The sequence below is a fragment of the Styela clava genome, chromosome 2 (assembly GCF_964204865.1).
Source record: "Styela clava chromosome 2, kaStyClav1.hap1.2, whole genome shotgun sequence".
In the NCBI taxonomy this organism is placed as follows: Eukaryota; Metazoa; Chordata; class Ascidiacea; order Stolidobranchia; family Styelidae; genus Styela; species Styela clava.
The window spans coordinates 1,843,686-1,987,864 of record NC_135251.1 but is presented as its reverse complement, the minus strand read 5'-3'; the positions used below and the strand labels follow the sequence as shown (position 1 = coordinate 1,987,864).

At 35.0% G+C, this 144,179-nt stretch overlaps 1 protein-coding gene and 1 long non-coding RNA gene across 2 annotated transcripts; both read left to right on the top strand.

Annotated features, from left to right (window-relative positions):
- Positions 1-40,148: 40,148 nt before the first annotated feature.
- On the top strand, positions 40,149-88,773 carry LOC120333909 (uncharacterized). Its single transcript, XM_078110293.1, has 15 exons — positions 40,149-40,496; positions 40,908-41,283; positions 42,558-42,874; positions 51,543-51,710; positions 60,285-60,452; positions 62,414-62,581; positions 74,425-74,542; positions 75,286-75,355; positions 76,231-76,313; positions 79,162-79,228; positions 80,639-80,700; positions 82,286-82,549; positions 86,687-87,469; positions 87,997-88,082; positions 88,717-88,773. Exons 1-15 carry the CDS (start codon positions 40,149-40,151, stop codon positions 88,771-88,773), a joined length of 3,135 nt encoding a protein of 1,044 aa, XP_077966419.1.
- A 5,422-nt stretch (positions 88,774-94,195) lies between these two features.
- Positions 94,196-97,110, top strand: LOC120343421 (uncharacterized). The gene is made up of 4 exons (XR_013471415.1): positions 94,196-94,949; positions 95,255-95,315; positions 95,619-95,677; positions 96,440-97,110. It is a non-coding gene; the product is annotated as an uncharacterized LOC120343421 (long non-coding RNA).
- The last annotated feature ends 47,069 nt before the right edge of the window (positions 97,111-144,179 follow it).

Here is a 144,179-nt window from a genome sequence, read left to right as displayed (position 1 = left end):
TTTTACCAAGGTAGAACAACTTTTTCCACAAATTTCAGGGATTTTTATTTGACTTTTCAAGTTATTCAATGTATAACAACTTTTCCCACATATTTCACAAGCATAAGCTTTCTCTCCGGTATGTATTTGTATGTAAATTTTCAAGTTGCTCAATGTAGAACAACTTTTCCCACATATATTCCACAAGCATAAGATTTCTTTCCGATATGGATTTGTATACAATGTAGAACAACTATCCCACGTATTCTACAAGCATAGGGATCTCTAACAGTATGTATTTGTATGTGACATTTCGATTTGCTCAATTTAGAACAACTTTTTACACATATTTCACAAGTATGAGGGTTCTTATCGGTACAGATTTGTATGTGACTTATCAAGTTACTTAATGTAGAACAACTTTTTACACATTTTTCACGAGAATGTGGTTTCTCTACGGTCGGAATTTGTATGTGAATTTTCGAGTTACCTAATATAGAACAACTTATCCAACATGTTGCACAAGCATAGGGCTTCTCTCCGGAATTTTTCCCAAATATTGCACAAGCATAAGGTTCTTCTCCGGTATGGATTTGTATGTGACCTTTCGACTTACTTAATGTAGAATAACTTTTCCCACATATTGCACAAGTATAAGATTTCTCTCCGGTATGGATCCTTATTTGACTTTTCAAGTTATTCAATGTAGAACAACTTTATCCACATATTTCAGGGGCTTAAGCTTTCTCTCCGGTATGGATTTGTATGTGTCTTTTCAAGTTGCTTAATATAGAACAAATTTTCTCACATGTTTCACAAGCATACGATGTCTCTCTGGTATGGACTTGTATGCGACTTTTCAAGTTACTTAATGTAGAACAAGATTTTCCACATCATTCACAAGCTTAAGATTTCTTTCCAGTATGGATTTGTATGTGACATTCCTTAATGTAGAACAACTTTTCCCACATATTTCACAAGCATACGATTTCCCTCTGGTTTGGACTTGTATTTGCTTTTCAAATTACTCAATGTAGAACAACTTTTCCCACATATTCTACAAGCATAGGGTTTTTCTAACAGTATGGATTTGTATGTGACTTTTCAAGTTCCTCAATGTAGAACAACTTTTCCCACATATTCTACAAGCATAGGGTTTCTCTAACAGTATGGATTTGTATGTGACTTTTCAAGTTACTCAGTGTAGACCAAGTTTTCCCACATATTCTACAAGTATAGGGTTTCTCTCTGGTATGGATTTGTATGTGACTTTTCAAGTTACTCAATGTAGAACCACTTTTTCCCCATATTTCACAAGCATAAGACTTCTTTTCGATATGGATTTGTATACAATGTAGAACAACTTATGGATTTGTATGTGAATTTACAAGGTACTCAATGTAAGGAAAAAACTTTTCCCACATGTTTCACAATCATAAGTTTTCTCTACGATTTTGTGAGTTTTCAAGTAACTCAATGTAGAACAAACATTCCCACATAATCCACAATCATAAAGCTTCATTTCAGCATGGATTTGTATGTGACTTTTCGAATTACATAATGTAGAAAAACTCTTTCCGCATATTGCACAAGCATAAGATTTGTTCTTCAGTATGGAATTGTATGTGACTTTAATGTAGATTTGTATGTAAATTTTCAAGTTTCTCAATACAAAACAATTTTTTTCCACATATTCCACAAGCATAGGGTTTCTTTCCAGTATGGATTTGTATGTGACTTTTCAAGTTACTCAATGTAGAACAACTTTTTACACATATTTCACGAGAGTGTGGTTTCTCTACGGTAGGAATTTGTATGAGGATTTTCGAGTTACTTAATATAGAACTACTGCACAAGCATAGGGCTTCTCTCCGGAACTTTTCCCAAATATTGCACAAGCATAAGGTTCTTCTCCGGTATGGATTTGTATGTGACCTTTCGACTTACCTAATGTAGAATAACTTTTCCCATATATTTCACAAGCATAAGATTTCTCTCTGGTATGGTCTTGTATGCGACTTTTCAAGTTACTTAATGTAGAACAAGATTTTCCACATTATTCACAAGCTTAAGATTTCTTTCTGATATGGATTTGTATGTGACATATCTAATGTAGAACAACTTTCCCACATATTTCACAAGCATACGATTTCCCTCTGGTATGGATTTGTATTTGACTTTTCAAGTTACTCAATGTGGAACAACTTTTCCCACAGGTTTCTTCCCGTTATAGATTTGCATTTGACTTTTCAAGTTACGGTAGAACAACTTTTTCCACAAATTTCACAAGCATAAGCTCTCTCTCCGGTATGGATTTGTATGTGCCTTTTCAAGTTGCTTAATGTAGAACAACTTTTCCCACATAATTCACAAGCATACGATTTCTCTCTGGTATGGACTTGTATGCGACTTTTTAAGTTACCGTACCTAATGTAGAACAACTTTTCCAACATATTTCACAAGCGTACGATTTCTCTCTGGTATGGACTTGTATGCGACTTTTCAAGTTATCGTACCTAATGTAGAACAAGATTTTCCACATATTTCACAAGCTTAAGATTTCTTTCCGGTATGGATTTGTATGTGACTTTTCAAGTTGCTCAATGTAGAACAACTTTTCCCACATATTCTTCAAGCATAGGGTTTCTCTAACAGTATGGATTTGTATGTGACTTTTCAAGTTCCTCAGTGTAGACCAACTTTTCCCACATATTCGTCAAGCATAGGGTTTCTCTCTGGTATGGATTTGTATGTAACAACCTTCCCTCGTATTCTACAAGCATAGGGTTTCTCTAACAGTATGGATTTGTATGTGAATTTTCAAGGTACTCAATGTAAGGAAAAAACTTTTCCCACATGTTTCACAATCATAAGTTTTCTCTACGATTTTGTGAGTTTTCAAGTAACTCAATGTAGAACAAACATTCCCACATAATCCACAATCATAAACCTTCATTTCAGCATGGATTTGTATGTGACTTTTCGAATTACATAATGTAGAAAAACTCTTTCCGCATATTGCACAAGCATAAGATTTGTTCTTCAGTATGGAATTGTATGCGACTTTAATGTGGATTTGTATGTAAATTTTCAAGTTTCTCAATACAGAACAACTTTTTTACACATATTCCACAAGCATAGGGTTTCTTTCCGGTGTGGATTTGCATGTGACATTTCAAGTTACTTAATTTAGAACAACATTTCCCACATATTCCACAAGCATAGGGTTTCTTTCCAGTATGGATTTGTATGTGACATTTCAAGTTACTCAATTTAGAACAACTTTTTACACATATTTCAAAAGCATGAGGTTTCTCTTCTGTATGTGAATTTTCAAGTTACTCAATGTAGAAAAACTTTTTACACATATTTCACAGGAACGTCGTTTCTCTACGGTAGGAATTTGTATGTGGATTTGCGAGTTACTTAATATAGAACAATTTATCCAACATGTTGCACAAGCATAAGGCTTCTCTCCGGAACTGTTCCCAAATATTGCACCAGCATAAGGTCCTTCTCCGGTATGCATTACTTAATGTAGAATAACTTTTCCCACATATTGCACAAGCATAAGATTTCTCTCCGGTATGGATTTTTATTTGACTTTTCAAGTTATTCAATGTAGAACAACTTTTTCCACATTTTCCACAAGCATAAAGTTCTTCTTCGATATATATTTGTGTGTGTCTCTTCAAATAAATAATGTAGAACAACTTTTCCCATATATTTATATCACAAGCATTAGGTTTCTCTTCGGTATATATTTGGATGTGACTTTTTACGTTACCTAATTCAGAACAACTTTTCCCACATATTCCACAGGCACAAAGTAACTTTCCGGTGTGGATTTGTATGTTACTTTGATAGTTACAGAATGTAGAATAACTTTCTCCACATATTCCACAAGCATGAAGCTTGGCTTCGATATGGATTTGTATGTGACTTTTCGAGTTACTCAATGTAGAAAATTATTTCCACATATTTTACAACCATAAAGTTTTTTCCGTATTGATTTTTATGTGATTTTAAGTTACTCTATGTGAGACAACTTTTCCCACATATTTCACAAGCATGAGGTTTCTCTCCGGTATGAATTTGTATGTGACTTTTCAAGTTACTCAATGTAGAACAATTTTTTACACATATTCCACAAGCATGAGATTTCACTTCGTTAGGGACTTGTATGCAACTTTTTAAGTTACTTAATGTAGAACAAGATTTTTCACATTATTCACAAGCTTAAGATTTCTTTCCGGTATGAATTTTAATGTGACATTCCTTAATGTAGAACAACTTTTCCCACATATTTCACAAGCATAAGATTACTCTCTGGTATGGATTTGTATTTGAATTTTCAAGTTACTCAATGTGAAAGGTTTCTTCCTCTTATAGATTTGCATTTTACGGTTACATTTTACCAAGGTAGAACAACTTTTTCCACAAATTTCAGAAGAATAAGATTTCTCTCTGGTATGGATTTTTATTTGACTTTTCAAGTTATTCAATGTATAACAACTTTTCCCACATATTTCACAAGCATAAGCTTTCTCTCCGGTATGGATTTGTATGTAAATTTTCAAGTTGCTCAATGTAGAACAACTTTTCGCACATATATTCCACAAGCATAAGATTTCTTTCCGATATGGATTTGTATACAATGTAGAACAACTATCCCACGTATTCTACAAGCATAGGGATCTCTAACAGTATGTATTTGTATGTGACATTTCGATTTACTCAATTTAGAACAACTTTTTACACATATTTCACAAGTATGAGGGTTCTTATCGGTACGGATTTGTATGTGACTTATCAAGTTACTTAATGTAGAACAACTTTTTACACATTTTTCACGAGAATGTGGTTTCTCTACGGTCGGAATTTGTATGTGAATTTTCGAGTTACCTAATATAGAACAACTCATCCAACATGTTGCACAAGCATAGGGCTTCTCTCCGGAATTTGCACAAGCATAAGGTTCTTCTCCGGTATGGAATTGTTTGTGACCTTTCGACTTACTTAATGTAGAATAACTTTTCCCACATATTGCACAAGTATGAGATTTCTCTCCGGTATGGATTTGTATGTGTCTTTTCAAGTTGCTTAATGTAGAACAAATTTTCTCACATATTTCACAAGCATACGATGTCTCTCTGGTATGGACTTGTATGCGACTTTTCAAGTTACTTAATGTAGAACAAGATTTTCCACATCATTCAGAAGCTTAAGATTTCTTTCCAGTATGGATTTGTATGTGACATATCTAATGTAGAACAACTTTCCCACATATTTCACAAGCATACGATTTCCCTCTGGTATGGCCTTTTATTTGACTCTTCAGATTAACTTTTCCCACATATTTCACAAGCATAAGATTTCTCTCTGGTATGGATTTGTATTTGACTTTTGAAGTTACTCAATGTAGAACAACTTTTCCCACATATATTCCACATGCATAAGATTTCTTTCCGATATGAATTTGTATACAATGTAGAACAACTATCCCACATATTCTACAAGCATAATGTTTCTCTAACAGTATGGATTTGTATGTGACTTTCCAAATTATTTAATGTAGAACAACTTTTCCCACATATTCCACAAGCATGAGGTTTCTCTCCGGGATGGATTTGTATGTGACTTTCCAAATTATTTAATGTAGAAAAACTTTTCCCACGTATTCTACAAGCATAGGGTTTCTCTAACAGTATGTCTTTGTATGTGACATTTCGATTTACTCAATTTAGAACAACTTTTTACACATATTTCACAAGTATGAGGGTTCTTATCGGTACGGATTTGTATGTGACTTATCAAGTTACTTAATGTAGAACAACTTTTTACACATTTTTCACGAGAATGTGGTTTCTCTACGGTCGGAATTTGTATGTGAATTTTCGAGTTACCTAATATAGAACAACTCATCCAACATGTTGCACAAGCATAGGGCTTCTCTCCGGAATTTGCACAAGCATAAGGTTCTTCTCCGGTATGGAATTGTTTGTGACCTTTCGACTTACTTAATGTAGAATAACTTTTCCCACATATTGCACAAGTATGAGATTTCTCTCCGGTATGGATTTGTATGTGTCTTTTCAAGTTGCTTAATGTAGAACAAATTTTCTCACATATTTCACAAGCATACGATGTCTCTCTGGTATGGACTTGTATGCGACTTTTCAAGTTACTTAATGTAGAACAAGATTTTCCACATCATTCAGAAGCTTAAGATTTCTTTCCAGTATGGATTTGTATGTGACATATCTAATGTAGAACAACTTTCCCACATATTTCACAAGCATACGATTTCCCTCTGGTATGGCCTTTTATTTGACTCTTCAGATTAACTTTTCCCACATATTTCACAAGCATAAGATTTCTCTCTGGTATGGATTTGTATTTGACTTTTGAAGTTACTCAATGTAGAACAACTTTTCCCACATATATTCCACATGCATAAGATTTCTTTCCGATATGAATTTGTATACAATGTAGAACAACTATCCCACATATTCTACAAGCATAATGTTTCTCTAACAGTATGGATTTGTATGTGACTTTCCAAATTATTTAATGTAGAACAACTTTTCCCACATATTCCACAAGCATGAGGTTTCTCTCCGGGATGGATTTGTATGTGACTTTCCAAATTATTTAATGTAGAAAAACTTTTCCCACGTATTCTACAAGCATAGGGTTTCTCTAACAGTATGTCTTTGTATGTGACATTTCGATTTACTCAATTTAGAACAACTTTTTACACATATTTCACAAGTATGAGGGTTCTTATCGGTACGGATTTGTATGTGACTTATCAAGTTACTTAATGTAGAACAACTTTTTACACATTTTTTACGAGAATGTGGATTCTCTACGGTCGGAATTTGTATGTGAATTTTCGAGTTACCTAATATAGAACAACTTATCCAACATGTTGCACAAGCATAGGGCTTCTCTCCGGAATTTGCACAAGCATAAGGTTCTTCTCCGGTATGGAATTGTTTGTGACCTTTCGACTTACTTAATGTAGAATAACTTTTCCCACATATTGCACAAGTATGAGATTTCTCTCCGGTATGGATCCTTATTTGACTTTTCAAGGTATTCAATGTAGAACAACTTTATCCACATATTTCACAAGCATAAGCTTTCTCTCCGGTATGGATTTGTATGTGTCTTTTCAAGTTGCTTAATGTAGAACAAATTTTCTCACATATTTCACAAGCATACGATGTCTCTCTGGTATGGACTTGTATGCGACTTTTCAAGTTACTTAATGTAGAACAAGACATTCAGAAGCTTAAGATTTCTTTCCAGTATGGATTTGTATGTGACATATCTAATGTAGAACAACTTTCCCACATATTTCACAAGCACACGATTTCCCTCTGGTATGGCCTTTTATTTGTCTCTTCAAGTTGCCTAATGTAGAACAACTTTTCCCACATATTTCACAAGCATAAGATTTCTCTCTGGTATGGATTTGTATTTGACTTTTGAAGTTACTCAATGTAGAACAACTTTTCCCACATATATTCCACATGCATAAGATTTCTTTCCGATATGAATTTGTATACAATGTAGAACAACTATCCCACATATTCTACAAGCATAATGTTTCTCTAACAGTATGGATTTGTATGTGACTTTCCAAATTATTTAATGTAGAACAACTTTTCCCACATATTCCACAAGCATGAGGTTTCTCTCCGGTATGGATTTGTATGTGACTTTCCAAATTATTTAATGTAGAACAACTTTTCCCACATATTCCACAAGCATGAGGTTTCTCTCCAGTATTGATTTGTATGTGACATTTCAAGTTACTCTATGTGGGACTACTTTTCCCACATATTCCACAAGCATAAGATTTCTTTTCGGTATGGATTTGTATGTGATTTTCGAGTTACTTAATGTAGAACAACTTTTCTCACATATTCCACAAACATAAAGTTTCTCTTCAATATAAATTTGTAGGTGACTTCTCCATGTACCGGGTACCTAATCTAGAACAACTTTTCCCACATATTCCACAAGCATAAGGTTTCTCTTCGGTAAAGATTAGTATGTGACTTTCAAATTACTCAATGTAGAACAAATTTTCCACATATTCCACAAACATAAGGTTTCTCTTCAAAATCAATTTGTATGTGACGTGTTGAGTTACCTTTTGTAGAACAACTTCCCCACATATTTCACAAGCATATGGTTTCGCTTCGGTATGGATTTGTATGCAACTTTTCGAGTTACTTAATGTAGAACAACTTTTCCGACATATTGCACAAGCGTGAGGTTCCTCTCCTGTAGCCCGTACACGTCGAGTAAGGGAATATTTGGCCAGTTAGATGGGCCAAAGCGCTTCGACATCTCATAGGTCAACATTTACTTTTTTCATATCTTGGACTTTCATATTTATCCTGTGGAAAACTGATATGACAACTTGGCCATATGGCTAACCACGGCCCCTGGTCTTGTTACCAATGTATGTCAGGTACTAGGTTGATAGCCAGTCATTTTATTTCAGATGCATGCACTTGATGGTTGAAGGATGGGATTTACATATTTATCCCAGGGGAGATGAAAACTGATAAGACAACTTTTTCATATTCTGATCAACAGTGTCTCCTCCGCTTACCAGTTCATGATGGGTATGAGAATAGTGAGCCAGTTATTTGTACAGAGCGCATGGACCTGTGGCATCTGACAGGTCAACGCTTTTTCTCACACTTTTTTTATTCATATTCTGGACTTTAATATTTATCCTGGGGAAGAGATAACTTGACAATCAAGTTGTCATAACTTACTGAAGTTTAATTAGATATCTGCACCTTTGGTGTCGCCGCTTTATAACCAGCTTTGGCCCCGCGACTTCCCTTCCTCAGTGAAACGTGTATTTAATAATATTCGTTTAAACATTGTATATTATTTTTTTTACTGGATGGATAAAATGGACTTGACTATGAACATATGGCGAATCCATGTCAGGTATGGGAATTGTCAACCGGTTATTGGTTTTAAATGCAGAATAGAGTAGTTTTGGTTGAACGTGGAATAATACTTGGGAATTACGGGAATTGACTACAACTAGGCTTACCATACGTCCCGACAAGTCAGCCGAATGTCCCGCTTTGGCGTTCAGCCATTCAGCTTAATACACGTACATGTTTCCCGATAACATTGTTAGCTAACGTATCGCATGTAATACCAATACTAATTAGTCAAAATTTGAATTATCGGTACGAATTATTTGTAATTCGTTACCGTCAATTCCCTTCTATGTTTCAAACTGAACCCGATATTTGGACAGAGAATATGCGAATGAACTCTCGATGACGATATGGTCAATGAAGACAACCGGGATGGCTTCAAATGTAGGCCTATGTAATAAAATTGGAAACTGTATAGTTACAAAATAACAGCTACGGGTTCGTTGTATTCGGAGGAGTCCGGCATTGAAGCCACAAAAATATAGTAACCCTAACTATAACAAGATGAAATTGATGCAAAAGTTCAAAGGTCGGGCATCAAAGTTTCTTATGCTGCTTCATTAATTGCCTTCCATGGTAGAACCTGTAACCGAACAGCGATTGCATTAGACACTCTACAGTATAATCACGTTCTATTCAACCATTCTCAGGTTCATAGTCATAGGTTATCAATGAGACAGAAAGGCAGCTGTGCGCGCTGTTGTTCTCAGTGGGCAAAAGTTTCCCAGATATACACTAGGTGGCAATATAGTACAGCAAAATTCACTAACAAGGCCTTTGAACTCTTCACCATTGAATACATAAACATTTTTGGACACGTAAGTAGACCTATGGATCGTTTAAATATTATGTTATTGTTCTTGATGTTCTCTGTCACAGAAAAAAACGCTTTTCTTTTTGATTACTTGACCAATTGCTTTGAAATTTTTAATGCTCAAAGATTAAATTTTTCGCTACAAAGCTATTACTTTTATTTATTCGTTTTTCGTCATCCGAATTTGCCATTATTTGGCGCTACGTGTCCATTTATTTGAGCATGACTCTCTTGTTTATACTTGTATCATATACTGGGAATTTTTAATGCAATGCATTAAAGAATGTAATGTTGATCAATAACAAGTGTTAATGTTGATTAACAAGTCAATAAGTAAACACGACCCCAAATAACTCAGCTTGTTCCACACTTGTACCACGTGTTCGACTAGTTTCCATTATATCGTTATTGGACGTTATGAGGGACTTTTCAAGTTACCTATTGTAGAACAAATTTTTCCACCTATTCCACAAACAAAAGGTTTCTCTTCGAGATGGATTTGTATGTGACTTTTTAAATTACCTCATTTAGAACAACTTTGCCAGATATTGCACAAGCACAAGGTTTCCTCCTTGTACGGGTACGTGTACATGTTTTTTCAAATGACTTAACGTGGAACAACGTTTCCCACATATTTCACAACCATAGGGATTCTCTCCGGTATGGATTTGTATGTGACTTTTCAAAGTACTTAATGTAGAACAACTTTCCCACATATACCAAAAGCATAGGGATCATTTGCGTGTGCAACTTTCCCCACATATTCCACAAGGATAGGGTTTCTCTCTGGTATGGATTTGTATGTGACTTTTCGGGTTACCTAATGTAGAACAACTTCATCCACCGATTCCAAAAGCATTAGGTTTCGAGTTACTTAATGTAGAACAACTTGTCCCACATATTCTACAAGCATACAATTACTCTCCGGTATGGATTTGTATATAGTGTGGAACAAATATTCCACATACTCTACATGCATAGGGTTTCTCTCCTGTATGGATTTCTATACAGTGTAGAACAACTATCCCACATATTCTACATGCATAAAGTTTCTCACCGGTTTGGATTTGTATATAGTGTTTGTTTCTCCAGCTTGCACTGACAGTGCGGTGAGAGTGGAGCGATCAGCAACTTTCAGGAATGATGCGCCGGACCACATTACAGAGTTTGGTTGGATACAGTCAGCGGGCTGGTCAAAATTAGGTCGCGGGCCGTATGTTGCCCACCCTTGCTGTAGAACAACTGTCCCACAAGCATAAAGTTTCTCTCCGGTATGGATTTGTATATAGTGTAGAATACCTTTACCCACATATTCCACAAGCATAAAGTTTTCTCTCCGGTATGAATTTGTATATAGTGTGGAACAACTATCCCACATATTCCACAAGCATAAAGTTTCTCTCCGGTATGAATTTGTATATAGTGTGGAACAACTATCCCACATATTCTACATGCATAGGGTTTCCCTCCAGTATGGATTTGTATAAGAATTTTCAAGTTACTCAACTAGAACAAATTTTCTCACATATTCCACAAGCACGAGGTTTCTCTCCAGTATGGATTTGTAGGTGAGATTTCAAGTTACTCTATGTAGAACAACTTTTCCCACATATTCCACAAGCATAAGATTTCTCTTCGGCATGGATTTGTAGGAGATTTTCGGGTTACTCAATGTAGAACAACTTTTCCCACATATTCCACAAGCATAAGGTTTCTCTTCGGTATGGATTAGTGTGTGACTTTCAGATTACCCAATGTAGAACAACTTTTTCCACATATTCCACAAACCTAAGGTTTCTCTTCAATCTAAATTTGTATGTGACCTTTCCTGTTGAGTTACCTTTTGTAGAACAACTTTCTCCACATATTTCACAAGCATATAGTTTCGCTTCGGTATGGATTTGTATGCGACTTTTCGAGTTACTTAATGTGGAACAACTTTTCTCACATATTCCACAACATATGCACTTATTCCACAAACAAAAGGTTTCTCTTCGAGATGGATTTGTATGTGACTTTTCAAATTACTTCATTTAGAACACCTTTTCCCACATATTGCACAAGCATAAGGTTTCCTCCATGACTTGTACGTGACTTTTCAAAGGACTTAACGTAGAACAATTTCTCCCACATGTTCCACAAACATAAGGTTTCTCTCTTCGATATGGATTTGTATGTGAAATTCCGACTTCCAACTTTTCAGACATATTGCACAAGCGTAAGTTTTTTCTCCTGTAGCCCGTACACGTCTGGTAAGGAAATATTTGGCCAGTTAGATGGGCCAGAGCGCTTTGACATCTCATAGGTCAACATGAACTTCCATATTTATCCTTGGGAAAAACTAATATGACAACTTGGCCATATGGCTTACCACGGCCCCTGGTCTTGTTACCAATGTATGTCAGTACGAGGTTGATGGCCAGCCATTTTATTTCAGATGCATGCACTTGATGGTTAGAGGATGGGGTTTACATATTCATCCCAGGGGAGATGAAAGCTGATAAGACAACTTTTTCATATGCTGATCCACGGTGTCTCGTCCACTACCTAGTTCATGATGGGTATGAGCCAGTTATCTGTACATGGACCTGTGGCATCTGACAGGTCAACACTTTTTCACACACTTTTTTCATTCATATCCGGGACTTTAATATTTATTCTGAGGAAGAGACAATCAAGTTGCCCTAACTTACTAATGTTCAATTAGATATCCGAACCTTGGGTGTAGCCGCTCGATAACCAGCTTTGGCCTCGCGACTTCCCTTCCTCAGTGAAACGTGTATTCAAAATTATCCGTTTAAACATTGTATATTATTTTTTTTACTGGATGGATAAAATAAACTTCACTATGAACATATGGCGAATCCATGTCAGGTATGGGAATTGTCAACCGGTTATTGGCTTCAAATGCAGAATGGAGTAGATTTGGTTGAACGTGGAATATTACTTGGGAATTACGGGGATTGACTATAACAAGATGAAATTGATACAAAAGTTCAAAGGTCGGGGATCAAAGTTTCTCATGTTGCTCCATTAATTGCCTTGCATGGAAGAACCTGTAACCGAACAGCGATTGCATTAACCACTCTACAGTATAATCACGTTCCATTCAACCATTCTCATATTATGTAGTTGTGATTACAACAAGTTCATACTCATAGGTTATCAATGCGACAGAAGGGCAGCTGTTGTTATTTTTTTTTTTTTTTATTAATAAAAACATCACTTTTTATCCACAGATAACACATAAACACACTTGCACTTAAAGGCAAAAGTTTGCCAGATAAACACTAGGTGGCAATATAGAACAGCAAAATTCACTAACGCGGCCTTTGAACTCTTCGCCATTGACTACATAAACATTTTTGGACACGTTGGTGGACCTATGGATCATTTAAATATTATGTTGTTGTTCTTGATGTTCTCTGTCACAGGAAAAAACGCTTTTTTCTTTGAAAACTTGATCAATTGCTTTGAAATTTTTAGTGCATAAAGATTAAATTTTTCGCTACAAGGCTATTACTTTTATTTGTTTCAAAGATGTTTGGCGCGGCGGTGTGGCTCAACGGGATAAGCGTTAGGAATACGCTCGCCACCGCACCTCTAACTACTCTGCGTAGGTTCGCAGGTTCGAATCCCATGCAGGGATGGTTATGTGCGAGAGGATTGCTGGACTCCTCGTCGTCGTTGGGTGGTTCACGTAACCGCTGGTCGGTTACGGCTTCCTCCACCACCAAGTCCATGCTTCCGAAAACAAACGATACAGTAAATCTAATCCCATACCCGACTTGGAATGGTAACCGGACGAGAGGCCGTGGTTCGCCATATGGATAAGCCGTCTTATCGGCTTTCCTCTCCCCCGGGATAAATATGTAAATCCTATCCTATCCTATCCAAGATACCGGTGAGCTGCATGGGAATCGTTTTTTTTGTGTGCCATGACGTCATCCGAATTTGCCACAATGTGGCGCTACGTGGCCATTTGTTTGAGCATAACTCTCTTGTTTATAATTGTACCATATACTGTTTTTTTTTTATACATTGCATTAAAAAATATAATGTTGACCAATAACAAGTGTTAATGTAAAGATAGAATTTTTCTCCAAAAGGCTACCACTTTTATTTTTTGCTATGACGTCATCAAAATTATGTGGCGCTACGTGTCCATATATTATTCATATATAGCAGTGGTTCTTAAAGTATGGGTCGCGACCCAAACATGGGTCGCGGAAGGTTTAAAAATGGGTCGCGACAAGGTCGTCAATGCAAGGGCAATCTAAGAGGAGAAGGACGAATTTTCAGCTTTCCCAATGTTTCAATTTGGCTTCTAAACTCTGGTATTTAAAAATAATGAAATAAAGAATTTCATTCACGGAAAGAACTGTCTTGAGCTCATTGTTACATCACAATTCTGATATGCCAGTCTCGTGTATTATTTTTATGGTATCGGTAACCATGCACGTCGCTTGTCGTTGTGTTGACCGCATGGAATGTCGTCTTAGTGGATTAAAATACCCAAAAATGGGTGTCTTTTTGGTAATGAAAATTGTAATAGACGACGCAATGAAAAAGCTCGCTTCTCGACATTAGATTATTCAATATCTAGAGAAAATGTGACTTCATCTCGAGGCACCATTTACCGCGAACGAAGCAGTGCGTGCACATGTGACGAGTAAAAAGTTGTATATTGCGAGAGATACCGAAGGCCAGCTAGGATGTCGTGTTTGCGACGGACAGCGGACGCCTTTTCTGCTACAATTCACGACAAGGCACTTGTGCGAGCGAGGATATTTGGCACTGACGGTTATCAAAACTAAGCTCGCAATCGCTTCGATACCCGTGACAACTTGCGTATTGCGTTAAGTAAAATAGAGCTGTGTATTGAAGATATAATGAAAAGGAAATTTCAGTTTCATCAATCTCACTGAGTCAATGGACTGTTTCTAATAAATAGTTGTCTGTGTTTGAGTCAAACTGTACTAACATTCAAAACACATTTTGCGTTTTTTAGGATTGGGTCGCGAGTATTCATAAAACTCAGATTTGGGTCGCGCTCGAAAAAGTTTAAGAACCACTGATATATAGCATAGCTCTCTTGTTAATATTATATTTAAGTGATTTCGTTTTGAGACCAAAAAAAAGTTTATACAGAGAAATTTTGCATGCGCGGAAATTTTCGTCTGCGTTTAATTTTATCAAAAATCACTCTTTTTACTTCATATGCACGGTTTATTCACCTTTGATTATGTAGTGGGACAAGTGCGACACCTGGCATAAGTGAGACAGTTGGTCTTATTGGGACACGTGGTTTAAGTGGGACACGTGGGCAATGAATACGTGAGACATGTGGAACACACCGCAAAAAGTATGGCAAACTGGATAAATAGACATGGCTGACATGAGCAAATATTTGAAAAGTCTGCGCTAGGTGACAGTATAGAACAACAAAATTCGTCAATGTGATCTCCAATGATTGACATCTGATGATCAGGACATTTCATATAATTTCAACCGAACTCCGACTTTTTCTTTCAGTACATCAAGTAATATAATACAAACTCAACACACCTACGACATTTTTTGTAGTACATCAAATGATATTATGCAACTATCAACCCGTCTCCCATCCAATTTGGTATTTTGTGGAATTTTAACAGCGGCCACTATGTGGCAACAATGAGCAATACCCATTTAGGTGTCCATGGCGACTAAATTGTAACTTCCGGGCTAAGGTCATAATTTTTTAGATATATGGAAGGCAAAGCTTTGGGATTCCTAACGTTAGAGGTATAGTTTAAACTCACTATTATTTGAGGCTCTTGATAAACAACAACTCAATTTTATTTTAAAAATAAGATTATTATTAGGACAGGATAGAAGAGAATTTACATACCCTGAGAGAGAAGAAAGCCAATAACACCCCTTAATCATATGGCGAACTACCAGTTACCAGTCCATGTTGGGTATGGGATTAGTTAGCCAGGTATTTGATTTGCCCAAGTTGCACTGTTTTTTTTCTCATGTATTAACATCTTATTGTGGGTTGCCGAAAAGACAATGAAATTTGCCTGCAAAATGAAAGGTCGGGCACTGGTATAGTCAATACTGGAACCGAAATTTTCATAAAATACAAAAAGTTGATCATCATAAGGTAATAAAAGATAATTCAGACTTATTATTCTTATAAGCTTGCATGAGTTCTCACAAAGCAGATTTTATTTAATAGGTCAGAAACCAATTCAGTTCCAAATGAAATGTCTATAGTACAGAATAGGGCCCGGCGGATATATCGGCCATGTATTTTACAAATTTTGAACTATCGGTATCGGCTAATTTTACCAATATATATCGGCCAATGACTTGACTGCCAAAGTGTCAAAATTACGCCGTGAAAGCAGTTTTATTGCTTGTTTAAGTGAGAGTGGTTCTGCCTAATACTATTTTTCTTTGCTATTTCTCATTCTTTCATATCAAAAAGCGGCTTTTGACAATGTCTCTCTTATCCAAAACGGACGTATGGCACGGCATTTCACACTTTGTGAGCAAGTTTGCGAGCGGGGTGGCTTGCAAATTGAAGCGAGAGAAACACGTGGACAATTTATATGTGTCAAATAATATACGTTAGATTCATAAAGAATTCTCGCCATTTCCAGTTTTCCCGGTGGTTGGATTTCCCTTTTGCTATAGTCGTTCAAGGCACGATTTAACGTCTTGTATTGATATGTTATGGATGGCTGGTTCAAGCTGTACAAGCAAAGTATGGGTATACTTCGTGGTTCATACTGATGGCATAATTTGTAAAATATGCTCTTCATTATTAAGTCAAGTTTCCGCCAATTTAAAAGAAAACACCAGTTTTTGTAGAGCCATCTCACAGCAAAACACAAGATCAAGTATGATTGGAGTCAATGCATAAAAACTCTGCTTTCTCAACTACAACTTGAAACTGTTGAATTGGAGCTATTAATAAGCTTTCTGCCATTACAATAAGTGTTTTTGTTATAGATTTCATTTCTTTTGCAAGAAAAACACAGAAGTCTCAGAGTGTTGCTTGTTACTTGTAGCCATCTTTTTAGGTGAGGAAAATCAGTATTGACTTATCGGCCTAGTTTTAGTGAACTATAGGTATCGGTTTAAATAGCAGTATCGGTCGGGCCCTAATATAGAACTGACTCAATTTTGACCAACTATTCTTGGATTGCAATAAAATTGTTGTAAATGGTATATGTAAGTCATTTCATAAGACTGGTATAAGCAGAATAAGTTGGCCAAGGATGTGTTTTTAAATACAGGTATATATTATACTGAGTTATACATTTGATGACGTTTTGGTTATATTTTTGATTCAGCTGTTTACAACTTGATATGAATGCTAATTGTAAAATTCTTAGTGTTGCTACATTTACATGTTTCAAAAAAAAATAATTCAAAATTAAATGCAAAATTAACCACAAAACTCAATTGCATGGAATTAATAAAATGTTGGGTTTGTTGCAACAGTGTTACCAAGTTCGGTGTGATGGCCCAGTGTTGGCATTGCAGGGTAAAATCTCTTTCAAATTGAGATTATTTGTTATTTGAATAGTTTCCACAAAATCATTTAGACATAATAGAGCAGTGGTTCTCAAACTTTCACTGACTGCATACGTGTTGTTTTTTACTCCGATCGCTTCTGTTTTGGGGATGAAGAACAATGGCACAAAAAACGCGCTATGGGAGTATTTTATAAATTGTATTACATCCATCCTTAGAGCCTTTAAACAAGTTTCAACGTGTTAGTTATATATATGCAATACCAATGTATTACCGTAATTGTGTGCAAAATGACGAGGGAATTTGCGTCGTCTACGGTCAGAGCTGAAAAGCTTTAATTAGCATCACCACTAAATTATCTCAAAACTCGGTAAATACACTTTGATCGGTGCTATCTCTAGCTGCCTAACCTAGTCTTCATATTAATTTGCTGAAATGTATGTATCACTGCAAAAAAAATTATCGCTAGTCAAAAAAATTCTGATAATAAAAATTTAAACCTTGAGCCAACTTTTCAAAATATGATGTTTTGAGAATACTGATATATTTCTAAACGAATATTAGATTATTTTGAGTCCAATATTACACACTTGTACTACAATTAGGATTGACAAATTCAATATTCATTTTTTAGTTATTATAAATATATTAAGATATAGGAAATAGTGGCTGACTATTTTTGTGTGTGTTGCAAATTTGTGACTTTATTTTTGAATTTGTTGAACGGGAGAATTTTTTTGTTGTTAAATATTGTAGTTTAGATATTTTTGGATTCATTTTGGTTATTTGTATGCTTAGAGCAGTGGTTCTTAAACTTTTTAAGCCGCTCGTCCCCCCACCCCGTGGAAAATTTTACGAACTTCGTGCCCCCTTTTTGCCAAAAAAATGCCAAATGTTTTTGGGATGGGCAGATTGCTTTGTTTAAAGATGGCGCGAGTTTGTCTCATTGTGCAATTGCTTTCCTATCATCTTTAAAATTCACTACAAATAACCCTGACATGTTCACAACCACCAGGTTGAAAATAAAGTTTACAAAATGGAGAATTACAATTGAGTTTATGTACATTTTCAGCATGAAGAAATGCACTTCATTTTCTAACAGACATTATGCATGTGGACGTTTCCCCGACCATTGACCTATTAAAACTTTACTCTATACTTTCTCATTGCAAAATTTCAGATGCTCAATTTGAGAGTGTTTTGAAGAGTTATCGCTTACAAACTGGCTCACTTCATCAAAATCATCATTTCTATTCAAAACATTAAACCATGTGCCGCTTACAGGTCCTGGTAGCTAATTTTTGCCTAGTCTATCGAAGCGTTTGCAGTATCAATTTTCATTGTTGCAACTAAACTGAAGGTTTTCGAAAGACATAATGACCATAAAGTTAACTGGTTTCCAAATATTGCGTTTAATGTGACATTGTTAAAAAAAAAGTCATTGTGCATGCTTGACATCATAGTATTGACTTCATTATAAAGCAACAAGAATGAGAGTTGCTCACGCTCCCCAATGGGGGTGCGCCCCCAGTTTAAGAACCACTGGGTTAGAGGATGGTATTTCTAATTATACTATATTTCTCAATAAGGATATTTGAGTATGATATTATGATATAAAATAAGTGCTCAGAAGGTATTAGTTGAACGAAAGTCACTTCAGGATTTTTATCTTTCCAGATTTCAGATTGAGTTATTTGTATCAGTGGTCTCGCAGTTTTTATTCGAATTGATGAATATTTATTGATAAAGGATAATTTCAGTGTTGGAATATGCATAAAACAGAAAGTAGAATAGTAACATTTTGTGATCTTGCATGGAATGAATAGCTACTTGTGATCAAATTCAATGATGAGTTTTTCAATGATATTTGTGTATAAATGCATTATGTCAACTTGTTATACTTTAAGATTTTTTGTAACTTCAGTATAAATTTAAAGTAGAGACTTACAAGATTTTCAAATATACAAAAAAAAAACGAATATCTATCTACTTATAAATAACACATTTTTATTTAAAAAAATAACTGCTAAACCTAGATTATTCAAAAATGACCATATCATCACTCTCTGGTATGTCTTGTATGTCACTAGATTCAAAATTGTCATTGGAGTTTTTATTTAACTGAATTTTATGGCGAATTTTTGAGCCTACACTATCTTGTCGAGCAATGAAGGTTTGTCTTGAATGAGAATTTCTTATCCAGGTAGCCTAGCCTATCGACTAGGTCAAAAAAAATGTTCATGCTCTCATTTCAAGGACAAGGCTTATATTAAAATAATTTTAAAATTCAGGCTAGGTCTTATTTTTGGGGAAACACGGTATGTCCAATATCGACAATTGTATATTTCACTCATTGTTTATTTTTGGTTAATCCTTAAATGGTTTGGCAACCAAAAAAACAAGAACCACTGTACACAAAAATTAAGTTTTTATAGTCAATATAGGCTATCACTCCGCATTTAAAATTTGTGACACACTAATCAAACGCAAAATTTACCAATAAGTAAAAAGAGCGTCGCGCGCCGCATTTCTTTGTTCAATTAGTCACTAGTCCAATTAAGGCTCTGATCTTTTATACTGAGTAAAAATGGGGGAAAAAGAACACCCTCGCCATATTTAAAAATAACGAGTTTGGAATAATTTGAATTTTCAGCAAAATTTGCATTCTTTCCCCTCAGCCTAACGGGATAATTACTAATTTTCAAATTTTGAGTGTTGAGTGCGGGGGCTTTGTACAAAAAAAACTGAGGCAGTAGTGATGTTTGGACTTGTGTGTTATAGTGTTGTTGGGATGTTCGATATTTTTGATTTCTTCAAACATTTTTATCATGAACGAATATTACTAAGATGCTGAATACCTGAATGGCCTAGACGTTTCATTTCATTAATGTTCAGTATTCAAACTAGAACTGATTATTTGTTAAATACAGTGAGACAATGCAACACTTTAGTAGTGTCGTGGAGCAAAATCAAGCAAAGCGAAATAACGTTACAGAAGGCATTGGTTACCGAACAGGCAAAGTTGCATTGTTTTAACAATTGAATACTCTTTCCTCGTTACATTGGATGTTTTGTAAGCGTGGAATTACATTTGTACTGCTTGTCTTGCCGCCGAGTAATTACACTTTTTGCATTTGAGTAATGTTTCAATCTGCCGCGAAAGGTTTTTGTAAAATACTGTTAAAGTGTTTAAAACTCTACACTGGGTTTCTGTCCCCATCACTCTAAATAAAAGTTGCTAAAGTTACTTGAGTATTATTTTACTTGGACAACAAAATGTCCGATTCTTTCAACAAAAATATTTTGCGTGTTACAGACAATTTCTGATTTTATCTGCGCTGTTTGTTAGTCAAGTATCAGTACGAATTGGACGAATAGCACGAATAGGAATATTGTCAAAATATTAAACTTTGAATGTCCGACCCATATTTGTGTTTGGTAGTGAGTAGATTCCCATTTTCATTAGAAAGGATATTTTGAGCACCGGTACGTTGCAATGCTATTCATGAGTTTTTTTTCAAAACCTTGATATTTGATTGTCATATGATTTTACGACCTAGCTTCAGAATAAATGATTTATTAACGAAAACGTAAGACTGTTACAGGGAATATTTCATATTACAGTAAATTATTATAAAAAATGCGTTCATCATTTTAGAGGATACGTTTATTTACAAAAATAATGAGTCGAACATTTTCGACCCAACATTTTCAAATTCTGGGTACTCCCAAAGTATGTGAACCAAGATGGCAGACACTGGAACGTAGTATGTGTACCAGGTTAGGGTTAGGCCATAATTTTATTTCAACTTTCTTTATTTTAGTTCTCTGACAAGTTCGAGGGCTAGCCAAGTGACTCCCGTAGTATTTGTACCTGAAATTATGGCCTAACTCGTAACTTGGTACGCATACTACGTTCCGGTGTCTGCCATCTTTGTTCACATACTTCGGGAGTACCAAATTCTGTATGTAACAATTTGCTATCTACATGTGCTATCTACTATTGCCCAATTCAAGTTCATTGATTCCCTGCCTTGTGGGAGTGTTTTCAATATTCGTTGTAGGTCTACTACCGGTAGGTCATTTTATTTGATCGTACCATTACGCCTATGCATAAAGGTCGGGAACCACTGCTATAAATAATTATTTAAAACCAGATTTAATCTTACGGTATCTTACATACTAATATGATTGAGTGGTAAAATAATTTTGGATTTCACTGTACCTAATGGATTTTATTGTATCAATACTTCACATGTAGGTGACTTGTACATTTTTTTTGTTCTTTTGCGTTGTAAGAATATAACAATTGAATTCAAGGAGCTATTCGTTAGTTATTTAATTTAAAAGAAGATTATATTTGGCACATCCATGATTTGCTTCATAAAAAATAAAAATCTGTGCGGCAGCGTTTTTTGTTCTGTTCTTATTTATGTTCTGTTGTTCTAATTTATTCTGTTCTTATTCAATTTAGACGAAGATTATATTTAGCAAATCCATGATTTGCTTCAAAAAAAGTAAAAATCTGTGTGGCAGCGTAGTGTTTCAAAAGCAATTAATTCCCAAATATTACACTCTGACGTGTGAGTGCATATCATGTTACAAGGGTTAATGAAAAGGTTTTTTTAATGTATCTGTTCGATGCCATGACGACCGCATAAACATGTATCTCTCAGATATCAAAATGATTTGGTGTTATCATTAAGTAGACTGATCTGCTTTACACATTTGCCTAATATACTAAATTTTAGAAACGAATTCAAATTAATTAAAATATGTCTATCAACACTGTGCTATAGTGCAGCAGTGCTGGTTGTGATTGCCATCTCAATAACAACAGCTTTACTTGTGTTTATGTTGGATATCTAGGCTACATGGTAAAGCTTTTTTATTAAATTTTAAAGATTTATTATACCTTGATATTTTTTGTTTTTGCCATTACTGGGCCAGTACTGGGCCCGCAGCAGTCACTGGACTGTTATTGCATTCGTTTTATTTTGACAATACGTAATAGCTAGCTCATTCATAAGACAATGCTAACAGCGTCATAGGGTTATAGCTAAATATGGGAATGGAAACGGTATGCGGATGCTTAAAATAAGACATTCAAAATAGACTCCGATTGACGTGTAGAAAAAAGAGGCAAACCAGACCTTGGCGAATTTCTTTAGCGCTTGGTATCCCCTCTCCCAGTTGAAAAAAATCTTGGCTGTGTCTATAATGTGCAGATGTTGTTTTTTAAATTGTCGACAGAAAATATTGAAATAATAAGTGGGCAATATTATTTTGACAAACTTGAAAATGGCACACAGGAAATTGAGGCCATGGAGGTCTTAATAATTGGAGAGTGTAACTAAACCAAAATGTATGTGAAATGTTTCTGAAGATTTATTTTTAATAGTTTTATTTTAAGTAGATTTGTCTTCTTCCTCCATTTCAAAATCGCACAAACTAATTAACATTTCTGGTTTGAAACATTTAGAGTTTTGAAATTACTATTTTTGATGCAATTTTATAATTTAGAAGTGTTTCATGCAAAAAGGCACTCAATAAAATGAGAGTTTGTCCATATAGTTTCTATTTTAGTTCCTTGTTACAAGTCAGTATTTTCAATATTTTGTTGCAAGTCCATGAGGTCATTTTATTTGACCGCACCTTTTCGCCTATGTATAAAGGTCTGGAACCACTGCTATACACAATTATTTAAAACCAGATTCAACCATAAGGCATCTTACATACTAATATGATTGTGTGGTAAAATAATATTTCATTTCACCGTATCTAATGGATTTTATTTGATCAATACTTCACAAGTAGATGACTTTACATTTTTTGTTCTTTTGCGTTACAAGAATATAACAATTGATGTCAAGGAGCTATTGTTAGTAATTTAATTTAATCAAAGATTATATTTGGCACATCCATGATTTGCTTCAAAAAAATTAAAAATTTGTGTGACAGCGTTATTTGTGTTGTAAGTCATATACCTTTGTGTTCTGTTATTATTTGTATTGTTTCAAAAGCAATTAATTCCCACATAATACACTCTGACGTGTGAGTGCATATCATGTTACAAGCATTAATAAAAAGGTTTTTGTAATGTATCTGTTTGTTGCCATGACAACCAAATAAACATGTATCTCTCAGATATCAAAAATAATTCGGTATCACAAATTTTTACCTTAGTACCCCTCTCCTGATTGAACAGAATTTTGGCTGGGTCAATAATACATGTGCAGATGTTTCTTTTCGTTGTTGTTTTTTAAATTGTTGACACCAAATATTACAATGACAAGTGGGCAATATTATTTTGACAAACTTGAAAATGGCACACAGGAAATTGAGGCCATGGAGGTCTTAATAATTGGAGAGTGTAACTAAACCAAAATGTATGTGAAAATGTTTCTGAAGATTTATTTTTAATAGTTTTATTTTAAGTAGATTTGTCTTCTTCCTCCATTTCAAAATCGCACAAACTAATTAACATTTCTGGTTTGAAACATTCAGAGTTTTGAAATTACTATTTTTGGCGCAATTTTATAATTTGGGAAGTGTTTCATGCAAAGAGCCACTCACTAAAATGAGAGTTTGTCCATATAGTTTCTATTTTAATTCCTTGTTATGAGTCAGTCTTTTCATTATTTTGTTGCCGGTCCATGAGGTCATTTTATTTGATCATACCTTTCCGCCTATGTATAAAGGTCTGGAACCACTGCTATACATAATTATTTAAAACCAGATTCAACCATAAGGCATCGCACATACTAATAAGATTGGATAGTAAAATAATATTGCATTTCACTGTACCTAATGGATTTTATTGTATCAATACTTTGGCACATTTTTTTTGTTCTTTTGCATTGTAAGATTATAACAATTGAATTCTAGGAGGTATTTGTTAGTAATTCGATTTAAACTAATATTATATTGGCACATCTATGATTTGTTTCAAAAAATGTAAAAATCTGTGTGGCAGCGTTATACCCTCATGTTCTGTTCTTCTTTGTATTGTTTCTAAAGCAATTAATTCCCTCATAATACACTCTGAGGTGTGACTGCATATCATGTTACAAGCATTAATGAAAAGGTTTTTGTAAAGTATCTGTTTGTTGCCATGACAACCACATAAACATAACAATAATTTGGTGTTATCATTGGATAGAGTCTGCTTTCTAATTCGAATTAATTAAAATACCGTATGTCTTTGAAATTTTAAGATGAAAAATTTGGAATTATTCGATCGTTTTGAGTATTGAAGCATTGTTTGTAAGGCGTTTACCATTTTCATATCAATTTCAGTCTCAAATTATTGAATTATCTGTGGTATCATGCAGTGTTGCTGGTTGTGATCGCCATCTCACTAACAACAGCTTTACTTGTGTTTATGTTGGATATCTAGGCTACATGAAAAAAATTATTATTAAATTTTGAAGATTTATTATTCCTTGATATTTTTTGTGTTTGAAATTCATCCCAGGCCGTTCAAATGATGATCGTAGTCGCATATCCTTATACATTTCCAACTGGTATAAAACTGGGAAAATGATATCAGACTGTTATGTATTTGGATCTTTTGTACAAAGCCCTTGCCACTAATGCAAAAATGTGAGATTTCAGAATAACACCCCTGCCTACATTTTGAAATAACAACTTACTAATTATCCAGTTTGGGTTAGGATTATGAAGGAATTGAAAATTTCAATTTCCAGCGCAATCTGCATCCATAACTCTAACTGAATAATTCCTAATTTTATTATTTTCAGCATGGATGGGAGTGTTTTTGGCGGGGGCTTTGTACAAAGGATCCATGTATTATTTTCCATAATTTTATAATTTTGAAACGTTTCAAGCAAAAAGCACTCGATACAATGAGAGCTCATTCATGTATTTTCTATTTTAATTCCTTGTTATAAGTCAGTCTTTTCATTATTTTGTTGCCGGTCCATGAGGTCATTTTATTTGATCATACCTTTCCGCCTATGTATAAAGGTCTGGAACCACTGCTATACACAATTATTTAAAACCAGATTCAACCATACGGCATCTTACATATTAATAAGAGTGAGTGGTAAAATAATATTGCATTTCACTGTACCTAATGAATTTTATTGTATCAATACTTTACATGTAGATGCCGTGGCAAATTTTTTTTGTTCTTTTGCGTTGTAAGAATATAACAATTGAATTCAAGGAGCTATTTATTAGTAATTTAATTTAAAAGAAGATTATATTTGACACATCCATGATTTGCTTCATAAAAAATAAAAATCTGTGTGACAGTGTTATACCTTTGTGTTCTGTTCTTATTTGTATTGTTTCTAAAGCAATTAATTCCCACATAATACACTCTGACGTGTGAGTGCATATCATGTTACAAGCATTAATAAAAAGGTTTTTGTAATGTGTCTGTTTGTTGCCATGACAACCAAATAAACATGTATCTCTCAGATATCAAAAATAATTTGGTATCACAAATTTGTACCTCAGTACCCCTCTCCTGATTGAACAAAATTTTGGCTTGGTGAATAATACATGTGCAGATGTTGCTTTTCGTTGTTGTTTTTCTCAATTGTTGACACAAAATATTACAATGATAAGTGGCCAATATTATTTTGACAAGCTTGAAAATGGCACACAGGAAATTGAGGCCATGGAGGTCTTAATAATTGGAGATCGTAGCTAAAACAAAATGTATGTAAAATGTTTCTGAAGGTTTATTTTTAATTATTTTATTTTAAGTAGATTTGTCTTCTTTCTCCATTTCAAAATTGCACAAACTAATTGACATTTCTGGTTTGAAACATTTAGAGTTTTGAAATTACCATTTTTTTCATAATTTTATAATTTAGAAACGTTTCAAGCAAAAAGGCACTCGATACAATGAGAGCTCATTCATGTATTTTCTATTTTAATTCCTTGTTATAAGTCAGTCTTTTCATTATTTTGTTGCCGGTCCATGAGGTCATTTTATTTGATCATACCTTTCCGCCTATGTATAAAGGTCCAAAACCACTGCTATACACAATTATTTAAAACCAGATTCAACCATACGGCATCTCACATACTAATAAGAGTGAGTAGTAAAATAATATTGCATTTCACTGTACCTAATGGATTTTATTGTATCAATACTTCACTTGTAGATGCCGTGGCAAATTTTTTTTGTTCTTTTGCGTTGTAAGATTATAACAATTGAATTCAAGCAGCTATTGTGAGTCATTCAATTTAGATGAAGATTATATTTACCAAATCCTTGATTTGCTTCAAAAAAAGTAAAAATCTGTGTGGCAGCGTAGTGTTTCAAAAGCAATTAATTCCCAAATAGTACACTCTGACGTGTGAGTGCATATCATGTTACAAGAGTTAATGAAAAGGTTTTTGTAATGTATCTGTTCGATGCCATGAGGACCGCATAAACATGTATCTCTCAGATATCAAAATGATTTGGTGTTATCATTAAGTAGACTAATCTGCTTTACACATTTGCCTAATATACTAAATTTTAGAAACCAATTCGAATTAATTAAAATATGTGTATCAACACTGTGCTATAGTGCAGCAGTGCTGGTTGTGATTGCCATCTCAATAACAACAGCTTTACTTGTGTTTATGTTGGATATCTAGGCTACATGGTAAAGCTTTTTTATCAAATTTTAAAGATTTATTATATCTTGATATTTTTTGTTTTTGCTATTATCTCATGTATTGGATGTATTTCTTTTAAAACCATATGGTCAGTAAAAGCAAAGTGAGGGACCTAAAGAGATTATAAATGAAACATGATATTTTATCATGAACTAATAGCAAAAATGAATTAGAACACTAAGAAGTACACTGACTTCTATATTCAGTAGGTTAGTGCCATCACTCGAATCATAGTGTAATATATGGTATAGCTGTGCGCTGTAGAAAAGCTGGACATCGGGTATACTTATATTTTGTACTGGGCCCGCAGCATTCGCTGGAGTGCTATTGCATTTGTTTTATTTTGACAATACGTAATAGCTAGCTCATTCATGAGACAATGCTAACAGCGCCATAGGGTTACAGATAAATATGAGAGAAATGGAATTGGAATGCGGATGCTTAAAATAAGACATTCAAAATAGACTTGATGTGTAGAAAAAGGAGGCAAACCGGACCTTGGCGAATTTCTTCAGATCTTGGTATCCCCTCTCCCAGTTGAACAAAATCTTGGCTGTATCTATAATGTGCAGATGTTGTTTTTAGTTGTTGTTTTTTAAATTGTCGACTGAAAATATTACAATAATGAGTGGGCAATATTATTTTGACAAACTTGAAAATGGCACACAGGAAATTGAGGCCATGGAGGTCTTAATAATTGAAGAGTGTATTGACATTTCTGGTTTGAAGCATTTAGAGTTTTGAAATTACTATTTTTTCCGTAATTTTATAACTTAGAAACATTTCAAGCAAAAAGGCACTCAATAAAATGAGAGCTCATTCATTTATTTTCTATTTTAATTTCTTGCTTTAAGTCGGTCTTTTCAATATTTCATTGCAGGTCTACGAGGTCATTTTATTTGATTGTACTGTTCCGCCTGTGTATAAAGTTCGGGAACCACTGCTATACATAATTATTTAAAACCAGATTTAACCATACTGTGTCTTACATACTAATATGATTGAGTGGTAAAATAATATTGCATTTCACTATACCTAATGGATTTTATTTGATCAATACTTCACAAGTAGATGACATTACATTTTTTGTTCTTTTGCGTTACAAGATTATAACAATTGATTTCAAGGAGCTGTTTGTTAGTAATTTAATTTAAACAAAGATTATATTTGACACATCCATGATTTGCTTCAAAAAATGTAAAAAATCTGTGTGACAGTGTTATACCTTTGTGTTCTGTTCTTATTTGTATTGTTTCAAAAGCAATTAATTCCCACATAATACACTCTGACATGTGAGTGCATATTATGTTACAAGCATCAATGAAAAGGTTTTTGTAATGTATCTGTTCGATGCCATGACAACCACATGAACATGTAGCTTATCTTTCAAATATCAATAATATTTGGTGTTATCATTAAGTAGAGTGATCTGCTTTACACATTTGCCTGATATACTAAATTTTAGAAACCAATTCAAATTAACTCCGCTTGACAAATGGAAAAGGGAGGCAAACCAGACCTTGGCACATTTTTTAGTCCTTGGTACCTCCTCCCGCAATTGAACAAAATCTTGGCTGAGCCTATAATACATGTGCAGATGTTGTGTTTCAAATTGTCGACAGAAAATATTACAATGATAAGCGGGCAATATTAGTTTACAAGCTTGAAAATGGAACAGAGGAAGTTAAGGCCATGTAGGTCTTACTAATTGGAGAGTGTAACTAAACCCAAGTGTATGTAAAAATGTTTCTGAAGGTTTATTTTTATATAATATATAATATTTTATTTTAAGTAGAATTGTCTGCTCTCTCTATTTCAAAATCACACATAAACCAATCAACATTTCTGGTTTGAAACATTTAGAGTTTTGGAATTACTATTTTTGGCGCAATTTTCTAATTTGAAGTGTTTCATGCAAAAAGACACTCAATAAAATGAGAGCTCATCCATTTATTTTAATTCCTTGCCTTGTGTCAGTCTTTTCATTATTTTGTTGCCGGTCGACGAGGTCATTTTATTTGATCATACCTTTCCGCCTATGTATAAAGGTCAGGAACCACTGCTATATACAATAATTTGAAACCAGATTCAACTATAAGGCATCTCACATACTAATAAGATTGGATAGTAGAATAATATTGCATTTCACTGTACCTAATGGATATTATTGTATCAATACTTCACTTGTAGATGCCTTGGCACATTTTTTTTGTTCTTTTGCGTTGTAAGATTATAACAATTGAATTCAAGGAGGTATTTGTTAGTAATTCGATTTAAACTAATATTATATTTGGCACATCTATGATTTGTTTCACAAATGTAAAAATCTGTGTGGCAGCGTTATACCCTCATGTTTTGTCCTTCTTTGTATTGTTTCTAAAGCAATTAATTCCCACATAATACACTCTGAGGTGTGACTGCATATCATGTTACAAGCGTTAATGAAAAGGTTTTTGTAAAGTATCTGTTTGTTTCCATGACAACCACATAAACATGTATATCTCAGATATCAAAAATAATTTGGTGTTATCATTGGATAGAGTCTGCTTTCTAATTCGAATTAATTAAAATATGTCTTTGAAATTTTAAGATAAAAAATTTGGAATTATTCGACCGTTTTGAGTATTAAAGCATTGTTTGTAAGGCGTTTACCATTTTCATACCAATTTCAGTCTCAAATTATTGAATTATCTGTGGTATCATGCAGTGTTGCTGGTTGTGATCGCCATCTCACTAACAACAGCTTTACTTGTGTTTATGTTGGATATCTAGGCTACCGCTGCTATACACAATTATTCAAAACCAAATTCAACTGTGCAACATCTTAAATACTAGTATGATTGAGTGGTAAAATAACATTGCATTTCACTGTACCTAATAGATTTTATTTGATCAATACTTCACATGTAGATGACTCGGCACATTTTTTTTCCCTTTGTGTTGTAAGATTACAGCTATTGAGTTCAAGGATCTAATTGTTAGTAATTCGATTTGCACAGAGATTATATTTGGCACATCTATGATTTGCTTCATAATAAGTAAAAATGATGAATTGAATTGAACAAAATCTTGGCTGTGCCTTCAATACATGTTCAGTTGTTGTTTTTCAAATTGTCGACAGAAAATATTACAATGATAAGTGGACAATATTATTTGGACAAGCTTGAAAACGGCATACAGGAAATTAGGCCCATGGTCTTTCTTAATAATTGGAGAGTGTAACTAAACCAAAATGTATTTGAAAATGTTTCTGAAGGTTTATTTTTATATATTTTATTTTAAGTAGATTTGTCTGTTTTCTCCTTTTCAAAAGCTCACAAAAACGAGTCAACGTTTCGGGTTTGAAACATTTAGAGTTTTGGATTTTACTATTTTTGGCGCAATTTTATAATTCAGAAGCGTTTCAAGCAAAGAGGCACATAATAAAATGAGAGTTCATCTATGTATTTTCTACTTAAATTCCATGCTTTGTGTCAGTCTTTTCAATATTTTGTTGCCGGTCCATGAGGTCATTTTGTTGGATCATACTGTTCCGTCTATGTACGAAGGTTGGGAACCACTGCTATACACAGTTATTCAAAACCAGATTCAACCATACGGCATCTTACATACTAATATGATTGAGTGGTAAAATAATATTGCATTTCACTGTACGTAGTGGATTTTATTTGATCAATACTCCATATGTAGATGACTTGGCACATTTTTTTTGTTCTTTTTCGGTACAAGAATATAATGATTGAATTCAAGGAGCTATTTTTGAGTAATTCGATTTAAACGAAGATTATATTTGGCACATCCATGATTTGCTTCAAAATAGGTAAAAATTTGTGTGACAGTGTCATATTTGTGTGACAGTGTATTATTTCAAAAACAATTAATTTCCACATAGTACACTCTGACGTGTGAGTACATATCATGTTACAAGCGTTATTGAAAAGGTTTTTGTAATGTATCTGTTCGATGCCATGACAACCACTTAAACATGTATCTGTCAGAATTCAAAAATAATTTGTTGTTATCATTGGATAGTGTGGTCTGTTTTATACATTAACCCAATATACTAAATTTTAGAAACCAATTCAAATTAATTAAAATATGTTGTTGAAATTTGAGAAAAAAGTTGAAATTACTTGCCTGTTTTGAGTATTAAAGCATTGTCTGTAAGGCGTTTATCATTTTCATACCAATTACAGTCTCAAATTATTGAATTATCCTGTGTTATCGTGCAGTTGTGCTGGTTGTGATCATCATCTCACTAACATCAGCTTTACTTGTGTTTATGTTGGATATCTAGGTTACATGGTAAATTTTTTCATTATATTTATTATACCTTGATATTTTTTGTTTTTTATCCTATCAATTGGGTATTTTTCTTTTAAAACCATATGGTCAGTAAAAGCGAAGTGAGGAACCTAAAGAGATTATAAATGAAACATGATGTTTTATCAGGAACTAATAGCAAAAATGAAAGTGAACACTGAGAAGTACACTTACTTTTATAGTCAGTAGGTTAGTGCCATCACTTGAATCATAGTGTAATATATTATGGTATAGCTGTGTGCTGTAAAAAAGCTGGACATCGGTTATACAAATATTTTGTACTGGGCCCGCAGCATTCCCTAGAGTGCTAATGCATTTGTTTTATTTTGACAATACGTAATAGCTTGCTCATTCATGAGAAAATGCTAACAGCGCCATAGGGTAAGAGTTCAATGTGGGGGAAATGGAAACGGTACTCGGATGCTTAAAATAAGACATTCAAAATAGACTCGGCTTGACGTGTAGAAAATGGAAGCAAACCAAACTTCGCGAATTTCTTTAGCTCTTGGTATCCCCTTTCCCAGTTGAACAAAATCTTGGCTGTGTCTATAATGTGCAGATGTTGTTTTTCGTTGTTGTTTTATAAATTGTCGACAGAAAATATTACAATAATAAGTGGGCAATATTATCTTGACAAGCTTGAAAATGGACACAGGAAATTAAGGCCATGAAGGTCTTAATAATTGGAAATCGTAGCTAAAACAAAATGTATGTGAAATGTTTCTGAATGTTACCTATAAATATTTTATTTTAGATAGATGTTTCTGCTTTGTCAATTTCAAAATCGCACAAACTAGCTAACATTTCTGGTATGAAACATTTAGAGTTTTGAAATTACTATTTTTGGCGCAATTTTTTATTTTGGGAAGTGTTTCATGCAAAGAGCCACTCAATAAAATGAGAGTTTGTCCATATAGTTTCTATTTTAATTCCTTGTTATAAGTCAGTCTTTTCAATAATTTGTTGCTGGTCCACGAGGTCATTTTATTTGATCGTACCTTTCCATCTATGTATAAAGGTCTGGAGCAACTGCTATACACAATTATTTAAAACCAGATTTAACCTTACTGTATTACATACTAATATCATTGAGTGGTAAAATAATATTGCATTTCACTGTACCTAATGGATTTTATTGTATCAATACTTCACATGTTCACCCTCATGTTCTGTTCTTATTTGTATTGTTTCAAAAGCAATTAATTCCCACATAATACACTCTGAGGTATGACTGCATATCATGTTACAAGCGTTAATGAAAAGGTTTTTGTAAAGTATCTGTTTGTTGCCATGACAACCACATAAACATAACAATAATTTGGTGTTATCATTGGATAGAGTCTGCTTTCTAATTCGAATTAATTAAAATATGTCTTTGAAATTTTAAGATAAAAAATTTGGAATTATTCGACCGTTTTGAGTATTAAAGCATTGTTTGTAAGGCGTTTACCATTTTCATACCAATTTCAGTCTCAAATTATTGAATTATCTGTGGTATCATGCAGTGTTGCTGGTTGTGATCGCCATCTAACTAACAACAGCTTTACTTGTGTTTATGTTGGGTATCTAGGCTACATGGCAAAATATTTTATTAAATTTCGAAGATTTATTATTCCTTGATATTTTTTATCTTTGAAACTCATCCGGGGCCGTTCAAATGATGATCGTGGTCGCATATCTTTATACATTTCCAACTGTTATAAAACTGGGAAAATGATATTAGACTGTTATGTATTTGGATCTTTTGTACAAAGTCCCCGCCACTAATGCAAAAATGTGAGATTTTAGAAAAACACCCCTGCCATGTTTTGAAATAACAACTTACTAATTAATTAGGAACTATTTGAATTTCCAGCACAATCTGCATTCATAACTCTAACTGGATAATTCCTAATTTTATTATTTTAAGCATTGGTGGGAGTGATTTGGGCTCGGGCTTTGTACACAAGATTCGTGTATTATACTTTCCTTTTTTTATGTTTATTGGCGGAAAATATGTCGAACTCATATGTCTGAATGGAGTGTATGCTCTGTGGTTACAGCTAGCGGATTTACAACAAATCCGTAAATAAGGCCATCAGATAAAATTGGATAAAAGTGTTTAGTGGTTGTATTAGGTCAAGTGAGCATAAATTTGTTGTGTGTGACAGTTTAAACAAGCTGCTGTAATCTGTTATCTTTTGATTCTAGACAAAATAACATTGTCCTCATCGTCCCATACACAGCAAGCGAAACGATGCAGACAATCAGTTACTTTGTCCCACTTTGTCAACCATCCATAAAGAGAGTTTACCAAGCACGAATCATACGCGGGACACACCATCTATGTGCGATCTATCAGTATCCCATACTTGGCATTATGATTTTTCCAACAAATTGTGGTTTTTATCAGTTTGAATTAAAAAATGGGAAGTTGACGCTCATCCTTAGTTGTTGTAATTTGGGCAAACAACGACATGACTTTCCTGGTTAGTTTTGCCGAGTTTGATTTTAGTAATTATTCAAACTAGTTATACAGGTTGTCCATGAAGTCTTAAAATTTTTTAAATTGCAAAGGGAATTTATCGATACCATATATAGTCTGTTGCCACTACAGATTTATTAAATGACATGAGAACTTAATAAACACTGGTTAAAAAACAACAAACCTGGTTAGGATATATTGAGAACCAACTTCCTGACAAACTTGAAATTGTAAACGGACTGACTTTATGGACACCCTGTAATATTAGTTCAACAAAACATAGTATAAAAATGATTGTAACGATCGCAAAAGCTTGCTAAAACTGAAATTGTCCAGGAATGGACTTCAATATCAACAGTTCAATTCAAGAATTCTCAAAATTATTATTTCCAATACCTGTTAAAATAACCGCCAGAATGTGCAAAAAAATAAAGAATCCTGGGTAATTTTCTTCTAATTCTGTAAATAATGAAAAAAGGCGTTAATACTTGAGTTTGTTTAGAACTTGATAGATTAAACTTTCTTTTACTGCCCATGTGACTAATTCTATGAACCAATTGATGAAGTGGAATATATTTTATATTTCCTTGTTTTCGTTACTACTGTAATTTTCCAAACTCGAGAAATACATTTCAACAAGAGGGAGGGGCCGTTCAATATTAGACTGTTATATATTAAGATCTTTTGTACAAAGCCCCCTCCTCTAATGCAAAAATGTGAGATTTCAGAAAAAACAACCCCGCCAGATTTTGAAATAACTTTTTAAATTTTTGTTTTGGTTACTACCGTCATTTTCCAAACTTGAGGAATACATTTTGTGTGAGGGAGGGCCATTCAAATGACGATCAAGATCGCATATCCTTATACATTTCCAACTGTTCTAACACTCGGAAAATAATATCAGACTGTTATGTATTTGGATCTTCTGTACAAAGCCCTTGCCACTAGTGCAAAAATGTAAGATTTCAGAGAAACACCCCTGCCCACATTTTGAAATAGCAACTTACTAATTATCCAGTTGAGGTTAGGAATGATTTGAAAATTTGAATTTCCAGCACAATCTGCATTCATAACTCTAACTGGATAATTACTAATTTTATTATTTTGATCATTTGTGGGAGTGTTTTGGGCGGGGGCTTTGTATAATGGGCGTAAGTTGGATGGATGGGCGTAAGTTGACACTGCATTCCCCCATAGTCCCATACACAACAAACGAAGCGATGCGCTAACGTCAAGTTACCTTTTCACACTTTGTCAACGATCCATGAAGAGAGAGAATTTAACAAGCTCAGACCATACGTGAGACACGCTATCTATGTGCGATCCAGCAGAATCCCATACTTGGCAGTATAATTTTTCGAAACACATTGCTGTTTTTATCAGTTTTATTAAACTGAGAAATACGATGTCGACGCGTATTCTTAGTAGTTGTAATTTGGGCAAACAAGACCATGACCTTCCTGGTTAGTTTTACCGAGTTTGATGTTAGTCATATGTAATTAGTTTGAGAAAACCATTGTATGAAAGTGATTGAAATGATCGCGGAATGCTTGCTAAAACTGAGATTGTCCAGGGATAGACATCAATATATCAACAGTTCAATTCAAGACTTCTCACAATTGTTATTTCCAATTTCTGTCGAAATTACCGGCATATTAAAGCATGAGAAAAAATGAATAAGTATATTTTTATCTTGGTTATGTTTCTCCTAATTCTGTAAATAATGAAAAATACGGTAATAAGAGACATTGTGTAGAACTTGATCTAGGATAGGATGGGATAGGATTATACATATTTATCCCGGGGGAGAGGAAAGCCGATAAAACGGCTCATCCATATGGCGAACCACGGCCTCTCGTCCGGTTACCATTCCAAGTCGGGTATGGGATTAGTTATATGATTTGTTTTCGGAAGCATGGACTTGGTGGTGAAGGAAGCCGTAACAGACCAGCGGTTACGTGAACCACCCAACGAGGGCGAGGAGTCCAGCAATCCTCTCGCACATAACCATCCCTGCATGGGATTCGAACCTGCAAACCCACGCAGAGTAATTAGAGGTGCGGTGGCGAGCGTATTCCTAACGCTTAGCCCGTTGAGCCACACCGCTGCGCCAATCATCTGTTGAAATAGATTAAACTTTCACAGCCTATGTTGCCAATTCTATAAATCAATTGGTAAAGTGAAATAAAGTTTAAATGAAGATCATGGTCGCATATTTTTATGAATTTCCAACTGTTATAAAACTTGGACAATGATATTAAACTGTTACGTATTAGGATCTTTTGTACAAAGTTCCCGCCACTAATGCTGAAATGTGAGATTTCAGAAAAACAACCCTTGCTACATTTTGGAATAACAACCCACTAATTATCCAGTGCAATCTGCATCCCTAACTCCAACTGGATAATTACTAATTTTCTTATTTCAGTATTGATGGGAGTGTTTTGGACGGGACCATTGTACAAAAGATATATGTGTTATACTTTCCTTTTTGTCTGAATGAAGCGTAAGTGAGTTCTGTGGTTACAGTTGGCATTTTAATATGCTCAATACTTGCTTGCACAGAGCCATGTTCTGAGCAAAAAAAAATTGAAACATGTGATGTCTCAGTATTTATGCTAAAAGATTGACATTAATGTGATAATACCTGTTTTTGAAACACTGGCTTTGGTGCCACCTTCATTAGGAATAGGAATTACATATTTATCCCGGGAAGAGGAAAGCCAATAAGATGGCTTGAGTATATAGAGAACCACGGATTCTCACCTGGTTACCAGTCCATGTCGGGTATAGGATTAGTTAGCCAATTTTCAAATGCACAAACTTGATGGTGGAGAAAAAATTTGGGAAAAAATGTAAAATTTCTGGAATTGTTCTGTAGTGTCACTTGCAATAGCCCATTACGAGTTCGGAGACTGTCTGGTAAATAAACCCTCTGTCCATAGGTCTGCCCACTTATACACAACATGATGTAAAGTAGGCGAACAAATTTAGCTTCCTCTAAATTGGTACACATATTTCTGGAGCGCCGAAATCTGAAACTACTTTTTATGTCATCAGAGTTTAAATTTTCCTGTGTTTCAATATATATTCAACATACCGTATTTTCTCGACTATACGCCTATCACGCGAATAAGCCGACTCCCTAACAACAGCTTCGAAATAGTGAATTTATAAAAATTCGCATATACGCCGTTTCCACAAATCGTAACACGGCGCACGCATCTATTACAATCAATGATGTTCAATTCAAATTTAATATTCAAATATCGCGATTCGCTACCTTCTTGTATATGGCACACACATTCTAGCGCCGCTGCCCACATTTTGATTAAAACAATTTTCGATTATTATATTTTCTGTTTTATGGTAATGGAAGACGGCACTTTGCGGCACAACTAAATTACTGCCAACATGAAAGGAATTAAATCAGCGCCGACTTGAAGTACCAAACGTATAACATGAGGACATTTTTGATTGAAAATATTTTATAATCATTATTTTATATTAAGGTATTCGAGATATTCTGAGCGGATACGGCAATAAATTTGGTTACTTTTCGCAAGTCTTCTCAAACATGATTTGTGTGAGCTTCATATATGGGCTGATATATTTTGTAATGTATGCCAAAGTGTCTGCCGATTATTTAATTGACTTTGTATACCAGCTGTTATTTGTCTTAATCCTAAACACAAAAACGTGGCCGGTGCAATGAAGCACTCCTTGCCCGATAACGGCACTTCAGAAAGAAAACGGCTACCACGAAATAAAGTGATTGATTTATGACCCTTCCGTTTTGCTGATTCAGGAAAAACGGAAAACACAGCTGTTGCCTAACCCATGGACGTACAGCACAGTATTTATCACATCATATTCATAGGTTATTTCAACCTTTCAGTTACCGTAAATGGTTGTTCAAAATGATTGAAATTACAGTTTTATTGTTAAGAATTAATGAGTATTATGAAACTACCTGAAACTTCTATCTGATTCTTACTTGTGCACAAATGATAACATTTTGACCACGAGACGACTGGTAGATAGATCAATGCTGTTGCTCTTTTGCAAAAGATACAATTAAATTTAATCAAATACAAGCGGTCACGTTTATGATCAGACAATCACACCTAGACAAGCGATCGCGTGTGTGCGTGTACGCTCTTTATCGTGAGAATTAAGCATGGTCTGTAGCTGTTGCAATTACCGGCAAGTCAGCATTATATCATTTTGTTGCGTGATCAAAGTTTCGATGCGCGAAGGAGTCGATTTTTTGGTGCTATCAGAGTTATGCGCGCATAAGACGGTCCCTTAGTTGGGCAACTTTTTTTTTGAGTTTTAAACTCGGCTTATTTGCGAATAAATACGGTAATAGTACATAAACACGTTATATTTCTGGAGATTTTATTACCACCAACAAAGTCAACACTTTTGAAGCAACAGAATGCAAAATAATTCAACAAGAATTGGTTGATCATTATTTGTGTTGGTCAGGTTGCAAGACAGGTCAGGCCACAGAGGATCTTGGCCCTTGCTTTATGAAATGGCGCGGCGGTGTGGCTCAACGGGCTAAGCGTTAGGAATACGCTCGCCACCGCACCTCTAATTACTCTGCGTGGGTTCGCAGGTTCGAATCCCATGCAGGGATGGTTATGTGCGAGAGGATTGCTGGACTCCTCGCCGTCGTTGGGTGGTTCACGTAACCAACCGCTGGTCGGTTACGGCTTCCTCCACCACCAAGTCCATGCTTCCGAAAACAAATAATACAGTAAAATTAATCCCATACCCGACTTGGAATGGTAACCGGACGAGAGGCCGTGGTTCGCCATATGGATAAGCCGTCTTATCGGCTTTCCTCTCCCCCGGGATAAATATGTAAATCCTATCCTATCCTATCCTAAAGTAATCATTCAGATATACCATCAGTGATGAAAAATGGATAAGAATACTGTATATAGAAATAAAATTTGTATGTGTGAATCAGCAATTGAATTTAAGTTTAACATTGCAATTTGTGATGTTAATAGGTCAAGTGAAATTTTTGAGTCCGAGCAGGTCTAGAGAATCAGAACAAATATCAAGAGCATAGATTTATGGGGTGTACTAGGGTTTTGTGTATTGAACTGCAGGTCCTTTCTCCTTGTTTAATTTCTATTCCGGATCCGTATGTGGCTGTTGCCACAAGGATGCGTGACTGAGATAGTATTATGAAGATAAACCAACCAACCAATGTATAATGTATTTCTGTGATTTTTATCTTACAATTTTTAACTAATTACTGATCTTTATAATTTGCAGTCATATCTTGTTTTATTTGAAGAAGTTAGACTATGATGTAACGAAAGCTCATAAATATACTTGATATTTTGTGGAAAGAGATTATGTTATTTTTATTTGGCATAGATTTAGTCTTTATAATTATTTATAATAGTTTTTTAATTTAGTTTTTGTAATTTGATATTCATCGGAAAAATACCAGGTTCGAATACATGGCAATAAAAATTATTTGGGGGGTGGCGGGATTATATGGAGACTTACGACTGGTCTTACATAAAATTAAAACTCTCAGTGTAGAAGCAATCGGTAACATATGGCATTTTATTAATACCCTGAAATACCAGTTTTGTTTTGTTTTTGAATGTTTGGGGTCTAATATAGCCAACAATATCTGATGGGTAGTTTAAACTTGCATTTGTCACCTAATTTTAGCAGCGGAATCATGACTATGTACCATGACGAGTACGAGAAGTTTTTCATAACTCTACATGTCAGATTTCATTAGGTACTCACTTTAAAATAAACAAATTTCTCTTTAAAGAGTTTTATCCTTGCAGAAAATTTGAAAAAAAAAATTTTTTCAGTGCACTATCCTCATGATCGAAACTAATACATACCGGTACTCCTTTCTGCATTCCTGTCCTAAAAACACTCAATATAAAGTAATTTCTGTCGGTGTGGAAATATTTTTGCCAAAAAAACAGTATTTCCTCACACATAGAGCAGGGGTCCGCAAGTACTTTTTGGCGGCTCTGTTCAAAACAGAAGGCGTGGAATGGGTGTCGCATGAAACATCATTGAATGTATTACTTGAAATCGTGAAAACAACAATATTAATTTAGGAACAATTATGTAAATGTTACAAAGTTATTATGAATAGCGACTGTTTACAAAAGTGTACATTATATAGCAGATTTAATGGCATCTATGTTAGGCTTCATCGCACTTGGATGACAAATGTTTTCTTGTTAGATTTGTAGCAGCTTTAGTTAAAGTTTATATTCTAGAACTTTGAAGTTATTGTCGAAAAGTATTATTGAATATTACATCGGATGGATCTTTTTTTATGAAGCTTTACCAGATGGTCAATACGCTGGATGTTTAAAGTGTATGACATTGTAAAGCAAATATGATGTCTTATCAAAAAGTAATAGCAAAAGTCAATGATAACACTGAAAAGTGCACTGACTTCTATGACTTTGCCGAACCTCATGGAGTTTTCAAGAGAAAACTAAATGTGGACGTAACTCCTCAATTGGAAGAAATTGATTTTTATAGAGGTGGAAGAATTCCTGAACACGATTATGTACCAGAGTCACCTAATCAACAAAAGTATTTACAACGAGAAAGAGAAATAGGGATCAGAAAAGAGACACAACTTGATGAATTGTTTAACAACTTTAAACATGGTCATGTCTGTTTCGTGGGGCCCCCTGGTTCAGGAAAGACCACACTCATGAAAGCAACCTCAAGAGATGTCATACAGGGAAAATATTTTCAGGGGAATATCAAGATGGTTCCATATGTAGAATGTAAACAATTTATGAACGACAGTAAAGTAACAGCAGAAGAACTAATTTTCAGCAATCTCACAAAAGAAGAAAGAGTTCAAGCAATAGACATTGCAAAAACTCACCCAGAGGAAGTTTTGTTCATGCTCGACTCCTTGGATACTCTTCAATATACAGTTGATGGAGTTTATGAACTCATCAGTCTAGATGAGCCTGCATATCCTGAGGTAATAATGTGGAATTTTCTCTCTGAAAAATTATTTCCTGGCTGTCGCATTATATCGTCCAGTCGTGAACATTCCATCAGAAATTATTGGGGAGAAGTTCGACCAGACAAGGTCATTGCACTTGCTGGATTAACAATGGACTCCATCAAGGAAATAATTTCTGGATATGAAGGAAATGAAGAAGCCGAGAAAATAATGGAATTTCTTAAAATCAAAGCTCCACCACTCTTGTTACTGTGCACTAACCCTGTGATGCTGGTTTACACGCTGATAGCATTAAAATTCAAATCTGACTTCAAACCAAACACCATGAGTGGTATTATGATTGTGGTCATGCAAAGTATCTTACGATCCCCCCACACTCACCAAGAGAATATTTTTGAAGTTTTGGACAAATTAAAAGAACTATCATACATTGGGACAGTAGAACGTCGAGTTCTATTTACAGAAGCAGATTTTCGTCAAGTTCATCTAAAACCGGAAGAGGCAACCGATCTAGCAATTCTGGCTCCTGGAGGAATATATCGTAAACTCTTTCAAGGAATCCACCTTCTTTACTTTCAACATCAAAGTATTCAAGAAATGCTCACATCTTTCTATATTCTTGGACTGGATTTAAAATCTTTTAAGGAGTTCGTGGATAAACATCTTCATACCGGTCACTTTGTTTTCGTCAGAAAAATGATCTGTGGATTTTTATTGAATCCGACAGTATATGAAGCAGCCGGAATTTTACTTGAAGGTAATGTGTTGTTTATTGTTGATTCAAATTCAAGCTAGAGCCATTTTTTTTCTTGATTCAAATCTGAAATTTGTTACGCGTTTCTCGCATTATCAATTAATCAGTGCAATGGCCTAGCAGGTGAAGTGTTCAACCTAATAACTGTATTGGCATTGTAGGTTACTCATCTCGGGTTCACATCGCATACTTGTCTCTTCACCTAGGCCCTAGGGTGTAATAAATTTGGTAGACAATGCTGACCTAGGAATATTCCTGTAATTTTAGGAAACAGTAACTCTATGCCTAGCTTATCAGTGCACACTGTTACAGGGCATTGTTCGGAGCCAAATCCATGAATAAGTTCATATAAAAAATTAATTCATTAATGCTGTAATTCTTGGGGATAGGGGCAAAGGTTGAGATGCTACTAGGGCAAGGATGTGCAAGATTTTTCGACCAGGGGCCAAAAAAGGTGACCACTTAGACTTGCGGGCCATGTAAGTGTGATGTAAAAGTTACATTTTATGAAAAATATTTACAGTGTAACAAAAGCAAAAGTGAAAAACAATAAGCCTCGTGCCAAGACTAATTTTATTTGCAATTTCAACAAATTTCTTGAGCTTATTTTAACTAAGACATCAAAATTTAGTTTTAGTTAGGTTGTGGCACCATCATGCGGGCCAGATTGAATTACTCAACGGGGCGGATTTGGCCCACGGGTCATACTTTGCCCATTTCTGTACTAGGGTGTTTTATTGCAAAGCAAAAAGTAGCCGAGCATCATTAATACGCATCAATCATTATTATTACACATTTTACACTGGATTTGAACTAAAGTTTTAGGCTTGGGGAAATCTGAAGTGCAATAACAAAGACTAGTCTAAACAATGTAACAGACACATTAGTACAATGAGGTGCCCAATACATTGATTGGCTATGGCTGACTAGATTTAATTTTCCAATAACTAATTTAAAAGAGATAAGCGCTAATGTTATTTGCAAGTCAATCTTTACTGAATGGTAACTTATCATTCAGACACAAGTATCATCAGTATACATATATTCTTATATTTTCACAGAAATTCAGGATCTTGAAGAAAAACGAGATATTCTCAAGAAAAGTCTGCAATCACAACTCAAAGAAATATCAGACAAATCAGATCTTTTGGAACTTTTCACTGCATTGAACGAAGCCAAGAATGGAATGAGTGACATTGTCAAATCATCTCTTCACAAAATTGACATGTGGGGTCATCCTCTCTCCATAAGTGATGTTCATGTCATTGGATCAGTAGCTTTCTACTGTACGTCACTATCAATGAATTTCCGTAGATGTGATCTCAAGTCATCCTCACTTCAAACTCTGGCATCTGAATTGAAAGGATCAAATGTGAAGGTAGAATTTCTGATATTAAATTCTTTAAAATTTGTTTTCATGTTTTTACTATAAATAAGGCTTTAGGCGAGCAGCTCATATTTGGAGTTACTGGCACCACTATATAGTAGAATGTCACCATATATTGATTATTGTATATGTTAAATTATATATCAGAATCTTTTTGGTTTAAAAGTATTTTCTGAATTGTCACACGGAGTAGTGTGGTGGACCTGGTTTTAAACATGAAATCTGCGGTCCGTGGCGCAAATGTAATTAAATTAGTTAAATTTTTTATATGACGAATACTTACTGACTAGACAGTATGTGCAAATCACCATAGCGCCTGTAACCTGTCATCAGATCAACTACAAGCTTTAAAATCATCCTTGGGCAAAACAGAAGTATAAAACAATAATATTCACATAATTATCGCTTTTCAAAAAGTTGGAGGAAATTTTGAGTTTGATTTTACAATATGTTATAGTGTTACACCTTTATAACCCAGAATTAGATTACATGGTGAAATTTATGTGAAACCTCTATAATTTTAAATTTACCTTTTTGAATAATAGCTTTTAGGTCTAATTTTTTATTTGAATATTTGTTTAAAATACATAATAACCAATTCCGATGAGCAATTTAGTTCTGTTGAGTCTTGTCCTGTGATTGTGTGAAATACCTAAAATTGCCCTATATTGCACCCAAAGGAAGATTAATTTTCTGATAAACTTCCAAGTTCAATTGATTTTTATTAAAATTTTAAAATAAATGGGCAGTGTGAAAAGCAGTATTTTTTTGAGTACTTACTGAATATAGTTTTTGAAAAAAAAATTCTATATGACTCTTATTCATGTCTTTCACTCTAATCCAAGCCCTGTACAAGTGTTCACTGGAGGAATTACTATTTTCTGAAAAATAAAAAATCATTTCAGTTCGGCATTGGCCTCCCATTTTATTACAGCTTGTGTTCAATGGTATGAACTTGTACAATCTGTAATGCAAACGCAGTCAAGTTCATTGGTCTTACTACTGGGTCATAACACCCATGGCCATGCATGTGGATTTATATTTCTAATGTTATTCTATCATCTCCAAAAGTTGTGTTTAGTTTGAGTGTTCGATAGTAAAAAAGTAAATCGAACTTTCAACCCAAAATAATACTCCTTCAACAATTAATGATGAGTGTTCAATAACCAAATTAAATTTTGACTTGATCAAATATGAAATGTCCACCTGTTCAAACTGGAGTCACAGCTTATTATATTTATTTCAGTCACCTAAGCACTATTAACTATAAATCTTTTGACATAATATACAGTAATTCTGCTGCCGTAAACTTGTAATTTAGTAAATCCCAATGAATCAGATGAGGTCTATGTTTCATAAATTAAGCTTGCCTTTTCATAACAAATCTTGTGACAAACTCTAAGTTTTAGTCTCTTGTACGGAATCTATAATTACCATTCAAAGCAACCTTTGACCTCTGGAACCTGGCTAGTTGTCCGTTTTTGAAATTTTAATTTTGACCCCGTAGCTCCCAGTTAACAATGATATCACAATTTTTTATTTATGGATTATATGTGCTAAGGGAAAGTAGAGAGGTATGGGCCAACTAACTTGCCAAGCTATTTTGTTTTGGTCTCTTGCAAAAGATATCCAGTTTTTTACTCGCTGAACGTTTGATAATTCAGCTAACTGTTCCACGCATTGTTTTTTTGAAGTGAATTTTTCCACAAAAATGTCATTTGCGCAAAAACAATTGCTGTAGAGAGACGGAGTAACATCAATCTCTCTAATCTTGCATTTTCGATGCTCTACATAATGCTACCATATAATTCTAATATGAAATATGGCACAAACACGAATGTACATGAGATATAGCGAGAACAAAATTATCGTAAATTGTCAGTCACGGAATATGACAGGGTTATAGACAATAAACAAATGATATATGCATGTATATTCCAATTTTTTGATGTGACGCAAAATATTAATTTATTTCGTATTTTATTTCATGTATATTAACAATTTCTTATATGCCCGCATTTAATTAAAAAAGTGGTTTCCAAATTAATTTGATATAGGTCGCGAAATATTAACCCATATCCTAAAAATTGTTTCTATTTCCAACGTTTGGAAATAAAGCGATAGAAATCGTGAAATTAATTTTGAAAGTTTGCGACTCGCTGATATCAGACATTATAATCGTTTATATTAGGGGCGTGCAACTGTTTAGCGCAATGGGCGACAAACTACAAGTATAGTGATACCGGGGGCCAGGCCATCGAACAACTCAAAATTTTTTCTGAATAATTTATTTAATGGAAGAGCCCGTACAATCAGTATATTTATTGTGTAGGTGATTAATGTGATAATCAACTTTCCTTTTCTTAATGGTAGACATTTGAACTTTGCTAAGCTTTTTTGTATAATAATCATAAAGTACGATCACGTACCACTGCCAGAACATGGCGGTTTCATACAATGCACATTATGCTGCAACAATGGGGTTCGTCACAATACTGTAGACTAGGGTCGTCCAACACGTGGCCCGCTGGTGCATTTCGAATGGCCAGTGGCCCGCGCTGTATTTTTCAGAATCGAATAAAAAAAATTGAGCAAAATTATTATTTTGAATGATGTAGTATACAAAGACGTGATGTAGTATACAAAGACGATTTGTTTGTTTCCTTAACTGCGCTCTGTCAGCCATTTTAAATGAGGCATGAGTCCCATTTTGAATCAACCAACTAGAAGGAGATATCGATACATAAAGGTGCCATAGTCGCTTACACACCTGGTCTATTATTATATGACGTTATCGCAAAACAATCGAAGCCATTCTCAAATTGAGAATTTGTTAAGGATTCTATATTATTTATTGTATTCGGGTTTCCGATGTTTTACGTCTGGAAATGAAAGAGGTGTTTGCAAAAAAAGCCTGTCAAAACAGACCATAACTTGTTGTGTTGAGAGCTTGGGAACTCTATAGCGAAATCTTCAATTGCAAAATCGGGAAAATTTTTATCGTATTCCTTGGCACTTGACTAAAGCACTGACATCAAGGTTACTGATCAGTCGGCGATCTTCTATGGTACGAAAGTGGGTGATGATTTTGAAATTACCGAATAGCTCACAGCCATTATCCCTATTAATGGTACCGGTACGCATAGAGGCGTGTGATATGTTGGAAGCTGTGATGAAAATGATCAAGCGGCTTGGCTTGTCTTTGGCAAAACTTTCGGGAATCACCACTGATGGCGCCCTATCAATGGTTGGGAAACAACAGGTTTATTGCTTTAATAATTGTGAAAGTTTGGAATAAGGGTATTGTTTTTTCATTAACCTGTAGTCAGTCTAGAAAAACTAGCGCATAACTATCATGTTAAGTGGCCCGCGAGATTATTAGTAAACTACATGTGGCCCTTCGATCAAAAAGGTTGGACGACCCTGCTGTAGACGGAATTAAATCGCAGTGTGATGTAGTCTTATGGAGATTTTTCTGACCTTTGACCCCCGGAAAATTCTTCCCATACTTAACCACTGCAAAATTTTCGGGTTTATTTTAGGAGTGGTTTCGCGAGTTGACGCCTGTAAAGTGGGTTATATGTTTCAAACCATCATTATTATTCATTCATTCATTGCCTACAACAGGGTGGTCTGAACCCAGGCTCGCGGGCCACAAGTGGCCCGCCGTTTCATTATCTGTGGCTCGCGTCACATTTGCGCGAGAGTAAACAAAAATCGCAATCAGTGTTGTTTCGACATAAAAATAACCAGAAAATTATTTTGACATATTGTTACATTATTAATTTCACTGAATTGACTAGTGTTATGGCTAGCTGAGGCAACTAGCGAAGTTGAATATTGTGATTGGCTAGTCTGGATTATTAACTGGCTTTTTATTTTTTGTTATTTGTTTTAAAATAACGTTTTTAAACATTAATATGAAAAGAAAGAGGACCAATTCAGATGACTTTTGACTGGATATGGGGAAGAAAATACCACAATGCTTGCCTTATATGTGTGTACGTTATGTCGGTGACAATCTAAAAAAGAAATTTGTTCTTTATGTCATTTTATCTGTGGTTGTTTCTGCATGTTTTAGCTTGATGAATGACAAATAATGGTCAAGGTGTTTGGACATAAAGTATTTGATTTGTATTGCACTATTTACTTATTCTTGGTACTATTGTGGCTCGCGAACAATGCAAAGATAATAGTGTGGCCCGCTAGACTGACAACCTTTGACCACCTTGGCATACAATAATCTGTTTTTTAAACATACTGGTAAACAATTTTAGCCTAGCTAGACTATTACAGCTATTTCTACACTAATTTTTCATTGTTGCAATTAAATTAAATCTTCTAAGAAGACAACGTGATCATTAAATTATCTGATTTATATTTAAATTTCCGAAACACAACTGAAAACTAATGAATATAGTTCAAAAACCCGAAAACGAGGTAAGGTTCACGACCACGCCTGAAAATCTGAGTAGTCACAGTGTCAGAGTGGATACGAAAAGGGGACATTGTTACGTCACTTTTTGCATCTTGCTGATTAGCCAATGTCACGAAGTAAATGAGGAAGTGGATGCTCGGGGAAAAGTCCATGGACCTATACTGCAGTCAAAAATGCCAATGACACGGTTACAATTCGAAAAAGTTATTAAATTAATAGGCTACGAAGTATGAAGTCTGTAGCGGGCCACGTAAATAGGTACCGCGTGCCTTGCTGTACCCGTATGTTGCACACCTCTGATTTATATACACAAAGACAAGCTCACATGTAACATCGATTAAATGTGTATGAAATATAAAACTATTACTTGTCACAATTAACTTCAATAAAATCCATTTTTATTTTCAATGCACCAATATTTGTATTCCTTAAATTCCTTGAATAAACATATAACACTTCTCTCCTTTTGAGCAGCCAAATGTAATGTAACCATCTTTAGGGGATGGGTAAATTCGTCCCATGTATGTTTCAAGCCAGAAAATAAAACATGTATGCCCTTTCTCTCTTGATTACAAACCAAAATTACACATTTGTATTTTTCGCGGATTCGACAATTGTACTGAGGTTTTCATCAGTCGAAGAATAAATTTGATGTTTTTTTGGGATAAAGTTCATTTTTCTAATGCCGCCACAGTTGGCAATTCTTCGTTATTAAACCATGCATTTTTAATAATCTTGATTCTGAACCTTGTGCAATTGTTTATCAATAATCACGATATGATTGATGATGAGTGAGGTAAATATCTCACTAATAACGGAGAAAGCATAAGATGCTGTAAAGACAAATAAAAACTTGTGGTGATAATTGCGTTGAGGTGATAGTGCACAGAATGAAATAGTTTTGACCGCAATACCGTGATTTGCTGAAAGTAAAACGAAGCCATATTTTACTTATTCTGTCCAGACTTGTTGGGCGGTAATATGGAGAAACTCTCAGCGGTGTGGCGCATGGCTCGGCAGTGTGGCAAATTCTGCTAAGAGTTAGGAATATGCTTGCCACAGCATCCCTGATTACCATGCATGGGTTCGCACTTTCGAATCACATGCGGGGTTGATTACGTATGAGAGGATGGCTGGCTGGACCCCTCGCCACCACAGGGTGGTTCATGTACCCACTGGTCGGTTACGGCTTTCTCCACCATCAAGTTCATGCATCTGAAAACTAATCCCATCCATGGAATGGTAACCGAACGAGAGGCAGTGGTTTGCCATATGATGATTAATCTTATTGGCTTTCCTCTCCCCCGGGATAAATATGTAATGTCCAAATTCTAAACCCTAATTTAAGCGCTAAAGATTGGCCTCGTCCCACAATGTAAAGTCTCCTTTTATTTTTCATCATGTTTTCTTAATGATGTAACTGCTATCTGCCAGACACCTGTCTTGGGCTGCTCTGCCTAATTCGTACAAACGGCAACAGGCCTTTCTATTTGATGTGTTCCCACTAGCGCCAAAATTACATTACAGATTTACAAATGAATGGTGAGAAATGAGGACATTAACATCGAACATGACAAGAGAAAATACATTTTCCAAGTTCAATATTCCTGGTTAACAGAATATGAGCCAGATACAATTCCATGGTCACTCATGCATGAAACAGGGGGCCATGATACTTTACTCTATTGAAGCAGCATTCCATTAGCTCCTTGTAATAATAATTTGAAATAAGCCGTGTTAATATCATAGTAATATTTTAATGTTAGTTTTCTGCCCTGTGAGTATTAAGAATTTCATGAAGCTCAAGCTTCCGTTCTATTTAATAACATGGGTCCGAATCATCAGTGTTTGAGTGGCTCACTCAATATATATCGATTCTGATATGTCTACTTTTGTAGTTTGATTTATTTTTTTTTTAAATTCAATGGTAAGGTCTAGAACAGGGTGGTCCAAGGTTGTCGGCTCCAGGGGCCACAAAATTGATTAGCCACGTTGATCAGTATTTGTCATTAATAAAGCTAAAACATGCAAAAACCACCAAACAACTTACTAAAACCAGCAAAAGGCTTTCTATATCTACGTTTAGTGTAAGATTTCAAACTCTCCATAACGGTAAAAGTGTTTCCGCAAATGTAAGTGCTTTTGAACAGCTATAGGATTTTCAAAGCAAAATCTTAACTTTGGAAAATGCTCATTGCTCACAAGATTCTAAAATGCCCTTTTTTTAAATTATATTCTTTTGTCACCGACAAAACTTGCCGACATATCAAGCAAGCATTGTGGTATCCCCCCCTCCCCCACATTTAGTTAAAAATATGTTTGAATTTGTCAGTTTGCAAAATAACTTACCAATCAATAACTGCAGATTGATTGATTACCAAATGTGAGGTACAGGAGGGTAATTACTAAATGTTCTGACATATAGGCAGCATTTTTTGTAATACTGTTCAGGCGGGCTGCTAAAAACATCCGGCATGAATTATATTGTGAGGCCATGACATTAATATTAGTTATCAGACATAGCCAACCAAGCTAATTCGATTTTTAGGTCACTATGATACCAAAATTGTTAGCATATATTCGTGACCAAAAAGATAGAAATCCAGATAACAATTTAGACTGCCAAGCACATCATTCAACTTTGCTAGTCGCCTAAGAACACTGTTCAATTCAGTGACATTAGTGATATAACAATATGCCAAAAGATTTTTCTGGTTAATTCCATGACGAAACAACACCAAATGCGATTTTTGATTACCATCTGGCCCGCGGGCCTGGGTTTGGACCACCCTGGTCTAGAATATTACTAGAATATCGTGAATCAAAACCTAGAAATTCCACGAAAAACCACTTCCAGTTTGTGAATGTTCATAATGGATCTCCGCTCTAGGAGACCATTTTATTATCAGTCGTTCTGTCTGTGTATCTGTCAGGACCAATCGGGATGAAATTTCTCACGTGGGTTATCATGTCACCCTAGTATTGTGCGTTTCATAGAAAGTCCGGATGGAGGTTTCGTTTTCATGACAACGACGAATAACGCGCCGATCGTTGAAAAATTTCCATTTTTTTCCCAACTTATCGTCGTTCAATTGTTAATTCGCCTTCGCCTTCTGCACAGTAAAATACGCTTTCCAATAAGTCGTCTTTGGTCTCGATACTCCATAAACTGGAGAAGCCTTAGGGATTTTGAACATGAACATGATTCTTTCCAATTTTCAGTCACCGCATATGAGTCCTGTAAGTATGTTCACAAAACGCGCAGCACTCAAAATGAATTGGACTTTTTAACCAACCCGCTCACTTAGTTAATTGCCCCCACAGTTAAAGATCCTCAAGTTTCTATGGATGGCAATAAGTAGCTAAGTGCGGACCCCAACTATCAGCGGAGATCCTGGGTGCCTACCGGCTTGTTTTTTTTTATTTCTTACTCAGTAAAGAACCATTTATAGAAATTTTTATATGTGTAAAAATAATTAGATGGTTACCAGATGGAGCCACCCAAATTTCCGAATAGAAAACCGCTGTACACAATGAATATGCTTGATCAGGAACTGAAAAGTTTTTAGAAATATTTTCAATGAAACTTCACAGAATTAGCTGAGTTTTTGTCCAATTGACATGACTTGCAGCAACGACCCGATCGCTATTTCACCCAATGGTGATTTTTGTATTAAAGTGAAAAAAACGAAACTTGATTTTCAAATTTTTTGTATTTTAAGCTATAGTATGAGCTTACGATTTTTCTTTGTTTACTATAAGTGCACTTCCCTGCAAAAACTGCGAGAAATTTTCGCAAATGCTAAACTTTTTGGGAATTTGGTTATCTCATAGTGAGCAAAGGCAGGTCAAAACATTGTTTGACTTTTGAAATTTGAAATTCATACCTGCAAGTGTGACTGTTTTGATATACGGGTAACAATATTTTTGTTCTGTTCTATGAGTTTCAAGGATTTCATAATTGCTCAATCATTCATTCTCGTGCCGTTGTTAACATGGGATACAACTAATCCAAATTTACAGATTTTAATTCTGATATGTCTAGTTTTGTAGTTCAGATTTTGTTTTTAAATTCAACGTTATTTTCTATGGAATATTAATGGTATATTTTGCATCTAAAACTACTTTCAGTTTGAGAATGTTCATAATTTGTTATTTTTCACTCAGTAGAGAACCATTCATAGATTTCATGGTTTATAAATTATTCTTGTCTCTTAATAGATCCTGAGGTTGGAGCTGAGTGGAAACACAAACATGGGAGTTGAAGGTTTATCATCAGTTGGACAAATACTTTCCAATCAATCCTGTGTTGAATACTTGAGCCTTTACTGCTGCAACCTGTCATCAGATCAACTACAAGCTTTAGAATCATCCTTGGGAAACACAGAGGTATAACACAATAAAAATGACATAATTAACGTTTTAACAAGGGTTTGAATTTGATTTTTTAATATGTTATAGTTTTACACTTTCATAGCCCAAAATTGGATTGCATGGTGAAATTTATGAAAACCGCTATAATTTTAAATTTATCTTTTTTAATAATAGTTCCCAGGCCTAAATGTTCATTTGAAAATTTGTTTGAAATATATAATAATCAATCCTTGTGACCAATTTGGTTGTGTTGAGTCCTGTCCTATGATTGTGTGAAATACCTAAAATGTCCTACATTGTACCTAAAGTATATTAGTTTTTTTTTTCTGATTAGGTTCCAAGTACAATTGATTTTGAATAAAAGGCAAATGAGCAAAGTATTCTTTTTCTTCAATACCTGTCAAATATATTTTTTGAGGAAAATGTGCTTTCACTCTAAACCAGGTCATCTACAATTGCCACTGATATCTGTTAAAAGGAGTTACTATTTTCAGAAAATCTGTAAGCGTTTCAGTTCGGCATTGGCCTCCCATTTTACTACACCTTGTGTTCAGTGATTTGAACTTGTGCAATCTGGAATGCAAAGATGGTCAAATCTAAAGCATTTACTACTAGGTCATCACACCCATGCGTGTAAATTTATATTTCTCGTGTTATCCTATCATCTTCAAAAGTTGCTTTCTAGTTTGAGTGTTCAACAGTAAAAATGGAAAAAATAGATTAAAATTTGGAACAGAAAGTAACAGATTTTAAACAATAAATAATGAATGATGACAAATCTAAAATTCTATTTATTTGCAACATTCGAAGATTCATTTGTTCCATGTCCGCATTTAATTTTCACCCAATCAGATATAGAATTGTTCATTTCTATAAGCTTGTATATCCCAGTTGATGTTGTGTTGGTATTCCATTTTTCTCGCCATTTTCAGCTAAACAATTGACCAGATTCATAGCTATCGAGTCTTTAGTACCTGGAATAGTCATGTGATCCGTGACTCTTTGAATCTCATTCTATATTTATTTTTATAGTGTATTTCTCTGCTAATTGGTACCAATACATGGATATACTTCATGCGATAGGTTGAAGTGTTCTGAGGATATCACCCATATATTATTGGGTGCAGTATGGCATTCAAAACAATAATTTCCAGGCCATAGATGTACAGTAAATCTTGATCTCAAACCAGTTAGTTAGTGCTTTTATGTTAAGTTGTTAATAAATGTTATATTATGTGCATTACAACTACCTTTATTTCAAATTGTTACACTTCTACACTATTCCCAATTGTTGTTAAATATTTCATCGACGGCTTGTTGCAAAACCACTGAATAACTGTTTCATATTATAGACTTTATAGTTACCGGCATTTCGTTGAATATTCAATTCACTGATTAGGATCATTAATCTTAATAATTTCACACAGAGTTTTGGTACTAATCTTTTACTCAAGCACAATGACAGTACGAGGTTCATGTTTCATAATCTCTTCTTATCAAATGGGTAAATTAATTACCGGTAGTTAACATTTTATACACGCCTGCACTCGCAAATCCTACTTTATGCATCCTTGAAAACTCAAACTCGTACCTAATCTAATCAGCTGTCAGTGCAAAGGTGAGCAGTTGTCATGGTTACCACGCTTAATGGTGCTTGTAGTCTCTATATTTACATTGACTAGCGCCTCTGGATTTACTAGACCGCTTCTGGGTACTTAAACGTTTTCCTCACTGACATGCGATTCCTATTCTATTTTATTCTAAGCTGTCTATGTACGTCACACATTTCAGCATTTGTGGAAAAATAAATTACTGATGACTGATTGAAGCACTAACGCTATAAATCTTTTGACATTTACAATGGAAGGAGTAATTCTGATATCATAAATGTTTGTATGTCCCGTTGTATTTTAGTAAATTCTAATGAGACAGGCCACTTAGGCCTTTGGGACATGAATTAAGCTTGCCTTTTCATAACAAACCCTGTGACAAACTTTAAGTTTTAGTATTTTGTAAAGAATTCATAAATTACCATTCAAAGCAATCTTTGACCTCTGGCTGGCTGGTTGTCTCCAGACCTTGTCTGTATTTTTAATTTCAATTTTGACTAGGTTGCTCTGAGTTAACAATGTTATCACAACTTTTTTATCTATTGATTATAAATGCTATGGGAAAGTGGAGAGGTATGGGCCACCTGATTTGCCAAGCTATTTTGTTTTGGTCCTTTGCATAAAATATCCAGTCTTTTACTCGCTGAATGTTTGATAATTCAGCTAACTGTTCCACGCATTGTTTTTGTGAAGTGAATTTTTCCACAAAAATGTCGTTTGCGCAAAAAAAAATTGCTGTAGAGCAGGGGTCACCAACCCGTTGCCCGCAGGCACCAAGTTACCCGAGAAAACCACATGAATCGCCCACAAGGGTCTGTTCCTAAATAAGCCTAATAACAGCACTTATGAGTAAGCTACATCAATTAATTTTTGTCCTGTTATTCTCGTAAAAACCACACTTCTATGGGAACTGGGAATGGCACTATATTAATTATTGTAACAATCAACCTGATTTGACCTCAGTAATGTGACGAGTCATTTAATAGTCTTCCAGTTATGACATCACATAGATATCACCTTTCCACGAACCCGTGTTTTTTCAAGTACAGTTTCAAGTATTCTGTGACGTCTAAAGCTGCCGCAAAACCATGGAGGTATTTCCAAACCATAGCCCGCGATGGCCAAGCCAAACCCACGGCGACTGACTTTTTAGCTGCCACATAACAATGACAGAAAATTGTGCTGTCATAACCGCGTCATAAACCATGGCAAGAGCTGTCGTTCGTTCATTGCATGAGCTGCCATGAAGTGGTAAGAACTGCGACTCCGTTTTTTCTTGTCCGCCGGTTTGTGGAGTAGCAATATAACAATTATTGATTCTAAGGAAAAATGGCAGAAAAACGATAGGGAATCAACCATTTTCACGATGAATGAGAGGTGGATTTATTTTTAACCCCGTGAAAAAAGTTTGCGTGTGTCTGAATTGTTTATTTACTGGACGATTTTAGCGACGGCCAAGCGGAGTTATATCACGCAATCTACCACGCTTAACTATCCACATGTCAGCGTAGTATGTATAGAAAAAGCTTGCGATTCAAATCATACGGCAATCCCATTTTTTGAAACTATTGTTTGGTTCAACCTATCTTTGTGAATCAACATTTTTTTGACATGTACTTCACCCGGAACAAACACGGAACACGCCTTTCTGATGATCTGCAAGTCCCGCCTAGAGTTACAGTGTCAAGTTACGCGCCGCAGAACAACACTCTGTAACATTTGATAGCACAACTGTTAAGTTCGTTTTATCTTAGGGTCGTGCATAGTGTTTGCAAATGATCCAAGAACGTTGTGGTTTCCTAGGATAATATAGTAGTGATCACTTTAAAATCAATTTGAAAACACTCAGTTTTAAAATGCAAGTGTCATTGATAGAAATTTATTGCAACGTTTTGATAATTGTTTGATTTCCTGGTGAATCATAAGGTTTATTACTTGACTAAATACCAGTAATTATCAATAATTGAAACCTAATCGAGCAAACTGACTTTTTTAGAAGTGTACATTGAACTGGTAGCCCTTGGATTCTTGCATTTATGATGCCCTACATAACGCTACCATATAATTCCAATATGAAATATGGCACAAACACGAATGTACATAAAATATAGCGAGAACAAAATTACCGTAAATTGACAGTCACAAAATATGACATGATTATAGACAATAAACAAATGATATATGCATGTATTTCCCAATGTTTTGATGTGACGCAAAATAATAATCCATTTTGTATTTTGTTTTATGTATATAAACAATTCTTATATACCCGCATTTGATTATAAAAGTGGTTCCCAAATTAATTTAATATAAGTCACGAAATATTAACCCATATCCTAAAAATTGTTTCTATGTGCCAACGTTTAGAAATAAAGTGATTAAAATCGTGAAAATTAATTTTTAAAGTCATTGCGACTCACTGATGTCAGACATTATAATTGTTTATATACACAAAGACAAGCTCACGTGTAGCATCGATTGAATGTGTATGAAATATAAATCTATTACTTGTCACAATTACTATTACTTGTCACAATTAACTTCATTAAAATTCAATTTTAATTTCAATGCAACCTATAACACTTCTCTCCTTTTGAGCAGACAAATGTAATGTAATCACCTTTAGGCGATGGGTAAATTCGTTTCATGTATATTTGAAGCCAGAATATAAAACATGTATCTCTTACTTGATTACAAACCACTATTACACATTTGTATTTTTCGGGGATTCGACAATTGTACTGAGGTTTTCATCAGTCGGAGAATAAATTTGATGTTTTTTATGGAAAAATTCCATATTTTAATGCCGCCACAGTTGTCAATTCTTCGTTACTGAACCATGCATTTTTAATAATCTTGATTCTGAACCTTGTGCAATTGTTTATCAATAATCACGATATGATTGATGATGAGTAAAGTAAATATCTCAATAATAACGGAGATAAGCATTTTTATCAGCGCTATGAAAGCATAAGATGCTGTAAAGACAAATAAAAACTTATGGTGATAGTTGCGTTGAGGTGATAGTGCACAGAATAAAATAGTTTTGACCGCAATACTGTGATTTGCTGGAAGTAAAACGAGGCATTGTTTGTTCTAAGTAGGAGGCAGAAATTTTGAATTGTGAAAAATTAAAAAATGAGGGTTATTACCTATGTAATCTCCCCCACTGGCTTTCCCCTTGAGTGATATATAATTTTACTTAATCTTAAGTTAACATGATTCCTACAATCAATGAAATTGTTTGAAAATATAAATGTAACAGCAGCAAATTATCATCAATTGCAAAATAACCAGTATGCATATATATCCTGTAAATTTACAGCAGATATGCCTTTTGGCAACCACTTCCCTAAAAATTTGTATGTGTAGTACAATGAAACGAACATGATCTGGTTCTAAGCATATAAAATTATGGCGAGCATTGGTGTTGAACTAAGGAACAGAAATTTCTTTTACTTATTCTGTCCCGACTTGTTGGGCGGTAATATGGAGAAACTCTCAGCGATGTGGCGCATGGCTCGGCAATGTGGCAAATTCTGCTAAGAGTTAGGAATATGCTTGCCACTGCACCTATGATTACCATGCATGCGTTCGCACTTTCGAATCACATGCAGGGTTGATTACGTATGAGAGGATGACTGGACTCCTCACCACCATAGGGTGGTTCATGTACCCCCCGGTTGGTTACGGCTTACTCCATCATCAAGTCCATGCATCTGAAAACTCGCTAACTAATCCCATACCCGACATGGAATGGTAACCGAACGAGGGGGGCCGTGGTTCGCCATATTATGATTAAGCATTCTTATTGGCTTTCCTCTCCCCTGTGATAAATATGTTAATCCTATTTCTAAACCCTAATTTAAGTGCTAAAGATTGGCCTCGTCTCACAATGTAGAAGACTTGGATATTTTTTAGCATGTTTTCTTGATGATGTAACTGCTATCTGCCAGATACCTGTCCTGGGCTGCTCTGCCTATTTCGTACAAACGGCAGCAGGCCTTTCTATTTGATATGTTCCCACTACCGCCAAAATTATATTACAAATATACAAAAGAATTGTGAGAAATGAAGACATTAACATTGTACATGACGAGAGAAAATACATTTTCCAAGTTCAAAATTCCCGGTTAACAGAATATGAGCCAGATACAAATCCATGGTCACTCATGCATGAAACAGAGGGCCATGATACTTTACTCTATTGAAGCAGCATTCCATTAGCTCCTTGTGATAATAATTTGAAATAGGCCGTGTTAATATCATAGTAATATATTAATGTTAGTTTTCTGCTTTGTGAGTATTAAGGATTTCATACAGCTCAAGCTTCCAATCTATCTAGGCGCGGCGATGTGGCTCAACGGGCTAAGCGTTAGGAATACGCTCGCCACCGCACCTCTGATTACTCTGAGTGGGTTCGCAGGTTCGATCCCATGCAGGGATGGTTATGTGCGAGAGGATTGCTGGACTCCTCGCCGTCGTTGGGTGGTTCACGTAACCGCTGGTCGGTTACGGCTTCCTCCACCACCAAGTCCATGCTTTCGAAAACAAACAATACAGTAAAACTAATCCCATACCCGACTTGGAATGGTAACCGGACGAGAGGCCGTGGTTCGCCATATGGATAAGCCGTCTTATTGGCTTTCCTCTCCCCCGTGATAAATATGTAAATCCTATCCTATCCTATTTGACAACATAGGTCAGAATTCTCAGTGTTTGAGTGGCTCACTCAATATATATCAATTCTGATATGTCTACTTTTGTAGTTTGATTTATTTTTTCAAATTCAATGGTAATGTCTATGTGTCCGAGTGGTCCAAGGTTGTCGGCTCCAGGGGCCACAAAATTGATTAGCCACGTTGATCAGTATTTGTCATTTATCAAGCTAAAACATGCAAAAACCACCAAAAAACTTACTAAAACCAGCAAAAGGCTTTCTATATCTACGTTTAGTGTGAGATTTCAAACTCTTCATAACGGTAAAAGTGTTTTCGCAAATGTAAGTGCTTTTGAACAGCTATAGGATTTTCAAAGCAAAATCTTAACTTTGGAAAATGCTCATTGCTCACAAGATTCTAAAATGCTGTTTTAAATTATATTCTTTTGTCACCGACAAAACTTGCCGACATATCAAGCAAGCATTGTGGTACCCCCAAACATCCAGTTGAAAATATGTTTGAATTCGTCAGTTTGCAAAATAACTTACAAATAAATAACTGCAGATTGATTGATTACCAAATGTGAGGTACAGGAGGGTAATTACTAAATGTTCTGACATATAGGCAGCATTTTTTGTAATACTGTTCAGGCGGGCTGCAAAAAAGACCCGGCATGACTTATATTGTAAGGCCATGACATTAATATTAGTTATCAGACATAGCCAACCAAGCTAATTCGATTTTTAGTTTTCTATGATACCAAAATTGTTAGCATATATTCGTGACCAAAAAGATAGAAATCCAGATAACAATTTAGACTGCCAAGCACATCATTCAACTTTGCTAGTCGCCTAAGAACACTGTTCAATTCAGTGACATTGGTGATATAACAATATGCCAAAAGATTTTTCTGGTTGATTCTATGACAAAAAAACACCAAATGCGATTTTTAATTACCATCTGACCCGCGGGCCTGGGTTTGGACCACCATGGTCTAGAATATTACTAGAATATCGTGGATCAAAACCTGGAAATTCCAAAAAACACTTCCAATTTGTAAAGGTTCATAATGGATCTCCGCTCTAGGAGGACATTTTATTATCAGTCGTTCTGTCTGTGTATCTGTCTGGACCAATAGGGATGAAGTTTCTCACGTGGGTTATCATGTCACCCTAGTATTGTGCGTTTCATAGAAAGTCCGGATGGAGGTTTCGTTTCCATGACAACGACGAATAACGCGCTGATCGTTGAGAAATTTCCATTTTTTCCCAACTTATCGCCGTTCAATTGTTAACCAATTTGAAATTTCAAGAACGCTACCTTCTGCACAGTAAAATACGCTTTCCAATAAGTCGTCTTTGGTCTCGATACTCCATAAACTGGAGAAGCCTTAAGGATTTTAATGAACATGATTTTTTCCAATTTTTGATCACCGCATATCAGTCACGTAAGTATGTCTACAAAATGCGCAGCGCTCAAAATGAATTGGACTTTTTAACCAACCCGCTCACTTAGTTAATCGCACCACCGTTGAAGATCCTCAAGTTTCTATGGATGGCAATAAGTAGCTAGATGCGGGCCCCAACTATCAGCGGAGATCCTGTGTGCCTACCGGCTTGTTTTTTTTTATTCTCACTCAGTAAAGAACCATTTATAGAAATTTTTATATGTGTAAAAATAATGGGTTACCAGATGGAGCCACCCAAATATCCGAATAGAAAACCGCTGTACACAATGAATATGCTTGACCAGGAATTAAACAGTTTTTAGAAATATTTTCAATGAAACTTCACAGAATTAGCTGAGTTTTTGTCCAATTGACATGGCTTGCAGCAACGCCCGATCGCTATTTCACCCAATGGTGACTATAAGTTCACTTCCCTGCAAAACTGCAAGAAATTTCCGCAAATGCCAAACTTTTCAGGAATTTTTTATCTCATAGTGAGCAGAGGCGGGTCAAAACGTTTTTTGACTTCTGAAATTCATACCCGCAAGTGTGACTGTTTTGACATCATAACAATATTTTTGTTCTGATCTATGAGTTTCAAGGATTTCATAATTGCTCAATCGTTCATCTTGTGCAGTTGTTAACATGGGATTCAGCTATTCCGAATTTACAGATTTTAATTCTGATATGTCTAGTTTTGTAGTTCAGATTTTGTTTTTAAATTCAACGGTATTTTCTATGAAATATTATTGGTATATTTTGTATCGAAAACTACTTTCAGTTTGAGAATGTTCATAATTTTTTATTTCTCACTCAGTAAAGAACCATTTATGGATTTCATGGTTTATAAATTATTCTTGTTTCTTTATAGATCATGGAGTTGTGGCTGTATGGAAACAAAAACATGGGAGTTGAAGGTTTGTCAACAGTTGGACAAATACTTTTTAATCAATCCTGTGTTGAATCGTTGCAGCTTGGCAACTGTAACTTGTCATCAGATCAACTACGAGCTTTAAAATCATCCTTGGGCAGCACAGAGGTATAACACAATAATATTCGCATAATTAACTTTTTTGAAAAGGGTTTGATTTTGATTTTGAGTTTGATTTTTTAATATGTTATAGTTTTACACTTTCATAGCCCAAAATTGGATTACATTGTGAACTTTATGAAAAACCTCTACAATTTCAAGTTTATCGTTTTTAAGACTAGTTTTCAGGCCTACTCGTTTATTCAAAAATTTGTTTGAAATACATATTAATCAATTCTCCTGACCAATATGGCTCTGCTGAGTCTTGTTCTGTGATTGTGTGAAATACCCGAAATTGCCCTATATCGTAATTGAAATATATTAAATTATTTTCTGATGAATTTCCAAGTTTAATTAATTGTAAAAAAAAAATTTTAGAATTAAATTAGCAAAGTATTCTTTTCTTGAGTACTTCTCATTAAATCTATTTTTCGAAAAAAAATGTTCTATATGACTCTTATCAACGCCATTCACTCCAGATTAGGCCCTGTACAACTGTTCACGGATATCTGTTAAAAAAGGAAGAAGGAAATAGTATTTCCTCCTAACAGATATCAGTAAACAATTGTACATAATCTGGTTTAGAGTGAACGACGTTGAAAAGAGTCATATAACACATTTTTCTGAAAATTTGAATGCTGTACAGATTAAAATTTGGAACAGAAGGTAACAGATTTTAAACATTAAATGATGAATGATAACAATTCTAAAATGCTACTTATTTCCAACAGTGAAGGTTGGACAACAAAAGCATTTCTGTTTTTAAAATATTACAGTAATTTGACCATGTTGCTCCGAGTTGAAAATAATTTTACAATTTTGTTCATTGATTCCAAATGCTACCAAGATGATTTGACCACAAAATTGTCACTTGACTAAAACTTTGAATTTTGATATCTATTGATCCTCACTTGATAAAAACTTCCAACTTCTGGTATCAGGCTATATTCAAAATTACCAAGGGTGGGTCAACTTTCTAAATGCGGATTTTTACCAAGTTTGTCGAATTTGAATATGAATTTCACTATGTTGTGTATTAATGCCAATTGCTACCACTTCATTGAATGCAATTATTTCGACCTACAATCCCAAGGCCATTCAGAGTTAAGTCAACATTCAATGACGTATTACTGTTTTTACTGTTGTCTAATTTAATATTAAAAAACATTATAAGATTCGAAAGGATAAATTTTATAATTATCATGAACTATCAGAAATTTTTATATGTGTAATTATAATTTGAGGGTTACCAGCCGAAGTCACTCAAATGTTTGAATAGAAATACGCTGTGCACAATGAATATGCTTGATCAGGAACTAAAAAGTTTTTAGAAATATTTTAAATTAAACTTCACAGAATTAGCTGAGTTTTTGTCCAATTGACATGGCTTGCAGCAACGACCCGATCGCTATTTCACCCAATGGTGATTTTTGTATTAAAGTGAAAAAACAAAACTTAATTTTCAAATTTTTTGTATTTTAAGCTATAGTATGAGCTTACAATTTTTCTTTGTTTACTATAAGCGCACTTCCTTGCAAAGACTGCGAGAAATTTCGCAAATCCCAAACTTTTCAGGAATTTTGTTATCTCATAGTGAGCAAAGGCAGGTCAAAACATTTATGACTTTTGAAATTCATACATGCAAGTATGACTGTTTTAATACCATAACAATATTTTTGTTCTGTTCTATGAGTTTTAAGGATTTCATAATTGCTCAATCATTCGTTCTCATGCAGTTGTTAACATGGGATTCAACTATTCCGAATTTACAGATTTTAATTCTGATATGTCTAATTTTGTATTTCAGATTTTGTTTTTAAATTCAACGGTATTTTCTATGGAATATAAATAGTATATTTTGCATCTAAAACTACTTTCAGTTTAACAATGTTCATAACTTTTTATTTTTCACTCAGTAAAGAACCATTTATGGATTTCATGGTTTATAAATTATTCTTGTTTCTTTATAGATCCAGAGGTTGTGGCTGAGTGTAAACAAAAACATGGGAGTTGAAGGTTTATCATTAGTTGGACAAATACTTTCCAATCAATCCTGTGTTGAAGAGTTGGGCCTTAAAAAATGTAACCTGTCATCAGATCAACTACAAGCTTTAGAATCATCCTTGGGCAGCACAGAGGTACAACACAATAATAATCACATAATTAACTTTTTTACAAGGGTTGGAGGAAATTTTGAGTTTGATTGTTTAATATGTTATAGTTTTACACTTTCATAACCCAGAATTGGATTACATGGTGAAATTTATGTAAAACTTCTATAATTTTAAATTTACTTTTTGAATAATAGATTTCTTTTTCAGCTTTCAGGCCTACTCTTTTTTTTGAATATTTGTTTGAAATACATAATAACCAATTCCTATGAGCAATTTAGTTCTGTTGAGTCTTGTCCTGTGATTGTGTGAAATACCTAAAATGGCCCTATATTGCACCCAAGGGAAGATTTTTTTTTCTGATAAATTTCCAAGTTCAATTGATTTTTATTAAAATTTTAGAATAAATGGGCAGTGAGGAGCAGCATTCATTTTCTTGAGTACTTATCGAATATTGTTTTCGAGAAAAATATTCTTATGACTCTTATTCACGGTTTCACTCTAAACCAAGCCTTGTACAAGTGTCCACTGAAGGAGTTACTATTTTCTAAAATAAAAAATCATTTCAGTTCGGCATTGGCCTTCCATTTCGTTACAGCTTGTGTTCAGTGGTTTGAACTTGTGCAAACGCAGTCAAGTTCATTGGTCATCACGCCCATGCATGTGAATTCATAGTTCGCATGTTATTCTATCATTTCCAAAAAATGCTGTTTGGTTTGAGTGTTCGAAAGTAAAAAGGAAAAAAAGGAAATAGACCTTTCGACCAAAAATAATATTTCTTAAACAATTAATGATAAGTGTTCCATAACCAAATTTAATTTTGACTTGATCAAATATTTTAGTCACCTAAGCACTATTAACTATAAATCTTTTTACATATTATGCAGTAATTCTGCTGCCGTAAACTTGTAATTTAGTAAATCCCAATGAATCAGATGAGGTCTATGAGACATAAATTAAACTTGCCTTTTCATAACAAATCTTGTGACAAACTTTAAGTCTAGTCTTTTGTAAAGAATTCATATACTACCATTCAAAGCAACCTTTGACCTCTGAAACCTGGATAGTTGTCTCCAAACCTTGTCTTTTTTTTAATTTCAATTTTGACCAAGTTGCTCCGAGTTACCAAAGATTTCACACCTTTATTTATCTATGGATTATAAATGCTATGGGAAAGTGGAGAGGTATGGGCCACCTGATTTCCCAAGCTATTTTGTTTTGGTCTTTTGCATAAAAAATCCAGTCTTTTACTTGCTGAATGTTTGATAATTCAGCTAACTGTTCCACGCATTGTTTTTGTGAAGTGAATTTTTCCTCAAAAATGTCGTTTGTGCAAATAAAATTTGCTGTAGAGCAGGGGTCACCAACCCGTTGCCCACGGGCACCAAATCGCCCGAAAAGACCACATGAGTCGCCCGCAGGCTGTTCCGAAATGAGTTTAATAGCGGCACTTATGAGTAAGCTTCATCAATTAATTTTTGTCCTGCTATTCTTGTATAAATCACACTTCTATGGGAACTGGGAATGGCACTATATTAATTATTGTAACAATCAACCTGATTTGACCTCAGTAATGTGACGGGTCATTTGATAGTCTTCCAATTATGACATCACACAGATATCACCTTCTACGAACCAGGGGAGGACACCCGGGGGGGCGGTCGCCCCACCAATAATTTCGCTAAAAAATTTAATACATGTTGTTTCCGCCTTACAAAATTATCATTCCCGTAAAGTGCGATAGTCAAGCGCAATTAAACGGTTAATAGTTACCGATATTATAACTGTTTTCTTACAATAATGTGGACCAGAGCGCCTTCGGAGCACCTCCCATTTTTGTGAAACATGCGCGCCCGCACGGGTTATACTCCGTCTTCAAACGCACTGCCGATCACGCACCACGGTTTTGCACAACTAATTCATTTTTGTACAATTTAATATGGTTTTTTCATTGTCAAAATCTTTCAATAGTGTTATTGTTGGCACTTGCGAGAGAATGAAAGAGGCAAACAACATTTAACTATTATCGCTAAAAAATTAACTAGATCTAAAGTTGTTATAAACAATTTTCACCGCTGGACGTATCTTTTCACGTGATGGATTTCGTGCAAGGCCCAGCATAAATTGCGGGCAATGATCAAAGCATTTACTATGTCGAAACGCCTATTCGACTTTTCAGACCACAGAAACTATCTAAAAAAGATACCCCCCACCCTTTCTGAATTTTTTTGAAAACTGAAAAAGTCGCCAATAACGCGTGCAATTGGCTTTTGCTAAAATCGCCGATTGTTTTCATCATTGTGACCTATTATTTAGGTCGTAAACGCCTTGGCGTTGGCATTTATCCTCTCTAAATCACAAATTTGTGACACGATGACTATGATAATTATTTTATTTTCGTACAAGCACGGACTTATGAACCCGGCGGGAATTCTAATAAGTATCCATAAGTTGAAAAGCGGTAATATAAAATACTAAAAATAAAACTGTAAACAATATAAGTTTTGTTGAGGCCGGCGACAGTCTAGAAACGTTTTCTAGGCATCTGAAATCGCAAAATTCCGTGTGCCTACGGCACAAATTATGTTTGCTTGACCTTTAAAAACATTTCGTCACTAAAATCGAAACACGGTCAATTGTGAGCGGGATTCGCCTTTTTATCCATTACTTCTAAATTGACGTCGAAAATTTTCGTGTTAACATTAAACAAAGCTGAGAACGCGACTTTTTCCCGGTTTGTGATGATATATAAGATAATTAAAGTATATTCGATCAATTTCTGTATTTATTCATGTATTTTCATTGTACTGGAATAACTTTTACTACGTAAGAATTGACAGAAAATTTACGGATTTTTCGAAAGGTTATATCTTTAAAAATAATTGGAGTGACAACATTGCGATTGAGCGGAGCCAGTGTTACAAGTACATCTCAAATTTATCGAATTCGCAAAATAGCAAAAATAGGGATCAAAACAATCAATATATGAACGGGCAGTTTACCAAACATTTTTATGTCTGCGGATTGTCATGGTGTTTTAGAGTGGCTCTTGTTTTGTCGACTCAACCGCAGTTTAAATTGAAGACAATTAAATAAATAAATCAAGACATTTTGAATATGCCCGTATCGGTCTTTGATTGATTACTTTGCACAAGTAAAAATCATTTTTCGTTGAAAAAGTCGGCTCTTTTACCAAGTGGCGTAATCGCGGCAACTGTTCCGCGTGGATTTCGAGGCGGTGAATTTGTATTTTTGATTTACTAATATACTTTATATTTATTTTCATTGTATGAAGTAAAATTGTACTATTTATATATGGGATTTTATATCAGATATCGAGAATTTTGTAACGGCGATAACGAGTTCGGAAGATTGCGAAAATACGTATCAAAATTAAATACATCCGGCAGCTTATCTCATATTTTTATGTCCACATATCGCTGTGGTACTTTAGTTAAGTAATATTTTTATTTTGACGTAAGAAGTCGCAACCGCGAGTAACGTTGCACACAATTAAATTAATATATGAGGACATTTTAGAATCTCGTGGCTGTCATGGATTGAATATTTTACGCGACAGAAAAATCATTATACGCTAAAATAGGCGGCTCTTTTAACGAGCGCGTAATCACAGTGCTTGTTGCAGGCGGCAATGGGAAGTTCCGACTTTTCTAATTCTCGTGGAATTCAAGAAATTGGTTCAGTGATGCGCAAGTTCCGTGTCTAAGCGAAGCATCCTAGGTACTCGATACATGAGTAGCAAAATGACATTCTAATACTTCGAGAATGACATCGACAGATTATTGTTACGTGACGATACACGGCGCGATGTTTTTCGGTAGGCGATCCAAGTTCGCCCCCCTAATATTATGGAAAGTGTCCGCCCATGCTACGAACCCGTGTTTTTTCAAGTACAGTTCCAAATATTCTGTGACGTCTAAAGCTGCCGCAAAACCATGGAGGTATTCCCAAACCATAGCCTGCTATGGCCAAGCCAAGCCCACGGCGACTGACTTTTTAGCTGCCACATAACGATGGCAGAAAATTGTGCTGCCATAATCGCGTCATAAACCATGGCAAGGCTGCCATCTGTTCGTTCGTTGCAGGAGCTGCCATGAAGTGGTAAGAACTGCGACTTCGTTTTTTTGTACAGCGGTTTGTGGAGTAGAAAAAAAAATTCTTGATTCCAAGGAAAAATGGCAGAAAAACGATGGGGAATCAACCATTTTCATGATGAATGAGAGGTGGATTTATTTTTAACCTCGTGAAAAAAGTTTGCGTGTGTCTGAACAGATCACAGAAATACATTTGTGTTAGTGTGCAGCAAGACTCTTTAATTGAATAGAGTTATAACACTTCTCTTCTTTGTAAATGTAATGTAATCACCTTTAGGCGATGGGTAAATTCGTTTCATGTATATTTCAAGCCAGAAAATAAAACATGTATGCCCTCTTGCTTGATCACAAACCACAATTACACATTTGTATTTTTCGCGGATTGAACAAATTGTACTGAGGTTTTCATCAGTCGAAGAAAAATTTGATGTTTTTTTTAGGGTAAAAGTCCATTTTTTTATGCCTCCACAGTTGGCAATTCTTCATTAATGAACCGTGCATTTTTAATATTCTCGATTCTGAACCTTGTGCAATTGTTTATCAATAATCACGATATGATTGATGATGAGTAAGGTAAATATCTCAATAATAACGGAGATAAGCATTTTTATCAGCGCTATGAAAGCATAAGATGCTGTAAAGACAAATAAAAACTTGTGGTGATAATTGCGTTGAGGTGATAGTGCACAGAATAAAATACCGCAATACCGTGATTTGCTGAAAGTAAAACGAGGCCATTGTTTGTTCTAAGTAGAAGGCAGAAATTTTGAATCGTGAAAAATTAAAAGATGAGGGGTATTACCCATGTAATCTCCCCCACTGGCTTTTCCCTTGAGTGATATATAATTTTACTTAATCTTAAATTAACATGATTCCTACAATCAATGAAGTTGTGTGAAAATATATATGTAACAACAGAAAATTATCATCAATTGCAAAATAGCCAGTATGCATATACATCCTGTAAATTTACAGCAGATTTGCCCCTTTGGCAACCACTTCCCTAAAAATTTGTATGTGTAGTCCAATGAAACGAACATGATCTGGTTCTAAGCATATAAAATTATGGCGAGCCTTGGTGTTCAACTGAAGAACAGAAATTTCTGTCACGACTTACTTATTCTGTCACGACATGTTGAGCGGTAATATGAAAAACTATCAGCGGTGTGGCGCATGGCTCGGCAGTGTGGCAAATTCTGCTAAGAGTCACATGCAGGGGTTGATTACGTATGAGAGGGTGGATGGCTGGACCCTTGCCAGCATAGGGTGGTTCATGTAACCACTGGTCGGTTACGGCTTTCTCCACCATCAAGGTCATGCCTCTGAAAACTAATCCCATCCATGGAATGGTAACCGAACGAGAGGCCGTGGTTTGCCATATGATGATAAAGCAATCTTATTGGCTTTCCTCTCCCCCGGGATAAATATATAATGTCCTAATTTTAAACTCTAATTTAAGCGCTAAAGATTGGCCTCGTCCTACAATGTAAAAGTCTCGGATATTTTTTTATCATGTTTTCTCAATGATGTAACTGCTATCTGCCAGACACCTGTCCTTGGCTGCTCTGCCTATTTCGTGCAAACGGCAGCAGGCCTTTCTATTTGATATGTTCCCACTAGCGCCAAAATTATATTACAAATTTACAAAAGAATTGTGAGAATTGAAGACATCAACACCGAACATGACGAGAGAAAATACATTTTCCAAGTTCAATATTCCCGGTTAACAGAATATGAGCCAGATACAAATCTATGATCACTCATGCATGAAACAGAGGACCATGATACTTTACTCTATTGAAGCAGCATTCCATTAGCTCCTTGTAATAATAATTTGAAATAGGCCGTGTTAATATCATAGTAATATTTTAATGTTAGTTTTCTGCTTTGTAAGTATTAGGAATTTCATAAAGCTCAAGCTTCCGATCTATTTGACAACATGGATCAGAATTCTCAGTGTTTGAGTGGCTCACCTAATATATATCGATTCTGATATTTCTACTTTTGTAGTTTGATTTATTATTTCAATTTCAAATTCAATGGTAAGGTCTAGAACAGGGTGGTCCAAGGTTGTCGGCTCCAGGGGCCACAAAATTGATTAGCCACGTTGATCAGTATTTGTTATTTATCAAGCTAAAACATGCAAAAACCTCCAAAAAACTTACTAAAACCAGCAAAAGGCTTTCTATATCTACGTTTAGTGTAAGATTTCAAACTCTCCATAACAGTAAACGTGTTTCCGCAAATTTAAGTGCTTTTGAACAGCCATAGGATTTTTTAAGCAAAATCTTGACTTTGGCAAAGCTCATTGTTCACAAGATTCTAAAATGTGGTTTTAAAATATTCTTTTGTCACCGACAAAACTTGCCGATATATCAAGCAAGCATTGTGGTCTGGACCAATCGGGATGAAATTTTTCACGTGGGTTATCATGTCACCCTAGTGCTGTGCGTTTCATAGAAAGTCCGAATGGAGGTTTCGTTTCCATGACAACGATGAATAACGCGCCAATCGTTAAGAAATTTCCATTTTTTCCCAACTTATCGCCGATCAATTGTTAACTAATTTGAAATTTCAAGAACGCTGTACCTTCTGCACAGAAAAATATGCTTTCCAATAAGTCGTCTTTGGTCTCGATACTCCATAAACTGGAGAAGCCTTAGGGATTTTAATGAACATGATTCTTTCCAATTTTTAGTCACCGCATATCAGTCACGTAAGTATGTCTACAAAACGTGCAGGGCTCAAAATGAATTGGACTTTTTAACCTACCTGCTCACTTGGTTAATTGCGCCACAGTTAAAGATCCTCAAGTTTCTATGGATGGCAATAAGTAGCTAAGTGCGGGCCCCAACTATCAGCGGAGATCCTGAGTGACTACCGGCTTTTTTTTATTTCTCACTCAGTAAAGAACCATTTATAGAAATTTTTATATGTGTAAAAATATTTAGATGGTTACCAGACGGAGCCACCCAAATTTCCGAATAGAAAACCGCTCTACATAATGAATATGCTTGATCAGGAACTAAAACGTTTTTAGAAATATTTTCAATGAAACTTCACAGAATTAGCTGAGTTTTTGTCCAACTGACATGGTTTGCAGCAACGACCCGTAAGCTATAGTATGAGCTTACAATTTTTCTTTGTTTACTATAAGTGCACTTCCCTGCAAAAACTGCAAAAAATTTTCGCAAATGTTAATCTTTTTAGGAATTTTGTTATCTCATAGTGAGCAAAGGCAGGTCAAAACATTTTTTGACTTTTGAAATTCATACCTGCAAGTATGACGTTTGGATACCATAATAATATTTTCGTTCTGTTCTATATGAGTTTTAAAAATTTCATAATTGCTCAATCATTTGTTCCCGTGCAGTTGGTAACACGGGTTCAACTCTTCCGAATTTACAGATTTTAATTCTGATATGTCTAGTTTGGTAGTCCGAGTTTTGTTTTTAAATTCAACGGTATTTTCTATGGAATATTAATGGTATATTTTGCATCAAAAACTACTTTCAGTTTGAGAATGTTCATAATTTTTTATTTCTCACTCAGTAGAGAATCATTTATGGATTTCATGGTTTATAAATTATTCTCATCTCTTTATAGATCATGAAGTTGTCGCTGAGTGAAAACACAAACATGGGAGTTGAAGGTTTATCATCAGTTGGACAAATACTTTCCAATCAATCCTGTGTTGAATGCTTGGAACTTGACGACTGCAACCTGTCATCAGATCAACTACAAGCTTTCAAATCATCCTTGGGAAACACAGAGGTATAACACAATAATAATGACATAATTAACGTTTTAACAAGGGTTGGAGGAAATTTTGATTTTTTAATATGTTATAGTTTTACACTTTCATAACCCAAAATTGGATTACATGGTGGAATTTATGAAAAACCTCTACAATTCTAAGTTTATCATTTTTGAGACTAGTTTTCAGGCCTACATGTTTATTTAAAGATTTGCTTGAAAAACATAATAACCAATTCTTCTGACCAATACGGTTCTGTTGAGTCTTGTTCTGTGATTGTGTGAAATACGCGAAATTGCCCTTCTTTTCTGATGATATGAAATACAATCGTTTTGACCCAAAAAATTGTCCCTTGACTGAAACATTGAATTTTGATATCTATTTATCCTCACAAAAACTTCCAACTTCTGGCACCAGGCTATATTTAAAGTTACAAGGGTGGGTCAACTTTCTAAATGCGGATTTTTACCAAGTTTGTCGAATTTGAATATGAATTTCACTATGTTGTGTATTAATGCCAATTGCTACCACTTCATTGAATGCAATTATTTTGACCTACAACCCCAAGGCCATTCAGAGTTAGGTCAGCCTTTTATGATGTATCACTGTCGTCAAATTTAATATTAAAAAACAGTAGGCCTATAAGATGCAAACGATAAATTTTATAATTATCAATAAACTATTAGAAATTTTTATATGTGTTATCATAATTAGATAGTTACCTGACGGAGCCACCCAAATTTCCGAATAGAAAACCGAATTTCCGAATTGCAAAATATTAAAAACTCATGCTCTCCTCTTTTACCAATCTGCTGTTGCCACATCTCCCAGTTAATGTCGTGTTGGTATTCCATTTTTTCGCCATTTTCAGCTAAACAATTGACCAGATTCATAACTATTGAGTCGTCAGTACCTGGAATAGTCGTTCTATGTGATTTGTGACTTTTTAAATCTCATTCTATAATTACCGTAGTTTTATAGTGTATTTCTCTGCTAATTGGTACCATTGCATGGACATATTCCATGCGATAGATAGGAGTGTTCTGAGGATACCACCCATATATAATATTGGGTGCAGTATGACATTCAAAACAATAATTTCCAGGCCATAGATGTACAATAAACCTTGATCTCAAATCAGTTAGTTAGTCCCTTTTATGCTAAGTTGTTAATAAATGTTATATTTTGTGCATTACAACTACCTTTAATATGAATGGTTACACCTCTACACTATTCCCAATTGTTGTTAAACATTTCATTGACTGCTTGTTGCGGAACCCCTGAATATCTGTTTCATATTATAGTCTTTATAGTTACCCGCATTTCGTTGAATATTCAATTCACTGATTAGAATCATTAATCTTAATAATTTCACACAGAGTTATGGTGCTCATCTTTTACTCAAGCACACTGACAGTACGAGGTTCATGTTTCGTAATCTCTTCTTATCAAATGGGTAAATTAATTAGTTAACATTTCATACACGCCTGCACTTCGTAAATCCTACCTTATGCATCCTTGAAAACTCAAACCCGTACCTAATCTAATCAGCTGCCAGTGCACCGGGTGAGCAGTTGTCATGGTTACCACGCTTAATGGTGCTTGTAGTCTTTTTACATTGACTAGCGCCTCCGGATTTACTAGACCGTACTTGAACGTTCTCCTCACTGACATGCGATTCCCATTCTATTTTATTCTAAGCTGTATATGTACGTCACACTGATTGAAGCACTATTAACGCTATAAATCTTTTGTCATTTACAATGGAAGGAGTAATTCTGATATCATGAATGTTTGTATGTCCCATTGTATTTTAGCAAACCTTGTGACAAACTTTAACTTCTAGTCTTTAGTACAGAATCAATGAATTACCTTCCAAAACAACCTTTGACTTCTGGCACCTGGCTAGGTAATTAATGTCACAAGAGCTTGTCTGTTTTTGAAATTTCAATTTCGACTCTGTTGCACTGAGTTAACAATGATTTTACAATTTTGTTCAATGATCACAAATGTTAGCGATTTGTGAAATACAATTGGTTTTACCACAAAAAATGCTACACAACGAAAACATTGAATTTTGATAACTATCCTTTCTCCCTTGATGAAAACTCCCAACTTCTAGCACCAGGCTGTATTTAATGTTACAATGCATTTCTGTGTAATATGAATAATATGGGTTTGGCAAAACTATGATGAATATGACTGTTATATATTTTATCCATATCTGATTGTTCTTTGTATTTGGTTATTTCAACAGATTGATTGGTTGAATCTGAATGAAGATCGAACTGCAAACCATGAAGATATTGTTGCAGTTGCAAATCTGCTACCTAATGTTACAAAGGAGTTATCATTGCGACTATGGCAAATGGCAGATGAAGATAAAGAAATATTGCAGAATCAATCGAATGAAATTGGATCTGAGGTTTGAAATTATTTCTGCGATATTCTAAATATAAAATATGGGACAGACATAAAATCAACGATTTGCGAAAAAACTGAAATAAACTGCCAGTCTAAAATGTTCACGCTGAACTGAACACTTTAATTTGAAGTTTCACCGAGGTGTATGTTATTTCCATTGGTGTCATTTCAATTCTTTAAAGGAGTGATTAAAATATAATGTCATCGCAGTCAATGTGATTGTGTTGCACATATTCTATACCGTATTTGCTCGTTTTATAGCACGGGCCCATATATTTTTAACCAAACTCACTAACCGGGCCCTTATTCAAACCGGCCCTTATTCAAGCACAGGCGTTTGCTATTTTTAAAGTAAAATTATACACAAAAATATATAAAAAAAAATATATATATATATAGATAAGATCGATCGTTACAATAATTAATATATTGTCATTTCCAGTTCTCAAGCATGATTTAAACAAGAATAACGAAAATTTTGACTTTCTACTCACCGCAAGTACAAATCCGCAAAAGAAGAAAAGTTTTGTGACGCCCTATCAATAATGGAATGACGCACTTGGTAGTCGGGACGCCAGTTTGAGAACCACGGTGTAACGTAATCAGGACGCCCAAGGCGTGAGTGTTATCTACCAGCGCTTAAAATTCAAAAGCGTCGCGACGCCAGTTTGAGAACCACGGTGTTACGTAATCAGGACGCCTAAGTCGTGAGTGTTATCTACCAGCGCTTAAAATTCAATAGCGTCGCGACGCCAGTTTGAGAACCACGGTGTTACGTAATCAGGACGCCTAAGGCGTGAGTCTTATCTACCAGCGCTTAAAATTCAAAAGCGTCGCGACGCCAGTTTGAGAACCACGGTGTTACGTAATCAGGACGCCTAAGTCGTGAGTGTTATCTACCAGCGCTTAAAATCCAACAGCGTTGTGACAAAAGCGCTTCTTATTTCCCATTGTTCTCTACCACTGAGAAATCAGCTTTTACATCGGGCGGGTATTCACGCACCGGCCCTTATTTATTTTTATGCTCTGTTCACACGGGCAGCTATTCAAACGGGCCCTTAATCAAGATCGGGCGGTAAAACGAGCATATACGGTATTTGCTGTTTTTTATGTTTATTTGTGCTTTAATAAAAAGAACAATTACATAGTACATTTTTTTAGTTGCCAAAATATATCATTCATCTTGCTCTACTGCATAGATGATTAATTTTAATTTTTTTATCAAATGAAACCAATAACAAAAATTTTTCAATATCAAGGTTTTGTATCAAGATTCATTTGTGTTCGCCAAGCAAAAGTCTAAATTTGAAATGAATTTACCAATTTTTCACAATAATTCTTATTTTAATGAACTACCAAGTCACTAGACTGTCAGTAAGATAAAGTATGCAAATTTTGAAAGTTATTCAATAAATGGAAGAATTCTTGATAAAATAAGCATCACTTTTATATAGTATGGTTTTATGGGAAAATGCATCAAATTTTAGCACTGGAATCATTAGATACCATTGTCTGTTTAAATATTGCTCTGCGTCCTTGGTGCTAATCTTGTATAAAAATTTTATTCATTACAGGAACTAGAAATTTGGTTGGATATGCACACAACACTCAAAAGTCAAAGCAAGTCAGCAGATGCTACAACTAATGTTTTTTCTAAACAACTTCCGACCACAACTTCAAAAGCTGAATTTGGTAAGTTATAAATATGTTGTTAAAATTGAGTGGTGCTATGGTATAATGAGTACGTAATGGTCATCAAGTCTTTTAGTTATGGTCATCAAGTATTTTTCATTTTTTTGGGGATTTTATGTTAAATAAATATACTTCCATTGCTGCTGAAACTGGCATATCCTTCAACAGCATCTTGCAACATGTTATATAGCCTATTGTGATTCTTCAAACAGATTTTGTATTTTTATTGTTTATTATAAATATGGAAATATTGAACAAATTTTCAGTCTGATATGATTGAATATAAATCTGGGATATTCAAAATTAATTTCATGGAAAAATATAAATTGTTTCCAAGTTGTTACATTTGGTTGCAGAGCGTTATTATGGATAGATGCTTGGCATACAAATCTGATTATTTTGCTTGTTTCCCAGTTTTGGATCCTGGGGATAATTGAGTGCAAGAGGTTTGCTGAATTTCATGTCGTCAAATAGTGGTTCAAGTACCCACTGGTTGATTGAGATTCCTCCATCATCAAGTCCATGCATCTGAAACAAATAACTAATTAATCCCATTCCCAACCATGCATTGGTAACCGGATGAGAGGCCATGGTTTACTGTATAAGCCGCATTATTGATTTACCTTTCTTTTCCGGGTAAAATAGGAAATACTATCATAATTTCTGATAAACGATGTTAAATAGCTCAAAACAGATTTCTAAATAGTATAATTTTTTGATAATCATTTAGTATTCTTTCTCAGGATCATCATATGACAGTTTTGAGAATACTGGAGAAAATGTGGAGACTTTACAAGAAGTACGAAGCCCCAGGTTAGATATGACAGTATATTAGCTTTGCATGATATTTATAATGTTGATCTATATTTCAATTGACAGGGATAGGTGTGGCCTAATGCAGCGGTTCCCAAACTTTATGTTCGTACGGCGCTTAATTATCAGGGAGAAAATCGTGGTACACGTACATGAAACTTGCTGCCTTTGGATAAAACTGAATTTTGTGATCGTTAATGTGCATTTTATGCTTTTGAAAGTTTGTCAATATGTGCGCCTGAAGAAAAGAGAATGCCATTAAAAACTTTCAAACCTATTTATTTAATGAGAGGTGTGCGGCAGTTGCTCTGAACACATATTTTCAAAGCGAGATGTTATACTTAAAATGCACATGCATTTCTCTATCTATATTCAAATGTAACCGGTATTTTGTTTTGATTGACACCACTGCTGAAAACCCAGCTTTGCAGAGAGAGATAGGAGGTTGCACTTGTGGCTGTTTCAAACAAAATTCATATAAGTCATTAAAATCTGATGTCAAGTTGACAAATTGCTCAGCTTTGCTTGTTGATAAGCATATATATTTATATACACATCATTTAAAATAATAAATAATAAAACATTTATAATAAATACAATATGTAAAAAATTCAATCATATATCAGCTATGTTTAACACAATTCTGTTAATTTTCGCGTCATGGGAGCCTCGGCCTAGTGGTCAAAGTGTTGAACTCATTATCTATCACAGGTTAGAAATCTTTGGTTTAAAGCCCATGCCCACCAGCTTACCTGGTGCACAATCTTTAACGCTGTAAGTGAGGGGAGAAGGGTTTTGAAATCGAGTAATAGGGGCTGTTATTTTAACCAATTGATCAAAATTAATTCATTTGCATTCTCCATTTTTCTTTTCAGAAGTGAACTCCCACTGTCTGAAGAAGAAGCAGAACAATCAGATAAAGAAGTAACGAAACAACTTGCAAAGCCAACTCAGCATAGTAAGTCAGTTGTCTTATTAGAATCAGATGGCGTTGAGCTGAGCTAAATGCTTGTAATTATGAGGAAGTACTGAACCATTGAGATGTTGGAATAATACAGGGGGTGTGCAACACTTTTTTGCCGGTGGGCCATATAACCAACTTCAGACAACTAGCTAAGCCAGACAGAAAAATTTAGTTTTTCCATAAACATAAAGTATTGAAAAATTCCCACAATAAAAAATCCCAATTATGTAACAGTTTAGTGGGACATTGGAAACTTCAAGTTCCTGCATAGTTTGTTAAGATCGGCTTTGTCAGAACTGTCAACATTAACTGTCGGATTAGGATTTCATGCTTGATGGGAAACAATCTTGTGTTGACTTGTCCACACCAAATGGCTTGACAGGCCAAATCTTAAATCGGAATCTTTTGCATGTTTGTCATGAGCAAGAGGTTTTCAAAAAGTTTTGTTGCTACAAATAAAGTGTCACACGCTCTCACATCGGTTTCTGAGTTGAAATATTTGTTTTTAGCTTTGTGATTTGCTTATTCCCTTTAAACAACAAAACCATACCATACCAGCTACCATATTTTCCAGCTAGTAAGTCGACCTGCCAATGAAGACGATGCCTATTTCTGGCACCCAAAAAGAGGGTTTTTATATAATGCTCACCAATAAGACGGGTAGCAAAATTTCTCCTCTGTTGGTCATTTTAGCATTAATATGAATGGCGCGGCCAGGTCATGTTTGTAGATTAGATTGTAGATTAGATTAGGATTTGCAACAGATTTGCCCAAATGTTCAAGTTGCAAAACTATTCCAGACTTAAATTTCTTCTAATTTGAATATAAACCACTACTGCAAAAAAGACAATATAAATGTTTTGTGCTGATCTTTAACAGGAAATGAAACATTAAAAAAAATAAACATAGGTTCAAAAATTCAAGACAGTTGAAGTGTTCTATTTTAATCAGAAGATATTTTATTTTGGCCAACACTCGAGGCCATCCTCATTGTAAACTAATCAATTTTGCATTATGAGCTAGTAATATAAGGCATTGAAGATTTCATTGAATAATAGAATTTTAATTCTACTAAAGGAAACACTGACACCAATTGTTCTGTATGACTAGGTTGTCTAGATTGCAACTACCTTTCTTTCCTCTATATGAGGTCTAGGCAATTCACAGTCCGCAGGCCTGATCCAGCCTATCGAAGTCTTTCATCTGGTCAGGCAGTTTCGAGTCTGATTTAAATAAGTCCAGCATGCCGCCCTGATAACAACTTAGCTAGAACTATGTAATTATTCAATGATATAATGACTATAACTTCAAAAAACTAGCGCCACACCATTATCACATTGGGTTCCAGCAATTCTGGATTTTTCCAACAATCCATGGAATCCAAACATGCGGCAGTATGGCGCATGGTTCCAATTGTTAGGAATATGCTTGCCATCGCACCTATGATTACACTCCGAGGGTTTGCAAGTTAAATCTTTGCCAGGGATATTTATATTTGATAGGATTACGGAACATTGTCGTAGTGTTGTCCAATTACCCACTGGCTGGATACAGCTTCTTCTATCATCAGTCCATGCATTTGATAACAAATAACTAATTAAGTGCCATACCTAAAATTGATTGGTAGGCGGACGTGGGGCTGTGGTACGCCATATGCTTGTGCTGTCATATCGATTTTCCTCTCCGACAGGATAAATACGTAAATACAATACTATTTCTGTAACTTACTTTTTACATTATTTCCACACTCACTGAAAACAAAGCATTTATCTGATTGCAATCTTACGTTAAAAGCTACAAAACCTGGAAAGACCATAATCATCTTGGTTTGACACAGTCTGCAAATTTTCCTACTCCTGCAAGCGGTTTTCTTGTATTGATTATGACTATAATAAAGATCTTTAGCATGTGGCAACGGAGCCATGAGTTCTTTAGGATAGACTATGCTTTTAATGAAATTTGTACGAATAAAATATCTACATAGAAGAGAATATCATGCCATACAAATAAGAGAATGCATTGATATTAAAACGATAATAAATTTTGTGAGTGAGGTGGATTGAAGCCTCTATTCATATTTTAGGTTAGCTAATATAATTCTTCGAATGATTTATTTAAACAAATTAAACTATTTAATCTAGTCAAACTATTATTATTATATTACCGATATTATAAATTCAAAATAAATAATTGGTTGTTAACATTAGTAATGAAACTCTGTAAAAGTATTTATTTTGACCACCATTTCCTTTTTTGCCATTTTGATTACCTTTTTAATATTGAAGTATTCTCATTTCTGAAATTTTGATTTTGCCGTACATTCATATAAACAGCATTTGCAGCATAGTTAAGTCGGTACTCATGTAGTATACGAACCAAGATGGTGGTCGCTGAAACGTAGTATGTGTACCAGGTTAGGGTTAGGCCATAATTTCAGTTACAAATATTGTGGGAGTCACTTGGCTAGTCTCCGAACTCTTAATAGAACTAATATAAGGAAAATTGGAATGAAATTATGGCCTCACCCTAACCTGGTACACATACCACGGGAGCGCCGTTAAGTCATTACTTCAGTGATTTCTATGTATAAGACTTCATGTTTAAATAGCTAATTGAAGTTGCTAATTATGAAAAATATTGTATACCAGAAGACAATTGTTAGTGTCATAACACAGAATATAAAATGTAATGATTTTCATTTAGAACTGTAATAAATTATTATAAATTTGAAAAATCTGAACAACATTAAGAAGAATATGAAACTTTATTTTATCCTTCATATAAATAAATGGCTTTTCTTACGCAAAGTGGTACGCAAAGTGGTAATTCAAATTTTTTTAAGGTGATACTTCATCTAGAACTACTGGTGAGAAGAGGAGAAGAACTTCAGATGGAGAAGGAGGTTCAAGGTCAGATAAATCATTAACATAATTAAAAAATAATGATCTTGGAAATATTTGTTTCATATTTGAGTCTTAATTGTGATTATCCTTACCATCAATACTCGTTCTTTGTCTGACTGAATTTATCTATGGAACAAGTTTCACTTCAACTCAATAGATTTGTTCATAGCCTTGTTCAGACCAATGTGGTATCCTGAATTTACATTCGTCATGGTTGTAATACAATATCTTTATAAAATCTTATTGTTTTGAGATTTTGCCCGGATAAGCCTAAAGCAGTTGCAAAAATTGAATCTTAAAAACAATTTTGCTCATAATTTTCATGTCTTCAAAAAGACTGGTGTGTCTCGATTGTTTTTCTCTATGCAGTTTTTATTTTTCAAATCATATATATTGGCTAACTAATCTGAAACCCAACATGGATTGGCAACCGGACAGAAGGCCGTGGCTTCCCATATTATTGACCCGCCTTATCGTCTTCCTCAACCCCCCTCAGGATGAATATATAAGTCCTATTAGGATTTACAATACATACTTTGTGTTACATTTTTGGAAGGACTAAAGTTTCTCTTAGTGTCAATTGTTTTTTTTATACTATTAATTTTTATTTTTGACTCGTTTGGAATCTTGGTGTCTCAGACTCCTTATGACCAGTTCTGTCCTCTCGTGACTTCCTGTATATTACTTCGTCCCTGAATATAATTTATTTTGATTTCTTGCATGACGAAATAAACTCATTGTCTATAGCAGGGTTTACCAAACTGGGGTCCGCGGGCCACACGTGGCCCGCCACTTCATTATATGTGGCCCGAGTCGAATTTGGAGTGTAATCAAAAAATCGCATTCGATGATATTTCGTCATGAAATTAATCAGAAAAATCTTTTGAGATACTGTTATATCACTAACGTCACTGAATTGACTAATGTTATGGCATTTTTTGCGTTATGAAGAGTTTGAAATCTTACACTAAATGTAGTTATAGCTAAGATAGCTTGATACCTAATTTTGAGTGATTTTTAAGTGATAAACATGAAAATCTTTGCCAATAAAATAAAATTCAGTCAAGAAAATTTACTTTGTTTTCCTCTGGCGCCGTTATGAAGAGTTTGAAATCTTACACTAAATGTAGTTTTAGCTAAGATAGCTTGATACCTAATTTTGAGTGATTTTTAAGTGATAAACATGAAAATCTTTGCCAATAAAATAAAATTCAGTCAAGAAAATTTACTTTGTTTTCCTCTGGCGCCGTTATGAAGAGTTTGAAATCTTACACTAAATGTAGTTATAGCTAAGATAGCTTGATACCTAATTTTGAGTGATTTTTAAGTGATAAACATGAAAATCTTTGCCAATAAAATAAAATTCAGTCAAGAAAATTTACTTTGTTTTCTTATGTACATAAACTTTGTTTTCAGAAGCAAAATCCCTACAACTGAATTAGAAGACATTCAACAAGAAGATGAACTAAGTCTATATGGTAAGTCTGCCACATGTCCATAAACTTAAATATTATGAGCAGTATGGTTTTTGTAATATTTGTGTGATTGCGTTTAATTAAGTATAACAGGGTGGTCCAAACCCTGGTATGGCACATTTCGTGCGACGCCCAGAACAATTTCGAGAGAAATAAATTGTCTTGGGCAGACAGGGCCCGACAGATTAGATAAGTGGATTTGGGGTTTTCATCCCAATTTCACACCTTAAGCTCGCAACAACCTCTTAATTTAGAGAAACATTTTGTGCCTATATTTTAGCGGGCCGTGTGATAGCAGCGGGGAAACGCAGAGCGGTCTTTGTGCCGCGCAGTCAGTTTTTTTAGGCTAGGTCCCCAAATCCCAACTTTGATTTACTTGATTGTTCTTTGGCGATAGCGCTAGGTTATTTACACTGCATTTTAAAAAATAGTCAAACATAACAATTCATCATAAAATTAGTGTTAAAAGAAATGTGACAGAGGAAAACTGGAAGGAAACGTATTTCCTTGCCCACAACAATTGTAAACCACAGTCACTGGTGTTCATATTTGTTTCAAAAGATTATAATTTGAAGCGACGTTACAAAATTGGATAATACCACTGTACTTCTGTGGAAGTAATTTTGGAAGAACTTAAGGCTAACTAAACGCTTTACATATTTTCCTTGAAATAGAAAACATCACCCATGCACATAACAATGAGCTAATTAGATCGGTAAATCATCATTCTTTAATATTTTTAACGTAAGTAAACTCTCAGTATTTCCTTCAATTCTTAAAATTACAGCCCTCCAACTTTGCAAGCTTGGACTGGCCTGAAGTACAAAATCGAAAGTAGTTTGGTGTTTTGCACGAGCATAAATGTAAACAAATTTAATTTTTTAACTTGAAATATATTATGATTTCAGAGTGTAACTTGTGCAATATGAAACTAATGAATTATGGGAAATTGAAGCATCTAGAACAGAATTTTTGCAATAGCAGGTTATACATATTTAGGCCTCATAAATATCCATGTTCTCTTAATTCCTTTGACTCCAGCATCAAAATATTTGTTAGTACACAGTATCATGTTAGGGTAAATACTACAGGGGTCTTCCTGCCATAAAAGTGTCATTATTTTGTTACTTGTCCACTTGATGGTATATATGCACACAATCAAACGTTTGATGCCCTTTACTATAGCCTACTCTTTTTACGGTACATCGCCAAAACAACACTTTGAGACTGTCTGGTCTCGCACTTTTACTTTCATGGTAAGTAGAAGGTGGTGCATGGAATCGACTTTTTTTGTTAAAACAGTGATTGTTTGGTATGTACCGTGTTGCTTTGACGTACCTATTGCTTTTGATTTTATTTATCAAATAACATATTTAGTTGGATTTATTATATTCATCGGGTTTCTGTTAGATTTCCCCAAGGGTGGAGTCGCTCGATAACCAGTATTGGTTTTCGACATCTCCTTTCACCCTGAAATGTGACTTTTTTATATTTCCTTTAATTTGTGTATGTATAGTTTGTACTTTCAGCATGTTGAAGAAATAAATTACTGATTACTATATTTACTAACTCACTATTTTATTTCTAGCTTTGCTGCAAATTGAAAATGTTTCATCTCAAAGAAGTGGATCTGACATTCTTTTGACTTGGAATGAAGTAACTGACAGAAACGTTCTATACAACATAGAAATCTTCTGTGATGATGTGAAACTTGGAGAGACTCACACCACAGAGGTTCCGCAGTATAGAATGAAGTCACCTACACTTGGTAAAAAATATCGTTTCCAAGTCTGGGCTAATGATGAATGGGGAAACTCTGGCATAAAAACACAGTCAAAGAATGTTATCAAATGTAAGTTATGGCCATTAATCATTTGGAGAAGTAGCAACATTATAATTCAACTTGTTTGTTGTTCTAATAAATAGTGAGTGTATCTACATGGTGGCGTTCCATTATCAATCATTATTATAAAATTATCAAGCATTTTCATTCTGACAACTTAGGGGTGCAATTTGCGTCCGACAATGTTGTTCCTATCACCTATTAATCGTTCATCTGTGGGCCTTGGTAGCAGTGTTGGGGAGACTCTAGTAATTCACGCATTCGAAACCCGAACAATAGCCATATAAACTTTTACTTGGAACCCAAGAAAATAATTTTAAGCAAGTCTTTCGAATAGCAAAAATCAATTAAATACAATTTACCATATATATCAATGTTGTGTAATTTTTATGGGAAGACAGCTCATTGGCATAAAATCAGTGGTTCCAAATGGCCTCGCATGTTTCTAAAACGAAAATGGTTTATAGTCCGGCAGATAAGGGGACCTTTTTGGCCCAAGTTTGATTTCAGACATAAAGTTTTTTTTATTTGTGATTATTCATCTTGGGGTCATTGCCCATCATTTCTACATGGGCGTGGAGTTTGCAGCCTTGAGCAATTTTTTTTACTGCTCGATATTTGTATTGGTGTTTTTCGTCAAACCTGTGCATCATAATGACGCACAACCTGAACCATAACCTGTTACAATACTATGTTCAGGTTGTGCGCAATCTTGGTGCGCAAACTACGCAAGCATCAAATTTACTAGGAAATAAAATCAATAAGTTTTAGGTATTTGTTGAGATATTTTTATTAGTGTTTTTCGTCAAACTTGCGCCTCATAATGACGCACAACCTGAACCATAACCTATTACAATACTATGTTCAGGTTGTGCGCAATCTTGGTGCACAAACTACGCAAGCACCAAATGTACTAAGAAATAAAATCAATAACTTTTAGGTATTTGTTGAGCCCAGCTTTGGGTCGCGACCCATATACAGTATATGGAAATACTGTCGAAACATACGCGTAAAATAAAGAGTACTATTTCAAAATACCCGTTTTTGTTGCAATTAACAATACAATCCTGCTAATGCAGTCGCCAGTGGTTTAAGTGGATATACACCCAGTGGAGAACAGTCAATTATATGTTAGCGAGAATTGTTATGTAGCGGGATGATCAAGACGACGCAGTGAAAGATAATGATATCACGAGAACAAGAATGAGAAAATTGCTACATTTCATAGTATATCCCTGGGAAAGAATGTAGTTCATTCTTATGTTCCATGCCAATGCTTTCCAAACTACCAAAGACTCTCAACAGTTTTGCTCCTTTTCTTCTATAAAAATACATTGTTATTATATATTCGCATTTCCATCTGTTTGTTCGTGCTCCCAGATAACCGATCAGCGGCCTCCAAGGAGGAAGGGGTCCCCTCTTAAGAAACCCTGTCATAAACTAAAAGATGCGACTGTGCTTCTGTTGCCTGTTGTCATGCTGTCCTTGGAATTCAGCTACAACAAAAATTTCAAGAAAACAGATTTTTAAATTTCATGATTTTATTAATATTCTCAACAATGAATGATATACGGGTGGTAAAATGCCAAGTTATTCCAACAACATGATCATGTTTTGCAATTTACAACCAATATTTTGTATGTAACTTTGTTTGACAGAGGCCCAAGAGCTGTAACTACAAATATCAAAAATGTGAGGCCAAAAAAGTCACACTACAACATTGTCAAATGTGCTGTATTTACCATAGATAACAGGTTTACCAAAAAGAATTACATGAAACATGGTAAAATAAAGATCAATTCAGCAATATTTACTTGGTGATATGCATCTGTTGATGATTTTATGTGTTTGTTTCGGAAGTTTAATAACAGAATTAGTTGTGGTTGTTGGGGATGTTTTAGTAGTAGAGAAGTACAAAAAATACTCCCATGTTTTTTTTCATTTGATAACCACGCCACAGAACTTCCCCGATAAGTATACGCAGCAATTGCGAGAGGCAGAAATGCCAAGATGGGATTTCATCGCATTGCAAACCAATATTAGCAATTCTTATATATATTCGCGCATTCCCATCTGAACAGCGTGGAAAAGATTATACCCATCTACACACTTTAAGAACTATGTCAGATGAACGTCATATTATCGAATATCAGTAAAGGAATAGTGCAATGGGAAAATACATATAGGGCGGAACTTTCAGTAGTATGCAATCAAATAATCTTATTGTAGAATATATATTTAAAAACATTTCGTCACGCCAACTGCAGTCCGAAACTTTTTGTCTCTGGCTGAGCTTAGATACCAATTGGCACTCATGTAAACTGGTAAGACTATAAGAAGCACGCGATGGAGCAGATACTGAGAGTATCCATCCCCCAGCTGTCATTTGAGTGGGTACTGCTGTTTTTATTGCAGATGTTACTGATCTTTTTGTATTAAAGATTTACTGGCATCACCGATTCAAGAATGTTGGAAACCAACACGCAATATTACAAAACTTACTTTCAACACGCGGTTTGAATGAATGAAAAAGCTGAAATTTTATCCTTTAGAACAGCATACAAATTCTATGGAATGAAATCACACACAAAAGCTCGTCAAAAACCTATAGCTCAATAATCAAGTAGAATTTGATGCATGTGCGCAAAAATGTGCGCGTTACTACGTACAACCGAAGCACGCAGGAAAATGTGTGTGATGTACTAGTATTTAAAACGTTTGACTCAACTATGTTGGCATAACAGGTGCACATCTCGGTTTCGCATATTAATTTTGCCAAAGTCAATGCAGTACTGAAAGGCTGCGGTTCTTCCAAAAAAAAAAACACGTTACACATCTTTAGATACCAGTGGATGGTTTTACATGCCCTTGTTCGAAGTGAATAACGAGGTCAAATATTCCAATCCAATTAATAAAATAAAATATTTCCCAAGTCCCTAAGCTTAAACTAGGAAAACGAAAAGCGCGCGGCAACGCAAATGTAGTTTGAAGAGCGCAATAGAAAGTGGATAGATTCTGTCGATGGATCCTGGCTTGTATTAGTGAAATAAACTACTATTTGTTCTACTAAAATTGAATTTCTGACATTGTAAGGAGATTCAATGTTACTATGTATGCAAAACTAAACCATATAGTTATGAAATAATTGTTTTTAACAAAAAGGCGCTCCTGAAGTATTTGTACCAAGATGGCGCACAACCTGAACATTGTATGTTCCCCAGGTTAGGGTTCAGGATGTGCGTCATTTTGGGCCGAATACTTTAAATCCACTTAAAAAAAATTGCTCAACATTTTATACTCCACACCCAGCTGGGTATCATTATATATGTCATAAACATTATATCTAAACAATAAAAAAAACTTTATGTCCCAAAACAATGTTAAGGCCCGCTTCTGCCGGACTATTATATCCGTTGACCAAGGCACAGTGTTTTTACTCTACCGTTTGTGGGGATTCAAGATTTGGTTACTGCGTTTGACTGTACCATGTCAAACTGATACGTAAAATAATTATGCAGAAACCACTACTTCACTGGCTCCAACTTCCCCCTCTCCCCCCTTCCCTTAATTGCAATACATGGTAATATATCGTGCTATGGTCATACAAGAAATCTGGATTTATGAAACCTAATTATTTTTCTATTCCTGAACGTTTTTGAATACCTGTTTTACCAGATTGATACACAACTAGTTACTCTAGTAACTTCTGGTAACAAATATTTTGTCGCATTTCCAGTGTTAGCAAGCCCTTTCTATATTTTGCTTTCTTTGCGCAAAATGTTCAATCAATAGTGATATTAGAGATGAGCCTGCTTTGATTTATGTCTAAATACCCATTTCCTGCTCGAGCTACTTCTTACGTTTTATTGCAGTAATCAGCAATCTCTCATTTTGTAGCCAATGAACCGCTTTCCCTGATGGGCTTCCTGCATCTGAAACAAATTACTGGTTAACTATTCCCATACTCGACATGGACTGGTAATCGAACAAGGGCCGAGGTTCGCCATACGATTGAAACGTCAAGTCTACTTCCCTTTCCTGGGATAAATATGGAAGTCCTAATGACATTGGAAGGGTTCTTTAGATAACTTCGGCAACATTATAATTTATTTTTTGTTGCAATATACAAGAAATATCTTTTTTTAGTCGTAAACGTTGAAGTCGCCGGCGGATCCATAAGACTGAATGAATGCAAAGTCACGTTTCCAGAGGAAACTTTCAACAAACAAACAAAGGTCTGGATGTCGGTTGTAATTGACAATTCACTATGTCCCGAAGAATACATTGGTATCACACCAAATTTCGATATCAGCGCAGATTCCGAATTCCTCAGAGATGTGATCGTGCAAATCAAGTCATGGTGCGTCGGGCTGGAAAAAGACAAAATTGACATATTACATTTCTCAAGTAAAACTGACTGGGACATTATTAATCCTGATCGAATCAATGAGGATAACAGCATAGAATTTCGATGCAGAAAGTTTAGTCTATTCACTGTCGCCATCAATTGGTTAAAATGGCTAATTGGTAAGCAAGAGGTTATCGTGGACAACTGTCTCTATATACATAACAAAAAAAAGTTTCATTTCACATTCTTTGAGAAAAGTGAGACTGCTGAAACCAATATCAGATCATATTACAGAGAACTAGGGGCACGTCTTGCTCCGATTTGGTTCAATCCATTCGCTTTGAAAACTGGTGACAGACTTTGCCTCGAGTTACAGATTGATCAAGAAGATTTACAATTCAATATGCCCCACGGACAATTCATTTGCGACAGAATATTTCTAACATCCCAGAGACATAAATTAACATTTCATCTTCTTCCTAATTTGCAAGAATATCCTGAAAGACTCATCATTTGCAGAGTTTTGAAAAATGACGTTTTGCATGAAATGCAAGACTTTGATTTTCCATTAGCCCCTTTAGGTAAGTGATACTGGGAGTGATTCATAATTTCCTTGTCATGTCTCTGCTCCCTAAGCTAGTGGTTCCTCAAAAATTTGTTAGCACGTTGTTCAGGTTTTGTTTTAGGAGGCCCACGACAGAATTAAAAAGGATTTTTCAGCCATTGACTGAGCTAAGGTATTGCATTGAGTAAAATTCCGTCTGTTCTTTGTGTTGTGTGTTCGGCACCTCGACTTATTTTAGCCTCTGAAAAAGACATTAATAAAGGTGGTCCACGTCCAGCGAAGTGGGCCGCGATATAAAAAAGGTTGAGAAACACTTGTTCAAGCTGAGTAGAAGGTAACCCCTTGTAGGATGTAAAGTTGAAGTTTTATTTTCGAATTTTTTTTCAATATTCTTATGATCATAAGTTTCTTACATTAGCTGTGCATTATCTTGAGAACCTACTCACCATAAGACCATATTCAGTTTGATTATACTAAGACCAAAAGCAATCATTATAATAAATACTTTCTACATTAAACATCTTTTTATTCTTATATTCGTAGAGGGAGGAGGACCTCCACCTGTCAACTTTGCTGGAGCACATATTGGGAATCTGCATCTACCGGAAAATCATAACAATCAGCAAATAGTAAGATTTGAGTAATATTTATTTTCAACTTTCCGCAACTATTTTTCAAAGTATTCATATGTATGTTTTCAATCATCTCCTACAGACCTGCACGATGTAATAGACAGTGTGTAGCATTGTGCTAAGTGTTATGAATACACTCAGCAACACACCTCTGATTAGTCTGTGGGTTTGCAGGTTCGAATCATGTGAGGGATAATTAAGTGTGAGAGGATTGCTGGAGTCTTCGGCGCTGTAGGGTGTTTCACGTAACCGCTGGTCATTTATGGCTTCCTCCACAATCAAGTTCATGCAATTGGAAATATTGACTAACTAACCCCGTACTCTACATAGACTGATAACCAGACGAAAGGCTGTGGTTCGTCATATGATTAAGCAGTGTTATCGGCTTTTCCTCCCCCGAGATAAATGTGCAAAACCTATCCTAATTCATGTTGATAATAAGCCCCAAAATGTGATGTCACTATGCATATTAGAACTTCGCTATACCAGGGTACCAGAAACTGTTGGATATTCAATCACTAAGCCATATGAAATATATAATCCCTAAATTTGAATGATATTTGTCTGCGTTTTTATGGCAGGTAATAAAAAAAAAACATTTGCTAGATAGTAAAGTTGAAATTTTTTTAAGGGGCAAAATGAACAAGAAGAAGCTGGTGCAGTAGGTGGAAACCAAGCAATAGAATAAACCAATACAGCATGAAGGTGATGACGGTACATGAAATACCATTTACTAAAACAGCAAACTTGATTTCTTGTCTTTTATATTCTCGAAATAGTTCGTGGAGTCATATTAGATCAGTGGTTCGCAACCTTTGATAATTAGAATGAAAATTACCATTCAGTAGCAGAAAACAGCATCATCAATCATTGGTACTACAATCAAAATTATAGATAGTGATACAAATAAAACTAACATTTTTTAATGGTTCTGTGGCCCACCTCAAAATCTTTTCGTGGCGCAGCAGTGGGCCATGGCCCACTGGTTGAGAACCAGTGTATTGGGTGAAACAATAACTCATTTTGTCTCCTATTTTTGCTATGTTCACTGTACAGTGAGTAATTGCCTTCGTTTTTTGAATGTGGTCTTACATATCTTCGGACGATCAATTACCCTTGAAATATTATTATATTTGCAAGAATTCAACCAGGTTTTTCCTCAAGTTTACTTTTAACAAATAATATTCAAGATTTGTAATTGTTGCTAATCTAATGCCTTATTCGAACATCACATAGAAAATTGTTATGATATTTCTCTACTGAGCACAATTTTTAGAGTCATCTGAATGAAAAATTTTTTTTTTCAGATTCCGATGATCTTGAGAAGTTTCCCAAACTGACCACATTATAAAGACATTGCTAAGATACAAATGTTTCATCAACATGTTACTGTTAATGTTGTATATTCAACATTAAATTTCTCCAATAATCTCAGACTTAATGCCGAATGATCCTGTGGTATCGTGCAACACATTATGGACATGCATATGTAGTGAAAGGCTTAAATATTAGAAATATTAACTCTTAAAGACTAGATAGTCTAGTCCAGTAATAGTAGAATTGAGGGAAAAATTTTATAATTTTTTTTTGTGTGAAATGCTGATTTATTTTGCATAGGCTTGGATTGTGAAAACATAGTAATTGACTCTTAGTCATATGCACCACCCTTCAGCAACGATTTCGGCAATTTAGGTCATTCCTCACAAGATTTGACCTCTTGAACTTACCTCAAGAGCATTTTGTAAAATTCTGCACCAAATTCTGATTTGCATGTTTTTTATACAAATTCTTGTCGTTTCATAATTTTTTTTATTATTTTTTCCTATTAGTTTTTAAAATTAGGTTGGGTGCTGCATTAATGCTTTAGCTTCTTATGTACTATTTTTAGTGAGTCATAACAAACTCACGTTAAGCTTTTCCAGATATCATGTGTATTGTTTTTATGTCGCCCTCATTCAGAAATTTTTGTGTAATTATAATTTTTATGGTATGTCAACAACTCTCATTATTTAGGTCAGGTTTTGAGTTTTTTCTTATAATTGACAACTGCTGTACTTATTCTTGCTGTATATCAGTTTACTTTGCCACTCCACATTTTTGCTTGAATTTTAAAATATATAAAAATAATAAAAACTATAAAAATCAATAAAACTATAAATAAAAAAAAATCCAAGTTATTAACCTATATCGTAACTCGTTTCAAATAGCCATTGTTCGAATTTTTATTAAATTTTGTTGTGAAATGGATTATTATCTTTTGCTTTTATGTTTTTCAATTATTGTCAACCACTGATATCTATTATTTCTGTGTGAATTTATGAAATTCTGATTTGTCGGCAAACCAGCGATAAGTTATGCATTTCATAACTGTTATAATAACAGTTGGACTGGAGTGATTGATTTTTGGCTCAGTGTTGTGGTTTGATATTGTGTTCCGAAAACTTGGTAGCTAAGGACTCTACTGGAGCCCAGTGTAACTTTGCCCCTAATCTATGTAAAGTAACAAGAAATGTCCATTATGAATTCTAGTAATATTATAATAGTGATACATGTAGAATATTACAATGATGTTTTGTTTTGCAATGCCTATTACGAATTTCCATTTTTTTGTTTTGTGTGAGTCAGCTTTTTAAATTTTCATGTGCTGCGATCCGCTTTTCTTGTTCATCATTATTCTCTATAACTCCGTGTGTTTCTCTAAGTTTTAAAAAAGTAAAAATAGTCAAAAAATAATGAAAAAAAAAATTATGTATTTCCCTAAATATGAAAAAGTAAAAAAAATAAAAAAAAAACAGTAAAAAATAAAAAAAAATTCATGTATCCCATAAATTTAAAAATGTAAATATGAAATATTTCATTAAAGAGCTTGTAGTTTTATGATACAAAATGAAATGATCAACATAACACTTTGGCCTGCATAATCTAACAGGTCTTCTGTCAAAAATTTTCTTTTTTATTCTATGTTGTATTTTGTTAATTGTTGTAGCATCTGTATAATAAATAATCAATGTGATAGAACCGGGCTCCATGCCCAAGAGCCTGATTGCCTACAACTAGAATTTTGCGAGTTACATGCTGTTCGGATCTCATGGAGTTCAATTTTGTGTGAGAGACTAGCAGAATTCAACTGGTAGGTTGGTTGAGGAAATCGACCCATATTTCACTAGCAACTATTCACTTGGGTTAGTGTTTGGACGGTAGGGCATCATTCATCATATAGCTAAAGCTAAGGAATTTTATTTTTATTCCTTCGTAATGAAGAGGAAAAATTAATCCAAAGCCAGGTACTTGAAATTGCCATTTTTGGATAACCTGAATGTTTATTACGACAAGACTTTCATGGTGTTGCTGGCAGCCTTGGCTATCAGAAATCAGAAAGTGAATGATGTCGAATGGACAAGCAGCAATGCATCTCCTAGAACTTTAGTTTTTGGCAGTTCGACACGTTGAAAATGGATGCCACTTTTGCGAGACGTCAACCGCTATATGTGGCCTACCTGAAGAAGGAATGATGTAGTGGCAGATCTCAGCCTTAAATGCGGTAGACGTCACGCTAAAGTCGAATGTGACAATGATTAGTGCAGGGTTTCCTAAACTGTATCGCGGCACACTAGTGGGCCGCCAAGGTCTTGAAAGTGTGCCACGCATTTTCACAAAATTCCTGAGATTTATTCACAATAATTAACGATGCAACATGAACTTTATTACATTGCAATCAGTAATGGATGTAGTTCGGTACCACACATATTATAGGGTGACCCAGAAAACGAAACCCAGTCCATTTGGAACATATTGTATGGATTCCGTTTTTTTGGGTCAACCTGAATAAAGACTTATTGTTCAATGTCCACCGATAGGTGATGAAATATGCCAAACTTCTCTAATTTCTGAATATATAAGGTGTTAAGTTTTCAACCTCAACCCAAGGCCCAACAATGCAAGTTTGCTCAAAGCAAAGTCGCTGGACTTAACTAAACAATCACTTCCAAACTGTCAGCAGTTAAGAAATTGAGAAGACTCTTAAAGCGATAATAATTTCATAATATTGAAATGTTTTCACATTTCATTTTGCACATGAAATATTTAGAGTTCTCAATTTGACCACAAATTTCGCCATGCAAATTTTCTGTCAATACAACATATGCAATACAATATATATAGTACAACAAAATATTTTTCACATTTTCATGATTCTGCATATATTAATTTTCTGCACTGACAGAAACGATAAAGACTTGTTGTTACAATTGACCCGCAAAATCTTGTTTTAATCTTATTCAATGTCGAAACGCATAATACTAATGAATAAGTAATTTAATAAAACTGATTTATATTAAGTGTGCCGCGACTTTTTAATCTTGTTGTCAGTGTGCAGCAAGCTGAAAAAGTTTGGGAACCCCTGGATTAGAAGGACTCTAGCTCTGCCTTTACAAAGTTGAGTTACGTCAGGCATGACCTACCGTTGTCAGGCATGACCTACCGTTAAGCAGTAATTAATGATCAACTTTTATAATTGGATTTGGTGTAGAGAGGAAATCCAATAATCATATGGCGAACCGTGGACTCTTGTTGGGGAAACAGTACATGTACAAAGAGCTTTAACCTGTGGCATCAGGTCATCAACATCTACATTTTTCAAATCTTGAACTTTCATATCTATTCTGGAGAAGGGGAAAACTGATATTCCAACTTGACCATTTGGCCAGCCACTGCCTCTGGTCCTATTACCGTCAATATATCGATAGTTCATGTCCGATACAAAGTTAAATTGGTTTCTGATGGTTATACTTATAGGATATGAGTTACATATTTATCCCGGGGGAGAAGGAAATCCGGTAAAACGAATTAATCATATTGCGATCGGGCCTCTCATCCGGTTACCAGTCCATGACGGGTATGGGAATAGTTGGCCGGTTATTTGTACAAAGCGCATGTACCTGTAACATCTGATTGGTCGCCACTTACTTTTTTCAGATTTTCGGACTTTCCTGTTAATCCTGTGGAAGAGAAAAATCTGACCATATGGCTAACCATAGCCTCTGATCCTATTACCAATCTATGTCAGATACGGGTTAGTTGGTCAGTTATTTTGTTTCAGATGCATGAACTTGGTGGTTATAGAATGGGATTTAGATATTTATCACGGGTAGAGGAAAGCCGTTAAGACGAATTAATCATATTGCGAAAACACAGCCCCTCGTCCGGTTAACAGTCCATGACGCGTACTGGTATGGGAATGGTTGGCCAGTGGACCCATAGTATCTGATAGTTCAACATTTACCTTTTTTAATTGGACGTACATGTTTATCATGTGGGAAAAACTGATATGACAACTTGACCATATGGCTAAACACAAATCCATGTCAGATACAGGGTTAGTTGGCCAGTTATAGGACGGGATTCAAATATTTATCTTAGGAGAGAGAAAAATGATAAGACAACTTAATCACATGGCTATCCACGTTCTCTCATCCGCTTACCAGTCCATGACAGGTATGAGAATAGTAAGCCAGTTATTTGTACAAAGCTCATGGACTTGTGTCATCTGATAGGTCAACACTTTGGGTGTCGCTGCTTGATAACCATTTTTGGTTCACCGCGACTCCTCCCCCCCCCCCCCCCCCCACATATTCAATATGTGTATTCAATATTACTCGTTAAACATTGTATATTATTTATACTGGATGGGTAAAACAAACTTGACTATGCCATACCGCGACCGATTGGCCTGTTACCAATCCATGTCAGGTATGGGAATTGTATAAGTCAACCAGTTCTTGGTTTCAAATGCAGAATAGAGCAGATGTGATATAACGTGGAATACTACTTGAACTGGAAATTACGGGGGTTGACTATCACAGGCTGAAACTGATGGAAAAGTTCAAAGGTCGGGGATCAGTATTTCTCTTGCTGCTTCAATAATTTAAGCAGCATAGAAGAACCTGTAACCGAACACCGGTTACATTAACCACTCTACAGTATAATCACGTTTCTTTCAACCATTCTCAGATTATGTAGTTGTGATTACAACAAGTTCATACTCATAGGTTATCAATGCGACAAGAGGACCAGCTACCGTATGTGCGCTGGCTTCAGCGAGCAAAAGTCATAGTCATAGTCATAGTCAATTTTTTTTTTTCCAACCAGCAAAAAAATAACATACAAAATCAAAAGATAAACAAAATTTAACACACATTTTTACTGGGGAAGGGAAGCCGCGGGGAACCAAATTTGGTTATCGAGCAGCGACACCCAAGATTCGTCATCTAATTTAATTTGGAAACTCGGAAGTTATGTTTTAAGAATAAAATGTACCGGTACAGGTTTGAAAATCCCATCCCATCGGATAACTCGTAGGGTATTCCCTGATTAATCGGGTAAGTAAAGGTCTGAAATGCTGATACGTGTTGTATATATTGTCTAGAAATAGCCTGATTGCGAACACTATAAACACTAATAAATAGTTTATATATAACCATAGTTTAAATAGGCGCAAACATGCAAATGGCAATGAATTATAAATAGGCCATATTACAGGATGAAAAGGGCACCTATAAAATAACTCTGGACACTATATTATAAAGAAGAAAAAGTCAAATACAGTGTAAATAAATTGGAAAATAAAATGCATACAATATCTCGAGGCAATCTGCTATAATCAACAGTCGCTCACTTCAACAAAACACGACTCTGAACACCACTAACTTGGTAACCATGGAGAGGGTATTAATGGACTGTGTCACAACAATACTATTGCTGTATTGTGATGCGCATTGTCTAACAGTTGCCAATAAACGTCAGATTCCGAAGGCGTAACACTGGCTTTCAATTAGACGCGGTGGATATTGAGAGCAAAGAAAACAGGTAATAAAATCTTGTAGCATTAAATAGAAAGACGGAATATCTGTGACGCTAAAATTAAATTAAACGAGATACGGTAACGTGGTAGGTACCGGTAACGGTACTCAGTGCTGCAGTGATATACTGTATATCAATGCAGACGTGGTCCATTAAAAGAATAATTTGCAAAGGACAACAGTTTGAACATATAAGGACAGCGTAATGAGAAAATTAGTAATGCAATAATTACGTCAATTATCACAGCTAAGCCATATTTACAGTACTTGGTCATTAGGAATAGTTCAATAACATTATTCACTCTGTTTTAGGTGAGGGTATGAAAACAGTAATACAACAACTTAGGAGACAAATTGTTTCAAACAATTGGAAGTAAGTCGACAAAAAAAATAATGTTAATAGGACATGTTTTGTTTGCTTTTTAACATATGAATAACATGTGTCATCAATGCTCAGGGCATTGATTCAATTACAGAAATCAGATATGAACTCATTCACTACATTAAAGTAAATACAGTAATGAACGTTTGTCATATAAAGATACAAGAGCTATAAATTGAGAAAGATTGTTGCTGTAAAGTAATGAAAACATAATATATTAACTATTGCAAGTATACAGTAATTACTAGGTCATTGCAGTGATTCAATAACCTTTCACATTATATTTTTTTTCAGGTGGTGTCATAAAAGCAGCCACAATAAAGATCTTGGTCGGGTTGTTACAAACATTCGAAGTAAGTCGACACGAAATTCTTTTTCATATTTGATTTGAAAAGTTGGTATGACATGCTTCGTAAATCAGCACGGAGAGCATTCCACATAACAACACCCTTATATTTGAGTGAATTTTGCGTTTTAGTGTAAGTCTGTCGAGGTACATGGAGTGATGAAGTGGATGCTGATCTAGTGTTATAATTGTGAACATTGCTTTGCTTGACAAAATAGTTATTAAATGCCTGTGGCAGGCAACAATTGTGGAATTGGTGCATCAACTTACCAATTTCTAGATGATAAATATCGGTATACTTCAGGACACCAGTTTCATGATACATAATATTCATGTTAATATGAGCAGTAGGCCTATAGAGAATTTTAACGGCCCTGTTCTGTAAAACTTTAATAGGATTTAGTTTTGACTTGGAGGCTGATCCCCATGCAACAACTGCATATTGGATATATGTTTGAAAGAGAGAATAATAAACTATCTTCAGTGTATTTCTGTCCGTGTAATGTTGGAGTTTGCTCAAGATGCCCACTGAACGTGAAAGTTTTTTTCGCACTTCATTGATGTGCACATCCCACTGTAGACGATTGTCTATGTTTAACCCCAGATATTTATACGAAGGCACAGACTCGAGCTCGATTCCATTGATTTTGATTTCTAAAGGAGTTTTGTCGCGGTTGTGATTAGGCTTAATGTGGACTACTTTAGACTTTTGTATATTGATGGTGAGCTTGTTACTAAGCATCCAATTATAAATTTTTACCATTTCTAGGTTGACATGATTTTGGAGATTCAGTGAAGATTTGGAACTACAGAGAAGACCGGTGTCATCTGCAAATAATTTGGTCATCAAATCAGAGCAATGAGAGATGTCGTTTATAAAAAGAACGAATAATAATGGGCCAAGGCAAGACCCTTGGATTACACCAGCTTCGATTGGAAGAACTTGGGAACGGTGAGAGTCAACTTCGACAAATTGGAGTCTGCCCTGCAGATAATCTTTGATGAGGGCATGCGCGCAACCTCGAATTCCGTAGTGATTAAGTTTGCGAAGGAGTATGCTATGACTAACGGTATCAAAGGCTTTTTTTAGGTCTAAAAAGGCACAGCAGACATGCTCTCCCTTCTCGAATTTATCATAGATATATTCTATGAGGTCAATTATGGCATGGCTTGTTGAGTGATTTTTTTGGAAACCAAATTGGCATTTATTTATTAGTTTGTTCTCACCACAAAAATCACTTAATCTGCAATACAGAAGTTTCTCAAAGACAATTGCCAGACATGATAAGATGGAGATTGGTCGATAATTAGATGGGTTAGTTTTATCACCTGATTTGTATAATGGTATGACTCTGGCAAGTTTCAGCGCAGATGGAAATATGCCTATTCTTATAGACGTGTTGAAGAAATTTACTATGATGGGTGAGATTATGTCAGCAATCTTCTTAGGGAGAAATGTAGAGATGTTATATGGGCCTGTGGCCTTCCCCGTTTTCAAAGCAAGAATGGTATTGAAGACTTCGGTCACATTTGTTGTTCGCATATAAATTGACTCCTTAACGGGAGCTTTTAGAAAGCTCGAGAAATGTTCATTTGTTGTGGGAACATCTGCTATTAAATTTTTCCCAATATTTGAGAAGAATTTATTAAGTTCAGATGCAATGGTTAGGCTATCATTAGTTTTGAGTCCATTTTGAAGTTTTAGTTCTGATATTGAGGAGTTGTTCCTCGATTTAATGTTCACAATCTCCTTTATTGTCTGCCATGTTTGATTTACATCTCCTCTATTGCTTTTCATTTTTGACATATAATAGGCTTGTTTTGATTTTCTTAGTAGGTGAACTAAGATGTTGTGGTATTTTTTGTAATGTGCGCGTTGGCTTTCACTGCCATGCAAATAATATTTTTTATGCATTTTACTTTTTAATCTAATGGATGTTTGGATACCATTCGTAATCCAGGGTTTGGATAGAATTTTTGTTTTTTTGCGAGAAACCGGTACCATAGGTGCATGTTCATCGAGTAAATGTTCCAATGAGGTCATAAAGATGTTGAACACCTCATTGAAGCTATCAGTGGACAATTCTGTCAATAAAAATCCATAGAATGCATTTTAAGCATCATTTCTGAATGTTTCCTCATTGAAATGAGACATTTTTCTTTTCATGCGGGGTTTGGCCTTACGGAAAGTTGTGTTCGAAAAAGAAAAGGATGACATAATAGGAAAGTGATCGGATATATCATGTTGTATGATAATAGACGAGGAGCAGCGATCGATTGCATTCGTGTATATATGATCAATTAATGTATGTGATGTCGAGGTTACTCTTGTTGGGCGCGTTATGATTGGAACGGCTAGGTGCGATAGAAGCATGTCAGTGTAACGTGTAGACAAATTATCTTTGGATAGTAAATTAATATTAAAGTCGCCCAAGATTATAAAAAGGCTTTTCGAATTTTCTAGTTTGGAAAGTAGGGAATTCATTGTTTCCATGAAATCGGAAAGATCGTTGCGAGGATGTTTGTAAACAACTCCAACAATGAACTTTTTGGGGTTATCAGATGAGGATTCATTAACCTGAATCCATATATCTTCACAATGGGGAAAGTTGAGTCTAAACTCAATTGTTTCAACAAATAAAACATCATGGCGCATAAAAATCCCTACACCCCCAGCCTTGGTAGGAGATGGAAAATGAATGAAGTTGTAATTATTTATAAATATAGTACTAATGGGAGATTCATTAAGTCTAGTTTCGCTTAAGGCAATGATATGCGGTAGTTGGTCGAAACTTGTTAACATTTGCATTAGGTCATCAATGTGCTTTGGAAGGGATCTTATATTGACATGCAAAAAAATGAAGTCAGTCGATTTGAGCTGCGATAAAGTTCCACTAATATTAGGGAGTTCTAGGTATTCACTTGTAATAGGGCAAATAGTAGAGGGCAAGTTCAATGATTCCCATGAAAAGGTATATGGAAAAGAGGCATGAGAATTTTGAGCAAGGCACACTTCACAAATATAGTTTAAATTTGGGTGGAGCAATGGGGCAACACATGTAGGGTGAAATTTAAGGTCACACAAATTGCAGCATATAAAAAAATCGGGTAGACACAAAAAATGACATATTGAACATATTTGTTCAGAAGACATGGAAAATAATGATTATATAAGAAAAATAAAGGTTATTAAAAAAGTCTGACCTATTTTATTTTTTGGAGATCATCTTCATCCAAGATTTCAAGAGTATTTGTCATTCTGTTTTTTTTTATCCGGACTTTTCCATTGGAGGTCCATAGGTACGCGTAACCGCATCTATTTTTTAGCGCCTTTGCTTGAAAAAATAAGTCTTTGTTCCTATTGGTGAGGTTTTCGGAAATGAAAACTTTAGACATGTCTTTAATATTAGATGTATTTGAAGCAGCCTTTAAACGTTTGCGGTTTTCGAAAATCTGATGTCGAATTCTTCGGTTAGTAAATCGAGCAATAATAGGAGGGTGGTTTTTCGGATTTCTTGTAGGGAAGCGATGAGTAAAAGAAATATCCCTTGGCTGGATATTAACCTTGGTGAGTTTTGAAATCTCTAAAACCAGTTCGTCGGTGTTTTCATTTGCTAAGGGTGGGACTCCGTGAAACTCCAGGTTTTCGAGTCTGGAGCGCCGTTCCTGGTCTTCAGTGTGCTCGGATAAATACCAAAGATCTTCTTCAAGATCCAGGATGCGTTCTTCTAAGCATTGAATTTTTTTATTTTGATATTTTAGTTGGTCATCCATATTTTTTTGATGTTTTAATATGTCATCAAACTTTTTAGATTGAAAGTCCTGGGACTCTCTGATGACAGATAGTTCATTTTTAATTTCCTTCAAGAACTTATTTTGATTGTCCATAAATTCTTTTAATCCTGGACTCAAGGGTAAATACTCTGATGAGTTGTTAAAATTCTCAGAGATGCAGCGAGCAATGATGCTTGGAAGTTGAATTTCAATGTTCTTTTGAATATTTTCCTGAATCTTAGTCAAGCTCAGAGAGGAAACAGGTGGTGTTAGTTGTTTCTCTTCACTATGGCCTGAGTAGGATGTGGAAGATGAACCAGGTAAAGATGGTATTATTGGTGACAGACCAGGATCCGGTGGACTGGATTTGCTTGTTGGTTCTGATGCAGGTTTGCGATCTTGAGATTTTTTGCTTTTTATTCCGAGTGGCATAATCAGGTGTTGAGTTGATGTTATAATTAGTTAGAGTAATTAAATTAGATATTTAGTATCTTAATCAAATAGCGAATAATGCAAAAGTTATCCATGTATAGAGGACTTGCACGGGTCACGTGACCTTGTTTACTGGACGGCAATAAAACAAAAACGTCCATTTGGCTCCTGTCAGTTGCAAGTCGGATTATACGTTTCCGTTTTGTTTGGCTGTTGAAAATGGTTATTTCGTTTTGTTCCGCTGGCTGTACGTATAGTATTGACAACGAAATGGATCTTCAGTTATATTCCACTGTTTTCAAAAGATCCGGAACGTCGCGCAATGTGGATATCATCTATTGGCAGGACTGCTTGGTGTCAAGTCCAGAAGCCATCTCACTTGTGTTTCACTGTTTACGGACAGCACTTCGTTGATGGTGAGTCATAATGTGCCGTTATCAATTTTTTTAAATATTCATAAGCTCCCTCATTTCAATGAAAAGCAGATGACAAACTACTGTTATTGGTAGGCGTAGGCCTACTTGCAGACTTGACTCGTGTGAGGTATTAATCAATAATTTCCATAAGGTATTGTTTCCCTAGTTAGCAGGTAGTCTATTAGTAAGTGTGAAAAGTTGAATAGATATCTAAAGTTTAACGCCAGTGCTAATGCAAAAAATAACCAGAATTCAATTGAATTCTCCATCTAAGAATACGCTCGCCACCGCATCTCTGATCCCCCTGGGAATTTCACAGGTTCCAATCCCATGCGGGGATAGTTATGTGCGAGGGGATTGCAGCTCTCCTCCCACTGAGGGTGGTTCACACGACCGCTGGTTGATTACGACATCCCCATCAAGTCCATGCTTTTAAAACAAATACCTGGCTAACTAATCCCGACATAGAATGGTAAGCGTACGATGTTGCACCTTGCAATCTGTCCCCAACCACAGATAATTCTATCCTGAAAACTACCCACATTGGTAGGCATAGTTGCGTTTTAAATTGAAAGAAATCTTCATTAATGGTCTGAAGGTGTTGTCTGATTGTTTTGTTAGTTAGCAGGTAATTTATTACTGATCTGATACACAAACTTGGCACTGTCAAATGATGATTAGTGTTTAATTTATTTTCAGGAAAAAGGGAAGATAACCCATTATCAGCTGCTTATATGTCCCATCGATATTTGAATTTTCGCCATCCCCAGAGAGGAAGAGAATAGTTAGAAAAAGGGGGATTTTGCAGAAAGGCAAAAGTCAGGACCATTTCAACAAATTCTGTTAACTTGTATGCGTTGCAATATTAATTTGCAGTTGTTAGCATAAACATTTAATGTGTCTTTCGACTAGACCTACCACACTTAAAAAAAAGCCACCTACACCCCTTTTCACTAGAACCATAATACTGTAAAATATTTGATAGAAATTATCCCCGAGGCATCATATCTTTCATTTGAAATGGCTGTGGAGGCAGATACATTTTTTACTCTAAATTATGGAATGTTACTTCCAGGTTATCTTATCCTTGCTTAAAGATATCTTGAGGTTAGTGACTCCAACTGACCCATGCATGCCACACTGAAAATTCTCTTGTGTACTCATAAGATAAGGCTGTTGGAGCCTTCAGACCTTGAAAACAGTCGAATCTGAGCACGATGGATTCATGTGAAACACGTGATATGCATTTAGAGGCAAAAATATCCCATCCTGAGCAGCACCGATCCACAACCTCCTGCCTATGGAATCAATACATTAGACAAATTGGTGTACTGTGCGCATTCACAAATCTTTGCGAATCAAGTGTGCCTGTCGACTAAAGAAAATTTAGCATTGAAATGGTCAATCTCAATATCAACCTAGTATCTGCAGATAAAACCAATTGTTTTTAAAAATACATTTTTGATTTGCTTTATTTTTCAAATATACTTTATAATTACTGTAAAGTGTGTGAAACCAAAACAATTTTTTTTTCTTGATAGGGTCGTCTTGAAGTTGCTTTCGTTGAAGCACAATGGACACTTTATCTCCACCAATCCACAGTAATCACAAGTTACTTTTTCATTGCGATAAGCATCAATAAATGGATACTGAGGATGTATTATTAAGTCACGCAAGCTAAGGTCTTGTGCCACTGTGGTCCTGTTGCAACTTATACTTTGCCATCCATCTATTCCATGGTCGCACCCATATTTGTAAGATAATGGATACAGATAGAGTTTTCATAAAATCTAACGATCAAGGAGTGTGAAATTTATGTTCATATACCACCACAGTCACTAGTCGTGAATGAATTTGATTCCGGGTAGCATATCTTTTTTACCAATGACAATAAAAAGACATTTTGGATCAGTTGTTCAACACCATTAGGATAGGATTTATTTGGGGGGGCAGTTATTTGTTTTCAGAAGCATCATGGACTTGGATGGTGGGGAATGGTCGTAACCGATCAGCGGTCATTTGAACCACCCTCGGTGGGAGTAGAGCTGCAATCCTCTAGCACATAACTATCCCCGCATGGGATTGAAACCTGTGAAACTACCAGGGTGATCAGAGATGCGGTGGCGAGCGTATTCCTAGATGGCGAATTCAATTGAATTCTGGTTATTTTTTGCATGACCACTGGTGCTAATTAGGCAAACAATACCTTATAGCAATTGATTATTAATTCCTTACTGCCTTACACAAGTCAGGTCTGCAACTGCAAGTAGGCCCACGCCTAGGCCTACTAATAACAGTAGTTTGTCATCTGCTTTCCATTGAAATGAGGGAGCTTGTGAATATTTAAAGAAATTGATAACGGCACATTATCACTCACCATCAACGAAGTGCTGTCCGCAAACAGTGAAACACAAGTAAGATGGCTTCTGAACTTGACACCAACCAGTTCTGTCAAAAGGCAATAGATGATATCCACATTGGGCGACGTTCCGGATCTTTTGAAATCAGTGGAATATAACTAAAGATCCATTTCGTTGTCTATACTATACGTACAGCCAACGGAACAATACGGAATACCCATTTTCAACAGCCAAACAAAACGGAAACGTATAATCCGACTTGCAACTGACAGGAGCCAAATGGACGTTTTTTATTTTATTGCCGTCCAGTAACAAAGTCACGTGACCCGTGCAAGTCCTCTATACACTAGGTGGCAATGGACCTTTCTCCGAGCATCGACTTCCTTGTTTACTTCGTGACATTGGCCAATCAGCAAGATGAAAAAGTGACGTAACAATGCCCCCTTTTTGCATCCGCTCAGACACTTTTCTCACTCAGACAGATTTTCAAGCGTGGTTGTAAACATTTCCTCATTTTCGCGTTTTTGAACTCTATTCGTTAGTTTTCAGTTGTGTTTCGGAAAATTTAAATAAAAATCAGATAATTCAATGATCACTCTGTCTTCCTAGGAGTTTTAATTTAATCGCAGTAATAAAAATTAGTGTAGAAATAGTTGTGATAGACTAGCCTGAAATTCTTTACCGGTACTCTGAAAAACCCGATTGTTGTGTGCAATGAATCATAATGATGGTTTGAAATATACCCCATTTGAAATATACCCCCATACCCCACATACCCCATTTTACAGGCGCCAACTCGCAAAAGCACTCTTAAAATAGCACTGAAAATTTTGCAATGGTAAAGTATAGGAAGAATTTTCCGGGGGTCAAAGGTCGCGGAAAGGTCCATAGAGAACAAAAAAATCGCTAACACGATCTTTAAACTATTTGTCAATGACTACAAGAACATTCTTCAAAATTGTACCGTATACTGGGAATTTTTTGTGCAGTACATTACAAAATGTAATGTTGACCATTAACAAGTGTTAATGTTGATAAACAGTAAACACGACTCCAGATTATTCAGCCGCGTGGAGGCAACATGCAGCGTATCCATGACGACTAGATTTTAATTTCCGGTAAATAGCGGAAAAAATATTTAATTGCTGGTATTATACCGTTATCGTCCCCGTATTCTGATCTGTGTTCTTTGTTTCTGTTTACCTTAGGTTAGGCTATTGCACCACCTTTCTGGTCAAAAATATCAAGTATTTTGTGGCGTTTAGAGCTGCCGCAAAATCATGGCGGGATTTCCAAACCATTGCCGCTAAGACCAAACCCTAACCTACGGCGAATGACTTTTAAGCTGTCACAAACCAATAGCGAGCGGCGGTTATTACGACAGCAATTCAAATACCACCAATTTTGCTGCCGTAACCACCAACTCAGGGTGTTTTCTTTAAATCTGGGGTAAACAGAGAGTCGTTGCACGCGATCGAGAAAGCGGCGTTTGTGGTTGTTTTGGACGATGAATCCCATGTGTTAGACGTTGATGACGTGACAACTTTCTCAAAGTTCGGACGTTTGCTGTTGCATGGAAAATGCCATAACAGGTGATTGAATTTTATTGTAATTTATTTTTTTGAGGGGGGAGGTCACGTTCTGAATTTGCCTGAGGTTTCTCAGGATAGATATTATTTTAAGAGTTTTTTGGGGGGTTTGGGAGGAGGTCACTCTCTCTCTTCGACTAAGGTTCAGACAAGCTATGATAAAAAGTTATGATGATATTTTTCCACAAAGTACCTCATACCAATTTTTTTCTGTTCTGTTTCTAACCCTAACCTGGTACACACACTATGGGACATTATGTGCGAGGAATGCCCGGGCTGTGAATTATGCTGGAGTAGAGGCTTAGTTTGGAAAGTTTTCATTGGTATCAGAGTTTGAGCCGTATTTCATATTTTTCTGAGTCATGACAGGCCCTAACTCATCCAGGTTGTAATAAATTAAGTATGCAATGCTGAACTTGTGAGTTCTTAGTCCTAAAATTGTATCTCTTCAAGCGAGACCATGGCAGCCTTTTGTCTAAAAAAACTTGCCTGTGGGTATTTAGATAGGGCCTTGTTTGTTGTGACTGCTAGACGCTAATAAAGAATAAATTCTATTCAGATGGTTTGACAAATCTTTCCAAGTTATTTTCTACAAAAACGGGGGATTTGGAATGAAAGAGGAACATTCCTGGGCTGACGCTCCGATCATGAATCATCTTACGGAAGAAGTCTTGTACGATGAGTTTGCGGACTTTGGATATAATGATGACGGTACCTGCGTCGGAGAATTAACTACGACCCCCCTTTCTCCTCAGCGATTAAAATGGAACATTCCAGAACCTGTAAGTGTTGCCTTCAGATTAAAAATATTTTGTGTTCGGGAACACTAATTTAATGCCAGGTAGAATCTGTCTTTCAATCTTGGCTATTTGATTAAAAATATTATATGTGGGAACACAAATTTAATGCAGAGTGGAATCTCTCATCCTGACCTAACCTACTGCTCAACTGAAAGTATATTGTTTTTGGGAACACTAGACTAATAAAGAGTGGAATCACTTGAGCTATTTGATCAGAAATATGTAATGTTATTGGGACTGTTTTAATCCTAGGTGGAATCTCGCTTCCATATTAACTATTTGACTAAAAATGTTGTGTTCTGCTTTTGGGAGCCATGATTTTATAATCTCATTCTTCGCTATTCAGTGGTTTCCCAACTTTTTACGACTCGTGGTCTCCTTCCAGAGGCTTTCAGCACTCACGGCCCCTTTTTATCATTCCAGTGGTATTTATAGTGTTATTTTGCTTGGTTGATTCCAAATCCCATTATGATCAAACAATTCATGCTCAACAAAGTGAAAACACCCTGTGGAATAACCATATCAAGCAATGAAACTAGGAAGAGTATTTTTTCCATGTAATCATTTTTGCACATAGCATTGTGGCCACCAGAAACTGCTCTGCGGCCTCCAGTTAGGAACTGCTGTGCTATATATGACCATTTTTTGCTTGGTAGCGCTGATTTCATACAGGGTTGAATCAGTATCCTAACAATTAATTTTCCTTTATACAGTGCATCGACGTCATTTAATCAAGTCTAAAGATTGCAAAGCTTTTATCTGATGACGTAGACCTCCATGTTCCCGTTTCGTAAATTCGGAAAGGATTGATCAAAACTTTTCGAATGTCTCCTCATGCTTTTATCCAATTGTCTCTTCAACCTGCACATTTCAGGGTAAGAGAAATTTTTTCAAATTGAAAATATTTTCTAAATTAGGGGTGGGAAACATTTTTTGTCGGCGGGCCATATTACCAACTAGAGCTCGATCGATATCACTTTTTGCCGCTGATACAGATATTGATATAGTGGCCGATAACCGATACCGATATTAATATAAATTATATTGTGAGCCACAAAATGGGCTTTTATGTACCTCATGAGTCTGTAGTTTCATTTTGATATTTATTATCATTGCAGTAGGACCTTTACGACGGGCCGTATCACCAACCTTTAGACATCTAGCTGGGCCGCATAATAAATTTAGTTTTTTCATCGCACAACAAATTAAAAATTCTCTCATTATAAATATTATTTATTCAACAATTGAAATTTCGAGTTCTTGCATAGTTGTTACCATCTGCTTTGAAGGCTTTTGTATAGCCTTACAGTAATAAAGGCAGCGGACAAAATGGCGAAAGACCACCATGTGTTTTGTAATGTAACTAAAACATTTTTTTGGTTCATACATAGCAATTTTGCGTAACTAAACATATGTTAGACCCTCAAATTTCTAGTCTAGTTATAACAGGGGTGGCCATGGTTTTTAGACCAGGGGCTAATCTAGACTGGCGGTCCATGTAAGTGAGACGTAAAAAGTTACATTTTATGAACAATATTCAGTGTTACAAAAGCAAAAGTGGAGAACAATAAGCCTCGTGCTAAAACTAAATTTAATCGCATACTCAACAAATTCCTAGAGCTATTTTTTAGCTAAAACATCTAAATTTAGTTTTAGTTTGGCTGTGGCAGCATTAAGCGGGCCAGATTGAATTACCCAATGGGCCGGATTTGGCCCGCGGGCAGTAGTTTGCCCATGTCAGCTCGAAGACTTTTGAAAACCCACATTTTCCGGCCAGGTGGAGCTGCTAGCTGTTACGGCCTTATCAGTTAGAAATTTCTAGTCTAGTTATAATATATTCCATAACTTGACTATAAAAAAGATCAGACCGCTTTCTCATATTTTTCCCTCTTGAAATCTTTATTACAGGACAAAGGTCGTTTCAGTTTGAGCTCCGAAGCCTCGATGACGAGATTGTTCTGAGAAGGGACGAACGAGACTGTTCGTTCATGCACGACTGAATCCTGCGCTTTCGTTCGGGCCATGGAAGATCCAGAACAAACTGTAAGTTCATTATTTTACTAACCAAGTTTTGCTCATTAGAGTGTGACTGGTCAGAGTGATGTCGTTATAATAAACAGGACCTGATGCTGTTATTTTTTGGCTCAATTGAGATGAAATAGTACAAAATAAAACTATGGTTACCGAACGTTTGAACCCATGCGTATATCTGCGGGTTCAATGTATATGCGGGTGTTAAAACCCATGGGTTAGTATGGGTTCAATTATTCGAAAAACAAAAAAAATTGTCATAGGTGCAATAGTATGCAGGTGCAATTGTTGTGGGTTCAATTGTACGTGGGTTTAAATGTAATGGAACCAAAATTATATGTGTTTTCTAACTGGTAACAAAACTTTGTTTTCTCGCTCGATTCGACAATGTGCTTTTCACATCTCTTTTGAATTGCTTAAGAATTGCCCTTCTGAAGAAAGCTACAGAACGCCATGTATCTGGATATAGGAAGGCAATGACTGGTAGGTTATTGCGGTAGTTAGAAACATTTTCTTATCTTCAATTGGAACTCAGAACCTACAACCTGCTGGCTACATGGGGCAGGTCGACCCCCCCCCCCTTTAATAAAAATAAGAAAGGCGCCCCACCGTTAAGAACCACTAACATATGCTTGAAACAATCCAAGTCAATGTGAAAATGGGGGGAATTCCACACAAGGCCCAAATTCTAAATCGATCTTTTTTTCCTCCCATAGGTCAAGGAATTGATCATCATTTATTTTGTCTCTACATCGTGTCAAAATATCTCAAGATTGAGTCTCCCTTTTTGCAGAAGGTCAGACTATCATTTTCTTTTATGTTTTTTTTTCGTTTTTTTTTTTTAATTTTTTTTTCTATTTATAACTTTCTTATTGTTTATATATTTCTACTCATTTTTTAATACGCTAACCTTATGTGATGTTTTGTGTCTTCGCTCTGGACAAACCTTATAAGTTGTCACTGATGATTTGTAAGAGACTGCATATTTTTTGAAGGTCTGGGTTCAATTAATTGGGCAGGCAATACTGGGAACTGGGAAGGTTCTAATTCGTTGTCGGCATTGATTTTCTCTACCCCCCCTCTAATTTTGAAGTGTGGTACCACAATTTAATACCCAACTTAGGTGTTCAAATATCTAGAATATGGCATATTTATCAGTGCAGATGATCTGTCAAATACATAACACATTTTTATAAGTTACGAATAGTTTTATCGCTAATAGGAAAATATTTACCAACCTTCTAACCCTCTAAAATGAAATGCTGAGGTACATACTGGCCGTAGGTTCCCATATCTCCACTATGTGAGAACCTCCTGTTCTAGAAGTTACAGAATCTTTCCAGTTTAGTCGATGATCCAATTTATTACACCCTGGGTAAGGTGGGGTGACATGATGTTTGAACTCAAACTATCATCTAGTAGATCCCACCCCTTAAACATTAGAATTAAAGTGAAAGCACAAATAAACTTGGATTTCCAGATCTATTAGTCTTCATTGCTTTTCAAAACACTTGGCTCGCTTCCAAAATGTTGACCCAAATTTATTGCACCCCTAGGTGAGCTGGTGAGCAGAGTTTTTTATTCAGCCAACATAGTCTCACACCATAAACATTAGCATAAAAGTACAAACTAAAAGCATAAGTTGTTTTTACAACATTTCTCACAACGATCATTTTTCTTTTCAGTGCTTCTTATCATTCTGGTGCAAGCTATCGCTGAAACGTAATTTTCTTTCTCACTGTTGCAACATAGTGTATGTTTAATTCGAAATTCACGAAATTTTATCCCTGAAAATTTGTCAAATTGGCTGTTATGGAATTAATTTCAACTGGTCACATTGACATTTCAAACCCTGCATTATTTACTCATTCGACCATGACTGCCATTAGATTTCTCAATCATGTGATTCTCTAGTCATTATCGTTAATCAAATATTTTTCTCATTTTAACCCTGCATTTTCTGCATTTCTATTCCTCCGACCATAACTATGATTAGGTGTTTCACAAATGTTAGTTCATTAGATAATAAATCATAAAGAAAGTTATTATCATTTTAATCCTGCATTTTTAATCATTCAACTGTGACTGTCTTTATTTGTACCCTCTATTTTTAGTTATTAACGCATGGCTGTCTATTGTCATCAAATTCTTCATTATGTCAAAAAAAAACAATTTTCAAAAAAGTTTTTTTTAAATCGCAAATCACAATCATGAAAATAATTATTTATTTGTTCGCCACAATGTACGATATTTTCAAAACCATTATATATTTTGAAATTTGGAAATTTTCTTTGTATGTAACTAAACTAAAAAATATTGTCTTGATTTGTATATCCAGCAAACATTCGTCCCCTCTGTGACAGCAGCAACTTGTGAATACGCAAATAGTTCCGCATCAATTTTAGTTCATTTTGATACTGCATTTTTACTTATTAGACCGTGACTCTTTAGTTGAACCCTCAGTAACATATCACACTGTGACTTTACAAATCCATGCGATCCCCTGAATGAATAGATAGAACCACATCAATTTTGGTTAATTTCAACCCTGAATTTTTATTAATTAGAACGCGACTCTTTAGTTGAACACTCTGTGACAAAGCAGTTACAAATCCTTGCGACCCTCGAATGTGCACATAGTATCACGTCAATTTTGCTTCATTTAAACCCTTTTTTTACTTATTGGACCAAAACTTTTTTTTTAGTTGAATCTGATAATGAAAAATTAACAGTCTTTTTTAATTCTATTTTCATTTCAACCCTGCGTTTTTAGTCATTAAACCATGACCCACATGGCAAGTCATTGGACCTTTCAAATACACCCATAGGTTGTGACTCATCAGCCTTTCAAAAAACATAGTTCAAAAATTGAAGGAGGGAGGGGGAATCCCATTTTTTGGATGTAGTCATTACACGCATATCACATTTTTTTTATATTAAAAAGAAAACCTTTTTCATCTTTGAGTTTCTCTACTCTAAAAAATAACTATTATCATGCTGTGTGTCTTTCTTTTCACTGTTTTCATTGATCTTCAATCAGTTTCCATGTTTCCTGTCGCAATAACTCCCAACTTAAGTAAGTCTCCTCTCATGAGACAGTAAGTATTCCTTTTATAATATTCCAGGTGACCTGCATTTGCAGCCATTGCTATGTAATGGATTTGCATATTTATCCCGGGGAGGGGGAAGACGATAACACAGCCTGACTCTACGGCAAACCACGGCCTGTCGTCCGGTTACCAGTCCATATCGGGTATGGGATTAGTTAGCTAGTTTGCCCACCTTAACCGGTGGGCCATGTAAGTGTGACGTACGAAGTTACATTTTATGAACAATATTTACAGTGTTGCAAACGCAAAGGTGGAAAACAATAAGCCTCGTGCCAAAACTACGTTTAATCGCAAGCTCAAAAAATTCCTCGAATTATTTTAAACTTAAACATCAAAATTTGGTTTTAATTTGGTTGTGGCAGCATCGGGCGGGCTTGTCTTATTAGATTACCATATTCATTTTTTTATCATCATCTTATCTTAACTGTCTTTTTTTTTTATCTAGGTTACTCTCTGATTACACTCTTTTGGATGTATTTATATTTCCATGTTATTATCTACTTATCTTATCAGAACTCATTTCGATTTGCTGATAACATCGAAAAAGCAATGATGGATGTGAAGGACCTCTGCGAATATGCAAAGAAAAAATAATTTAAGAAAAAAACAAAAAAAATTAGGAATTATTATTAGGTTGTAATGCATTGTGTTTTTATGAAATAAGGGGGGAGCACTGGGGGTAAAAAAGTAGGGGATTTTATTTTGATTTTACTTATACTTTTGTGTGAAAAAGCGTGTTCTATTTTTTCTGTAATATTTACTGATTGTGTTTTTATCTTAGTGTAAAACAGATTTGGAAACCAAGAAAAAAAAATTTCTGAGGGATGGGGGAATTTTTCAAACAAATTTAGTTTGAGTAAAATTTCATATAAATCACGATTCAGCATACTTGCATAAATATATTGACAATCTTGAACAAACCGGCAGTGACTAGGTATCAATGTAGGCTCTGAACTTTTTTTCTGACCTTTTTTTCTGCCCCCTCTCCCTCCCTTTAATTTTCGTCGTCTCACTCAGGTGAGAGCTGTATACAGCATATTTATCCAGACATGTTTTTCAAGTTTATTTGAGAATTTGGGTGCATTTGCCTGTGGTGAGGTCACAACACAGGACTCAGAGAGATTATGACATTTTTTCTCACACCCCCTGTCCCCCCACTATTTCAATGTCCCAGCCAGGAAGGAAAACCGCTCTAGTGGGTGCTATTTGTTGGGGTCCCGTTTTTTTTTCTCCCCCTCCCCTCTTTTTCCAAGATAAACTCCTATGTTGTGCTCCCCCGCTTTTTCATTTTCAGTATATTCAACATATCAACCACTTTGTATTTGCTTTTCGGGAACACCACATAGTCACAAATATTTTTGATAATAACCCCCCAATCCCCCCCCCCCCCCTCCCCCCAAAAAAATAAAAAAATAATTTGTGTAATATATTCATATTTACATTAACAAGAATACAGCATAGATGTAAAATAGAATAAAAAAATTCTTAGTTCATTGTTTTGACCCTCACAGACGTATTAAATGAAGGTAAAAACACTTCAACAATTACTAATTAAAAAACAACAAACTTGGTTAAGATAATATTGATAACTGACTTCTTAACAAAATTGAAATTGTAAACGTACTTTATGGACACCCTGTATTTATGAAGCATTTTAGATTTGACATTATATGATTATATATTGGGTTATGGCATATCCTATAGGGTTAGAAATGGCTCGTGAATGGGGTTTGTCAAAATTATTATAAAAGACACCGACATAATTCCTGACAATCTACTCATTTAAATGTGGTGTTCCCTTTACTTTTATTATATTTGTGATCTTCTTTGATAGACTGTTAGGAATTGAATCTTTTTTGATGTTTTAATTATGATTCCAGGACTTAACTTTGGAAACCAAATTTGATAATGAGAACTGTAGCCTATATACAGGGGCATAGCCAGCAGGGGGTTTTGAGGGTTGCCCCTTCCTTTTTTAAATGTAAAAAAGGCATATTACTGATTTAAATATAGCAATTTTTCGTAAAATAAAATGCTTTTTGAACTCTTGAAAACCCATCTGCTTCTGCATCCTTTTGAAATGTAAAAAAAGCAATTTTTTGTAGCATAAAACACTTTATGGGACTCTTGAAGACCTATACGACCACCGGACAGACCGAGCAATTACGGTCCAACTTGGCAATAACAAATATCAAGATCTTCACTCTTAAAAATACCAGGTTACGCTTCTGCGTATACACGCTTCAATTGTCTGTAAAGAAAACTTCTTTGACTTAATTTTTGAGTTTTTGTCGAAATTATGATTATCACTATTAGAAGTCCGAAACTATAATTAATGAGAGAATTCCAAATTTTGACCACAAAAACTGTGACTCTGTGTCCCATCTCTACAACTCTGATTTTGTGTTCGAATTTTTGGTGAAACAATATTTTTGTATCAGTTATGTGTGATTATTCAAGTATTTATTCGAGTGTATTTTTTTTTCGCAGGGTGGTGTATTTTTCTAATTACCATATTTTTTAGGAGCATGTCATTTACGTTACCAGAAACCCAGAATGTGTTCAAGTTTTGCTCTTTATATACAAGCTCAGGCGCTCCGAAAGTATTCACACCAAGATGACGCACAACCTTAACCTGGTACACACACTATGTTCAGGTTGTGCGCCATCTTGGTACGAATACTTTGGGAGCAACAAAGCCCTAATTAATTAAGTGTGTAATGCCAGCTTTTTCTTTACTGGATGTAAATCACAGCGTTCTTGGCTGATTTTTAATTCTGCGTGTCCGAAAGTATTTTTTACTCTGAATATTCCAATGGATAGTGAAAATAATGCCATGGATTAGGGTGCTCCCGAAGTATGTGCACTAAGATGTATAGGTACCAGGTTATAGTTCAGGTTGTGCGACATCTTTGTGCAAATATTTCCGGAGCGCTTAGATTTGAATTTTCGACTCTGGACTCTACTCTAGTAGTCTCTAGTTTTTAGTCCGGTGGTTCCCAACCTTCAACAGCTCCCTTCCTGAGGCTTTAAGGACTCATTGGCCCCCTGTTTATCATTCCAGTGGTATTTATAGTTTTAAATACCGTGGGAACCGCTGCTCTAGTCTTTGAATACAGCTTTTCAATATCAATAAGAGCAATTCAAACTAAACTCTGCCAGACTCCAATACTGTTAATAAAAGCATGCCAAACTCTAGGGACGCCCTAACGCAGGGGTGCGCAACCTGCGGCCCACAAGGAAAAATGGTGTGGTCCGCGGATTAGTGACAATTTTGAAAGGTGTACGTGCTGTAAAACGAGTTTTTATTAGTTCAATCTGGTTTGTGCCAGTTATTCCAATCTCTTTGCATCGCATAGCTTATACACAAGTTCAATTTATTATTTATGCTTATGACGTCACAGAAGCGAACTACACATGCCATAAGATCAATAGTCAAACTTTTTGTGCCTGCCACTACTAGAAAGCCTATGTTAAAAAGGTGCGATCCGCAGTTTCACCAAGTTATTTGTATCTGGCCCTCTTGTATTAAAGGTTGCCCACCCCTGGATTAAACTATTCAATCTCAAAAAGCTCTCCCGCTTATGGTCACTGAAGCATGACCGGGCAGAAAAATCGCATCCTGACAAGCAGAGTAGAATTCTGTAATTTGAAAGCATTTAGATATAAACTTTTATACTGCTGAATTCAGACCCGCCGTTCTCTCTCTATACTTAAACTTTTAGCTGTTTTTGTGTGTTTTGAAATTTTTGAAAGTAAATTGGACAAATATAAATAATATTTTGCAGGACTGTGTTTTTTCTTTGAAATGGGAGGGGTGAAGACATTTTTAACAATAAAGAATGATAAAAAAAAATTGTAATGCCCTGGTACTCGGAGTGTTGGGCTTGACAATGTTGACATTGCAAGTTTGAAATATTGAGTTTGAATTTCAGATCAGGGTCAGACCCCTCTTCTTGGGCAATGGGGTTTATATGTCCCCGGGCACCACGGTACAGGGGCGCCAAAATGGGGCTAGCAAAAATTTCACAACAAGGGTGAAAAAACAGTCACAAGCAAGATCGCACTGGCGGCAGACATCTAGCCTTAGTACATGACAAACTGTACACTTGGTCAGACCACTTACGTCGACTGTCGACGTCATCAGTCACATAGCTCGCGCACTGTCAGATTTCCATCGTAGTTACATGGCCAATAAATCTGGCCGGGAAACAAAGCAAAAATTGATTTGGTAACGTTAGGTAACAAAATACACGGGGTTAATTACGTGGTTCTGTATCGTTAAGTTCTTGCCTGCGCACTCCGATGTAAGTTGATATTAGTTCTGTGCTGGAGACAAATGGCAACGGAATTTGGTTGAATGATGTTAATACATGTTTTGGGTAATACGTGGTTGTATTTCGTGGTTTTCAGAGTACCGTACTTTGCGGCAGAGTTACATTGAATTTATTATACTGTGCTAGAAGACCCCAATGCCGTTTTCGACAATTCGACGAGATTGCACATATTTTGCAAATTTCTACGACACGGACATCAATGGCCACGAACTTTTCCCCGAAATTGAAGATTGCAGAATGCTTCTCAGTAACAGAACTGAAGGTCAACCAGAAACTCCTTTGGCTATTCTTGGTTTTATTGTGTCTTCTGGAGACGACGTTTTACCCAATCTGCGAATTTCTCCACAAATTTTGTCAACAATATCAGTTTCAATTGCAAGCTGTGAACGGTCTTTCAGCAAATTGAAACTTATTTTGTCGTATTCGCGTGCATCAACGGGACAAGATCGTCTCAATGATCTTGCACTTCTAAGTGTTGAAAGAGAAACATAAGAAAAAAACAGATTTTGATGACGTGTTAACCAGTTTGCGACAGTGAAATAAAATAAAAAAATTATTGTAGACTATATAAACAGGTCTCAAACTCAATTTACTTGGGGGCCGCTGGGGCAGAGTCTGGATGAGTCCGGGCCGCATCAGGTTTTTCATAAAAAAAGCTTAGCAACTCGTTTAAATTGTATTCCTTGTGTACTGCAACTTTAACTGTGCAGATAAAACACGTCTGGATGCTCCTATGCTCAACAAATAAATATTGCATTTCCCAGTTTTATTGAAATTGTCTGTGCTCATCACAAACCTTTCTGTTTACTGAAACTTCACTTCCAATGACACGTTTAGGGATGTGCGAAATTATAAAATTCCATCTTGTAATAACTGTTGCGCTGTTGTTTCAAATGCCACTACACTAACTTAGTTAGTCCAATTTAGCCCGACGGTGACGCAATTTTAAACGGTCAGTTGGGCAAAACCTTCGTGATTCTCAGATCGCCATGGCGACCAATTTAGATGTATTTTTGATTCCCTTTCCACGCAACACTCGGGAGATGCTCGCGGAACATTAGTGTTCCGCGGAACACAGTATGGGAAACGCTGTTATATTAAAAGCATTATTCGTGCTAAATGAGCTAGATGACTTGCGGGCCGCACTAACATTAAACTTTAATACCAAGGCGGGGGCCACAAACTATCATCCCGCAAGCCGCAATTGGCCCGCGGGCCGCGAATTTGAGACCCCCGATGTAAATCATCTTAGACAGTAACTGAGTGGGACATTATGGACATATGCTATATTTTGTATAGCTTTGCGTCTTCTTTAAATAAAATGTACCATTAAAATTTGAATACACATATTGTAACCAAAATTGCTGTTGGCTCTCTTCTTCGTTAGTTGATGTTGACTAGTTAACTACTTTGATATATATTGTGCTCCTACTATCTAGACTTCGATATAAAACAATTATATTAATCAGAAGGTATACGTGCTCAATTGGGAGCTCCTGTTAATTTTATATAACAGATCAACTCAATATCCATCCTTTAGTATAATTTTATTGCTCCGGAACTCTTTTGTTCCGTATGACGAATATATATTCGTATTACCATCCTTGGTCATAATAGTTATTTTCGGACTATTTTACGTTTATGTTCATGTTTTGTGAAGTATCCCGCACTAACTAAATCATTTTGAGCATCCAACTATGATCCGTGCTTGATCTGTCAACATTTTTTTTTTTTGTAAATTTTTAATTTTACTACTAAGTGAATTTTATTTGTGTAGGTATTTCAAAGCTTAGAGATACACGAAAGTATTTGTCATTACTTCAAAAATGAGTCATTTGAACGACCGGGAAACAATTTCGCGCACATAAACACGTCATTTGGGCGAGTTTTAGTAGGAAGACGCGAAAATAAGCTTTTTAAAGAGATATTGGGCGTGTTCCTTGTACGTTTGGTTAACTGGTCATTACATATTATAAAATGGTACAAAAAGTCGATTGTATACAGCGGAAAAAAGGGTTAAAACAAATTACGATCGTTAATAACAAGAAATTATAAAACACGACTTCAATCATAAAATATAAATTGTACCTCAAATAGCATTGTCCATGGGATAACAGCAGAATTAACTAGAACAGCTAACCTTTCTCCCAACACTCTATTTTCTTTGTCCTGATCAGTCTATTTAAATGGAATTGGGGGTTTCTCAATTTAGTGGATAATTTGTCTATCTTTATTTATTACTTTTTCGGGAAGAAGTTATAATTCCTCGACCAATCAAATTCTAATTTGTCTCGTTTTTGATAGGAGGAATTTTGGATGCGCACGATAATTTCTTATTTCATCGGCACTATTATTTAGGTCGAATATATATTGTAAAGTTTATGAAATTACCTAGTTTAAGTTTAAAAATAGCGATGATTTCATTGTCCCGTGAGTATGAATCTTTTTATGCTCGTGGAAATTTACAGGTGCCAAGTCGAAAGTCAAGTTTTTAAGATTAATTGGGGTAATATTCGATGATTTAAAGTGACAAATTGCAAATTTGTTACAATATATATATATAAATATTTTTTTGAATAAATAATAAAATATATAAATACATATAAATTTGATTTTACATATATAATTTGTTTTCAAACGTGGAGGTCGGGGCGCCAATTTTATAGTTTGCCCCGGGCGCAAAATATGCTGGCTATGCCTCTGTCACACATAGAAATTTTTCATAGCTTAGAACGCTTTTCAGACCCTGAACCGGTTCTGCTAGCTGTTATGGTCTAATTTGGCAATTACAAAGTTCAGAATCCCCCTTCGACAATTCCTGGCTACACTCCTGTCTCTGATCGCCAATGCCGACCTAACATGTCTTCTTATAGCAATGGTAACTTTTTGTTTATCAGAAGAGCTTTCGAATCCATTCTGACATATGACTCTTTTCTTCCAAGAGAGTTATTTGATGAAACACGTTTCTTACTGTACGTGAAATCTCAGCTACTTATTTGGCACGTTAGTGGACATAACGATCGTTTTAATATTATGTTGTTGTTCTTGTTATTCGTCATCATTAAAAAATCGCTTTTCTCTTCGAATACTGGACCAATTGCTTTGAAATTTATAGTGGTTGAAGACCTATTACTTTTATTTATTTCTAAATTTCGTATGAAATCTAATAATAGCATCTAAAATTTCGCTGTATTATTTCATCCATGGAAACACTGGCTGTCCGGTTTGATTCTGTAAATCCTTGCTACGCAAAACTCGGGAAATTTTTTGAGGGTACCGGTAGCGTCAAAGTTATGGTTAACGTGTTCATATATTTGAGCATTGCTCTCTTGTCCTAATAATCATGACTGACTTGAGCGAATATTAGAAAAGTTCACACTAGGTGGCAGTATAGAACAACAAAATTCATCAACGTGGTCTTTGAATGATTGACATCTGAAGATCAAGACATTTAATTTCAACTCAACTACGACTTTACATCAAATAATTTTATGCAATGATTTTGTAAATTATCAAACCAATTGTAATCACCCTTTCTTCCATCTAATATGATATTTTTTGGGAATTTAAAGATCAGCCACTATGCGGCAACGATGAGCAATATTCTTTTCGGTATCCATGGTGACTTAGGTGTAACTTCCGGCCTAAATAATTTTACACATCATGAAGGCAAAGTATTGAAAAAACAGGCGAAACTTTGGAATTCTTAAAGTTGGAGATGTAGCTTAAATTTACTATTAATTTGAGGTTGATGATATACAACAATTTATTTTATTGTAAAAAGAAGATTATTATTAGGATAGGATAGAAGAGAATTTAAATATCCTGAGGAAGAGGAAAGATAATAATAACACCACTTAATCATATGAAAAACCTGTCCTGTCGGGTATGGGATTAGTTAGCCAGTTATTTGATTTCGGATGCCTGTACTTCAAAGTGAAGGGAGTTGCAACTGACCAGCGGTTACGTGAACCACCCTACGGTGGGGAGGAGTCCAACAATCATCTTGTACATAATTATCCATTACAGGTTTCAAACCTGCCAACCCACGCAAGGTAAAATCAGTGGTGCGGCGGCGAGAGTATTTCTAACGCTTAGCATGATGAGTCGCATCAATTAGCAGAAATTAGGCCTTGCCAATAATTTTTTTATATGCTTTCTTTCCTGGTTTTTATGAGTTGGATTCAGTTATTGTCCCACTTTTCTCTGTTTATCTCATTATCCCAACCTGATATAAGCACAGATGAGAAAATAAATCAAATGATTCAGATTAAAAATAGAAATTTCCCAGGCCTCAGTAAAAATTTTATTTTATATTTGACTTCTTATAAAACTCTTTTGGGCCATGTGGCTAAAAAGCTCTACATAAGCCTTACCTATGTTGGCATTGCAGGTTAAAATGTCGTGTTTGAACCATTCACACTTTTGAATAGGAAAGATTTCAGACTCCAAATATGGTATATCAGTGGAAGCTTATACAGAGCCTATTTTAAAGTGAAAGGCAGGAAACAAACATTTAATAGATGTTCTTGTTATTGGTAAGAAAAGCTATAGGACAGTGGTCACCACATAGCTGTGACAGACTAGACTTACTTTTCTACCGATACATTTAATTGGAAGGTTGTTGAATGTTTTGGTTTAAAATGATAGTCTGAAACAAATAAACTGGTTTATAGGCGCCGACTCGTAAAACCACTCTTGAAATAAGTACCAATAATTTTGCACAGGTGGAGTATATAGAAAGAATATCAGGGGATCAAAAGTCGGGGTAACATTTATTGCATAGTTGTTCGAAATTATTGTTTTACTAAAAACTTAGAAAATATATAGCGAAGTCTCACTGAAATTGAATTCAATATTTTCTGACTTCAATCAAATTTTACGAAAAAATCTTCCCGGTGTGTCATATTTTTTCTTTAATAATATGTTAATGACCATATATATATATGTATTGGTTATTTATAAAAGGAACAAGATATTAGGATACAGTTGTTTTTTTTTATTAAAAAAATTAGTACTTTCAAAGTATGTGAACCACTGTGGCAGACACCAGAACGAAGTATGTGTACCGGGTTAGGGTTAGGCTATAATTTCCGGTACGGGAGTCACTTGGATGGTCCACGAACTCGTAATAGAACTGAAATAAGGAAAATTGAAATAAAATAATGGTCAAATTTTGAATCAAGATTGATTGGAAATACAACTCGTACAAACATACAGTAACATTCAACAGTTTAACTTGGAAATCTTTGCTTTAAAATTTAATTTTAAATATTGTATCGAACACCATGCTAATTTTCCTAAATACACTTATATTTAAAATTTACTTTTTAGACTTTTGTCGAAAAGATCAACCAATTCAATATTTGTTTCTGATTAGGACATGCGGGTATAGGAAATTGTGACTGAATATTTTTTGTGTGTGCTCTACATTTTTGTTTTAATTCTTAAATTCAGAAGATATTTTATATTTCATTTTGCATCTTCCTGTCATTAGAGTAGGCTGTATTAACACTTATTTTACTTTCTATTCAATGGAGGCTTTTGAGCCTTAGGATTTTTGTTTTCTCAAATTGAATAGTTCTTAAGTAGTAGTCTCAATTTTTGCTTTCATACTATGAAATACAATGGGAAGTAGGAAACCTTACCAGCTACTGGTACAGATTAGCATGTGACAAGTCATCTTCGCCAGCCTGTTTTGACTTGACTCCACATGGATCAAATGAGTGTCCATGTTGTGCTCCTCAAATGTTTCTCAAAGTCACGCTTTTGTTAGTATTTTAGGTTTGACTTCTTTTTCAGTATGGTTTATTGTTAGACTAACCCTCTCATAGGCGAGGCTTCTCGATAACCATCAATTTAAAAATTTCAGTTGGAAACATCTACGGTAACTGTATATCACCGGTATATAAATCAAATTCTTGGTTGAGCGATCTCTAGGCATCCATGTTGGATATGGCACCCTGCAACATGAGTTACCGGTATAGAATTTCTTTGAGCAACTTATTTAAGAGAGTTGCATGATTATAATTGGTGGCAAGTTTAACCCAGGCACAATGTTAACTCCCGGTAGGCTAATGACTAAAATGAGCAGGCTAAAGTTCAAAATTTTAAACCTTGCATACTGCCATTAGTGATTTACTTTGAATGTAAATATTAATGGTGATTTTTTACAGATGGCCTAATGTTTCCAAATTCATTCATTTGAAATTTATTTATCTGTATTTTTCTGCTACTGCCCCAACATTAGTTTTCAGCATTAATGTTGTTTTGTTTGCTGGAAGTGAGGTTTAGTGTCCCACCATCCTCTGTTTATCTCATTAGTTGTCCCATGGTTAGTTTAAAAGCGACAAGAGCATAAAAGATTACGTTTTTTATCCATGTGAGTGCCTTTTCAAACATAAACTGTCGGATTAGATTTTATGCTTAATTGGGAAAAAATCGGAGTGTTGACAAGAGCCACACTTGATGGCTTTGCTGGCCAAGTTGTGGCCCACGGACTGCCTGTTGCACAGCCCTGGTTTATCCCAGGGGAAATAGAATTGCAGTAAACAGATCAAAAATTTAGTGGCATGAAATAACAGATTACTGCAAAGCTCAAAATCTTTGTGCTGAAATGCTTTTAATTGTTTAATTTGTGTATGATCCATTCGTAGGGTAATATTTCCACTTATCAGTAATTGCCTGGGAAAATCTGTTTTCAGAACGAAGCTGTAAATCTTGGCATTTTGCGCATCGGGCTAAGCATTAGGGATACGCACTCTACCGCACCCCTGACTGTCACTACTCAGTGGTGGCATTTTGTGGTAAATGTTTGTGGTATTTAGAAGTAATATTCCAATTTTGTCAATCCCAAGAAATTTTTTAGTAACCTTGTGATGAATTTTTGATTATGTATTTTTGATTGATGTCCTATTTTGGAAGAGTAAAATGTAAATGATTTTCCTTAATTAAATTGATTTCACAAATGAAGGCAAGATTAAGGTTGAGCTATAAATTTATTAATAGTATCAACCAATTTGATTAAGTCTGCATCAGGCTTGAATGAACATACAATTTGTATAATCAATATGTATGACTCAAACGTTTATTGGGAGAATCCAGGGCTTGAAATCAAATTTTTCAGGTTTTCAAATATTTTGACCCAGATGATGGTTTTGAAAGATTTGCCAACTCTCGTAATTATTCTCAAAATATAAGCTTTCAAAATTTAATATGATGACCAATAGGAAGGAATTTTTCTGGAGTCAGGGTTTAGTGACATAAACATTGAAGGCCCACATAATAAGCATATTGTAGGCACTATTGTACCTTCTGATATTTTCTTCAATGAGTTCAATTTTTTTCACTCTCCCAGTCACACATGACCAAATATCACATACTCGAAAGGACTTTCCAGGCACAATATTTTGCGACTAATTAGTCATGAAACATAATCGGTTGTATTGTTATGCACATTCCAAAGGGTAATGCTGGCGCTGAATATCTTGTGATAGAATACTATTCATTTAATTAACTATTTGTAGCTTTAATTTTTTTGTAAATAATGTCTGTATGTTTCTTAAACCTAATTCCAAAGTTTTGTCCATTTTTCCAATGTTTTTGTGTTCCAGATTATTGCGAAATCTTCTCTGTAATATTTCTGTGTCCTATCTTTAACCTTAGTCAATGATTAAATAGTTTTTCTGATGAGATGACAGTTACTACCAGAAATTGGAGTGCTATGTAAACAGTTGATGACAACATGTGATTATAAATGTATATTCGATAGTCCTATAAAAGCTGTATGTAAACGGGGTGTGTCCATGCCACGCCAGTTTTTGAATTGTGTCTGTTGAGTGCCACTGTGAAACGAGAGAGCTTTTTTCCATTTCTCTCTCATATTTATTTTTTCAATTGATTGAAAGTTGGAGAGAACCTACTGATGTCATCAGTTTTCAGTCACGTGTATAAGTCAATCCTAGGTGAATTAACTTAAGCAAACCAACCCATTCATTGTATTTTGCATTGAATTTGCAAATTCCGAAAATACAATGTGAAATTCTCAGTAACTATCTATCATAATGATTGTACTATTGTTTTGTAAGAAAATAACACAAGAAAATGTTATGGGCTATTACTCACGCTTAACCTTTCACTAGACAGTAAAGCACTCGTCACTAATGTGACGAGGTTGCAGAGCTTAAATAAACGATTGAATGAAAATTAGTTCTAATTAAACGGTTCGCGTTTATTTTTGATATATTCAACAATAATGCATTATCTACAATCAAATGTAGCAAATATGTCAATTATCTAATCTGTGTTATCAATGCTAAAAGAATTGGATGTTGTCCCAATCAAATCCCAATCAATCTCGATGGAGGCAATGATGGTAAATGAATTACCGGTAGACGAATTATTCAATGATTAAATTTTTCAACCTCCCCAGTCATGCATGATCATTTATCACACATACATACAAAGGATTTTCATGCCAGAATGAATTGCAGTTAATTGGTCTGGCACAAAATGTGACCGTATATATTGAATTCTCATGTACCCTACCACAGATAATAATTGGACCCCTTGCGGATGATATTAATTTTATTTAAACTTTACTATTGAAAGCTTTCTCATGTGTTAAATGAAAATCTGTATGTGTGCTTGATCTTTTCTGTGAATCAATTTCAAATGCAATACTAAAGCGAGATTATCAATCTTAAGTTTTTGCCACTTTTTTGATTTGTAGTAGAAATGTTAAAGCAAGTTTCCCTTGTATTGGCTTGTATCATCCCATTTTTATAATATTAGTGCTTCTGATGTCTCATGTGCTGTCGTACTAGATCCATATTACTGTGAGTTTAACAACCTCTTTTCATGTATATAATTACCTCCAGCACCCAGCCTCTGTAGAGATCCATGAGTGTATATTTAAAACATCACTTAGCTTCTGAATTAAGTAAAATTGTCCGTTGATGTGTACTGGAATTCAGTACTGCGCCAAAAAAAACAATAGTCCTTAGCGCAGCCATGAAATAATTACCGGTACCATTGGTTGTTTATTCAATGATCCGCGGCTGCTTGGGTTACCTCGGATGTCATGTCGAGAGTCATTTTCTTTTGTAAACTATAGAGTCACTGGGATATCGGGTCGCTTAAATGTTTCTCAAAGTCCGGCTTTCGTTAGTATTTTAGGTTTGACTTCTTTTGCAGTATGGTTTATTGTTAGACTAACCCTCTCATAGGTGAGGCTTCTCAATAACCATCATATTCAAAATTTCAGTTGGAAACATCTACGGTAACTGTATATTACCGGTATATAAATCAAATTCTTGGTTAAGCGATCTCTAGGCATCCATGTTGGATATGGCACCCTGCAACATGAGTTATAGAATTTCTTTTAGCAACTTATTTAAGAGAATTGCATGATTATAATTGGTGGCAAGTTTAACCCAGTAGACTAATGACTGAAATGAGCAGGCTAAAGTTTAAAATTTTGAACGTTGAATACTGCCATTAGTAATTTACTTCGAATGTAAAATCAAATATTATTGGTGATTTTTGACAGATAGCTGCCTAATGTTTCCAAATTCATTCATTTGAAATTTATTTATCTGTATTTTTCTGCTACTGCCCCAACATCAGTTTTCAGCATTAATGTTGTTTTGTTTGCTGGAAGTAAGGTTTAGTGTCCCACCATCCTCTGTTTGTTTCATTAGTTGTCCCATGGTTAGTTTAAAAGCGACAAGAGCATAAAACATTATGTTTTTTATGGTGACTGTACATTTGAACCCATGTACATTTGAACCCATGCGTTTATCCACGGGTTCAATCTATATGCGGGTGCTAAAACCCATGGGTTAGGGTTAGTATGGGTTTAACTATCCGTGGAACAAAAAAAATTCCATAGGTGCGATAGTATACAGGTGCAATTGTCATGGGTTCAATTGTACGTGGGTTCAAATGTAATGGAACCGTTTTTTATTCATGTGAGTGTCTTTTCAAACATAAACTGTCGGATTAGGGTTTTATGCTTGATTGGGAAAAAAATCTGAGTGTTGACAAGAGCCACACTTGATGGCTTTGCTGGCCAGGTTGTGGCCCACGGACTTCCTGTTACACAGCCCTGGTTTATCTCAAGGGAAATAGAATTGCAGTCAACAGATCAAAAATTTTGTGGCATGAAATAACAGATTACTGCAAAGCTCAAAATCTTTGTGCTGAAATACTTTCAATTGTTTAACTTATGTATAATCCATTCGTAAGGTAATATTTCCACTTATCAGTAATTGCCTGGTAAAAGCTGTTTTCAGAACGAAGCTGTAAAAGTTTATTGCGCTTCTGAATTGTTGCAAAATTCCTTTGTAATATTACTGCGCCCTTTGTTTACTCTTAGTCAATGATTTACTAGTTTTTCTGATAAGATGCCAGTTAGTACCAGATATTGAAGTGTTAAGTAAACAGATGACGACAGACGGGTGATTTAAATGCTGTATTTCTTGAAATACCGATATATTTGCCCGCCCTATAAAGCCGTATGCGAAGAGGTTGGGTGTATAATAATTGAAATCTTCTTTGGCCGATTCTGGTCAATAGGTTAATCATACCATAATTGTGCAATCCATCAGCAGCCCATGTTTGGTCAATCTAGTTCAAGGAAAGTGAATTTAATGCAACATGAAATAACAGTGAAATTAACTGCTTTATCTCAAATGTAATATTGCTCATATCTTAATAGTTTGGCATTTCACAATTCTTGATTTTAATAATCAAAACTTTCAATCATTCAGGTATAATATTACTTTGCTACATTAGTATAGCTGATACCCAATTTAACTTTCCAAACTTTGATATGAAAAACTTGGGCATATTGTTTGATTATTTTTCATATATTGCATTGAAAACAAAGATTAATTGTATAATTACCTATATTTATATAGGGTATACGCAGTGTTATATACGTAGCCTGGGTTCTGTCCGAAATGTTTTTTGGAAAGCGATTTTGCAGCATTTGCTGTGAGACATAAACTCATGTGTCTTTGTCAACACCATTTTGCTCGACTTGTAACTCAGGGTGGCACAACCTTTTTTCTATAGACGGACCGATTACGTTTTTATAATTTGTCTACGGCTGCAAGTGGAATTGACGTTTTTTATAAAACATACTTAATTAAGGAAATTGGTGTTTATTGATATATCTCATTGGCGTGCATCTAAAACGTTTTGTGAGATGGTAAATAAAAAGTATACTGAACAAAAGTGTCTAAGGGTGACCAAATAATTTTATCAAATCGGAAAATTTCAATAAATATGAGATATTCGGATAATTTAATCTACAATCTAAAGAGAAGCCAGAGCACTGGTCGACACTTACTGTTGTTATTGGCGCAGCAAGAGGGCCAGCCCTAAAATCCTGCTTTTTTTTTAATATTTCCCGGAGACCTAAGAAGTCCTTAATAGCGTGTGGTATTTTCGCAAAGTAAATGTTATTTAAGTCACCGATTGTTTTGGTCAGCACAACGCGGTTATTTAAGCCGTCATCGATATTATGTCGGTGAACTATATTTTTGGAAATCTTCCCATCTCAAAAAAACTTGTTATTTTGCGAGCATCGGCATAGAGACGTTAAGTATAATTAAAAGGGTAAATCTGCTACTAAAAAAGTTCCAACTGAAAATGAAGGGGTAAAAATTAAGAGACTAAAAAGGTGTTAATAAATATTAACAACATGAACGGAACACACCGTAACTTTAGGATTCACGCCATATGAAAAAGTGCTATTTTAGACATTGAAAATCTCCAAAATTGGGTCATATTGCTAGATTGGTATCTATATCATAATTACCGAAGTTGAATCAAATATTTATGCCCACGATTCTGGCTGGCTACGCTTCTGGCATTTGTAATAATATGAAAATGTATGGAATGTAACAGACCTTTTTCCTCCTTAGTGATATGTAGCAATGTTTACGACTGCTACTCCTTATAATCTCCGAGTCTAGTTTATTTCTCGTTAATAAAACACTAACATATGGTATTTTGGAGGAAAAAATATACACACCAGCACAGCCACACATTTCACCTTTGATGGCCGCTGATTGTGAACCCTTGTTGTATGTGAATGACTGATAACTCAACATGTTTTAGCTTACTAACAGTCCATACTCCAAACGTAACGACCGAGATATATGAAATTCCGCGCTTTATTTCTTGAATAACTTTAAAAGGTAAAGTAAGTTTGTTAAGCTTTTTAAAGATATAAGTGGCTGCTTGCTTGTACATGGTTGTACATGTTGTCATGTTTTATTGGTTTTGTTAGATATTTACAGTTTCAGTGATTCAAAAATCCAGTTTGCCAGTTTCAGTGGTTCAAAAATCCAGGTTTAAATCAAATAACTCAATGGTCATCTATCTATGATTTTATCCAAGCTTAGTTGCAGTAATCAAAATGTAGTTTGGTAAAAGCGACAATTGACTAGACCAGCCGTTCCCAAACTTTGTTCTTTGTGCGACGCTAAATTATCAAGAAAAAAATCACTGCGCACTTCAAATTCAATTTTAGCAAGAAGTGCCTACCTCTATTGTTGCATAACAATAAAGCCAACAAAAGTAGTGGACATAGAAAGATAAAGTGAATTTATTGATTCTTGAACACAGATTTCAAAATAAAATAAAACATTTACGATAAATACAATATGTAAAATATTTATTAAAATATCAGTTATGGTAGGGACTAGGTTTAACTATCAATACTTTTGAATGGCAGGTTTTCAAATATTTTGATCCAGATGATGGTTTTGAACGATTTGCCAACTCTCGTAATTATTTCCAAAAAAATATTCTTTTAAAATTTATTATGGTGACCAATAGGAAGGAATTTTTCTGGAGTCAGGGTTTAGTGACATACACATTGAAGGCCACATGAAAAGCATGTAATTTTGTTTAGAATTTTTAGTGTGGGTAGAGTTTTACCCCTCAAAGATTTTAGCCACAAGATTAAAGGTTTTTATGAATGAAGCGTAAAGTAAGTCAGTATAAGGGTAGCTTGTGTTCAATTTCTAGTAATTATTCTGTAGGAACTTTCATTTTCATAGTCACGGTTCATTAATATTTTTGGATTGAAGGATTTAGAATGGGTTCCTGAAATTCGAAGGCTCTATTGTACCATTTGATATTTTCTTCAATGAGTTCAATTTTTTTAAACTTCCCCAGTCACATACTTGAAAGGACTTTCTAGGCACTATATTTTGCGACTAGTTAGTCATGAGACATAATCGATTGTATTGTTATGGACATTCCAAAGAGTAATGCTGGCCCTAGATCTCTTGTGGTAGGATCCTATTCAATTAATTAACTATTTGTAGCTTGAATTGTTTTGTAAATAATGTCTGTATGTTTCTTAAACCTAATTCCAAAGTTTTGTCCATTTTTCCTATGTTTTTGTGTTCCAGATTATTGCGAAATTTCTCTGTAATATTTCTGTGTCCTATCTTTTACCTTAGTCAGTGATTAATAAGTTTTTCTGATGAGATGATAGTTACTACTAGAAATTGGAGTGCTATGTAAACAGTTGATGAAAGACAGGTGATTATAAATGTATATTCGATAGTCCTATAAAAGCTGTATGTAAACGGGGTGTGTCCATGCCACGCCAGTTTTTGAATTCTGTCTGTTGAGTGCCACTGTGAAACGAGAGAGCTTTTTTCCATTTCTTCTCTCATATTTATTTTCCCCTTTGATTGAAGGTCTGAGAGAACCTACTGATGTCATCAGTCTTCAGTCATGTGCATAAGTCAATCCTAGGTGAATTAACTTATGCAAACCAACCCATTCATTGTATTTTGCATTGAATTTGCAAATTCCGAAAATGCAATGTGAAATTCTCAGTAACTATGTATCATAATGATTGTACTATTGTTTTGTAAAAAAATAACACAAGAAAACGTTATGGGTTATAACTGACGCTTAACCATTCACTAGACAGTAAATCACTCGTCACTAATGTGACGAGGTTGCAAAGCCTAAATAAACGATTGAATAAAAATTAGTTCTAATGAAACGGTCCACGTTTATTTTTGATATATTCGACAATAATGCATTATCTACAATCAAACGTAGTATACCGTCAATATGTCAATTATCTAATCTGTGTTATCAATGCCAAAAGAATTGGACGTTGTCCCAATCAAATTCCAATCAATCTCGTTGGAGGCAATGATGGTAAATAAATTCGATGAATTATTCAATGATTAGATTTTTCAACCTCCGTGAAATTAACTGCTTTATCTCAAATGTATTATTGCTCATATCTTAATAGTTTGGCATTCCACAATTCTTGATTTTAATGATCAAAATTTTCATGAACAGTGTACACCGTAACTTTTACTTTAGGATTCCCCGCCATATGAAAAAGTGCTATTTTAGACATTGCAAATCTCCAACATTGGGCCATAATGCTAGATTGGTATCTATATCATAATTACTGAAGTTGAATCAAATATTTATGCCCACGATTCTGGATGGCTGCGCTTCTGGCATTTGTAATAATATGAAAATGTATGAAATGTAATAGACTTTTTTCCTCCTTAGTGATATGGAGCAATGTTTACAACTGCTACTTTTTATAATCTCCGAGTCTAGTTTGTTTTCCGTTAATAGAACACTAACATATGGTATTTTGGAGTAAAACATACACACCAGCACGGCCACACATTTCACCTTTGACGGCCGCTGATTGTGAACCCTTGTTGTATGTGAATAACTGATAACTCAACATATTTTAGCTTACTAACAGTCCATACTCCAAACGTAACGACCGAGATATATGAAATTCCGCGCTTTATTTCTCAAATAATTTTAAAAGGTCAAGTAAGTTTGTTAAGAGCTTTTTAAAGATATAAGTGGCTGCTTGCTTGTATATGGTTGTACATGTTGTCATAAAAGCGACAATTGACTAGACCAGCCGTTCCCAAACTTTGTTCTTTGTGCGACGCTAAATTATCAAGAAAAAAATCACTGCGCACTTCAAATTCAATTTTAGCAAGAAGTGCCTACCTCTATTGTTGCATACCAATAAAGCCAACAAAAGTAGTGGACATAGAAAGATAAAGTGAATTTATTGATTCATAAACACAGAATTCAAAATAAAATAAAACATTTACGATAAATACAATATGTAAAATATTTAATAGGATATCAGTTATGGTAGGGACTAGGTTAAACTATCAATACTTTTGAATGGCAGGTTTTCAAATATTTTGATCCAGATGATGGTTTCGAACGATTTGCCAACTCTCATAATCATTCTCAAAATATAAGCTTTTAAAATATAATATGGTGACCAATAGGAAGGAATTTTTCTGGAGTCAGGGTTTGGTGACATACAAATTGAAGGCCCACATAAAAAGGCAGGTAATTTTGTTTAGAATTATTAGTGTGGGTAGAGTTTTACCCCTCAAAGATTTTAGCCACAAGATTAAAGGTTTTTATGAATGAAGCATAAAGTAAGTCAGTATAAGGGTAGCTTGTGTTCAATTTCTAGTAAATATTCTGTAGGAAAGTTCATTTTCATAGTCACGGTTCATTGATATTTTTTGATCGAAGGATTTAGAATAGGTTCCTGAAAATTCGAAAGCACTATTGTACCATTTGATATTTTTTTCAATGGGTTCAATTTTTTTAACTCTCCCAGTCACGCATGACCAAATATCGCATACTCGAAAGGACTTCCCAGGCCTTATATTTTGCGACTAGTTAGTCATGAGACGTAATCGATTGTATTGTTATGCACATTCCAATAGGGTAATGGTGGCCCTGGATCTCTTGTGGTAGAATACTATTCATTTAAGTCCTATAAAAGCTGTATGTAAACGGGGTGTGTCCATGCCACGCCAGTTTTTGAATTGTGTCTGTTGAGTGGCACTGTGAAACGAGAGAGCTTTTTTTCATTTCTTCTCTCATATTTATTTTTCCCTTTGATTGAAGGTCTGAGAGAACCTACTGATGTCATCAGTCTTCAGTCACGTGGATAAGTCAATCCTAGGTGAATTAACTTTGCAAACCAACCCATTCATTGTATTTTGCATTAAATTTGCAAATTCCGAAAAATACAATGTGAAATTCTCAGTAACTATCTATCATGATGATTGTACTATTGTTTTGTAAGAAAATAACACAAGAAAATGTTATGGGTTATAACTAGCGCTTAACCATTCACTAGACAGTAAATCACTCGTCACTAATGTGACAAGGTTGCAGAGCCTAAATAAACGATTGAATGAAAATTAGTTCTAATGAAACGGTTCGTGTTTGTTTTTGATATATCCGACAATCCCACGTAGTATACCGCCAATATGTCAATTATCTAATCTGGGTTATCAATGCTAAAAAAATTGGATGCTGTCCCAATCAAATCCAAATCAATCTCGATGGAGGCAATGATGGTAAATGATTTAGATGAATTATTCAATGATTAGATTTTTCAACCTTCCCAGTCATGCATGATTAATTATCACACTTACATACAAAGGATTTTCTTGACAGAATTAATTGCAGTTAAATGGTCTGGGCTGGCACAACATGTGACAGAATATATTGGATTGTCATTTACCCTTCCACAGATAAAAATTGAACCCCTTGCGGGATGATATTGATTTTATTTAAACTTAACTGTTAAAAGCTTTCTTATGTGTTAAATGAAAAGCTGTATGGGTGTTTGATTCTGTCAACTTTTCTGTCATTGTATTTCTTATGCAATATTTAAACACAATTATCACACTTGAGTTTTTTCCACTTTTTTGACGTTTTCATTCCTGCTAGTCTGTCTGATATGTAGTTTTGTAATGGAAATGGGAAAGCAAGTTTCCCTTGTATTGGCTGGATATTTTGTTCAGTTTATTGCGCTTCTGAATTGTTGCGAAATTCCTCTGTAATATTACTGCGCCCTTTGTTCACTATCAGTCAATGATTTATTAGTTTTTCTGATAAGATGCCAGTTTGTACCAGATATTGAAGTGCTAAGTGAACAGATGACGACAGACGGGTGATTTAAATGCTGTATTTCTTGAAATACCGATATATTTGCCCGTCCTATAAAGCCGTATGCGAAGAGGTTGGGTTTATAATAATTGAATTCTTCTTTGGCCGATTCTGGTCAATAAGTTACCCATACTTTAATTGTGCAATCCATCAGCAGCCCATGTTTGGTCAATCTAGTTCAAGGAAAGTGAATTTAATGCAACATGAAATAACAGTGAAATTAACTGCTTTATCTCAAATGTATTATTGCTCATATCTTAATAGTTTGGCATTTCACAATTCTTTATTTTAATAATCAAAACTTTCAATCATTCAGGTAAAATTACTTTGTTGCATTATTATAGCTGATACCCAATTCAACTTTCCAAAATTTGATATGAAAATCTTGGGCTGTATTGTTTGATAATTTTTCATATATTTCATTGAAAACAAAGATTAATTGTATAATTACCTATATAAGGTATACGCAGTGTTATATACGTAGACTGTGTCCTGTCCCAAATGTTTTTTGAAAAGCGATTTTGCAGCATTTGCTGTGAGACATAAACACATGTGTCTTTGTCAACACCATTTTGCTCTACTTGTAAGTCAGGGTGGCACAACCTTTTTTCTATAGACGGCCCGATTACGTTTTTATAATTGATCTACAGCTGCAAGTGGAATTGACGTTTTTTATAAATCAGCATTAAAGGGTCAAGTCGCCGATTGTTTTGGTCAGCTCAACGCGATTATTTAGTTCGTCATCAATATTATGTCGGTAAACTCTATTTTTGGAAATCTTCCCATCTCAAAATAACTTGTTATTTTGCGAGCATCGACATAGAGACGTTAAGTATAAATGAAAGGGTAAATCTGCTTCTAAAAAAGTTCCAACTGAAAAAGAAGGAGTGAATTTTAAGGCTGTAAAATCATTTTATAAAATATTAACAACATGAACGGAATACACCGTAACTTTTAGATTCCGCACCATATGAAAAAGTGCTATTTTAGACATTGCAAATCTCCAAAATTGGGCCATAATGCTAGATTGGTATCTATATCATAATTACCGAAGTTGAATCAAATATTTATCCCCATGATTCTGGCTGACTGCGCTTCTGGCATTTGTAATAATATGAAATTGTATGAAATGTAACAGACCTTTTTCCTCCGTAGTGATATGGTGCATTGTTTACAACTGCTACTTTTTATAATCTCAGAGTCTAGTTTTATTTCCGTTAATAGAACACTAACATATGGTATTTTGGGGTAAAACATACACACTAGCACGGCCACACATTTCACCTTTGACGGACGCTGATTGTGAACCCTTGTTGTATGTGAATAACTGATAACTCAACATGTTTTAGCTTACTAACAGTCCATACTTCAAACGTAACGAACGAGATATATGAAATTCCACGATTTTTTCTTGAATAACTTTAAAAGGTAAAGTAAGTTTGTGAGGAGCTTTTTAAAAATATAAGTGGCTGCTTGCTTGTACATGGTTGTACATGTTGTCATGTTTTATTGGTTTTGTTAGATATTTGCCAGTTTCAGTGATTCAAAAATCCAGTTTGCCAGTTTCAGTGGTTCAAAAATCCAGGTTTAAATCAAATAACTCAATGGTCATCTATCTATCATTTTATCCAAGCTTAGTTGCAGTAATCCAAATGTAGTTTGGTAAAAGCGACAATTGACTAGACCAGCCGTTCCCAAACTTTGTTCTTTGTGCGACGCTAAATTATCAAGAAAAAAATCACTGCGCACTTCAAATTCAATTTTAGCAAGAAGTGCCTACCTTTATTGTTGCATAACAATAAAGCCAACAAAAGTAGTGGACATAGAAAGATAAAGTGAATTTATTGATTCATAAACACAGAATTCCAAATAAAATATAACATTTACGATAAATACAAAATGTAAAATATTTATTAAAATATCAGTTATGGTAGGGACTAGGTTTAACTATCAATACTTTTGAATGGCAGGTTTTCAAATATTTTGATCCAGATGATGGTTTTGAACGATTTGCCAACTCTCGTAATTATTTTCAAAAAAATATTCTTTTAAAATTTAATATGGTGACCAATAGGAAGGAATTTTTCTGGAGTCAGGGTTTAGTGACATACACATTGAAGGCCACATGAAAAGGCATGTAATTTTGTTTAGAATTTTTCCCCTCAAAGATTTTAGCCACAAGATTAAAGTTTTTTTTTATTAAAGTAAGTCAGTATAAGGGTAGCTTGTGTTCAATTTCTAGTAAATATTCTGTAGGAAAGTTCATTTTCATAGTCACGGTTCATTGATATTTTTTGATTGAAGATTTAGAATGGGTTCCTACAAATTCGAAGGCACTATTATACCATTTGATATTTTCTTCAATAAGTTCAATTTTTTTAACTCTCCCAGTCACACATGACCAAATATCACATACTCGAAAGGACTTTCTAGGCACTATATTTTGCGACTAGTTAGTTATGAGACATCGATTGTATTGTTATGCATATTCCAAAGGGTAATGCTGGCCCTGGATCTCTTGTGGTAGAATACTATTCATTTAATCAACTATTTGTAGCTTTAATTTTTTTGTAAATAATGTCTGTATGTTTCCTAAACCTAATTTCGAAGTTTTGTCCATTTTCCAATGTTTTTGTCTTCCAGAATATTGCGAAATTTCTCTGTAATATTTCTGTGTCCTATCTTTAACCTTAGTCAATGATTAAATAGTTTTTCTGCTGAAATGACAGTTACTACCAGAAATTGGAGTGCTATGTAAACAGTTGATGACAACATGTGATTATAAATGTATATTCGATTGTCCTATAAAAGCTGTATGTAAACGGGGTGTGTCCATGCCACGCCGAATTGTGGCTATTGAGTGGCACTGTGAAACGAGAGAGCTTTTTTCCATTTCTCTCTCATAATTATTTTTTCATTTGATTGAAAGTTGGAGAGAACCTACTGATGTCATCAGTTTTCTGTCATGTGCATAAGTCAATCCAAGGTGAATTAACTTATGCAAACCAACCCATTCATTTGTATTTTGCATTGAATTTACAAATTCCGAAAATACAATTTGAAATTCTCCTTAATTATTATTATTTTAACTATCATAATGATTGTACTATTGTTTTGTAAGAAAATAACACAAGAAAATGTTATGGGTTATAACTGACGCTTAACCATTCACTAGACAGTAAATCACTTGTCACTAATGTGACGAGGTTGCAGAGCCTAAATAAACGATTGAATGAAAATTAGTTCTATTGAAACGGTTCGCGTTTGTTTTTGATATATTCGACAATAATGAATTATCTACAATCAAACGTAGTATGCCGCCAATATGTCAATTATCTAGTCTGTTTCATCAATGCTAAGAGAATTGGAATACCTACATTGAAACCAGGTATGACCCAGCATGTGGGTCACTTTCGTCTGTTCACTAGGTACAAATTACTTATGGTTTACGGTGCTTTAACAAATTGGCCATGTTTGATGAGTTGATTTCTCACATCCATTAGTCATTTCACAGAAAGAAGTTGAAACAGGGTGTGTCGTTGTCAATCAGACTTAACACAATTTGTTATTTAATGTTTTGTATGGCCAATATGTATATTAGACGCTACAGTATTGGCCGCAGATTTTATACAATTCTTGGAAGTTGTATAAAAATAATTCCATACAATTGCATGTGAATTTTTAGAAAATTTAAGCAATTAGAGTTATACCAGTGCATCAGGCCACCAGTAGATGTTGCAATTGTGATAAAAATGACCAACTGTCTTATACATCCACATGTATTTGTATTATTTTAAACAACTCGCAACGATGACTGGAAATTTAATGTGTAACTCAAACCATCTTTGTCTCCTAAAGGTACAAAAATTTTGTGAACCTAGAGCAGGGTTGTCCAAACCCAGGCCCGCGGGCCACATGTGGCCCGTCGCTTCCTTTTTTGTGGCCCGCGTCGCATTTGCGCCAGGGTAAACAAAAAATTGAATTTGGTGTTGTTTTCTCATAAAAATAACCAGAAAAATCTTCTGACCTATTGTTACATTACTAATGTCATCGAATTGACTGGTGTTATGGCTAGCTGAGGCAACTAGCGAAATTGAATAAAGTGGTTGGCTAGTCTAAATTGTTACCTGGTTTCTATATTTTCGGTTGGGAATATATGCTAACAAAATCTAAAAATCTAATGAGGAATCTATTAGCCTAGGTTTACTATGCCTGATAACTAAATATTAATGTAATGGTCGACCAATATAATTCCTGCCAAGTGTTTTTTCTGCAACCAGCCTGAACCGTAATACAAAAAATGCTGCCTATATGTCAGAAAATATAGTAATTACCTTCATGTATCTCAAATTTGGTAAAAATCGGTAATCAATCTGCCTGCAGTTATTCGTAAGTTATTTTGCAAACATGAGTTTGAAATAAAAGCTGACCAATTCAAACATGTTTTTGACTAGATACGGGAGGGAAAATATCAAAATGCTTGCCTAATATAATAACAAACACGGCATTTTCTTCGTATGGCACTTCCTCCGTTGTGAAGGTTTTGAAGTCTTACGCCGAATGTAGATATAGTAAAACTTTTGCACGTTTAAATGAGTTTTTTTGGCGTTTTTTGCATGTTTAGCTTGATAAATGACAAATAATGACCAATGTGTTTGTACAATAAAAGTGTTTGTTTTGTATGGCACTGTTTACCTATTCTTAGCACTATTGTGGCCCGCAAACAATACAAAAATTATAGTGTGGCTCGCGAGGCAGACCACCTTGGACCACCCTGACCTAGAGGTTTGTAAACTATTGAGCAAAATGTAAATATCTCAATACTTTTAAGTGTCTGCTTGTCAGGAGAATTGTTCAAAGCAAAGATTTTAGAGGTTTCCTCAATGTATTTAGAATCAGAATTCTATCGGTTAATTGGTAATTTTCACTCTAATAAATGAATGAAAAGGTTCTTATCTCTCACTTGGAAACGGAATTCTGGAAACCAATTCGATTCGTTTTGCTTCATTTCATATAAATACATTCTATTTAAATACTGTTGAGCATTGGTCGATAGGTTACATCGTATATTGATGTCATAAAATTTATTGTGAAACTTACTGTAAATGATGTGAATAATATATTAAAATTTACGGTAATTCTTAGGCAAATATCCATAGTTTAATTGTTGAATGTGCCTAATCACCAAACTTTGATGTCCAACTAGGCTTGATGCAGTGTAAACTACATTGATAATTGCTATTGATATGCATATCCAAGTGATGAACTAGCCTATATTAAAAAACCTAACTCTTACTCCTATTCCAAGGGAACGATATTGCATTGCATTTTTAAAAATGCTCAGGATATTAGTTGAAGTGTAATAGAGATTGATCAAATTGTATGCCCAATCAATCTCGATGCAGGCAAAGATGGTAAATGAATTAGATGAATTATTCAATGAATTAGATTTTTCAACCTCCCCAGTCATGCATGATAAATTATCACACATACATGCAAAGGATTTACCTGCCAGAATGAATTTCAGTTAATTGGTCTGGGCTGGCACAACATGTGACAGAATATATATCGGATTGTCATGTACCCTTCCAAATATAATAATTGAACCCCTTGCGGGATGATATTAATTTTATTTAATCTTCACTATTGGAAGCTTTCTAATGTGTTAAGAGAAAATCTGTATGAGTGTTCGATCTTTTCTGTCAATGTATTTCTCATGCAATATGTAAAAATAATTATCAAACTCAAGTTCTGCCACTCTTTTGATGTTTTCATTCCTGCTGGTCTGTCTGATTTGTAGTTTTGTAGTAAAAATGTTAAAGCAAGTTTCCCTTGTATTGGCTGGATATTTTGTTCAGTTTATTGCGCTTCTGAATTGTTGCAAAATTCCTTTGTAATATTACTGCGCCCCTTGTTTACTCTTAGTCAATGATTCACTAGTTTTTCTGATAAGATGCCAGTTAGTACCAGATATTGAAGTGTTAAGTAAACAGATGACGACAGACGGGTGATTTAAATGCTGTATTTCTTGAAATACCAATATATTTGCCCGTCCTATAAAGCCGTATGCGAAGAGGGTGGGTATATAATAATTGAAATCTTCTTTGGTCGATTCTGGTCAATAGGTTAATCATACCTTAATTGTGCAATCCATCAGCAGCCCATGTTTGGTCAATCTAGTTCAAGGAAAGTTAATTTAATGCAACATGAAATAACAGTGAAATTAACTGCTTTATCTCAAATGTATTATTGCTCATATCTTAATAGTTTGGCATTTCACAATTCTTTATTTTAATAATCAAAACTTTCAATCATTCAGGTAAAATTACTTTGCTGCATTAGTATAGCTGATACACAATTTAACTTTCCAAACTTTGATATGAAAAACGTAGGCTATATTGTTGATAATTTTTCATATATTGCATTGAAAACAAACATTAATTGTATAATTACCTATATAAGGTATACGCAGTGTTATATACGTAGCTTGGGTCCTATCCGAAATGTTTTTTGGAAAGCGATTTTGCAGCATTTGCTGTGAGACATAAACTCATGTGTTTTTGTCAACACCATTTTGCTCGACTTGTAAGTCAGGGTGGCACAACCTTTTTTCTATAGACGGCCCGATTACGTTTTTATAATTTGTCTACGGCTGCAAGTGGAATTGACGTTTTTTATAAAACATACTTAATTAAGGAAATTGGTGTTTATTGATATATCTCATTGGCGTGCATCTAAAACGTTTTGTGAGATGGTAAATAAAAAGTATACTGAACAAAAGTGTCTAAGGGTGACTAAATAATTTTATCAAATCGGAAAATTTCAATAAATATGAGATATTCGGATAATTTAATCTACAATCTAAAGAGAAGCCAGAGCACTGGTCGACACTCACTGTTGTTATTGGCGCAGCAAGAGGGCCAGCCTTAAAATCCTGCTTTTTTTTTAATATTTCCCGGAGACCTAAGAAGTCCCTAATAGCGTGGGGTATTTTCGCAGAGCAAATGTTATTTAAGTCGCCGATTGTTTTGGTCAGCTCAACGCGGTTATTTAGGCCGTCATCGATATTATGTCGGTAAACTATATTTTTGGAAATCTTCCCATCTCAAAAAAACTTGTTATTTTGCGAGCATCGGCATAGAGACGTTAAGTATAATTAAAAGGGTAAATCTGCTACTAAAAAAGTTCCAACAGAAAATGAAGGGGTGAATATTAAGACACTAAAAAGGTGTTAATAAATATTAACAACATGAACGGAACACACCGTAACTTTAGGATTCCGCGCCATATGAAAAAGTTCTATTTTAGACATTGCAAATCTCCAAAATTGGGTCATAATGCTAGATTGGTAACTATATCATAATTACCGAAGTTGAATCAAATATTTATGCCCACGATTCTGGCTGGCTACGCTTCTGGCATTTGTAATATTATGAAATTGTATGGAATGTAACAGACCTTTTTCCTCCTTAGTGATATGGAGCAATGTTTACAACTGCTACTTCTTATAATCTCCGAGTCTAGTTTATTTCCCGTTAATAAAACACTAATATATGGTATTTTGGAGTAAAACATACACACCAGCACGGCCGCACATTTCACCTTTGACGGCCGCTGATTGTGAACCCTTGTTGTATGTGAAAAACTGATAACGCAACATGTTTTAGCTTACCAACAGTCCATACTCCAAACGTAACGACCAAGATATATGAAATTCCGGGCTTAATTTCTTGAATAACTTTAAAGGTGAAGTAAGTTTGTGAGGAGCTTTTTAAAGATATAAGTGACCGCTTGCTTGTACATGGTTGTACATTTGTCATGTTTTATTGGTTTTGTTAGATATTTGCCAGTTTCAGTGGTCAGAAATCTAGGTATAAATCGAATAACCTAATGGTCCTCTATCTATCATTCATCCAAGCTTAGTTACAGTAAACAAAATGTAGTTTGGTAAAAGCGACAATTGACTAGACCAGCCATTCTCAAACGCTAAATTATCAAGAAAAAAATCACTGCGCACTTCAAATTCAATTGTAGTAAGAAGTGTCTTCCTCTATTGTTGCATATCAATAAAGCCAACAAGAAGTAGTGGACATAGAAAGATAAAGTGAATTTATTGATTCATAAACACAGAATTCAAAATAAAAAGACATTTACAATAAATACAATATGTAAAATATTTAATAGGATATCAGGTATGGTAGGGACTAGGTTTAACTATCAATACTTTTGAATGGCAGGTTTTCAAATATTTTGATCCAGATGATGGTTTTGAACGATTTGCCAACTCTCATAATCATTCTCAAAATAAGCTTTGAAAATTTAGGATAGTGATCAATAGGAAGGAATTTTTCTGGAGTCAGGGTTTGGTGACATACAAATTGAAGGCCCACATGAAAAGGCAGGTAATTTTGTTTAGAATTTTTAGTGTGGGTAGAGTTTTACCCCTCAAAGATTTTAGCCACAAGATTAAAGGTTTTTATGAATGAAGCATAAAGTAAGTCAGTATAAGGGTAGGTTGTGTTCAATTTCTAGTAAATATTCTGTATGAAAGTTCATTTTCATAGTCACGGTTCATTGATATTTTTTGATTGAAGGATTTAGAATGGGTTCCTGAAAATTTGAAAGCATTATTGTACCATTTGATATTTTCTTCAATGAGTTCAATTTTTTTAACTCTCTCAGTCACGCATGACCAAATATCACATACTTGAAAGGCCTTCCCAGGCCCTATATTTTGCGACTAGATAGTCATGAGACATAATCGATTGTATTGGTATGCACATTCCAAAGGGTAATGCTGGCCCTGGATTTCTTGTGGTAGAATACTATTCATTTAATTAACTATTTGTAGCTTTAATTTTTTTGTGAATAATGTCTGTATGTTTCCTAAACCTAATTCCGAAGTTTTGTCCAGTTTTCCAATTTTTTAGTCTTCCAGAATATTGCAAAATTTCTCTGTAATATTTCTGTGTCCTATTTTTAACCTAACTCAATGATTAAATAGTTTTTCTGCTGAGATGACAATTACTACCGGAAATTGGAGTGCTATTTAAACAGTTGATGACAGACAGGTGATATTAATGTATATTCGATAGTCCTATAAAAGCTGTATGTAAACGGGGTGTGTCCATGCCACGCTGAATTGTGGCTATTGAGTGGCACTGTGAAACGAGAGAGCTTTTTTCCATTTCTCTCTCATAATTATTTTTTCATTTGATTGAAAGTTGGAGAGAACCTACTGGTGTCATCAGTTTTCAGTCACGTGGATAAGTCAATCCTAGGTGAATTAACTTAAGCAAACCAACCCATTCATTGTATTTTGCATTGAATTTACAAATTCCGAAAATGCAATGTGAAATTCTCCGTAATTATTATTATTTTAACTATCATGATGATTGTACTATTGTTTTGTAAGAAAATAACACAAGAAAATGTTATGGTTTATAACTGACGCCTAACCATTCACTAGACAGTAAATCACTTGTCACTAATGTGATGAGGTTGCAGAACCTAAATAAACGATTGAATGAAAATTAGTTCTAATGAAACGGTTCGCGTTTGTTTTTGATATATTCGACAATATTGTATTAGCTACAATCAAACGTAGTATGCCACCAATACGTCAATTATCTAGTCTGTTTTATCAATGCTAAGAGAATTGGAATACCTACATTGAAACCAGGTATGACCCAGCATGTGGGTCATTTTCGTCTGTTCACTAGTTACAAATTACTTATGGTTTACGGTGCTTTAACAAATTGGCCATGTTTGATGAGTTGATTTTCACATCCATTACTCATTTCACAGAAAGAAGTTGAAACCGGGTGTGTCGTTGTCAATCAGACTTAACACAATTTGTTATTTAATATTATGTATGGCCAATATGTATATTAGACGCTACAGTGTTGGCCGCAGATTTTATACAATTTTTGGAAGTTATATAAAAATAATTCCATACAATTGCATGTGAATTTATAGAACATTTAAGCAGTTAGAGTTGTACCAGTGCATCAGGCCACCAGTAGATGTTGCAATTGTGATAAAAATGACCAACTGTCTTATACATCCACATGTATTTGTAATATTTTAAACAACTCGCAACGATGACTGGAAATTAAATGTATAACTCAAACCACATTTGTCTCCTAAAGGTACAAAAATTTTGTGAACCTAGAGCAGGGTGGTCCAAACCCAGGTCCGCGGGCCACATGTGGCCCGCCGCTTCCTTTTTTGTGGGCCGCGTCGCATTCTCGCAAGGGTAAACAAAAAATTGAATTTGGTGTTGTTTCCTCATAAAAATAACCAGAAAAATCTTCTGACTTATTGTTACATTGCCAATGTCATCGAATTGACTGGTGTTATGGCTAGCTGAGGCAACTAGCGAAATTGAATAAAGTGGTTGGCTAGTCAAAATTGTTACCTGGTTTCTATATTTTCGGTCGGGAATATATGCTAACAAAATCTAAAAATCTAATGAGGAATCTATTAGCCTAGGTTTACAATGCCTGATAACTAAATATTAATGTAATGGTCGGCCAATATAATTCCTGCCGAGTGTTTTTTCTGCAACCAGCCTGAACCGTAATACAAAAAATGCTGCCTATATGTCAGAAAATATAGTAATTACCTTCATGTATCTCAAATTTGGTAAAAATCGGTAATCAATCTGCCTGCAGTTATTTGTAAGTTATTTCGCAAACATGAGTTTGAAATAAAAGCTGACCAATTCAAACATGTTTTTGACTAGATACGGGAGGGAAAATATCACAATGCTTGCTTAATATAATAACAAACACGGCATTTTCTTTGTATGGCACTTCCTCGGTTGTGAAGGTTTTGGAAGTCTTACACCGAATGTAGATATAATAAAACTTTTGAACGTTTAAATGAGTTTTTTGGCGTTTTTTGCATGTTTAGCTTGATAAATGACAAATAATGACCAATGTGTTTGGACAATAAAAGTGTTTGTTTTGTATGGCACTGTTTACCTATTCTTAGCACTATTGTGGCCCGCAAACAATACAAAAATTATAGTGTGGCTCGCGAGGCAGACCACCTTGGACCCCCCTGACCTAGAGGTTTGTAAACTATTGAGCAAACTGTAAATATCTCAATACTTTTAAGTGTCTGCTTGTCAGGAGCATTGTTAAAAGCAAAGATTTTAGAGGTTTCCTCAATGTATTTAGAATCAGAATTCTATCGGTTAATTGATAATTTTCAATCTAATAAATGAATGAAAAGGTTCTTATCTCTCACTTGGAATCGGAATTCTGGAAACCAATCCGATTTGATTTACTTTTTTCATATAAATATATTTTATTCAATTACTGTTGAGCATATGTCGATAGGTTACACCGTATATTGATGTCATAAAATTTATTGTAAAACTTAGTGTAAATGATGTGGATATTGTATTAAAATTTACGGTAAGTCTTAGGCAAATATCCATAGTTTAATTATTGAATGTGCCTAATCACCAAACTTTGATGTCCAGTTAGGCTTGATGCAGTGTAAACTACATTGATAATTGCTATTGATATGCATATCCAAGTGATGAACTAGCCTATATTAAAAAACCTAACTCTTACTCCTATTCCAAGAGAACGATATTGCATTGCATTTTTAAAAATGCTCACAATATTAGTTGAAGTGTAATAGAGATTGATCAAATTGTATGCCCAATCAATCTCGATGCAGGCAAAGATGGTAAATGAATTAGATGAATTATTCAATGAATTAGATTTTTCAACCTCCCCAGTCATGCATGATAAATTATCACACATACATGCAAAGGATTTACCTGCCAGAATGAATTGCAGTTAATTGGTCTGGACTGGCACAACATGTGACAGAATATATCGGATTGTCATGTACCCTTCCAAAGATAATAATTGGACCCCTTGCGGGATGATATTAATTTTATTTAATCTTTACTTTACTGCTTTCTTATGTGTTAAGAGAAAATCTGTATGAGTGTTCGATCTTTTCTGTGAATGTATTTCTTATGCAATATGTAAACATAATTATCAAACTCAAGTTCTGCCACTTTTTTGATGTTTTCATTCCTGCTGGTCTGTCTGATTTGTAGTTTTGTAGTAGAAATGTTAAAGCAAGTTTCCCTTGTATTGGCTGGATATTTTGTTCAGTTTATTGCGCTTCTGAGTTGTTGCAAAACACCTTTGTAATATTACTGCGCCCTTTGTTTACTCTTAGTCAATGATTTACTAGTTTTTTTGATAAGATGCCAGTTAGTACCAGATATTCAAGTATTAAGTAAACAGATGACGACAGACCGTCCTATAAAGCCGTATGCGAAGAGGTTGGGTGTATAATAATTGAAATCTTCTTTGGCCGATGATGGTCAATAGGTTAATCATACTTTAATTGTGCAATTCATCAGCAGCCCATGTTTGGTCAATCTAGTTCAAGGAAAGTGAATTTAATGCAACATGAAATAACAGTGAAATTAACTGCTTTATCTTAAATGTAATATAGAATGGGTTACGAGTACAAATTTGAAGGCACTATTATACCATTTGATATTTTCTCCAATAAATTCATATTTTTAACTCTCCCAGTCACACATGACCAAATATCACATACTCGAAAGGACTTTCCAGGCACAATATTTGCAACTAATT

Bases quoted from the DNA above. Each gene is read 5' to 3' on its own strand.
- LOC120333909 (XM_078110293.1), top strand. From the start codon at position 40,149: ATGATGTCTTATCAAAAAGTAATAGCAAAAGTCAATGATAACACTGAA. The intron at 60,453-62,413 runs GTATAACACAAT...GTTTCTTTATAG, and splicing joins CATCCTTGGGCAGCACAGAG to ATCCAGAGGTTGTGGCTGAG. The intron at 80,701-82,285 runs GTAAGTCTGCCA...TTTTATTTCTAG, and splicing joins AGATGAACTAAGTCTATATG to CTTTGCTGCAAATTGAAAAT.